At 27.6% G+C, this 134,239-nt stretch overlaps 9 protein-coding genes and 1 long non-coding RNA gene across 17 annotated transcripts; 5 read left to right on the top strand and 5 right to left on the bottom strand.

Annotated features, from left to right (window-relative positions):
- Positions 1–2,321: 2,321 nt before the first annotated feature.
- LOC123258656 (palmitoyl-protein thioesterase 1) lies at positions 2,322–5,318 on the bottom strand. The gene is made up of 5 exons (XM_044718797.1): positions 4,978–5,318; positions 4,672–4,781; positions 3,993–4,397; positions 2,578–2,736; positions 2,322–2,516 (listed from the first exon to the last, which is right to left on the bottom strand). Exons 1-5 carry the CDS (start codon positions 5,090–5,092, stop codon positions 2,391–2,393), a joined length of 915 nt encoding a protein of 304 aa, XP_044574732.1. The 5' UTR covers positions 5,093–5,318; the 3' UTR covers positions 2,322–2,390.
- Positions 5,319–8,643: 3,325 nt separating this feature from the next.
- LOC123259609 (RNA-binding protein 47-like) lies at positions 8,644–29,817 on the bottom strand. The gene is made up of 5 exons (XM_044720205.1): positions 29,039–29,817; positions 28,368–28,542; positions 27,683–28,101; positions 26,056–26,273; positions 8,644–8,714 (listed from the first exon to the last, which is right to left on the bottom strand). The coding sequence occupies exons 1-4, from the start codon at positions 29,747–29,749 to the stop codon at positions 26,148–26,150; spliced, it is 1,431 nt and encodes a 476-aa protein (XP_044576140.1). The 5' UTR covers positions 29,750–29,817; the 3' UTR covers positions 8,644–8,714; positions 26,056–26,147.
- On the top strand, positions 8,713–15,807 carry LOC123259612. Of its 5 annotated transcripts, XR_006508287.1 has the most exons (6): positions 10,167–10,255; positions 10,314–10,820; positions 12,947–13,105; positions 13,264–13,489; positions 14,927–15,090; positions 15,345–15,807. It is a non-coding gene; the product is annotated as an uncharacterized LOC123259612 (long non-coding RNA). The 5 variants fall into 5 exon arrangements; XR_006508285.1 differs by lacking the exons at positions 10,167–10,255; positions 15,345–15,807 and adding an exon at positions 8,713–8,940 and having other exon boundaries at positions 14,927–15,091; XR_006508286.1 differs by lacking the exons at positions 10,167–10,255; positions 15,345–15,807 and adding an exon at positions 9,414–9,452 and having other exon boundaries at positions 14,927–15,091.
- Positions 29,818–30,869: 1,052 nt separating the features above from the next.
- Positions 30,870–33,361, bottom strand: LOC123259611. Its single transcript, XM_044720208.1, has 4 exons — positions 33,084–33,361; positions 32,569–32,738; positions 32,280–32,417; positions 30,870–31,270 (listed from the first exon to the last, which is right to left on the bottom strand). The coding sequence occupies exons 1-4, from the start codon at positions 33,169–33,171 to the stop codon at positions 31,013–31,015; spliced, it is 654 nt and encodes a 217-aa protein (XP_044576143.1). The 5' UTR covers positions 33,172–33,361; the 3' UTR covers positions 30,870–31,012.
- A 2,867-nt stretch (positions 33,362–36,228) lies between these two features.
- Positions 36,229–38,759, top strand: LOC123259610 (protein IMPACT-A-like). Of its 2 annotated transcripts, none has more exons than XM_044720206.1 (5): positions 36,229–36,390; positions 36,510–36,575; positions 37,462–37,694; positions 37,839–38,093; positions 38,402–38,759. In XM_044720206.1, exons 2-5 carry the CDS (start codon positions 36,555–36,557, stop codon positions 38,709–38,711), a joined length of 819 nt encoding a protein of 272 aa, XP_044576141.1. In that variant the 5' UTR covers positions 36,229–36,390; positions 36,510–36,554; the 3' UTR covers positions 38,712–38,759. The 2 variants fall into 2 exon arrangements, with proteins under 2 accessions (XP_044576141.1, XP_044576142.1); XM_044720207.1 differs by having other exon boundaries at positions 36,459–36,575.
- LOC123259608 (WD repeat-containing protein CG11141) lies at positions 38,662–42,234 on the bottom strand. The gene is made up of 2 exons (XM_044720204.1): positions 39,842–42,234; positions 38,662–39,137 (listed from the first exon to the last, which is right to left on the bottom strand). The coding sequence occupies exons 1-2, from the start codon at positions 41,889–41,891 to the stop codon at positions 39,061–39,063; spliced, it is 2,127 nt and encodes a 708-aa protein (XP_044576139.1). The 5' UTR covers positions 41,892–42,234; the 3' UTR covers positions 38,662–39,060.
- Positions 42,235–45,822: 3,588 nt separating this feature from the next.
- LOC123259605 (RNA polymerase-associated protein RTF1 homolog) lies at positions 45,823–52,798 on the top strand. The gene is made up of 4 exons (XM_044720199.1): positions 45,823–46,055; positions 46,264–46,480; positions 48,951–50,579; positions 51,941–52,798. The coding sequence occupies exons 1-4, from the start codon at positions 45,975–45,977 to the stop codon at positions 52,045–52,047; spliced, it is 2,034 nt and encodes a 677-aa protein (XP_044576134.1). The 5' UTR covers positions 45,823–45,974; the 3' UTR covers positions 52,048–52,798.
- A 1,749-nt stretch (positions 52,799–54,547) lies between these two features.
- LOC123259607 (cofilin/actin-depolymerizing factor homolog) lies at positions 54,548–60,586 on the top strand. The gene is made up of 3 exons (XM_044720202.1): positions 54,548–54,749; positions 58,382–58,624; positions 59,709–60,586. Exons 1-3 carry the CDS (start codon positions 54,747–54,749, stop codon positions 59,907–59,909), a joined length of 447 nt encoding a protein of 148 aa, XP_044576137.1. The 5' UTR covers positions 54,548–54,746; the 3' UTR covers positions 59,910–60,586.
- A 1,471-nt stretch (positions 60,587–62,057) lies between these two features.
- On the bottom strand, positions 62,058–75,865 carry LOC123259606 (neurotrimin-like). 2 transcript variants are annotated; one of them, XM_044720200.1, is made up of 9 exons: positions 75,545–75,865; positions 73,332–73,433; positions 70,329–70,544; positions 67,840–67,961; positions 67,621–67,762; positions 64,079–64,476; positions 62,454–62,649; positions 62,314–62,364; positions 62,058–62,209 (listed from the first exon to the last, which is right to left on the bottom strand). In XM_044720200.1, exons 1-9 carry the CDS (start codon positions 75,579–75,581, stop codon positions 62,073–62,075), a joined length of 1,401 nt encoding a protein of 466 aa, XP_044576135.1. In that variant the 5' UTR covers positions 75,582–75,865; the 3' UTR covers positions 62,058–62,072. The 2 variants fall into 2 exon arrangements, with proteins under 2 accessions (XP_044576135.1, XP_044576136.1); XM_044720201.1 differs by having other exon boundaries at positions 62,058–62,206; positions 75,545–75,862.
- Positions 75,866–96,610: 20,745 nt separating this feature from the next.
- LOC123258746 lies at positions 96,611–131,535 on the top strand. Of its 2 annotated transcripts, XM_044718951.1 has the most exons (6): positions 96,611–96,748; positions 96,880–97,335; positions 114,930–115,096; positions 129,476–129,612; positions 131,011–131,187; positions 131,346–131,535. In XM_044718951.1, the coding sequence occupies exons 2-6, from the start codon at positions 97,216–97,218 to the stop codon at positions 131,498–131,500; spliced, it is 756 nt and encodes a 251-aa protein (XP_044574886.1). In that variant the 5' UTR covers positions 96,611–96,748; positions 96,880–97,215; the 3' UTR covers positions 131,501–131,535. The 2 variants fall into 2 exon arrangements, with proteins under 2 accessions (XP_044574886.1, XP_044574887.1); XM_044718952.1 differs by lacking the exons at positions 96,611–96,748; positions 96,880–97,335 and adding an exon at positions 111,825–112,762.
- Positions 131,536–134,239: the final 2,704 nt, after the last annotated feature.

Genomic DNA, 134,239 nt, shown 5'->3' with positions numbered 1-134,239 from the left:
TCACGTAATGTCTGTAGGCAGCTCGATGGAAGGAGGCGGTAACAGTTGAAGTTGTAGAGATGTAGATGGTCCAGAGGGGAAGGTGGGGTGGGAAGGCCAAAAGATAAAAAATAAAAAAGCAGTAAAGGGGAGATAAAGGGTGCGAAAAGCGGATGAGCGAGAAAGAAAAAAGTGTAATCATATGATGACCGTGTTTACGAGGGATCCAAGAGCAAGGGGAGTCCGGGGATACACCGATGTAGTGCAGTTTGTAGTCAAAAGGGTGGGCAGAGCAAAGGAGTGTAGGGTAAAGAGGCAAAAGAGGATGTTAAAGAGTGAGAGGGCGGAAGAGGGCAGTTACATTTTTACATAAAACATATTTATTCACGCGAGACCCCCCTAGCTAGCTCACGGCTCACAATGTCGAACTCTCTTTTACCAAGGACACAGTTCATCCCGCACATACGGGAGCTTAACGCGGTGTTGGGGGTGCGCGTGCATGAAGATGAGGGCCAGGGGACTAGGGGAATGATAACAGCAAAGGTGTACAAAGTGAAAGTCATAATGTAATCTCTTAATGGGAGCATCAAACATAACGCGTACAGTAGGCGTTTGTATCGTCTCTATTTTATTTTATCCATAAATGTATCATTTTTTTTTTCTTTTTTTTTATATCTACACATACGTGCTTTATATTGTAGAGATTTATTTATAACCAGATGAATTATTTTTTTTATTTTTTTATATTTATTTAAATGCCAAAGCTAGAAGCCGAATGGCAAATGGTAGAAATTACATAATGGTAATGGTGCACGTAAGTAACAATATGAAAAAGTTTAACATCGTTGTTTAATGGTAAGAACATAGTGTAGATGTAAGTAAAATACAAAAGAAAAATTTTGAAGACTAAGAAATCCTGATGATTATTTATATAATAGGAGCATTCTATAGTGACTTGTGGGACATTTGACTCTGGAACTCCATCAATTAAAAGCTATAATTATGTGACTGAAATTTATAGTACAGTAAAATTTATCTTATAATATAGAAGAATAACTAATTAACAACATCCCTTTGTCAAAAACCTCGATTACTTTTTAAGTTTCTCGTAATTATCATTTAATTGAGTGTGACTGGTGGGACTAAGAACAAATCCTTCTCTCTTACCAAAGGTATACTTAAAGTCCAATTTCAGTTCAACCACTAAACTTTTAAAAAATACTTCCCTCTCAATACAAAATTAATCCTACAAACGTTTAATATTATGAAGAATTAGACTGATTACTTACGTAGAAACAATTAAAAAAATTTGTTTTTATTGTGACTGGTGGGACAAGTACAAAATGTCTACATCAAGTTGTTTATTAAAAAGACTTTTATATTATTTCAACCTTAGAAACATTATTGTTTATATATTTAACTATAAATTATTTAGAATAATTATAAAAAAACTAATTAAAAAACACAAATACAAGGGATTTAGCATGCTGACAACACGATCTTGACAAACTTAGGTGTTAATTAATAACGAGCATAAAAAAATTTGTTCTTAAAGCTATAATAATAAATATATTAGTTAAAAACAAACATAAAATGAATTTGTTCTTAAAACTATTAAAACAACATTCGACCCAGATACAAGTTAGTACGACTGAAAAGTTACTAGGAGAGAAAAATCGATTTTCTTATTGATTAAAAAAATTTTTTTTTACAAATTAGTGAAATATTAACTTTTAATAATAAATTAGAATGAGTTAGGTAATGAAACTAATTCTTGTATCCATGAAATTAATCGTTTATAAATCAATAATTTATTAGCACATTGAATTTTCTAACTCCAGATTTTGAAAGAATTCTAATGAATTATTTTTGTTTTTTAGTGGATACGTGCGATGTTTATACAATTTGATGATGCAAATGGAGTAAAACATCTGATCCTTCTACGAGGACCTTTTCATCTTTCACTGATGGCCCTTGAGTTTTAGATAGACCCTTGTGATGAGGGCACTTGAGATTCGGGGCGCTGGACCGAGGATATGCATGATGAATCGCTACTAGTGGTCCTGATCTTCTGGATTCAATTCAATGATTGCTTTATATGTTAGCTACAGAGATTTAACGACCCAGATAAATTTATTTGATAGAAAATAGATAACTAAGTCTTTAGTTGATTAGTTTTGGTGGTGGGTTTATTTTAAATGCGGGCTGTTGTATCAACTGGTACCTTCACAAGATTGAAGGCTGGAGATATTCAGTACTTTACATCTGTCGGTTGTTTCTCTATCCAAGGTGGCACCACTTTCTAGCTAGCTTATATTTATATCAAAATTTTAACTCTCTAATTCAGTCGAACTATTTTTATTTTATAAAATTGAAATAAAAAAAAATTTACAGCGACTAAGGATGATTATTTAGACAAGATATTTATGAATGATTTCTTTTTTTAGCCAGTCTTCATCGAATTGCAGATGGTTAGTTGGTATTGATAGAAAATGAATTTTACCAGCTTTGTCCATTTGTTGCAAGCCTAAGCGATCCTTAAATAAAATATTAATAATTAAATTTAATTTTATCGTTTGGTGTTTCAGAATCAAGTACCTCGATATAAAGATCAGAGTCTTGAAGTGTCTGTAGTTCAACTGATTGGCCAGGCTTATAAAATCCAAACCACTCACTCTCTCGTGGCTGTACCATTGTATCGTTTTCAAACATAACAAGTACCAAAGTCTCCAGACGCTGAAGATTTTCTCTATAAGTCTAGAATCATAAATAATCCATATTATTAAGAGAATAAGTAAAATTTTGTGGATAGTGTATTTATATGATAAAATGGGTTTTTATGGTTAAATTTGGTATCGTTGAAAAAGTCTTGACCTGGAGTTGTGCCTTTTCATGGTTTCATATCATTTTTACCAAGAGTCAATTTATGATGATAAGTATTTAGACTGCATTCGAAAATGCTCTATCTCTAGATACATAATTAAGAAATGACCTTGTATCTTGTGAACTATTGACATTTTTAAAGATATCAGCTCACCCCGATGTTACACTCATCGAGACCTTTCGTTTGAGTACCCACATCAATTTTTCATATGTTTATATATATTATATATATGTATATATGAAAAATATATCAAAATGCATGTGGGTACTCAAATGAAAGCTCTTGATGAGTGTAACATCAGGATGAGCTTACATCTTTAAAAATATCAATAATTAAGAAATGACCTTGTATCTTCTGCACGATTGACATTTTTAAAGATATAAGCTCATCCCGATGTTATATTCATCAAGACCTTTCATTTGAGTACCCACATCAATTTTTCATATATTTATATATATTATATATATGTATATATGAAAAATATATGAAAATTGATGTTGGTACTCAAATGAAAGGTCTTGATTAGTGTAACATCGGGATGAGCTTATATCTTAAAAAATGTCAATAATTAAGAACGGACTTTGCTATCTTGTCAACTAATGATATTTTTAAAGATATAAGCTCACCCTGACATTACACTCATCGAGACCTTTTATTTGAGTACCCACATCAATTTTTCATATATTTATATATATTATATATATGTATATATGAAAAATATATGAAAATGCATGTGGGTACTTCAATGAAAGCTCTTGACGAGTATAACATCAGGATGAGCTTACATCTTTAAAAATATCAATAATTAAGAAATGACCTTGTATCTTGTGCACAATTGACATTTTTAAAGATATAAGCTCATCCCGATGTTACACTCATTAAGACCTTTCGTTTAAGTACCCACATCAACTTTTCATATATTTATATATATTATATATATGTATATATGAAAAATATATGAAAATGCATGTGGGTACTCAAATAAAAGCTCGTGATGAGTGTAACATCAGGATGAGCTTATATCTTTAAAAACGTTAATAGTTAAGAAAGTCACGGCAGTCACTTGCAAGTAAATATGAATAGCAAAAAAAAAATTAGTACATAAAAAAAAATTTATTGCTATTTTTACCTCATTGACTACGAGCTCATTGTTGATATCTGCCAAAAAGACACTATTCTTCCTGTACTCGTCTTCTTGCAGCGGATCGTGCCAGTATTCAGCTTGTACAAATCGATTCTGTATGAAAGACAAGTAAGCTCCATGGTTTAGCATTCTTCTTAAGTAATCGCAGGCTTTATGCTCCAAAGATCCGCAATTAGGAAGCCCGTATACACCTTGATGTTGACCACCCAGCGAGATGAGATTTTTCATCTGTGGAATTGGACATCTTTCAGCTAGACCTCGTAAGAATTGCCCTCCTTGTGAAAATCCAATTGCATTGTATCCGTCCTTTAAACTCGGATCATTTGCCAAGTCTTCACAAACTTCTTCTATTTGTTCGTTTACATTTTTAAAGTAACTGTTCTCAACGTCCTGTAAGTAATAATTATTTTTGTTTTTTAATCAAATTAGCAATAAAAAAAATATTTCTAAAAAATTGCACGTATAGTTTTTCAAATTTTTTGCATGTGGAATTTTTTATTTTAATTTTTTTGTAATAATTTTATTAAAAAAAAAAAAATTATGAAAATTGTCAGCTGTCTGCTAATTTTATTTTCATTTTAAAATTAATAGCTGACAGCTAACTTCAGTATCATATTAAATATCTATTGTAATTAATTTAATCGTAAATTAAAAAAATAATTACCTCTATAACGTTATTTCCAATTTTTACAGACTTTACATATATACCTGGTATTTCTTCTTCAATAATATTTTTTATTGCTCCAAGACTAAATGAAAAGCAGCAACTGTCACCTGAAGAATAAAATTTTAAATTTACCGCTTGGGTTTGGAAATGACGCATGGTCAGCATGTGAATCAGAACTGAGTGGAAAATAACACCCGACAGCCATCATAGTGGCTATGATTTTTTAGACTTACTCAAGTATGTATATAGCAACATTTAATTATTTTAAATTGAACTATTTGTCACATACATGTGCAAACTTACCCATTCCATGCCACAGAACCACAGGTGTGGGATTGTTATTTTTTAGAGCAATTAAATATTGACAGGAATTTATTATAAAAAATATAAATACAATTTTAGCTTTTGAACTATACATATTTCTTACAATTAATAAATTTATAAATACACTATCAATATTAATTGAATATATTCACTGTAAAGAGATTAAAATTATAGTGATCTTCTTTAAAGGTCCCGACCTAACTGGTTGACCAACTAAATATCTCCCGGCACGAACTCCGTGTACTTGTTTATATTTTATTATTATTCACAAGTACATATATGTAACGTAATAATACAAGCACGCCTCGGACGGATTCCACAGAAAACTTTCTCATTTAATTACTTCTAATTATAAAAATTACATTTCTTCTGATTAAATCTTTGATTTTTTTTTTCATAATTGATAATCAGATAAATTTAATAACTGCAATTAAAAATATACTATTATTTAATTTAATCTTTTTAATTTTATATTAACAATTAAAAATTATTGTACAGTCAGAACAATTAACGGGACTTTTTTATGATACTAAAGTTAGCTGTGAATTTTTCAAATTTTTATAACAAATCAATTACAATAAAAAAATGCTCCTAAAAATTTTCACTAATAATTTTTTTTTCAATTTTCACACGTGGAATTTTTTATTAATTTTTTTTTCATAATACTTTCATTGATATAAAATAATGACACTGAAGTTAGACATTAAAATTTTTTTTTATAATTTTATAGCAATTAAATTATTATAAAAAAAATTTAATTAAAAAATTCCACATGTGAAAATTAAATGACATTAAAATTAGCAGTCACTTGACTATTTTTTAGTTTTTTTTTTAACAAATAAATTTGTTCCAAAAAATTATTTTTGAAAAATTGCATTTTTTATTTTTTAGAATTTCTACATGTCAATTTTTTTTGTACTAATTTATTTCTTAAAAAAATTTTAAAAATTATTAATTATCTGCTACTTTAATTTTCATAAAAATGAATAAAAATTATAATTATATTTTTATTGTAATTGATTAGTTGTTAAAATTTTTAAAATTTACAGCTGACGGCTAACTTTAGTGTTATAAAATAATAAAAAAATTTCTAATGTCAGTTAACTTCAGTGAAATACTTTTTCTTATTTACATTATTCTATAACTATTAATAAAATCAGGATAAAATAGTTCCAGACACAATATAAACATTTTTCGGTATTTTTTATTTTTAATATATGAAGAATATAAAAAATATTATACTTTTATAAATCTAACCGGTATTTTTACCCTTAATTATTATTATGTTATCATTTATCATCTTCAATAACAATAAGCTCATAATTAAAAATTTTTAAATATTATTTTCATCTCACAATTAAATGGCACATTCTTTACGTTCGATTACTCATACACATTTATACAAAAAAAAAATAAAATAAAAAAAAATCACTTCAGTAAGATACCTTATACTTAAAGAATTAAAAAAAAAAGTTAGCCATAACATTGATTAAAATTTAATCTCTAAATATTAATAACCGTAAGTCATCACTTTAGTATTAAATTATCACTTTCACAATTTAATGCTCAAAAAAAATATTTAACATTTTAAATATTTATTCTATCAACTTACAAAAATAATTATATTCATTTATTATCATCATCATAATCTTAATTCTCCAGTAGATCGAATATTAGACTAGTCGAAAATTACAATGAAAAAAAATTTTCAGTCTTTGAAATTCGATTTTGATTAATTTCTTTATCACGAGATTCGTAAGAATAATCTAAAATCTTTTGTGCGATTTTTTTATACATTGATATTTATCATCAGGACAAATGCTGCAATCTACTTTTAATAAATAAAAACAAATATTTGTCAAATGAATCTTTTAAATAAATAATTATACTTTTACAGTAAAAATTTTACTCAGTATTAGATCGCATTTGTTTTTATCATTAAATCAATTATTAAAAAATAATAATTGATAATTATTTTTTATCAAATAATAAAAAAAAAAAACTAAAATTACAATATGAGTATAAATCTAAACAATTTTTCTCAGATCTCCCGAATGATGACGATAAAGTGACCGTGAGTGAGCACGACAAGTAAGCTCAAAGAATTCACGATTGAGGTCGTTAAGTCGTTTTTCAAGTCTCAAGTGATTGAGAAATCGATCCTTTTTCGATCTGCTGAAGTGTCCTCGTCCGACAGTCATTCTGAAGGCAGCTTCTTCCGCAGCAGACATGGTATACTTTTGACCAACAATTTCATCATCATTGTTGTTGTTTTCTTCTGTCTGTCCGCAGGTTCTCTCCAGAATTTTCTCGTTGTTTGCTTTGATGTCTATATCAGAGTCTGCAAAAAATTCAATTTATTAATTATTTATATTATTAAGAGAATGAGAATAATTTTGTCTCCTGGATAGTCATATGATAAAATCGATGTTTTTGTATTGAGACTGCATTCGAAAATGCTCTATCTCTAGCTACATAATTAAGAAACGACCTTGTATCTTGTAAACTATTGACATTTTTAAAGATATAAGCTCATCCCGACATTACACTCATCAAGACCTTTCATTAGAGTACCCACATCAATTTTTGATATATTTATATATATTATATATATGTATATATGAAAAATATATCAAAATGCATGTGGATACTCAAATGAAAGCTCTTGATGAGTGTAACATCGGGATGAGCTTATATCTTTAAAAACATCAATTATTAAGAAAGTACAGTGCAATTTAAAATAATTAAGAAATGACCTTGTATCTTGAGAACTATTGACATTTTTAAAGATATAAGCTCACTCCGACATTATACTCATCGAGACCTTTCATTTGAGTACCCACATCAATTTTTCATATATTTATATAGATTATATATATGTATATATGAAAAATATATGAAAATGCATGTGGGTACTTCAATGAAAGCTCTTGACGAGTATAACATCAGGATGAGCTTACATCTTTAAAAATATCAATAGTTAAGAAAGTACAGTGCAATTTAACATAATTGAGGGACGACTTTGTATCTTGAGAACTATTGACATTTTTAAAGATATAAGCTCACTCTGACATTATACTCATTGAGACCTTTCATTTGAGTACCCACATAAATTTTTCATATATTTCATATATTATATATATGTATATATGAAAAATATATAAAAATGCATGTGGGTACTCAAATGAAAGCTCTTGATGAGTGTAGCATCGAGATTAGCTTATATTTTTAAAATATATATTATATATATGTATACATGAAAAATATATCAAAATGCATGTTGGTACTCAAATGAAAGCTCTTGAAATTTTATTAAACAACTCTTGAAAATTTTATTTAATATTACAGAAATAATAAATTTACCTTCACTAGATGATATAGAAGAGGAAGAAGAGGCGGATGCCGAAGAAGATTCACTCCACTGAGGAGCCTGCTGTCTTTTCAAAGTACTAGGCGTCGAAGAGACGACTCTAGATCCAGCGGATACTGGAATTCCATTTCTAATCATACTCTTGGCGATAAGGGATGCATCAAAGCTGGAAGGTCGTTTGCGTCTATACCTCAGCTGAGCAGCTCGCCTGTTTCGATTTTCTTGGTGACTAGAAAGAGTATCCGGAACACGTGGTACTGGTTGTTGATTTTTAGCTTCATCAAGTCCTACTGATACTGCTGCAGGTGCTGATGAAGCTTCCAAGGTTTTAGTTGGCTCAACGTATCTAAAACATAATATTTCTTCTATTAATAAATTTGGCAATTGAATTTGTTTTCAGTTGCTAAATAAAAGCAAGCTGCCATCCGGGAGATATTTTTATTATTTTTACAATGCCCGAGATTAAACCCTCTAGGTGTTAATGCACCAATCATGTGATTTTAAATCTTAATATTTAAATTAATTTAATAATTTAATGATCATCAGTATGCCAGCGGCAGGCTTCTTGAAAGGTAAATTATCAAGTACTTAAATTTATTTTTATTAATTTAATTTTTTTTGTTAATAGAATTCATTAAGTATTCATATGTGTGAAAACTATTTAAAAAATTCCCTATTTTTTCAGGATACCAAAAAAATGTATTTATTAAAATAGTAGATGTTTATTTCAATATTTATTGCGATTTTAGATTTTTTACTTAATTAACATGGGTAAATATTTTTTAATTTGCAGAAAATTAAATTCTCTACAAAAATGATTTTTTATAAATATAATCCTTTGAAATTTTCTTGAGGTTCAAGTTTAATTTAGCAGAAATTGTGAGAATTTTTTCAATTTTTTGAGAAATTAATTAAACTCATAAAATTTTGCTCTAAAAATTTTTTTAAGAATCTAAGAATATTTAAATTGCATTATTGTTATTATTATTATTAACCAATAACCAGATTTTAAATTTAGTATTAACTAATATTTAAATTAATTTAATAATGATCATCAGTATACCACCGGTGGGCTTCTTAAAAGGTAAATTATCAAGTACTTAAATTTATTTTTATTAATTATATTAATTAAATTTTTTTTGTTAGTAGAATTCATTAAGTATTTATGTGTGTGAAAACTATTTAAAAAATTCTCTATTTTTTCAGGATACCAAAAAAATGTATTTATTAATTTAATTTGTAGAAAATTAAATTCTCTAAAAAAATGATTTTTAATCATTTTTTTTATTAATATAATCTATTGAAATTTTCTTGAGGTTTAAGTTTAATTTAGCAGAAATTGTGAGAATTTTTTCAATTTTTTGGGAAATTAATCAAACTCATAAAATTTTGCTCTAAAAATTTTTTTTAAGAATCTAAGAATATTTAAAGTGCATTATTATTATTATTATTATTATTATTATTATTATTATTATTATTATTATTATCATTATTTACTTTATTTTATTTATTATTATTTTTAATATTCATTAAGATTTTAGATTTTTTACTTAATTAACATAGGTAAATATTTTTTAATTTGTAGAAAATTAAATTCTCTACAAAAATGATTTTTAATAATTTTTTTATAAATATGATCTTTTTAAATTTTCTTGAGGTTTAAATTTAATTTAGTAGAAATTGTGAGAATTTCTTCAATTTTTTGGAAAATTAATTAAACTCATAAAATTTTGCTCTAAAATTTTTTTTAAGAATCTAAGAATAATTAAATTGCATTATTGTTATTATTATTATTAACCAATAATGTAATTTTAAATTTAGTATCAACTAATATTTAAATTAATTTAATAATGACCATCAGTATGCCAGCAGCGGGTTTCTTAAAAGGTAAATTATCAAGCACTTAAAATTTATTTTTATTAATTTAATTTTTTTTTGTTAATAGAATTCATTAAGTATGATGATATAAATCTCAAATGTCTCATTACAGTACGCCGTATCATATCTTTAAAGTATAATTTATTAATCAAATTGAAGGAATGTATTCATGTATCAAGAGCAACAAGTGAGTAAATTTTTCCAAGTGAGTAAAATAACTTGAATTTAGTGCAAGAGCAACGTGTTTAATGTTTAAGAGACGCACTAAAGCTTTTGAGTGGGTAGTGTGTGCTGGTATGACGATGTCATCAAATTTAATCACTGGTAGTAGTAGGAATCGGTACCATCGTCATCATCTACTTGGTTATTATCTACACCACTATACCCGAGCACAAGGAGCATTTAGATTTATACTTCTTGAGCTCAAGTTGTACTCGTTTCGTCTTTACTCGTGACTCGTTTTATTTCAAGCACCACACGTACATTTTGCTCGGGTGTATGACCCCCGCCGAGGTCATGCCGAGGGACTGGCGTATCCCAAGGGTGACAAGAATCATTCACGCAGGGCTTTATAGTATCTTTTTAAAAAAACACCTTATTTATGACCCGTACTCATTGTAAACATGTTTTTGAATGCTTCCTAACTTTTTATTTATCTTCGTAATCGGAGTGTAAATATAGACTTATGTGTATTTGAGCTGTTTAAAAAATTCACTATTCATCAGGGTACCAAAAAAATGTATTGATTAAAACAGCAGATGTTTATTTTAATATTCATTGCGATTTTAGATTTTTTACTTAATTAACATGAGATAATATTTTTTAATTTGTAGAAAATTCAATTTTTTATAAAAATTATTTTCATCATTTTTTTATAAATATAATTCTTTAAAATTTTTATTGGGGTTCAAGTTTAATTTAGAAGAAATTTTGAGAATTTTTTGGGAAATTAATCAAACTTGTAAAATTTTGCTCTAAAATTTTGGTAATTATTTACAAGTAAGGTCAAACCCAATTTTAGGTCATAACTAGGTAAAAAATTAACATTTTCGCTCTCATGTTTTTGGATAAAATTTCTATTCTATATTTTTTTTTTGAAAAGTTCATAAAAAAAAGAACAATTAATAAAAAAATGAAAATTAATTTAGCATATATTTAATAATTTAAAAAATTATATACGTAAATTATGGCAAAAACAAATTATAAAACAAAATTGGTATTTAAAAATTTTTAAAAATAAAAAATGCAATTTTTTAAAAATGATTTTTTGGGACAAATTTTTTTGTTAAATAAAATTAAAAAATTGTTAAGTGACTGCTAACTTTAATGTCATATAAAAAAAGAACTTGAATATCACAATTTTTTTAAAAATTTATAAATTTTTTTGAAAATTTGTTAAAATTGTGATAATCAACTTTTTTTTTTAAATTGTTTATTTTTTTATGTATTTTTCAAAAAAAAATATCTATCAATAAAATCAAATAGAAATTTCGTCCAACAAAACTAAAATTAAAATGGTTGACCTCACTTGTAAATATTTACCAAAATTTTTTAAGATTCTAAGAATATTTAAATTGCATTATTGTTATTATTATTATTAATTTTGCTAAAAATGTTTATTTTAAATATTTTATATTGACGTAAAAAAGTAAATATTAATTGTTACTATTAAATCTCATAGATATTAAATATTTTAAAATTAAAATCAAATAATTTTAATGTTTTTTGATTTTCGCATATTCAATGAATAATCGAATAAAATATTTTAACCATCGATAGAGTATAAATTTCTTCTATTGACACAAATGTTAATCATATTTAAATGATACTTATTATTTTTATCAATATATTCCACTCGATTACTTTCAAAATTAATTTATAACATATTAATTATGAAATACGAGTAAAATTCGTATAAATAATTAATTCTACTCGATATTTACTTAAATTTTTATCTTCTATTATAGAATGTACTTAGATAAAACCGAAAAAAAAAAAAAGTTATCGATCCAAAGTGAGTACATATTGCTGTTACTGATTGATTTTTTTTATACGGTATCTCGATAAATTATCCAATTATTTTTTTTATCAATTTTACTCTATTCATTGTCATATATGTTTACGATATTACGTTCTATCTTATCATTTCATTTTGTACTTACGTTGCAAACGATAAAAATTATCTGTTTAAATCGATACGTCATTTTAAAAAAATTTTCTATTTTAATCTAAAAAATTTTGATAGTTTACATAAACTATAAGCTTATTCAATTCATTTATTCAATAGAAGTAATACCTAAAAATAAAATTAATCGAATGAATTTAATAGTTCCGAATAAATTTGTAAATTAAAAATAAAATCCTCCCGCAAGGCCAACAAATATATATATATATATATATATATATATATATATATATATATATATATATATATATATATCCACCATCGAGTTACTTGCGTACATTCGCTCAAAATAATAATACATCTCACTATTGTGATTATAATTAACTTTATTATTCAAGTATATTCATGCATGAAAGTAAATTTCTTTTCATTATAATACACGCTATCACAATCCGATAATCGTATATTACTTACAAAGTTAGCATAAATTAAATCGTAAATTGCAAGATAAAATCTTATAAAAAGTAATAATTTTTTGGACTCAATAGTAATTAATTTTTTTCTTCCTTTTTCAGACTTGCTAACCATCAACAATCGTGTCCTTCACATATGTATTCCTACAATTACATTCGAGTTCATGGTCAATGCCGTAGATTAATAGAAACATTATTCTATTAATTCTTCTAGAAATTCTACGAAATATTTTTGCAATAAACACATTACATACAATACAGGTAAATTAAATTTTTTACATCAAACCTCTTCATTTTTTACATTCATTTCTTCACATAAAAATTACGTAATCTTTTGTTATTTAGGATCTTATATTACTTAACTTAGAATTTATATTAATTACAACATCGCTATTATTAAGCTACGCACTTATTTTCAGGACGTTTGATAAACATTAAACATTCTGCTGAACCATAAATAAATGCAGATGTATCAATACATCAATAAGTTGAGTTAGTCAAGCATATATATATACGTATACGTACAATTCCAAGCCTACTCACGTCATGAGAACAAATAATAAAATAATATTGCATGCAACCAAGTGAAAGTTAGTCCATGGATTTGAAAATATAACGCGGCTGAATGAGAACGAGAGTCAGAGGGTATTTTTTTTTCATTTCAGTATTTTTTTTTTCGCCTGAACCTGTTTATCAACCAAAAACTTTAAGATATAAATATAAATTAAATTAATTTATGATTAAATGAAAGCGGTTCCAAATAGTCTAATCATTTTTTTTTTTTCATTCCATTCTATTTTTTCTTCTTCTTGACAATACTAAAGTTAGCCGACGTTTTTAATTTTTTTTTTATTTATTAAATAAGAACTAAAAAGTATTTAAAAAATTGCACTTATAGTTTTTCACGAATGAAATTTTTTTTTCATAATATTTTTTTCAATAAAAAAAATTCTAAAAATTTTTAGATGGCTAACTTAATTTTTATCTTCACTTGTGTGATTCATATATAAAAAATATGATGAAAATTAAGTTATCCGATATCTAAAAATTTTTAGAATTTTTTGTCATTGAAAAAATTATTATAAAAAAATAAAAAAAAACTTCATTTGTAGAAAACTTGGAAAACTATAAGTACAATTTTAAAAAAATGTTTTTTTTTGTTATTATTTAGATTAGATTATTTATTTATTTATTTATGCCAAAGCCTGATGGCCAAATGGCAAGGTAAAAATAAAAATACAATTAATTACAAATTTTAAAAATATTAATAACAATTTTACAATTATTATAAGCACTCTGATTGCAATTATTTAAAATAATTATAATATTTCTTACAATCTTATAGACATTTATAAACTCTATTTATACATCTAGATTCAACAAATAGTCAAAAATTTTATTATTGAAAACCTCAAGACTGGACGCATTTACAATATCAGACGGAAGTTCTTGCCACAGACGTATAACAGTAATTACAAATTTAATAAATGAAAAAAATTTTTAAATAATTTAATAAATTAAAAAATTTGAAACTTCGGCTAACTTTAGGGCCAGTTTTTCAATCCGAGATAAAATTTTATCCAGGATAAAATTATTATTGCCAGTATATTTATATATATGAAATATATAGATATATTTTATCATTAGATAAAATTTTATTCTTTATTGAAAAACTGGCCCTTAGTATTATAAAAATATATGAATGTACATACATGGAATTTTATTTTTTAGATATAATTTAATACATATATACAATATATAATGTTAGCGTGATTCATATATAAAAAATATAGTGAAAATTAAGTTAGCCGATATCTAAAAATTTTTAGAATTTTTTTTTATTGAAAAAATTATTATAAAAAAATTTTTAAAAAATTTCATTTGTAAAAAACTTGGAAAATTATAAGTGTAATTTTTTAAAAATGTTTTTTAATTTTTATTTAATAAATAAAAAAAAATTAAAAACGTCGGCTAACTTTAGTATTATAAAAATATATGAATGTACATACATGGAATTTTACTTTTTAGATATAATTTAATACATATATACAATATATAATGTTAGCGTGATTTATATTTTAGTAAGCTGGTGGATAAAAAAAAAAAGCTACCACGAAGACCATGAACTTGAAGCATAAAGCTGATCATAGTACACACGCTACACCGGAAAAAGGAGTATATGGGACTAAAATGATACGGGATACTATATATATATATAGTAGAGTCATACATATATGTATGTATTAGTGAGTATATATGTAACTAAACGTATACTTTTACACATATGGGTGGAGATGGAATGAAAGAGTACGTATGCACGGGTACGATGAGTTGTGATTTAAGTACTCGTGCACTCAAGCTCATAGCTTGGCACGCAGCCAATTATAATGATTATGCTATAACTACCTGTGTCATTACTCATAATTACAATTGTTTAATAATTATTCTCATGATTTTATAATTGTTTTTTTAATTTTTACTGAAATTTATTTGATTTTAGGACAAATAAAAATGGAAATAGGTAAGTAAAGCTGCAAGAGTTCAAGGTAAAAATCAAAGTTGTAAATTCATTATTATATTTGCCCACTAGAGTGTTTGTTTACAAACAATGTAAGTTATTTATCGGAAGAAAAAATTTATGCGATTAATAATAAAGGAGTTTTAGATATACGACGATAATAAATAGCGTTTTTATGGAAGGTATCAAGTTTAATAAGTAACAAGTGAGAAAAATAATTAAGTTAACAGCTTGAAACTTGAGTCATCAGTGGATTAATCATCTAAGTCTCTCGACAATAGATTCTTATTTATACTTCTTTGATAAGCCTTGATCCGAATTCCATTATGAAGTTTAATTATTCATTTAATTACTTATTATTCGTCTTTCGTAGTCAAATGTTATGGATATGGATATGTTTATGTGTGTAAGTATTATTTATTATGAAAATTAATGAGAATAAATTTAGCAGATATTAAATAATTTTTAGAATTTTTTTTTTTTAAATAAATTATGGCAAAAAAAAATAAGAAAAAAATTAGCATGTAAAAATTTTTAAAAATAAAAAATGCAATTTTTTTTTAATTATTTTTTGGAACAAATTTGATTGTTAAAAAAAATTATTACAAAAAAATAAGAAAAAAAATTTTTATTTGTAAAAAATTTGAAAAACTTTAAATGCAATTTAAAAAAAATATTTTTTTATTCCAATTTAATAAATAAATACAAAAATCAGAAACTTTAGTATTATTTATTTCAATTTAAATAAGTAAAATTTAATTATAAAAATAAAATTTAACAAGTAAATATTTATAGTTTACAATAATATTTATAAAATAAAAAAAGTAAATAAACTAATTAAGAAAATTAATGAGAATAAATTTAGCAGATATTAAATAATTTTTAGAATTTTTTTTAACAAATAAATTATAGCAAAAAAAAATGGCATGTAAAAATTTAAAAAATGCAATTTTTTAAAAATTATTTTTTGGAACAAATTTGTTTCTTAAAAAAAATTTTTATTTGTAAAAAAAATTTGAAAAACTTTGAATTCAATTTAAAAAAAATATTTTTTTTTTTCCAATTTAATAAATGAAAAAAAAAATAAAAAAATCAGAAGCTTCGGCTAACTTTAGTATTATTTATTTTAATTTAAAAAAGTAAAATTAAATTATAAAGATAAAATTTATCTAAATATTTATAGTTTACAATAATATTTATAAAATAAAAAAGTAAATAAACTTTCTCGTGGTGTTTTATAATTATCATTGTATACGGAAGTGTAAGTGACGCGTAACAAGATCTTATTTGTAAGATAAACGAATCCCAGTATTAATTAGAGCCTTTCGATGAGGCTTCACTCGTGTATTAAATAAATAAATAAAAAAATATATAAGTAAACATCAATGCACTGAGTATTGATCAATATAATATTTTTTAAACAATGAGTATTAAAAGATTTCTTCTTTATTAATATAAAGATAAAGAAATTATTTTTTCACGTGAATGAAGACAAAGTCAATTTAAAAAATGAAGCGGTGACGGATTACTTTGAAGTGAATCAGCAGATAAATAAATATCGGAAATGAAGGCTTGATGGTTAAGAATGAAAGCATTTAAATTAAAAAAAATGAACTTGAATTTAATCTGCAATGTACTTATATCATGGATTGCATTTCCTGATGCTTGGTGAATCTACAAGAGTACGAGAGCTAAAAATACAGTCTGGCCATTTGTTATACAATCTATTGAAGCACCAGGGGGTCGAGTTCCCGCCGATCGAGGACAGATGGAGGGGTAAGTAAACCCGCGTGGTTATTCGATATTCGCATTCACTCTCACATGAACAACTATGACAATCAAACCAGTCGCATATGACAGTTTAATATCAGCATAACGGTATTGAGTCCCTATGTTATGTTTTATGCTCAATGCTTTCAATTTAATAGTAATAATTTATAAACATATAAATATACTCGCTTATTATTATACATTTTTTACAGCATGTCATGAGTAGTAACTATAATTAAATAATACGGTTATTAATAATATTATATCATTTAAATGTTATAAGCAAGATGAAAATTAATTTAGCAGATATTTGATCATTTTTAGATCTGTTAACAAATAAATTATGGCAAAAAAAATATGAAAATAAAGTTAGCCGACATCTGAAAATTTTTATGAATTTTTTTATTAAAAAAAAAATATTTTTATTTGTTAAAAACTTGAAAAACTATAAGCGCAATTTTTAAAAAATATTTTTTTGTTATTATTTAATAAATTAATCAAAATAAAAAAATCAAAAATTTCAGCTAATTTTATTATTATAAAAAAATTGATGAAAATTTAGCTGACATCTGAAAATTTTAAGAATTTTTTTTTTTATTGAAAAAATTATTACAAAAAAATAAAAAAATAAATTCATGTGTTAAAAACTTGAAAAACTATAAGTGCAATTGTTAAAAAATATTTTTTAGTTTTAATTTAATAAATGAAAAATAATCAGAAAAATAAAAAATGGCGGCTAACTTTATTATTATAAAAAAATTCATGAAAATTAAGTTAGCTGACATCTAAAAATTTTATGAGAATTAATTTAGCAGATATTTAATAAATTTTAGAAATTTTTTAACAAATAAATTATGGCAAAAAAAAATGAGAAAAAAAATTGACATGTAGAAATTTAAAAAAATTATAAATGCAATTTTTTAAAAAGAATTTTTCAAAAAAGATTTATTTATTGAATAAAATTAAAAAATTATCAAGTAACTGCTAACTTTAATGTCATAACAATTTTAAGAACTTTTTTTTTTATTGAAAAAATTATTACAAAAAAATAAAAAAAAAATTTCATGTGTAAAAAACTTGAAAAACTATAAGTGCAATTTTTTAAAAATATTTTTTAGTTATAATTTAATAAATTAATCAAAATAAAAAAATCAAAAATTTCAGCTAATTTTATTATTATAAAAAAATTGATGAAAATTTAGCTGACATCTGAAAATTTTAAGAATTTTTTTTTTTTATTGAAAAAATTATTACAAAAAAATAAAAAAATAAATTCATGTGTTAAAAACTTGAAAAACTATAAGTGCAATTGTTAAAAAATATTTTTTAGTTTTAATTTAATAAATGAAAAATAATCAGAAAAATAAAAAATGGCGGCTAACTTTATTATTATAAAAAAATTCATGAAAATTAAGTTAGCTGACATCTAAAAATTTTATGAGAATTAATTTAGCAGATATTTAATAAATTTTAGAAATTTTTTAACAAATAAATTATGGCAAAAAAAAATGAGAAAAAAAATTGACATGTAGAAATTTAAAAAAATTATAAATGCAATTTTTTAAAAAGAATTTTTCAAAAAAGATTTATTTATTGAATAAAATTAAAAAATTATCAAGTAACTGCTAACTTTAATGTCATAACAATTTTAAGAACTTTTTTTTTTATTGAAAAAATTATTACAAAAAAATAAAAAAAAAATTTCATGTGTAAAAAACTTGAAAAACTATAAGTGCAATTTTTTAAAAATATTTTTTAGTTATAATTTAATAAATTAATCAAAATAAAAAAATAAAAAATGTCAGCTAACTTTATTATTATAAGAAAATTGACATGTAGAAATTAAAAAAAATTAAAAATACAATTTTTTTATAATTTTTTAAAATTAATTTAATTGTTAATTAAAATTAAAAATTGTTAAAGTGACAGCTAATTTTAATTTAATGTCATATAAGCAAGTGGGAAGTTACAAACCTGTATCGTGGGTCCAGGAATCTCTGACAGTTCCAAGCCAACTGAGCTGCGACTAGAGTCAAGGTTGATGATACAATCCCCATTTTTATAAAATAATAATAATAATATTATTTATTATTAAATTCTTTATTTATTATAATTTTCTTCTTTTTTAAAATCACAGTCTCAGATATTTAATTTATAAATTCCTGGGTATGAAGATCTTGAGTTATTTTTTATTTTAATTCACAAGAGATTGTAACTCAAGAAGAACGTATCCGCTTTCACTTTTCTCAATACAAATTAGATATTTATACTCTGAAGATGCTCAATAGTAAATAATACGGCAGTTTAATTTTATTAAAATCACTTACATTGTTTATTATATTAAATAATATAATTTTAAAAACTTTCAATGCACTTCACTTTTATTTAAAACACCGCTCAGCTTTAAGTATTTTTTTAAACTGTTGTCCTGGTAATTTTTTTTAATTACTTAATTACTCAGAAGATAAATGTACTGTGATAATTTAATAATTATCTTCATTTTTTTTAGCGGTAAAAAAAATAAACACAAAGAATGCACAGGACTACTACGTCGAGAGAACACGTGCAAAGGAGTGGCTTTTTCGTCCAACGCTCTTGGAGTTATATATCAACACGCGGCGAGTATGTACGAAAAAGTGGGAGATCCCCTACTTTCACAGTCTTTAATACGCCGCGGCGTCGTCACACATTATTCTTTCTCTCTCTGTTGCATTGTAGTATTGTGTTTTTATTTTTGTGTCGTAGATCTTTGATGCAGAAGCAAAATATATTATTCTGTTTTATTTTTTTTGGTCGATGATGACCACATGATCCGTGACCAATTGATATTTTTTTAGATTTTATTATTTACAAAGCGCCAATAGATATTTTTAATTGACAAACAGATCAACTACAAATCTTCAAGCTTATTCTTCCTTAAATCTTTTTATAAATATTTAAATTTAGATAAAAATATGACACTGAAGTTGATATTAAAAATTTTTTAGCAGTGAAATTATAAAAAAATTCCGGGTGAAAATTAAAAAAAATTATCCGTGGAAATTTTTTAATGAAAATAAAGTTAGCCATCTAAAAATTTTTATGTTTTCTATTAAAGAATTATTACAAAAAACTAAAAAAACTATAAGTGCAATTTTTTAAAAATATTTTTTAGTTATAATTTAATAAATTAAGCAAAATAAAAAAATTAAAAATGTCGGCTAACTTTATTATTATAATTTTTTAAAGTATTTTTTTTTCATTGTAATAAATTTGTAATAAAAATTAATGACATTAAAGTTAGCAGTCAGTTGAGGATTTTTTAATTTTTTTTAAAGAAAAAAATTTGTCCCAAAAAATTATTTTTAAAAAATTGCATTTTTTACTTTTTAAAATTTCTAAGTGTTAATTTTTTTTTATAATTTTTTTGTTATAAAATTCTTAAAATTATTAAATATATGCTAAATTAATTTTCATTAAAAATTATGACATTAAAGTTTTTTTTGATTATTTTTCATTTACTAAATTAGAAATAAAAAATATTTTTAAAAAATTGCACTTATAGTTTTTCAAGTTTTTTACAAATAAATTTTTTTTTTATTTTTTTAATGATTTTTTCAATAAAAAAAAAACTTCTAAAAATTTTTAAATATCGGCTAACTTAATTTTCATCTGTCACTTGACAATTTTTTAATTTTATTTAAAAAACAAAAATTCTTCTGAAAAATTATTTTTAAAAAATTGCATTTTAAATTTATTAAAATTTCTAAATGTCCATTTTTTTATGAAGTAATTTATTTATTAGAAAAATTATTAAATATCTGCTAAATGAATTTTCATATAAAAATTTTTAAAAAATTGACAGCTAACTTCATCAAAATAAAATAAAATAGTATGAAATTTTTATGATTAAAATTTCCAACAAGTAAAATATTTAGTGACTAATTCACATAAATATAAATATAATTATTATCAAGCTTTGTTTCTTAATAATTTTAATTTATGTCAATATTAAACTCGTTTTGATTTGCTGCCAATTGGCTTTTAAAAGAATCATAAAGTTTAAAATAATAAATAAATACATCTTATTGTATAATGTGAATACATTACCTAACATATATTTTATTATATTTTATTACTTATTAGCAGTCATGTATATTTGTATTATTATTGTTTTGTTTAAAGTTTATATCGGAAGTACGGTCATAAAACATATTGTAAAGACCTTGATAAATTCCTACGTAGACCATTGTCATGGACTATTGACTATTTGACTGCATTCGTTTATCAAATAAATCTTAATGGCCTTGATTGTTGTTCCGATCTAAAGATATTTTTTTTTACACAAATGAAAGGAATATTTACATGAATTGCATAGAATTAGTCATATACTAGGTGTAATTATTGAAGTCGTTACTAAAACTCATTTGTCAGATATTCAAACGGGCCTTTGGGTAATTATTTTTAAGTAAGGTAAAAGCCCCAATAGATGATCACGTACCAGTATATGATCACTCCATGTATTTGTATATCTATATTCACAAATATAGGTATACATTACATTAGTATTTTACCTTATAGTCTCATTTAAAAAGAATAATGCTCACGAAGATAAAAATCGAGGGGTCATTTAAATAACTTGTCATGCAAATATTTTTTAATTTGTTAGAATTCTTTAAAAGCGAGTACATTTGCACTGATTCGAAGGCACGTCCTTGGCCTTCGATAAATTTTTATACCATAATTGTCACTATTCATCTTGTCTATGATTCATATTTATTTTTAAATATAACGCTACAATCGTCTTATTGATATTTAATGATCGTATAATTTTTTTATTTTTTCTTTTATCCGCTAATGATTTTTTTAATGTTTTTATTTCTTACTAATTAATGATAATATTCTTATTTAGTTCTAAGTTCTAAGTAATTAGAATAAGGAAATATAATTTGTACTAGTTACATATTTATAAGCTCATATTTTTTAATATATTATTTTAAAACATAAATATTCAAACTTTAAAATTACTTTAGCAAAAAGCTGAAAATTAAATCTGTAATATTTGCCAAAGTGCATTTTTTCTCTTCTGATAATTTATATTTTTTTAATTTATAAATCCGGATGTTTTTTTGTCTGGTTAACGTGACCTTTGATAAATTTTTAATCTATTTTCAAGTACAAAAATTAACCATTGAAATGGAAATATAAAAAAAAAACTACATATTCATTAACTGCGTCAGACTATTTTTAGTCTTTGCAAAAAAAAGTTATGACGTTTGAAATTTTAATGAGAGAAATTTACATACTTTTTATGTATCAAGTGAACGTACTATTATCTGATTTAATTTAATAAATATGACTCATTGAATTAAGAGTAGCTAAAATTTTAAGAAAGATAATACAATCAGTATGCGTAATTAAATTTATTGATAACATTTATGATCTTTGTCTTTTCTTAAAATAATTAATGATGGCGATTTTTAGTCATTTAATAATCAGCAAATATCAATTATTTATAGACTAATGTATATTTTTTGAGGTACTAATATATTCGTAGTAATAATAAACTAGCAACCTTGCAGTCACTATGTGACTGCCGTGACTTGCGAACTATAAATAAATAAAATTTTACTTTATTAAATAATGGCTTTTGTTAAATTGCACTGTAATTTCTTAATTATTGATATTTTTAAACATATAAGCTCATCTTGAAGTTACACTCATCAAGAGCTTTCATTTGAGTACCCACATGCATTATGATATATTTTTCATATATACATATATATATAATATATATAAATATATGAAAAATTAATGTGGGTACTCAAATGAAAGGTCTTAATGAGTGTAATGTCAAGGTGAGTTTATATCTTCAAAAATATCAATAGTTGACAAGATACAAGGTCATTTCTTAATTATTGATATTTTTAAAGATATAAGCTCATCTTGAAGTTACACTCATCAAGAGCTTTCATTTGAGTACCCACATGCATTATGATATATTTTTCATATATACATATATATATAATATATATAAATATATGAAAAATTAATGTGGGTACTCAAATGAAAGGTCTTAATGAGTGTAATGTCAAGGTGAGTTTATATCTTCAAAAATATCAATAGTTGACAAGATACAAGGTCATTTCTTAATTATTGATATTTTTAAAGATATAAGCTCATCTTGAAGTTACACTCATCAAGAGCTTTCATTTGAGTACCCACATGCATTATGATATATTTTTCATATATACATATATATAATATATATAAATATATGAAAAATTAATGTGGGTACTCAAATGAAAGGTCTTAATGAGTGTAATGTCAAGGTGAGTTTATATCTTCAAAAATATCAATAGTTGACAAGATACAAGGTCATTTCTTAATTATTGATATTTTTAAAGATATAAGCTCATCTTGATGTTACAGTCATCAAGAGCTTTCATTTGAGTATGTATATTAAGGTGTATATTAACATGTATATTAGGGTGTGCCAAAATGTAACTTCCTTGATGGACCTCTTAAAATTGGAATTTTGAGTTCCGCTTTTAACAGGAGTTGTGTTTGGGCATTTCCTGACATATTTTGAGCGTTAAAGATTTATTTGACTTTAATAGAATTTTTTAAATGGACTTTTGTTTAGGGATTTTTTCTGAAATTTCAAAATTTCAAAATTTGGCCGAACAAAATTCTTGTTAAAAAATTCTATGAAAATAAAATAAATCCTTAACACTCAAAATATGTCAGGAAATACCCAAACACAACTCCTGTTAAAAGTAGAACTCAAAATTCCAATTTTAAGAGGTCCATCAAGGAAGTTACACTTTGGCACACCCTAATATATATATATATATAATATATATAAATATATGAAAAATTGATGTGGGTACTTAAATGAAAGGTCTCGATGAGTGTAATATCGGGATGAGCTTATATCTTTAAAAATGTTAATAGTTTACAAGATACATAGTCATTTCTTAATTATGTATCTAAAGATAGAGTATTTTCAAATACAGTCTAAATACTCATCATCATAAATTGACTATTGGTGAGTATGATATAAAACCTTGAAAAGGCACAACTCCAGGTCCAAGACCTTTCTAATGATACCAAATTTAAGCATAAAAACCCATTTTGTCATATAAATACACTGGCCACAAAATTTTGCTTATTCTCTTAATAATATAAATGATGTAAAAAGTAATGAAGCTGAGCAATCGGCCTCAGAATTGATGTTATGTTGAATAACTTAAATATTTATGGCAGGGTCAGTGTGTTCTAGTTTTCACGACTGATTAATGTGCTATTAATTTACACGCGTATTCGTAAGTTTTAATTATAACAATTCAAGAGAGTCATACGTTACTGATTATTCTGTTGGTGTTAAATAATATTTTAATGATAAAAATAGTTTATTAACTCAACGAATTTACGTACGCTTGCACTGATGAATTGTATGCCACGCATGATCTTTGGCAACAAGTTGCTTCGAATTCTCCGCGAGATTTACTTTACACTTATACTGATATATTTATAGCAAGTGGCGTTACGTTTAAATTAGAAGCGAGTATTCTTACCATTGACTTGTTGCTATTTTACTGATTAATTAAATATTAATTATTTTTTTCCGACATTTTTTATCACTAACATATTATATCACTTATATTTAATTAAATATCTGATATACTTATAATTAAGCTAAAAGAATAACAAATTTATTAAAGAATTTAAAGTAAAATATTTTTAACATTAAGTTTATTGATATTTGATCTATTTTTTCTCAACCATTCGAGGTCGCTTAAGTTAATTCTCTTGACATTGAAACAACAAAATCACAATGAGATCTATTAATAGTTAATAAAATAATATTTATTATTATTGAACTTTTGATTAAACATTACATTCATAAATATCAAATGCTGAGAGTTATTGATGTTTAGATATAAAAATATTTTTAAACAAAACTCAAGTATCTTAATTGATTGTCGATACTAAAATAAACAATGATCAATTTTAATATTTTTATAAAATATTCAAAAGTCGAGTCATTTAAAAATTTAATAGTTGAATTAATTAGAGATTCATGTTTAAATTATGCAAGTAAAATATGCAATCTTTAAAAATTTTTTAAATGCAAAAACTGTTACTGATAATGATTGTGATTAAGGGGGAAAATACGAGTAGAAAGACGTTTTCATGCTGATTTTTTATTAATTTTTTTAAGGTATGAAAATTAATGTTATTTATTGAAACTATCAGGTTATTTTATACATATATTTATATTTTTTCATATTTTACGACAATATAACTTAAAAGGTAGCGGAGATATCAGCTGATACACATCGTAGGTTGTCTTCCGACTTAGCAGTTGGTGTGCAATATGGAAGCCACAATTTTTATCTGAAATCAATGGCGCGGAAAAATTACTTTTCTTTATACAATTACGCTGAATATGAACCTCCATCATAAGCGATATTTTTATTTAAACTATTTTTTTTTAAATAAACAATGTATGAAAAAATAGTAAAAAATCACGACTTAATTTTACAGCCCTCTAAAAAATGCAAATTTTTTACTTTTTTTTTTGGAATTGAGGTTCATAGAAGATACACATATAAAAAAAGTAATTTTTCTGTGCCATTGATTTCAGATAAAAATTGTGGCTTCTATACTGCACACCAACTGCTAAGTCGGATGACAACCTACGATGTTTATTAGCTGATATCTCCGTTATTTGTTAAGTTATATTGTTGTTTAATACGAAAAAATACTCATAAATATATGTATAAAATAAACTGATAGTTTCAATAAATAATAATAATTTCTTATACGTTAAGAAAATTTATGAAATCGGCCTTCTAAACGTATTTCCCCTTTAATAAAAATTTCTAAATATTAAAGTATAAAAGTATAAATTAAAAAAATCTTGGCAGTAAAATACCTTTAGAAAAATAAATTATTTCAGTGGCAAGTTTCCATGCGATTGGGTATAAAACTTGTAGACTTAAAAACAGGTGGTTGAACCATTAAAGGCTAAGTAATATTGTTTACAAGTTTATAGTACACAACTCTTGATGTCACATTAATCGCTTGATCTTGAGTTGAATAGAGCTCACCTTGAAACTCGTGCACAATCTGTCCGTTACGGACCAGTGAAATCTGTTGAATATAAAATTAATTAACCTTGATAAATTAAAGTAAATTATTTAAATTGTATACACGGAAAAAAGTAAATTGTAATAAATAAAAGTCGATTTATAATAAATAATAGTTTAAAAAAACTAAAAACACGCTTTTTATAGAAAACCAAACTAAAAAATAGAAAATAAATTTAAATTAAGAATAGTGTTAAAAATTTCAATAAATATAAATTAATAATAGTGTAAATAAAAAAATGTATTTTATTTTAAAAAAAGCGTGGGGTGCTTTTTAAGATATTATCAAAATGATAATCACTCTACTCATATCTGTCAATAAAATATTTATAACTATTGACACCATGCACCCCACGCTTTTTAAAATAAAATACATTTTTTATTTACACTATTATTAATTTATATTTATTGAAATTTTTAACACTATTCTTAATTTAAATTTATTTTCTATTTTTAGTTTGGTTTTCTATAAAAGCGTGTTTTAGTTTTTAAACTATTATTTATTTTTTACTTTTTAGTTTGGTTTATTTATAAAAGCGTGATTTTTTAGTTTTTTTAAACTATTATTTGTTGATTATCAAAAATATTCAGGCGCGCAAATTACCCACGGAGAGTTACATACTGACATACTGACATACTGACAAACTGACATACAAGTGAAGCTAATATAAAGCGTGTAATAAGTAATGATCAACTGGAAAAAATTACCATTTTAAACAATAAAATTGTGATTTTAACAATCACTTTATAATATTTATCATTTAAATGCTACAATTTATTATTTACATGAAAGAAAATACTATTTCAAACAGTAATATTCGCAATGTGAAAGTCGAAAATTTTAAAGCATAATAATCAAGAATTTTGACTGATATTTATCATTTCGTACCTAAAAAATGATCGCATGATATGTAAAAAATATAAACTACAGTTACTAAATTTTCTATATAAGCAACGTCAATATTTACAAAGTATAAATGGTAAATTTTAAACGCAACGCTAAAAATCAAACAATAATTATTGATTTGCTTGGACTGGTAAAATATATATTTTAAGAGTAGAATTTTTACTGTTTCAAATGTTAAATTCTCCGAGTGTGAGATCTCCCTCTTCTTCTCATAGTATAGGCTATATATTGAAATGGCAATTTTTACTGTTTGAAACTGTAATTTTTTAAGATGAGAGAGTTGTTATTAACTATAGTGACAGCTACTAATCACATTTTCGATATTAAATTATAAATTATGGCTTTTACACTTTCTACATTAAGTTTTGTAATATTTACATTTTTGCTACCCCGATGTCCGCTGTACTATTTAAAACTATAAAAATTAACCGGAATCCGAGTGAATTTTACAGTTTACTTTTTTCCGTGTGTAATATAGTTGAATATGTTTATAATTGATTGCCAACCTTGCAAATAAATCCAAATGGCAGGAGCACTGGAATGCAAACGAAATGGCACCGCGCATCAAAATTTTGGATTACCAAGTCTTTTAAAAGTTTTTTATAATTCGTAGGAAAAGAACCTGGAGGCCTGATTGGATATATGACAGCATGTGTGGACTCTGGTGAGTTATTTGAAGTTGATGGTGACATGTAACTTTTGCCAGGACTACGTGAATCAGCGAGTTTGGTAATTTTTTTGGCTACCTGAGGTTTAATGTAAGAAAGAGATGGCTTTTTAACACCAAAAGACTGTTGATTGTCATCTAAGTTTATTCCTGCTAACGCGTCTTGGATCGCACGTTGTCTTTCTTGTATTTTAGATGAGCCAATGGGTTTTGCCCAAGAAAATTCCCAATGTGTTTGATCAGCAATTCCTCCAGAAACTGTATAATAAATTTTTGATAAATATTTACAGATAAAATTAAATGTTTACTACACGAAAAGAACAAGATGACACTGGATATCATCCCAGATTATACTGAGTGAAAAAAAATTTCCGATAGTAGCTAGTATAATCCAGATTACAATGAGTATAATCCAGATATCACGCAGTATAATCTGGATTTTTCTAGCTACTATCTGAAATTTTCTTTCACTACAGATATCATCTTGTTTTTTCTGTGTAGTAATTAAAAATTTTTTTACTTACCACTCGCGATGTCAAGAACTCTCTGAGCCATTTTACGGGTCTTGTAGTGAACAAATGCAAAGTGATTAATTTTTTTTAATTTTATAATCGGTATACCAGTTGCTTTGTGTAAAATATCACGAACTTTTTGGTGATGCAGCTCTCGTGATATATTTCTGATGAATAAAGCAGTCACCTGAACAAAAAAAATTATCACCAGATTAGAGAAAAATTAAAAATACTAAAGTTAGCCGATTTTAATTATTTTATTTTTTTTATTTATTAAATTAGAACAAAAAAATATTTTTTTAAATTACACTTAAAGTTGTCCAAGTTTTTTACAAATAAAATTTTTTTGATTTTTTTATGACATTAAATTCAGCTATAACTTCACAATTTATTAAATTTTCTTTAATAAATAAATTATGGCAAAAAAAAAATTATTAAAAAATGGACTTGTAGAAATTTAATAAAATTAAAAATGCAATTTTCTAAAAATAATTTTTTGGAACAAATTTTCTTGTTAAAGAAAATTAAAAAATTGTCAAGTGACAGCTAAATTTAACGTCATTATTTTTTAGTAATAATTTTTTCAATAAAAAAAATTATAAAAATTTTTAGATGTCAGCTAACTTAATTTTCATGAAAAATTAATGAAAAAAAAAAAACAATGAAATTAAAAATCCACTTACATTCTCCATAACTTCATCATCTAAAGACTCTCCAGGCTCAGGATCTGCCCAATCAACAGCTACTTCATGGTCCCACAACATAACTCTGGCAGGAATGAGCTTACGTCTTGCCATCGCAGCTGATCGGTGATCTTTAAACTCAACAAAAATGAACCCACGATTTAGTGAAGGATCTTCAGCATTCGGATACAAGTAAATGTTTGAAATTCCATCGAGAATTTTCCCCAGTTCTTCAATAAACTCAGCTTTTGTTTTATCTTTAGGAACACCACCGAAGAACAGTTTGCAGTTATCAACAGATTTAACGACACAAATCCTATGCCCAGGTCTTATTTCATAGCCATCAAGCATAGCACGAGCACGTCCAGCAGATTTAGCATCTTTATACATGGCAAACGCGTACCCACGAGTGCTTCTAGAAAAGTCCAGCATCAACCTCAGCTCCAGCAGACGTCCAGCCTTCTCCAACACCGGCATCAGTTCATCTTCGTAGCAGTTTCGTGGGAGGCGTCCCAGAAAGACTTCAGCTCCTTTGATGCGGTCACGGTACTCCTTGGTAAGCTCTGGAGCTGTCAAACGTCGTTGTCCATTCTCTTGAACTAACTCGTAGTGAGTACGATTTATCAAATCGATTAAACGCTCGGATATACGACACTCGTCCTCGTAATTAATCCCTTTTACTTCACTAACTTCACTTAATAATTTATTCATTTTTTCTTTTTATTTTCATTTAATTTAATTCAATTAATTAATAATTAAATTATATTATTAATTTAATTTAATTATAAGCAATTCATTAATCATTAAATTATAAAATTAATTTGATTTAATTTTGAACAATTAATTAATAATTAAATTATAAAATTAATTTCATTTAATTTTAAACAATTAATATTCAAATTAATTATAAATAAAACTTGAAAACAGTCTTATTGATTAATAATTAAATTATAAAATTAATCTGATTTAATTATAAAAGCAATTAATATTAAAATTAATAATAAACAAAACTTGAAGACAGTCTTGTACTAAGCACAAGTGAAGAATGATCGAGAAGCAAAAACGAAGTTAAAGTAAACATGTTGTTTTAATTTTTTCAACCAATCATACATATTCTTCGAACATTCTTAAATAAATTCCGCGTCTTTGTGTAGTAACTCGTAGCTAAGCCACACAAAAAAGTCGAAGTAAACAAATGAAGTTCAAATTCTCGCAACGTTTATTCCTACAATTCTATAACACTGGTCAGTAATGAAAGTTGAGTTAGCCGAGATTTAAAAATTGTTAGAATTTTTTTTTACTGAAAAAATTATTACAAAAAAATTGAAAAAAAAAATTCATTTGTAAAAAATTTAAAAAACTACACATGCAATTTTTTAAAAATATTTTTTAGTTATAATTTAATAAATGAAAAAAATAACAAAAAGTTTAAAAAAAAGTCGGCTAACTATAATACTAAAGTTAGCCGTGGTTTTTAATTTTATGATTTTTTTTTTTCATTCATATTAAATTAGAACTAAAAAATATTTTTAAATAATTACACTTATAGATTTTTAAAAATGAAATTGATTTTTTAATTTTTTTTGTAATCATTTTATCAATAAAAAAAAATTCTAAAAATTTTTGATTTTTTTTTATTAATTTAATTACAACTAAAAAGGTACTTATAAAAAATTGCACTTATAGTTTTTAAAGTTCTTTACATGTGAAAATTTTTTTTTAATGTTTAATTGAAATTTTTTCATTAAAAAATTTCTAAAAATTTTGAAATGTCGGCTAACTTCATTTTCATACAATTCTTCAAATTTTAATAATAAAAATAATTTTATAATTAAAATAATTTTCTTTTTATTCACAAAGTATCAGTCAGTCACTTAATTTGTCATGTATGTAATTAATTTCAATTATAATGTACAAAATAAGGTAATACAAATATTTGTTAGTTGATAAAAAAAATATGTTTTTTTTTTCTGATCATAAATCATGAATACTAAATTTTTTTGGCGCTAATGTCAGACAATTCAACCTATGTACGCAAGTACTACAAAACGCCTCAACTTCTTCAGTTACATTTCTCAACTGATCTATTGATTTTATCGTTGCCTCGTCAATTTCTGAATAATGAATACCATTTTCTATCGCAGTGCACAACTTATTGGCTACCTCAACATTTTTTTCAAACTCCTCTGCCATCTCCAGCTCTTGCTTTAGCACACCATTGAGCATAGTTGCCTTTAACAGTTAAAAAAATGCTTGATAAGTAAAATATATGATCAGCAAATCGCAGCACAAAAGTAGTAGATGTTTGCACAATTTTCTTATGTAAAATCAAATATTCAATCACACAAAGTGAATAATTAATGATAGTAAAATTGAGAGACATCTGATAATTAAAAAAAAAAAGTTTTACTATTAAATTATAGCAGAAAAAAAATTATAAAAATTAAGTTAACCATCTAAAAAATGTTAGAATTTTTTTTTATTAAAAAAATTGTTACAGAATAATAAAAAAAAAATTCATTTGAAAAAAATTGGAAAAACTGTGTGCAATTTTTAAAAAATATTTTTTAGTTCTGAAAAATTACAAATAAAATTTTTTTTAACAATTTTTTAGATCTAATTTATTTTTAAATAAAAATAAAAAAATTTTCAAGTGTCTGCTAATTTTTGTCATTAAAGTTTATGAAAAAAATTATTCTTGAATTATTATTTAAAATAAAATTAGCCGGCAGCAAAAAAATTTAATTTTTTTTTATTAATTGAATTAGCAATAAAAAAATATTTTTTAAAAATTGCAAGTATAGTTTTTTAAATTTTTTGCATGTGGAATTTTTTCGTTTAATTTTATTAATAAAAAAAATTCAATTTTTAGAACCTCTAAAAAATTATAAATGCAATTTTTTAAAAATAATTTATTTTTAAATGAAAATAAAAAAATTGTCAAGTGTGCTAATTTTTGTCATTAAAATTAAAAAAAAAATTTTTTCTTGAATTATTATTTAAAATAAAATTAGCCGATAGAGAAAAAATTTAATTTTTTTTTATTAATTAAATTAGCAATAAAAAAATATTTTTAAAAAATTGCACGTATAGCTTTTCAAATTTTTTCTTTAAATTTTATTAATAAAAAAAATTATGAAAATTTTCAGCTGTCTGCTAATTTTATTTTCATAAATAATAACAAGATGTCTGGCATTTTTATAATTTAATACAAAATAAAATAAAAAAAAAAATGACATACTTGCTTGGTTCTTCTTTGCAAGTCTTCCAAGTTCGTCATAATTTCATTAAATTCTTCAGCTGTAAATTGGGTAGCTTGGATCTTATCCTCCTCAAGCAGGATATGTTGCGGTATCGCAAGCAATTTCTCCACACAATTCTAAAATAATAATATTAATTACTATTTTGATGATAATCATTCCTTCCGACTACTAGCACGGATGATTAAAAACAAATAATGCATTTAAAGTTGTATAATGTAACAATATAAATAAAATAAAATAAAATCAGTAAGGTCAAAAAATAGTAACCTCAATACGTGGTAAGTAACTTCTACATTTCCGATAGTAAGCTGTTATTAATTTTTTTCTATTCTTTTCTAATAATTCAACTTCTTCACCAACGGGACTACATTTATTTATTATCGCTTGATGAATTTTATTGCATCTGGATTCTATTTTTTCTTTTATCAATGTTGTTACTGGAATTTAACAATCATTATCGTCAGAAACGAAGGTCAACTAAAATGTATGCTAGCATAATTATAAAAAATAAAATAATTTATGAATGATTTTAAAAGGAAAATGGGTAAGGATATTTATTAAAATAAAAGTAATAGCAAATAAATAAAAAATATAAATAATAAAAATAAATTAAAAATAAAAATGATGAAAATAATTTCTATCAATGGACGAGTGTGATTCTAGTCATGTTCAAACACTACATGATACTAGAGCACACGCGTCCAGCGACCGAAATTTCAAATAAACAATAAAAAATCTGTAAAATAATGTAAAAAATCATTGTCGCAGAATTGGCGTCTTACAAGTTGTACAGACGTCTCTGGAATGAAAGGCAAATAGCTGCAATTCATACTCCTCCCGTTTTCGTCTTAGTAATTCTTCGTTAACCATTTTTATTTATTTATAATTAATTATCCGGCACTTAATTATTTATTATCAATAACTTTATTAACGAGTGTTTAATTAAAACTAAAAATTATAAAATATGTAGCAAGAACGCGGTGATGTTGAACGTTATAACGTGTCATGACAAATGAACATGGCCGTCGATGGCTTGATTTTGATGCTTGCGTGCCTCCTCTGGCGTCCTTCTTTGTCCTTTTCCTTTCCGACACTTTCTGCGCATAACCGGTTTTGAATTTACTCTGTTGATAGTTAGTGTGCTATATTATCGATTATATACTTTCATTTCTAAAGGAGGTATAGGCGCTATATTAAGTCGAAATAATGAGATCAATTAAAAATTTTTAGGATCGAAAGAAATGTATTTATTACGTGTTGTGTTAAAATTTCAGAGACCTAGGGTTCATAGTTTATTCATAAAAAAAGATTAAAAATAGGTCATTTAACATTGTAATGACATACCAGATCTCACACCCTCGCGGTTTTTGAAATACCGTAAATTTTCGGTATTAATGCGTTTACTGTAAATTTACCGTTATAATTCTGAAATAATACGGTATTTCTGTGGTCATTTTGGCCAGTTTTTTTACTATAGTTATGCAGCATTTCTACCGTACTTTTGCTGCAAAGTTCAGAAACAATACTATAAAATTACTGTAAAACTCTAGAACTTTTACCGTAAAAAATCTATGTATTAACTATAATATAACTATAATTTTAAAGTAATAAAATCGTATTTCTACGGTAAAAATACCTAAGATATACTATAATTTTGCCGCGTTTATACTGATATAATTAATAGTATATTACACACCTAGGGAAGTAAAGTAAGAAATGTCTCAGATCACATGTTTGTTGACCTCGGCTTCGCCTCGGCCAACAATTTTATGTGATCTGAGACATTTCTTACTTTACTTCCCTAGGTGTGTAATATACTATTTTGTCCGACGAAGGCGGAAAGCGGCAACTTAGTTTAGCGCAGCGGGACGAAAGTTGGCACTTTCCGCCCGGAGGGCAAAATAGTATATTACACACCTAGGGAAGTAAAGTAAGAAATGTCTCAGATCACATGTAATTGTTGTCCGAGGCGAAGCCGAGGTCAACAAACATGTGATCTGAGGCTTTCTTATTTACTTCCCGTGGAGTGTATACTATTTTTTTGTCCGACGAAGGCGGAAAGCGGCAACTTTGTTTAGCGCAGCGGGACGAAAGTTGCCACTTTCCGCCCGGAGGGCAAAAGATATAATCCTTTCTACCGTAAGATGGACGGCTGTGTTTATTACTCGGTGAGTCTTATTAGGTGACTGAGTAATTAGATATGGATAGTGTCTCTGATAGCTCAACTGGTAGAGCATTCGGCGCGTAACTAAATGATCTGAGTTCGAATCCCGGTCTAGACTAAAAAAAATTATTAATAATAATAACAATCGAGAAATTAGTTTATCAACCTCTTAAAAATAATTCACGATAATTTATAATATTATAAAAAAAATTTCAAGCTATTGAAAAATAGTAGTAAAGCAGCATATTTTTGGTGTTTTGCCGATAATAGAAAGTAGGGATCTTCTTTTCCGGTTTTTTGCTGCAATAATGCCGCAGATATACAGTAAATATGCGGTATATTTACGGTTTAAATGCTGTAAATATACCGAAACTTTTCTATTGTATTGCCATAAATATTCTGAATTTATTTCGTAATTTTTTCATAATAATTCGACAAAAAAACTGGCTAAAATAACTGAAGTATTACGGTAAAAATACAGCATTTATATCGTATAAATACCGAATTTTTACGGCATTTCCAAAATCGTGAGGGCACCTACTCTTGTTTTAATAAATTTCATAATGAAAAAATAATGAGAAAGCTTTAAAAAACTCATTGTAGAAAAAAAAAAAAATTGCGAAAATTATTGAAAAAATAAAATTAAATTGAGGGTACTTAGTTATAAAAATAATCGAGTTTGAAAAATCTAAATTTTAAAAAAAATGGCTCGGTTACTTGGATTTTTTAATTTTTTATTTTATATCTTTTTGGAAAGAAATAAAAATTTTTTTTCTTAATAGTCTTATGAACGTGGACTTGGCGTGATTTTTTTACAATGAAACTGTTTTTGTTCGGATAATAATAAATTTTGTACTAAACATATTTCTTAAATAAAACTAAAAAAATAAATATAATTAATTTAGCAATAATAATAAAGTTAGCCGACATTTTTTATTTTATTTATTTTGCTTAATTTATTAAAATTATAATTAAAAAATATTTTTAAAAAATTGCACTTATTGTTTTTGAAGTTTTTAACAAAATAAAAATTTTTTTCTTAATTTTTTTGTAATAATATATTTTTCTTTAATATAAAAAATCATAAAATTTTTTTGATGTCGGCTAACTTTATTTTCATAATTTAGCATATATTTAATCATTTTAAAAAATTTGCAAAAAATGAATTATGGCAAAAAAAAATTATAAAAAAAAATTGACATGTAGAAATTTAAAAAATAAAAAAATGCAATTTTTTATAAATAATTTTTTGGAACAAATTTTGTTGATAAATAAAATTAAAAAATTGTTAAGTCACTGCTAACTTTAATGTCATAATTAATTATATTTTTTTTAGACTAGAAATTTAAATTGTGCGTTTTACTAGCGTGCTCTAATCCTAAACGAATAAGCATAAGTGATAAAAAAAAAGATTTTGACTTTTTGGTGGATTTTATGAAACAACAATAAGTCAAAAATTAATAATAGTCAACTTAAATTCAATCAAATATTACCAAAAAAAATTTCTGCCGCTTTGGAGGAATTTAAAATTAGATTCTGCAAAAAAATCCAAGTTTTTAATTTTTAACAAGAGTTTTTTTAAAAATATCAAAAGAAATTTACTTGAAATTTAAATTGCGCGCTATACGCGCGCGCTTTAGTTCTAAACCAATAAGGAATCGGGATTAATTTTTTTCGATTAGTTTCGAGAATTTTGATATTAAACTAACTTCACTTTAGTCATTAAATGATATGCACTCATTATATATATCATAAATAATAATCATATATAAATTAAATATAATTGCTATTTACCGTAAATATTTGATAACCTTTTTCTAAGTTGATAATTTTAAAAACACTAAGTATTGCTTCATTAATAAAATTGTTGCAGCATTGAATTTGCTTGACAGGAAAAACGAGGTTAAATTAAATAGTACATTCTGGTAATTTCAATTTTATTTTCTACTCCGATTTCAATGCTAGATGTACTCATGCATATGTTAATTTTTAGTATCTCAAAGTGTATTTATTTTTTAATATTTATTTTGTTGATTGTCAACAGCCCATTTTCATCGGGATAAATGCTTTTTATTACCGTGTTTTCGATATGGATAATTTTACCCAGCAGGTAATTATTATTTATAAATTTTATTAACGGCATTAAAGTTAGCAGTCACTTAACAATTTTTTAATTTTATTTATCAAACAATTTTGTTCCAAAAAATTATTAAAAAAAAATTTTTTATTTTTTAAAATGTCTACATGTCAGTTTTTTTTTGCCATAATTTATTTGCTATAAAATTTTTAAAGATTATTAAATATATGCTAAATTAATTTTCATATTTTATTATGACACTGAAGTTGACAGACGTTAGAAATTTTTTTGTAATTTATAGCAATTAAATTATTATGAAAAAAAATTCCATATGAGAAAATAGAAAAGAATTATTAGAGCATTTTTTTTATTGTAATATTTGTTATAGAAATTATGATATTAAAGTTTAACAATGAAATTAATTCTGAAAAAATTATTTTAAAAAAATTGCATTTTTAATTTTTTAAAATTTCTACATGTAAATTTTTTTTCTTATTTTTTTTGCCATAATTTATTTGTTAAAAAAAGTTCTAAAAATAATTAAATATCTGCTAAATTAATTTTCATATAGAAATTAAAAAAAACACTGACAGTTAGCTAACTTTAGTATTTATTTATTTATTTTATTTATTTATTTTATTTATTTATTTTATTTAAATGCCAAGGCGAAAGCCAAATGGCAAAATTCATACATAGAGTAACATAAGTACTTGTAAAACTATAAACACAGTCAATATAAATATCAATATCAATATTCTGAATTTTAGCTAATAAGTGATAACATAAATATGAAATATAATGATAAAGACAGAAAATCCTATAAGAGTATATATAAAAATGATATAAAAATATGCTAAGATAATATGTAAAACACTCATTTTATTTGGAAGAAATTTTAATCTTATATATTTTGGTGCAGGTTGACGAGATCGAGGCACTGACAGCAATTTATGGAGACGATTGGCAGGTAGAGGATGAAGAAAATAGAGCATTTAGTATGAATGTTCATGAGGGTGATAAGTCTATCAAACTTTATGTTAAATTAACAGCTGATTATCCTTCCTCTTCACCACCATACTTTGAGCTTTCTGCTCCGCAATTGCGTTTGGAGCAGAAAAATCATATCAATTCCCTTCTTCAAGAGGTATACTTGTAGGTTTCATATGTATATGTAAATTTTTTTTATTTAGAGGGTATTTTTGTACTTATTCTAAAATTTCATCACACAATATTTAATTCCCATTAAATTTAAGCAGTGAATTTAGCATCTAAAAATTTTTTTTAAATTCAATTCAGGTCTTTAGCCGGAGGACCAGTTTTATATGAGTGGATTGAAAAAATTCGCGAAGAATTACAGAAAGATAAATCATGTAAAATAGAACAAGTAATAGAACATAATGAAGTCGTTAAAAAATCTCCAAAATCTTCAAAAAAATCTAATGAAGAAAAAGAAGAAAAAATTCCAGAAATTTACCATGGAGATGTAATCGTCGATAGAAAAAGTTCATTCCAGGGTCATGCTGCGCAAGTGTTTTCTGTTCATGATGTAAAGTAAGTATTTTAGTAATTAAAAATAATATATGAAAATTAATTTAGCAGATATTTAATAATTTTAAGAATTTTTTTAACAAATAAATAATGGTAAAAAAAAATTAGAAAAAAAATTGACATGTAAAAAATTTTAAAAAATTAAAAATGCAATTTTTTATTAATAATTTTTCGAGAAAAATTTTTTTGTTAAATAAAATTAAGAAATGATCAAGTTACTGCTAATTGTAATGTCATAAATAATATTTATAAAGAAAATTTTATATTATAATGATGATAAAAATTGATATTTTAAATTTCAATTATTCTAGAAACGTCCTGAAAAAATTATATGAGATTAAAAAAATAGAACAGGCTACGCACAATATGTATGCATACAGAATAGTTACAGATAATAAAAATTTTGCTCAAGACTGTGAAGATGACGGTGAGAGTCAAGCTGGCTCGAGATTATTACATTTTTTGCAAATAGTTGACGCAAAAAATGTACTAGTGGTTATTTCGCGGTGGTATGGAGGGATACATCTGGGACCTGATAGGTTTCGACATATAAATAACGCTGCAAGACAAGTTTTGGAAGCTGCAAATTTAATAAGCAGAAATAAAGAGCATAAGAAGTAAAATATGTACATATGTAAATAACAATTAAATATTTCTCATAAAATTTAACTGATGTTATTAATTTTTTTTTCTATTATGCCATTGGTTTATTTTAATTTTTCTGAACTAATTTTTGACTAGCATAAAAAATATTAAAATAGTTACACAAAGATCTAACCAATCTACATTTTTATTTCATAATAAACTAAGTAATAATATTTGTCCGATAAAAATGATACCCTATCCAAATATAAGTATAGGTAATAAATACATGATTAAAGTTGTTCAATCCGATTAATAACTAATGATAATAATTATGAATTGTGCGAATCTGAAATATAACTCAACATGTCTCAATATAATTAAATGATTATTCAACTGATGAAACAACCACCCAATCTTCAGCTTCTTCAAAAATTGCCGATGATACGAATTCCTTGGACAAGACTGTAAAAAATAAATATTTTTACATTAATAAAATAACAATAAATCATAAATTATTTATATTATTAAGAGAATAAGCAAAATTTTGTGGCCAGTAAGTATTTAGGCTGCATTCGAAAATGCTCTATCTCTGGGTAGATAATTATAAAATGACCTTGTATCTTGTGAACTATTGACATTTTTAAAGATATAAGCTCATTCCGATGTTACACTGATTAAGACCTTTTATTTAAGTACCCACATCGATTTTTCATATATTCATACATATTATATATATGTATATATGAAAAATATATCAAAATGCATGTGGGTACTCAAATGAAAGCTCTTGATGAGTGTAACATCGGGATGAGCTTATATCTTTAAAAATATCATAAGTTGACAAATTAAAATACAATTTCTTAATTATTGACATTTTTAAAGATATAAGCTCATCCTGATGTTACACTCATCAAGACCTTTCATTTGAGTACCCACATCAATTTTTCATTTATTTCATATATTTATATATATGTATACATGAAAAATATATGAAAATGCATGTGGGTACTCAAATGAAAGCTCTTGATGAGTGTAATATCGAGACGAGCTTATATCTTTAAAAACGTCAATAGTTAAAAAAGTAAAGTGCAATTTAACAAAAGTCATTATTTAATAAAACAAAATTTTATTTATTGCTAGTTTAAATAATAAAAAAAAATATTTACCATTAAACTGTATTTCCAAATCACGTGAATTATTTTGGCAAGAATTTTTAATATTATCAACAATGACATCCTTAGTATTATTTTTAACAGTATATAAATTTTTGCTGCATTCACCAAGAGTTTGCAATTTTTTCAACTCCGTGCGATAGCTTTCGTCTTCATCAGACTCATCAGTATGCTCACTGATATCATTTTCTCTTGTAGAAGAAGATAATACTTTAGGTTCTATCGTAGGTTCTGTACAATTTAAATAAGTGATAGTATTGAGTGAGTTGTTGGTAGTAGAATCTGGCGAATAAATTTGGCTGCTCGTCATATACTCAGACCAATCAAAATTAAGCACATCAGCGAGTAACTTCTCCTTAGTCTCAACATCCTTTTGAATATTCTCCAAGTTCCGTTCACTTTTAATCAGAGATTCATCATCAATACTCAAAGTCAGCAGCGACGAGTGAGTTTCATGAATACTATAAGTAGCAGGTGGCAAAATACTGTCAGAACTCTTATTACAATTTCCATTAACAAACTTATTCTGTTTCTTATTCTTCCGCTCCGGGGTAAAAACCACATCTTCAAAATCCTGCTCGCTAATTTTCTGAAAAATTTGTCTCCTACTCAGCCGAGCATCAACAGTATCCCTAGACTCCGTTCCTCGCTCAGTTTCCACCGGAACTTCAGCGACCAAAGGAGTGTCAATACTAAGCGGAACTATCGGAGGCATCTCCGTAGCTTCTTCCCCGCTAACAACTGGATTGGGATCTACTCCCCGGGACGGCAAGACACTCAGCGCCTGGATAATATTACTAGGACTGATTTTATAAAACGGAATCGGGATTGAATTTTCTTTTAGCTTCGTCGTAAGACCAATAATACTCTTAGTTACCGGTTTGCTAATTTCCGCAAAGGATCCCATTGGTTCCTTCAATTCCTCCGGAGTGGATTCAATCGTACAAGACTCTGGATGATAAGCGATCCTTAGAATATTTCTCTCTCCCTCCAAAACAAATATTTCATCCCTCGTACAAGCAACATCAGTTATTTTTCTGAGATCACTAACGACAGATGTAATTGTAATTGTAACCGGATTAATAACATGAATATAGTCTTCACTGTAAGTAACAAAAAGGTCGTCGCAAAAAGGGAGGACGACTCCAAAAGTAGGCTCTCCGCGTTTTTTCTTCAGCATTTCAGGCGCGGGGTTCAACAAAAGTACTTGAGTGTTACTAATCTGAACCGCTTCTTTAAAAATCAAAGTCTTTAACACGGTACCAGTTTTATCAGCTTCCCACAATCTCAATCCCGGTCTACTGGCATAAATAATTGGCTCCTGAATTGGAGTTAGCCGAGTGCCAAAAACGGCTCCTAATTTTCCCAAAGTTTTTCTTTCCTTCTGACCAACTTGAGAAACTTTGCTATTATGATTTCTATCTACTAAAATAGTTCTGAAGAGCGTAGACACCAGTAATAATCCTTGCTGGTAGCTTAATTGCACAACTGCGTACTTTTCGTTTAACAATTCTGAAGATTTGGATAAATGCATATAAAAATCAATCTCTGTAAGTACAACAAGCCCTTCTTGATCACCGCTGAAGAGCTTCATTCCATTTTTAGACCACTCGACAGCACTAACTGGACTTTTATGAAGCCCTCCGATATTGTAACGCTCTATTTGCTTCTTTTGCTTCGGCTTCAAGCTGTCTGGCAGAGATTCTGGAAGGTTTTTTGGGATCTGAAAAACTGTAACTACTCCAAGATTATTTCCAGCGGCTACCATGTAGTCTACCGTGGATATTACCCGCAAACAAGTGATGTTAGAGTTTGCATTCTCACATCTCAGACGCTGCAATTCTCCAGATGCTCTGTCGAACCAGTAAACTAGCCCGCAGTTCGTCCCGATGGCTATAAACTCCGGAACTGCGTCGATGCAGGTGAAATTTATGTCCTGAGTGAATATTCCGCTCTGGAGTTTAACCGGTATCTGTTGTAGGAGACTCGTTAATGGTGCCCATTCCCTCAAAGGACCTCCGTCCTCGCTCATAGGAGTCATCATTGTTTATTGAATAACTACACCGACATTCCATTAAACGAACTCTTCGAAAATCAACGAACACTGCAATAGTAAATTGATTTTAATTAACACTCAATACTTGTAGTGTTTCTAATTTTTTATCAAGACTAAATTTTTATTAGATCATATGGTTCAAACTTTCTCTTATAACTTTTATTTCCTTAATGTTTCACTGCACTAGATGGTTATCAGAACTTTCAACACATGTTTTGATAGTAAACACTGCCGGATAGATAATAGTAAACAATTTGACAGTTAAAACGTCAGTTTTTTGACACTTGATCCACGAAATATCGAAATATATGTATATATATATATATGTTTATATAAAATATTAAGTCTTATTCACAGTAATGTCGTTGGGCGTTATCGATACTTGCATGTGTTATGTCCTCCTTCTGGTGGACAACGATAGAAATCTTTATTTAAATTTAAAGTTACTGACGTGGTCTTTGATTCGCCCGGGATTATTGAAATACTCAACTTTATGAACGGGAACTTGTAGGATGAGTAAAATGATATTAAGTGAATATAAATTGAATAAATAATTGAACGGAATTAAGTTAACTGAATTGAAGTATGTATTCAAAAGACTTTACACAAAATTAGAAACGAGGTGATAAGTCTGAGCTCGAATACTATTCTGGTTCTTCACTAGAATTTTCTAAGTCCGACTCGCAGCAGTAGAAGAAGTAGAAGTGGTGAGGGCTCTCCCTACCATCCGAGTATTCCGCTGTACTGGCCTTTTGGCAACGTTAATTGGTCCTTCTCCTTCCTTCTGGGTCCTAGCTGTACTCCTACTAAGGTACTCGTCCTTTCCGGCCGTTTTTGAACTACCTGGCCTTGCCAGCAGAGTTTGTCCGAAGTTTCATCATTCCTGGGAATTTACCCTGTTTGAAATTTCCAATAGGATCCCATTACAGTCAACGCTCTCTGTATTTGACTGACCCGTACAGGACCATTCTCTGTATTTGACTCGTCCTTGTCCATAAAAGCTGTGTAAAATCGTCAAATACAGAGGAAGGATGTGATCAAATACAGAGAGGTCCAATACAGAGAGCGTCGACTGTAAAAGCGACAAAAGCCACTTAGAAACCCATAAATTTTACAGTCGATGCTCTCTGTATTGGACCTCTCTGTATTTGACCACATTCTTCCTCTGTATTTGACGATTTTACACAGCTCTTATGGACAAGGACGAGTCAAATACAGAGAATGGTCCTGTACGGGTGAGTCAAATACAAAGAGCGTTGACTGTATTGGTTTCTAAGTGGCTTTTGTCGCTTTTGATGGGATCTTATTGGAGTTTTTCAACAGGGTACCGGACTGAGTGGTTGAACTGGACTCGTCATAGATGAGGGTCTCTAATCGGCTCAGACTATCTTCTCTTATTTTTTTATACAATATTTTATATTCCTTAAGAGATTAAAATATATTTTCTAATATTTCTATAATTACTTATGTCAAGAGCAATTAGGTAGTAAATTTATATATTTATGGCTTAATCCTCTTTTCTATCTTATTACTCCTAGTCTATTGTGATAAATTTTCAGAGAGTAAAAATATATTTTAAGAAAGTTCGAGCGTAACTAATGAGTCAAAATAATGTTAAAATTTTTTTTTAATTTTAGTCTTCCCAATATTCGTCAAAATTCTTTATTTTAATTTAGAATAATTTAAACAATTTAATAATTGATGATTTTTACTTATTTAATAAAGTAAAGTAATAAAATGACTTTGATATTGCACGCCTCATAGCGCGAAGCGCGTGAGGTTGTGCTTTATACTCGACTCGTCAAGATCAAGCAATTTTGTGATCTTTAAATGCCTCTATTACAACCATATTACACTTATACAATGATGTAAGTAGATGTACACTGAAAAAACACTTAAATTAAACCATCTTTTACTTTCTAAAATCATTTCATGTTGCTATTTTGAAAAAAAAAAAAAAACGTTTTGAAAAAAATTTTACGTGGACTTCCGGATGTCAACCCATTTTGGATGTACCAATGATTATTCCCGAACAAATTGATATTTCAAGACCGGACCTTTTTTATTAGTTTAAGAATTCGCCTAGTATACATATTTTTTTTTTTTTTAATTGAATTTTTATTAAAATTCACTACGATACAACCGTAAAAGCCAAACAAACTTTTCTTATTTGATCAAGCTAGATATTTTTAGACTAAGTGCGCATATTACAAGAAAAAAGGGCGCTGATATTTAAAAAAAAGAAATTAAGAAATTACTTAATTATATTTTTTTTTTTTTTAATCAATTACAAAATTAATTTTTTTCTTAAAAAATGAATGAGAGTTTTGAGGCGTGAACTTTTGGATTTTCCAAACTTTTTTAATTTATTGAGACTTCGTGACTTTGAAAGATTCTATTAATATAGCTTTATTTTTTTCTTTATTCAAGATTATATTTTTCGGAATTTTAAAATTTGTAAAATTAATTATTTTAAATTACATTTTATATTTACTTTCTAAGTTCTAGTAATTTATTAATACGAAATAAACTAATTTAATAATCAACTAAACCGTGATATGACATCACACATGATAACTCAAGGAAAACACTATCCAGGATATTCAATTAAATATTTAGCGCTGATAATTTTAAATTTCTGTAAATTATTTTTTTATTTTTAAATAAATATTAATTAGTTAAGTTTTATATGATACTAAAATTAGATGAAGATTAATTTAGCCGATATTTAATAATTTTTTAAATAAATAAATTGCTGGATAAAAAAATGGATATTTAGAAATTTTAATAAATTAAAAATACAATTTTTTTTAAATAATTTTTTGGAACAAATTTTTTTGTTGAATAAAATTAAAAAATAGTCAAACAATTAACTTTAATATCATTAAAATTAGCCGTTCAATAATTTTTGACTTTTTTTTATTAATTAAATTAGAACTAAAATAATATTTAAAAAAAATTGCACTTATAATTTGTGAAATTTTATATGAAAATTTACTTAGAAGAAAGTTGATAATTTTAAGAATTTTTCTAACAAATAAATTATGAAAAAAATTGATATTTAGAAATTTTAAGAAACTAAATATGCAATTTTTTAAAAATAATTTTTTTGTTAAATAAAATTAAAAAATGATCAAGTAACTACTAAATTAATGTCATAAATTTTATGAAAATTAATTTAGTAGACATTTAACAATTTTTAGAATTTTTTTAACATATAAACTGTGGACAAAAAATTGACATGTAGAAATTTAAAAAAATAAAAAATGCAATTTTTTAACAATAATTTTTTAGAATTAATTTAATTGTTAAATAAAATTAAAAATTGGTCAAGTGACAGCTAACTTTAATGTCAAAAATTTTCTATATGTGAAATTTTTTCTTTTAATTATTTTTTAATAATTTTCAAATAAAATAAATCACAAAAATTTTCAGATGTCGGCTAATTTAATTTTCATAATTTTTACGATTAAAATTAAAAAAAATATTTTTCACACTATCATTTTTTTCCGATGATTTAAAAATTGTTTAACAAAAAAAAATTATTAAATTTTTAAATGTAAATTAATATAATTACTGATTGATAATAATTTTCCAAGAGAAAGTTTTTTATCTCTTTTTTAAATGGTAGTAAACTTGTGAGTAATTTTATATTGATGTTTAAAATTTTTAATAAATATTTTTAGTTTAAATTATGTCCACTAGATGGCAGTATGTTTTTATTGTTGAGCGCGGGTCTTGCAGTTAGTATACTAAATTCATGTAAATAATAATCATCGGTCATTGCCGCCATTATTCTCTCTTCTCTCTCCACATTAATTAGCCAACTGACACGTTGCTAATGCTGGCTAATGCGCAGTGCACCTGCACTGACCCGCACCGAGACACCCGAGTACAACTAACCCGCCAACTTCACTATAAGTGTATTTAAGTCCTCGAAAGTTGTTAGTCGTCGTCCATTAGAGTTATTGCCAGTGAGTTGTGGTCTTGTTTGTGATATTGAGTTTATTATATTTAATAACGATATTATTTTATTTAACTTATTTAACGTTTAAATACTAATTTAACAAAATGCCGAAAAGGAAGAATCAAGCATTAATTGATTCCGATAGCAGTGGAAGTGGATCAGATGGTGGATCTGATTTGGACAACGTAAGTAAAATAACCTATATTTCGATTGGCAGGCTTCATTTTTTTTAACTAGATAAATTATTAATAATTTACAACTACAAAAAAATTACTTATTGCGTAATTGCTTGAACATCTGTACTGATTAATAATTTATTAATAATAAATAAATATTTAATAATGACCTTTTTAAAAAATGTTTATTAATATTACGAATTTCATTGCGTTTTAGGATTTTCTGTCTTTGGCTAAAAAGAAAAAGGAAAGGTCACAGAATGATGCCTCATCAGACTCTGGCACCTCTGACTCTGATGACGAGTGGAGTGCCAAGTCTAATAAAACTAAAAAGAAAATACCTACCAAAAGAAATAAAAGAAAAATTCACAAGCCAAATTCTGATGACAGTGGCAGTGAAGAAAATTCTGGAAAAGCTTCTGAGCCTGAAGAAGGTATTTATCATTTCACTTAAATATTTTTAATATAAGGTAAAGTACCCAGTAGTTGAACAGATTTCAAATTAATTAAAACGTATTTGAGCCTACTTTTAATACATAAAGATGTAATTATTAGTTAAAGTTAGTGATTTTTATGAAAATATCAACAATTTTTAATTTATTGAAGCGCAAAATAATAAAGATAATTTAATATTTATATTTTGACAACGTTTTTAAGATAGACTATCAGAGGAGTAGTAGTTGAACACTCTGAGAGCAGTAGTTGAACTAATAAAATATATGGCAATACGCACAGCAAAACTTTTCAATATTTTATTGAAATATCAAAAGAAATATAACATATTATTGAATAATATTAAAAATAATACTGTGAATATTTAATATGTTCATTTAAAAATGGGAAATATTTGTATTTAATTTTTTAATTACATTTTTTATGAATGACAAATTAAATTTTCAATTATAAATCAAAAAAATTCAATTCAAAACGTTCAATAATTTTTAACTACACTAATTTTTAGCTATAAAACTTATTTAATTTGCAGTAATGTTGAACGCTAGAATTTAATACAAAAATGATAGTTTATGTCTTTGCAAAAAATCTATACTAATAAATGGAGAGCCGGTTTTTTTTTGTCCGGTTATACTGCGAAAACTACTGAACCGATCGGAATAATACTTATACCATAAGATGCAGCGTGTTTCGGAGAAGGTTTTAGTGTATGATATGTTATTAATATAGGGCCAGTTTTTCAATCCGAGATAAAAGTACTGCCATTATGATAAAAAAATAAATAATTCAGCACAGTGATATTGCCTACGAATAATTCTCCTTGAATTCAGTCACTTATTTTGAATTAAAATAAATAAACATTAGCCACATGTCACAGAAATATTCACCTCCAACTGTGCCAACTTCCTGATTGTAAATAAATAAAATAAAAATTAGGAAAACGGATGACCCTGAAGGAGATCCCTGTAACTTCCCGCTAATTCTATACCTAAGCGCTTGAAATTGCACTTATAATGTTGTTGAGCTCTTCAAGCTCCAAATTACAATTTATGTGTTATTTTGAGCTTTATGAGCTCAAAGAGGGAGCTGTTCTATGCTTTTGAGCCCTTCGAGCTCATATCTTGCGTTTGACATATCTATTATTAATTTATAATTGTGTTAATTAATTTAAAATAATTTAAATGACACAATAAGAGGTTATTATTATTTTTATGATATATTTATTTATTTTTATTTAAACAAACGACCAAATTCATGGAGAACTAATTGAGAGCAATATCACGTCGCTGAATTATTTATTTTTTTTTTTTATTTTATTGGCGGTACTTTTATCTCGGATAAAATTTTATCCCGGATTGAAAAACTGGCCCTTAGAAATAATTAATTTTTATTGTAACTAAATTTATTCTATTCGATTGTCATTTATTTAAAATAAATTTTTAATTCTGTTGGTTATGTTTATATACTAGGCAAATTTCTTCGATTATGAGACCTGCAATTTCATTAATTAAAACTTTCAATGCTCATTTAAAATTTTTTTTTTCATATCAATTATTATTAATTTTTGTAAGAAAGACACGGAAATGTTATAATGATTGCACATTGAGAGTTTCAATGAATATTAGCTAGAATAATTACATGGATAAAAGGTGTATGCAAATTCGATAGAATTAAGAATCTGTGCAAGTCAAAACAATACTCTAATTAAATTTCAAGTCTAGATCTAAAAATGCAATTCTATAAAGTGCCCAGCGGAGCGGGCGAGAAACAGCTAGTATATATTATTTAGAAAAGACTATTTCATTTGGTGGTACAATTTTTTTTTTACTTAAAATGATGATACACCGTTTTTTTTTACTGATTGTCCGCTTTACGGTTTAGTACCTTTTTCATGAAAAAAAATGGCATCTATCGGCGATTCTCGACATGTCAACTTTCAAGTTAATAAAAATATAATTATTTTGATTTATAATTGAAAAAACTTACAGAAATCAATTCGACGTTCTAATTAGCAAATTGTCTAACTCCATTTTAAAGAATCTTCCATTTGTACGAAAAAAACAATTAGTTCAAAATTTATTATCACTTTAAAAAAACATTTAATATCATTAATATATAATACAAGTATAATATTTTGGTTTAAATTATTCAAATAATTTATATTGTGACTATTGCTACATCAAAATGTTAAAAAATCACCCTCGAAAAAAATAAGGAGTTAGACAAATTGCTAATTAGACCATCGAATTACTGTATCATTGAATAATTATAACATTCGCATATCACTCATGATAAATTTACGGATTTTTTATTACAACAATTCAAAAAGTCTGTTCAAGTACTGGTCCCATTTTTATAACTGTTCAAGTACTGGGTACTTTACCTTATTAATAATAAAGGTATTTGGTGTAATGTTAATTATTTACCATTGCAATGAATAATTTTCTAAAGGTGAAGTATCTGATTCGGAGCTCAGTGTCTCAGACGCAAGCGAGGAAGAATTTAACGATGGGTATGACGAAAATTTGATGGGTGACGCTGAAGATCAAGCAAGATTGGCTCAGATGACTGAGATCGAGCGTGAGCAAGAAATTTATAAGCGTATTGAAAAGCGCGAGCTTATGAAAACGCGATTTGACATCGAAAAGAAATTGAGAATGGCCAAAAGACAGGAAGCGAAAAAGCAAAAAGAGAACAAGAAGAAGGAAAAGAGTGTTGAGGAGAAGAAAATTGAACGAGCTCCTGATCTCAAAGAAAGAAGTAAAGACCGTAAAAAGACAATTGAGGAAAAACAGGACAAGAAATTCCAGGCAATGACGCTCTTGAAAGCTCGTCGTGAGGAAAAGAAAGAACGTGAGGAGAAAGAGAAGCTGAGGATTGAACAAGAACAGCAGCAACAACAGTCAAAAGACGACGAGGAGGAGCTCGAAGACGATCACAAGGGCAATAAAACTAAATTAAAAACTTCGGATGTTTATTCTGACGACAGCGGTTCTTCGGACAGTGCTGAAGAAGAAGAGACAGCCAAGGTTTCTTCTCGACGTTCTTCATCGAGTGGGGATGATCGAGATTCTGACTCGGATGACAAAAAATCAGTTACTAGCAACAAAGCTGTCAAACCGAAGAAGCCTTTGTACGTCGGACATAGAGACGATCTTAATAAAGTGAGATTGTCTCGGCACAAAATGGAGCGTTTTGTTCATTTGCCATTTTTTGATCGTGTTGTACGTGGCTGTTTTGTCAGAGTTGGTATTGGTAACAATAACGGCAAGCCTGTTTACCGAGTCGCTGAAATCAGCGGTGTCTGTGAGACCGGTAAAATTTACCAGCTTGGAGGTACTAGAACAAACAAAGGATTGAGATTAAGACACGGAGCTCAAGAGCGTGTCTTCAGATTGGAATTTGTCTCAAATCAAGATTTCACTGACTCTGAATTCTGCAAGTGGAAAGAGACTTGCGCTCTTCAGGGAATTTCTATGCCGACTTTTGAGGAAGTTGAGGGAAAGCTTAAGGATATTAAAGAAGCAATGGTCTATGAGTTTAAGGATGAGGATGTTGAAAAAATAGTTCGGGAGAAAGAAAGGTTTAAACAGACTCCTTATAATTATGCCTTTAAAAAGGCACAACTGTTGCGTGAAAGAGATGTTGCCAATGGTCGTGGTGATGATGAGACTGCCACTCGTTTGAATCAACAACTTGGAGAACTTGAAGAGCGCGCTTCGGAGTTGGACAAAATGCGGACTGCTACGATTTCAAGTATTTCTTATATTAACGATCGTAATAGAAAGAAGAATGTTGAGGAAGCTGAAAAAGCTATTATGGAAGAAGTTAGAGCTAACAAAGGCAAGAAAAAAGAAGACCCGTTCACTAGGCGTAGTACTAAGCCAAAGATGAAGTTCGTAGCAGATTCAGATAAAGATTCTGATGAAGCTGCTAAAGAAAGTGATGAGGTTGCTGAAAATGCTAAAAATATTAATGATAAGGAGAATGGTCCAGAGCCGAAGAAGAAACAGAGTAGTGAAGACTTGTTTAATGCTCATGATTTTGATATTACAATAGATTTGGAAGTACCTATTCCAAGTAAGTATTTTTATTTTAATGTCCTTTGGTTTGATGTCCTGATTTTTGAGCATTTTTTTGGGATTATTTTGTAAAGATTATTGAAGAGATAGAACTGTGAATTTTTTACCATTTATTTATATATATATTTCAAGAGGATATAGTTAAATTTTTAGCTAAAAACATTCTGTAGAATTAAAGTTATAGTAATGTAAAAAACCCAGTTATTGACACTGGCTTAGTTATTGACACTTTCAATTTTATTTTAATTAAAAAAAAAACAAATTAACTTTGATAAATTGATAAATATATTTTTTGAATTATAAATTTTAAGATAATTGGTTTTTTGAGAACATTTTATTTTTTTAATTAAAATAAAATTGCAAGTGTCAAACAACTAGACCAGTGTCAATAAATGGGTCTTTTACTTTAGTCTGAAGATACCCGCTTCGAAAAAAATTGACTTCTTCCATAATATCAGCTGATTGGTTTATAAGAAACAAAAAAAAACCCGGCGGGGTTTTAATCTGTACACTTAACCCTTCAAGCTCACCTTCTTTACTCTCGTGATGAGAAAAAATCTCAAGTTTAATTAACATACGATCTAGACAAATATGTCGGCAGAGCGCTTACCGAAAAGAGCCGATCTACGCTGTAGGGAGCCGAACAGCTCGATTTTTAACAATCTTTAATACTCTCGGGATAAGAAAAAATCTCACAGCCTTCAAAAAAAAATTTTTTTTTTTATGTAATTTTTTAACAAACAGTTAAGAAGAATATAAAATTTTCGGAAGGTAGAGAAAATTTCAAATGGTCATTTTCATTTGAATTAAAAAAAATAATTAAGATAGAAGGGTTAAATGCACCGAGTGGACTACGATCAAAAAAAAATTTTGAAAATTGGTTTTTTGACAGACTTCGGAACAAAAAAATTTGAATTTCATTTTTTTTGTCAAATTTTTTGTATTTTCAGACCACGATAGCTTTAAATCTACTAAATGTTTTTAGCTAAAAATTTAACTGTATAAGGTAAAAGATTCAATTATTGACACTTGTAATTTTATTTTAATTAAAAAAAAAAAAACAAATCAACTCTAAGAAATTGATAAATATAATTTTTGAATTATAAATTTTAAGATAATTGATTTTTTGAGACTATTTAATATTTTTAATTAGAATAAAATTGCAAGTGTCAATAACTGGGTGTTTTACCTTACTCTTGAAATATATGTATAAATAAATAGTAAAGAGTTAAAAGTTCTATCTCTTTATTAGTCTTAACAAAAAAATGCACAAAAATCAGGGCGTCAAACCAGACGACTCTTTAATTTACTAGTCTGTCAATTGAGAATTAATTTTAATATTTTTATTTTTTTCTTCAGGTAATCCCGTTAGTGTGTTACCTAAGCCAGTAAGTAACATTAAAGACACTGGTCCAAGACGATCACTGAATCTCGAAGACTACAAGAAGAAACGGGGTCTCATCTAACACTCTACTTTTTACAATATGATTATAAATAAAAATAATGGATCATTGAGCGACAGAAGAATAATTAAATTAGTTTATATTTATTAAAAGAGTTATATGGCGCAATTATTTTGTTGATACACCGCGTCAGGTGGAATAAATAAGCATATACATAATATTTGAGGTATATTTAATAGCACGTATTGATAGTAAACATTGCGACTCTGGATTTATTCACTCAACTTATGTTGTCAAGGTGAATAGAATATTTATAAACTAATATTTATGAAACTCAATTAGATCCGACTCTAAGAAAGCTAATAAACAATTTCTATGGAATTGTGTCCATTACTACTGTAAATAGATTAATAATTAATAGCCTTTAAGATTTTGTTTTATATTATTATTACTATTATAATTATTCCTATTATTATTTTTAATTGTTAATTAGGTAGACATTGCGCTCAATTTATTAACACATTTTTTAAAAATGAATGAGTAAAGACACTTGACTGATCCAATTTAAATTGTAGAAATTTATCTACTCATAGATATCAAAGACTTCATTTTTTATTTTATAATTATTTTATTAGAAAAAATTTTATGTAAGTTTAGTTTTTTTTTTTTTTTTTTTTTTTTGTTACGTATCATGTCGCGTTATTTGAAAAATTTTAAAAATAGTGTGAATAAAGTGTTAGATACAGCGTTTATTTTTACAGGAACAGTATTAAAGTAAAAAAAAAAAAAATTGCAACTGTATAATAATTTATAAGTGCACACAGAAAGAACAAGATGACACTGGATATCATTCCAGATTATACTGAGTATAATCCAGATGACACTAAAGTTAGCAGTCACTTGACCATTTTTCATTTTTTTCTAACAAATAGATTTTTTCCAAAAAATTATTTTTAAAATATTGCATTTTTTATTTTTTTTAATTTCTACATGTCAATTTTTTTTCTACTTTTTTTTGCCATAATTTATTTGTTAAAAAAATTCTTAAAATTATCAAATATCTGCTAAATTAATTTTCATATTAATTTAGCATGTATTTAATAATTTTTTAAATTCTATAAAAAATAAATTATATAAAAAAATTGACATTTGAAAATTTTAAAAAATAAAAAATGCAATTTTTTAAAAATGATTTTTTGGTAAAAATTTTTTTTTTAAATAAAATTTAAAAATTGTTTAATGACTACTAATTTTAATGTCAAAAATAATAAGTATAATCCAGATATCACGCAGTATAATCTGGATTTTTCTAGCTACTATCTAAAATTTTTTTTCACCACAGATATCACTGATTATAATCTGTGATGATATCCAGTGTCATCTTATTCCTAACGTTCAGTTCCTTAATACAATAAAGCGTTGGTCGAACACAAAAAAAAAAAAATAATTAAGCTGATTAAATGTACTTTAATAATTGTACGAATAATTTTTTTTTTTTTAATATCAATATTATAATTATGTTAAAATAAATAATCGACCAATAATTTACATTATTATCAACATAATGATTGTATACATGTACATAAAATCGATAAATTTGATTTATAAGCTAAGTAGCTATTGATAACGTAATTCTTATTTAATTGCTAATAAGATCAGTGTATCATGACATTAAAAAATATTAAGAATAAACTTTAAAAAAAAAAAGCAAACTAAATTTTTGATTCCGAATTAATCAATGACTTATTTTGAGATTAACTTGTAATTAATGTGCGCGCGCGCACTTAAACTTAAAATGTCCTGTGCAGCGGCAAAGGTGGTGTCTCCCTCAAGCGGGTACACCGGCGTTTGCAATGCTCGCTGTACGCTGCCCATATAAGGCAATTTCCCTACATCTAAATCAACGATTGGTTGATACCGTTGGCACGTCATCACGATGACTAATTTCGTTGTTAATTCACCATTGATATTTTACATGCCAAGTCACGTCGAGTGCATCGAACGTGTTAACGAAATATCAACAGGTAATAAATTTATTTAAAAGAAGAAATTATTTAATAATCTCAGAAGAATAATGATTAATAAATAATGAAAAAAAAAAAAAATATTTTTCATTGAAGGCAGTCATAATAATTGAGTATCTCTTAATATTATCACGCTTGGTCGTTTATATTTTTGTCGAGCATTGTAACCCGCTCTCATCATCAGATTGTAACATTTAAAAATAGCGTTTTATATAAATCGCGCACCGGTTCCTGGACCGCGTAGCGCGATTAATGCGCGCAAGCAAGTCCTACCGGCATTGGCAATTAAGCTATTTTATAATTAAAAGATCATACTTTTAAATAAGTTGTCACTGTAAAATTATTCTAGAAACCTGGAAGTATTTTTTGAGGAAAAAAATGACAGCTGAAGTGACGGAAAATAATGATAAAATTTAAATTATAAATGAATATTTACGGATACACTGGAATACAACCAATAGTGTCGCTTGTATTTAGCATGCGCGCGCACGCGTAGTGATACAGTGAATTAATGGTGTGTGTATGTGAGACGGTATCGTGAGCCGCTGTGAGGATCCTCCCTTCCTCGTCGTTGCTGTCGTGGTGTATGTACGCGACCCCCAACTGAACTGGACGTCGAGTAGATACCCAGTTTTACCACAGGCGTAGATTCTTACAAAAGTGTTGGTAGTGTGCTTGCTTGCTTGTCTTGTTTACTCATTTTTACTCGCTGCTACTGAACTGTGACTGCTACTAAAAATGGTAAATATTACAGTATTATTTTATTAATAATGTGACATTTAATGGTGTATTTTAGTTTGTAAATTCGGGAGTTTAAGAAATAGTAAATTCAAGCACTGCTGGAAGATTTTTTAACGTACGCGACAGAAGTAGTCCGGTGGGCTAACAACTTTGTGGTTATGACGAGGTGGAAGTGAGGTGGACGCTCTGCCGGTCGCCATTTCTATCCCGGCACTTAGCCGCAAGCACATTTTATTCCTTAAATATTCCCCGGGATTATTAAATTATTTATATTTACATTTTTCTATTGATAAGTACTGTACAGAAGATAACTTTAATTAATTTTGTCAAATGGTTTTTTTTTTAAGGATGCTTGATTGCCCGTTGATTGGTTGGTTAATTTTATTTTTATTTAATAAAATAACCAAAGACATTTCGACTTTTTAATGTCGTGGTCGTCAAGGGAGTGCCGTATGTACTTGTCCTTTCCAGGAAGCCAATGAATCACTTCCCTGTACTGTGAACACATTAAACACACATCGATTGACAGATTAAGATTACGCGTCTACCTCTATCTCTCTTTCATTATATTTTATTTAATTGCTCACTTCACCTTGTTCTCATCTGCAATCACTATTTATTTTATCTCAATATCAATAGCCTGCAAATCAGTATCTCTTATTTTTTTTTTTTTTTCCTAAATCAAATATAAATATCTATCTTTATAAATGTATAAATATAAATCTCGCGTGACGTGTTAATATCTAGCGCCCGTTATTTGTTAACGCATCGTTGCATTACTAAAATCTTTTAAAATTTATTTAAAAAAAAAATTCTCTGGATTTCTCTCTTTGACTCATACATTTATCCACCCATCTATTCATCCATATATATATATATATATATATATATATATATATATATATATATATAGCATATATATATATATATATATATATATATATATATACGCGGACAGACTCTCATCTATCTTCCCCGGCTCTTTTCGGAGTCCATCCGATACCCGACGAATATTTATACACTCTCTCTTTCTCACTTCTTTTCTTCTTTCACTCCCAGCGTGCATGAGACAGTTTCCTCTCAATGATACTATTGTACATTTGTTCATGCACTTCTAACAAATTTCCATCTCATTTGCTCTCATATATATATTTATATGATGTAGAAATATACAATATTATATCCGACAACTGAGATTTCAATATCTTCTTTCTCGACATTCTTCCCCGGTATTATTTAATTAAACTAAAAAAAAAAAAAAAAACAAGTTTTATTAATGAATTTAAATTAAATTTTTAGTCAAGTGTTCATAAAGAAGAAGGCTTGTAAAAATTCCCGTTTTATTTAAGACATTAAAGTTAGCAGTTACTTGATCATTTTTTAATTTTATTTAATAAAAATATTTGCTCCAAGTTATTTTTAAAAAATTGCATTTTTAGTTTTTTACAATTTGTAAATGTCAATTTTTTTTTTGTTAGAAAAATTCTAAAAATTATCAACTATCTGCTAAATTAATTTTCAATAATAATAAAATTAGCCGACGTTTTTAATTTTATTTTTTTTTTCAATAATTAAATTAAAACAAAAAAACATTTTTTTAAAATTGCACTTAATGTTTTCCAAGTTTTTTACAAATGAAATTTTTTTTATAATAATTTTTTCAATACAAAAAAATTCTAAAAATTTTTAGATGTCGGCTAACTTAATTTTCATTAATTTTCATGAGCAATTTTGGTTGTATTACTTATAATATCCAACACTTATAGTATTACTATTATTACTTTAATTTCTTTCAATTTATGTATTTTCAACAATTTTAATAATTTTTTTAATCATTTGGATTTTTGGTCAAAAGGAGAAGAAGAATTACTTCCATAATAAATAAATAAATAAATAAATAAATAAAAACACAGGAGCTAAATGTCATATTAAAAGTTTGACGACTGTAAAGAAGTTTGAGAGCAAAGAATAAAATGTATAAAGCAAAATGTATGAAAAAACGTATCAAGTATATACGTATAATACTTATGGTGAGTCATCTCTGGTTTGACCTTGGGCGTTCTCGTCATACCGCCCCAGAGGGAGCTGGCCTCCGTTAACCGAACCGACATCCCCATTGACGAGGTGATATCGATCGACGGGGTCGCAGCCCACTTTTCTCATTCTCTGTAATGCGTGTACCTTCAGGGACATCCGAGTGTGTGTAGCAGATTTGCACGTACACATCAGATAACTACACATCAGAGTTTATACCATACGTGAATAGTCTGACGTGCGTATTGGGACGTTCAAAATTATTATTATTATTTATTCTTCTTCCCCAAGGGGACAACCAGAAATGTCGCAACCCATAGAGTTAAATATTGTTTGTCAGTACTCAGATAACATTTGGATCCAAGCCTGCTGAAACACGCTCGTCCTCTTCATCATCATCATCATCGTCGTCGTCGTCGTAGCTGTCATCGGTTGACCAACTAACCGAGTTAGCTTCCAAAAATTTATAAATAATTGTATTGGGAAAAATTTATGTCTGCCAAAAATTTGTCTCCAGATTTTATGACGTTAAAGTTAACAGTCACTTGACTATATTTTGATTTTATTTAACAAAAAAATTTATTCTAAAAAATTATTTTAAAAAAATTGTATTTTTAATTTATTAAAATTTCTAAATGTCCATTTTTTTATGCAGTAATTTAATGAAAATTAATTTAGCTGATATTTGATAATTTTTTAGAATTTTTGTAACAAATAAATTATGGCAAAAAAAAATTAGAAAATAAATTGAGATATAAAAATTTAAAAAAAATAAAAAAACAATTTTTTAATAAATAAATAATTTTTTTTAAGCAAATTTGTTGAATAAAATTAAAAAATGTTCAAGTGACTGCTAACTTTAATGTCACAGTAATTTATTTATTAGAAAAATTATTAAATATTTAATTTAATTATTTAATTTATTTACTAAAAAATTAAAAAAAAATTGCGTTTTTAATTTTTTTAAATTTCTAAATGTCAATTTTTTTTCTCATTTTTTTTTGCCACAATTAATTTGTTACAAAAAGTCTTAAAATTTATTAAATATTTGCAAAGTTAATTTTCATCCAGATTTAAATTTTTTTTTTTTTTTTTTTTTTTTTTTTTTTTGATAATTTTAGTTGAGGAAATTTTTTAATTCAGCCAAATAATCACGTTTATTTTTATTACAAGTGCAATAGTCTTTAATAAATATTTATTCTTGTAGCATGTAATTAAAGCACTGGCGGTGTTAGAGGTGTATTAATAAAATGGATGTATTTGAGGGATGGTTATAAATAAATAAGTTGTTCCCACGCGTTCTAAATTATACTGTTAAAAAAGTAACTTAAAAATCGACGTTTAAAGTTATTCGTCGTCGCACTTGGACACGTGGCACGGATTTTATCTACCGTTGTTTTACCATCAATGTGCAGTGATCCGATTTTTTTTACCATGAATCAACAATCTTTTTTGTATTTAAGGAATAAACGAGAACAATGACTAATTTATTTGTTTAAAAAATATAATTATCATAAATATTAAAAATATTTTGACACCTTGAAAGAAAAAAATGACTTATTTAAATTTACTCATTAATTATTTGCTTTGTTTTACAGGCATCTGGAGTAACTGTAGCTGACGTCTGTAAGACGACATATGAAGAAATAAAGAAAGATAAAAAACACCGATACGTCATTTTTTATATAAAAGATGAAAAGCAAATAGATGTTGAGGTGATTGGAGCACGTGACGCTGCTTACGATGCTTTTCTTGAAGATTTGCAGAAAGGTGGTGCTGGAGAGTGCCGCTATGGTCTCTTTGATTTCGAGTACACTCATCAGTGTCAAGGCACCTCTGAGGTAAGCCTCTTATCTTTTCTTAACTTTGTTTTTAAATCTTTATTATAATTATAATTCAAGTATTTTGTCAATATTTATTATTATAAATTATTCATTATAATATTATTATCACTAGCAACCTTGCAGTCACTATGTGACTGCCGTAACTTGTGAACTATAAATAAATAAAATTTTGCTTTATTGAATAATGACTATTGTTAAATTGCACTGTACTTTCTTAACTATTAACGTATTTAAAGATATAAGCTCATCCCGATGTTACACTCATCAAGAGCTTTCATTTGAGTACCCACATGCATTTTGATATATTTTTCATATATTTATATATATAATATATATATAAATATATGAAAAATTGATGTGGGTACTCAAATGAAAGGTCCCGATGAGTGTAACATCAAAATGAGCTTATATCTTTAAAAATGTCAATAGTTGACAAGATACAAGGTCATTTCTTAAGTATTGACATTTTTAAAGATATAAACTCATCTCGATGTTACTTTCATCAAGAGCTTTCATTTGAGTACCCACATGCATTTTCATATATTTTTCATATATTCATATATATAATATATATAAATATATGAAAAATTGATGTGGGTACTCAAATGAAAGGTCTCGATAAGTGTAATGTCGGGATGAGCTTATATCTTTAAAAATGTCAATAGTTCACAAGATAGCAAAGTCAGTTCTTAATTATTGACATTTTTTAAGATATAAGCTCATCCCGATGTTACACTCATCAAGAGCTTTCATTTGAGTACACACATGCATTTTTATATATTTTTCATATATACATATATATAATATATATAAATATATGAAAAATTGATGTGGGTACTCAAATGAAAGGTCCCGATGAGTGTAACATCAGGATGAGCTTATATCTTTAAAAATGTCAATATTTCACAAGATACAAGGTAATTTCTTAATTATGTATCTAGAGATAGAGCATTTTCGAATGCAGCCTAAATACTTATCATCATAAATTAACTATTTTATCATATAAATACACTAACCACAAAATTTTTCTTATTCTCTTAATAATATAGATTATAATTAATAAAATATTATTATTCGACAGGCTTCCAAGAAACAAAAATTATTCCTGATGTCGTGGTGTCCCGACACCGCTAAAGTAAAGAAGAAGATGTTGTACTCGAGCTCATTTGACGCCCTTAAGAAATCTCTTGTTGGCGTTCAGAAGTACATACAAGCGACGGACCTCTCGGAAGCATCGGAAGAAGCTGTCGAGGAGAAACTTCGCGCCACTGACAGGAATTAAAGAGTATTCCCGGGGACATCTCCACCAAGCGATTAAATACACAAAGAAAAGAATAAAAAATAAAAAATAACAAAAAAAAAAAAACGTCAACGAGAGAGAGCGTGAGATCGAGCGGGTACGTTTTTATTTCCCCCGAGTAAATGCTCCGTGTTACATCGCATCGGAGGTTCACCTTTTTACACATTTTTCACTTAATAATAATATTGATAATAATAATAAAAATAATAATAATAATATTGATAATAATAATAATAATATTGATAATAATAATTAAAAAAAGAAACAAAATAAATAAATAAATAAAATAATAATAAATGAATACCGGCTATTAGATATTGCGGTACATGTAATGTATGATTAGTCATTATGATGAGTCGATGAAGGACTGTAAGTAAACGGGCTTTATACATCAAAAGGATAAAAATTTCAAGTAATAAAAACAAGTAATGTAATAATTGTACCCCATATTTCTATATTGTGAGCGTTGCGTGAGTTTGTCTGCCGCGATTATTATATAGTGTATCTATTATTAATTGTAATAAGGTAATAACTATTGTAATTGTAAAAGATTCCAACTAATTTACAACAACCACGCAGTGAGAATGGTAAAAACTATTTTTTTTTCTTTTATTTATCTCAGGCTGTATAATGATTAAATTAAATTCATTTCGTATTGACATCCCGTGATATATAGTATATATTTTATAAATTGTGATACCTTTTATTAATGCCAAGAACAAAAAAAAACAAAATAACATAACAGTGCATTACGCTTCTGTGCGAGACAGTTTATAATATAACATATGACTTATATATAAATATATAGACATATATATCGCGTTACAGATGCCTTAAAGGCGTATAATAAAAATTCTATTTTTTTTTTCCAAGTCCAAAAAAATTTTTTAGTTAGGAGAAAAATTTTTTTTTGCATTTCTCCACGTTTCATACAAAAATACGTTGATTAAAAAAAAAATTTTTTTTTTTATGCCCTTATGGCTTCTGGGACTCACCTCGGATGTCATAAGGGTCAAAAAAATTTTTTTTTGGAAATCGACGTATTTTTTCATAAAATGTGCAGAATATTTTTTTGTTCTAATCTAATTAATATTAAAAAAAAAATAAAAAAATTAAAAACGTCGGCTAACTTCAGTGTTATAAAAAATTCAATTTTTAGAACCTCTAAAAAATTATAAATGCAATTTTAAAAAAAAAAATTTTTAGATCTAATTTATTTTCAAATAAAAATAAAAAAATTGTCTGCTAATTTTTGTCATTAAAGTTTAGGAAAAAAATTTTTCTTGAATTATTTTTCAAAATAAAATAATAAATGCAACTAAAATTAGCCGACAGTGAAAAAATTCAATTTTTTTTATATTGATTGAATTAGCAATAAAAAAATATTTAAAAAAATTGCACGTATAGTTTTTAAAAAACTTTAAAAACTAAGTGCAATTTTTTAAAAATAGTTTTTTGTTCTAATTTAATTATTAAAAAAAATTTTTAAATGTCGGCTAACTTTAGTATCATTTTACTGATAGAAGAATTTGTTTATAATTAAAAATATTTGTTAATATTCAACTCATTTATTAGAGACCACTTTTTAGTACTAAACAAATATTTCTTAGTATTTATTTATTTATTCATATTCAATAAATTAATATTAGATTTATTAAATACAAATCATTTTAAATACTAAGAAATATTTGTTTAGTACTAAAAAGTGGTCTCTAATAAATGATTTAACTATTAACAAATATTTTTTAATACAAATAAATCCTATTAGTGTGCTCACTACGTCAATTCCCGAAAAAAAAAATTTTTATACGCCCTTATGGCATCTGGAATGCGATATATCATAATAAATCTATCTAATTATCACTGTCGTACTCGTACAAACATACAATTGAACGGTGAGTCACCACTTCTCTCGACTTATCGTCTACTGTACAATCGTGCTCGAATAAATAACAATGACAGACTGTTTTAACTAATTGAAATACGGTCATCATTGTCATCATCATCATCATCATCATCATCATCATCATCATCATAGTCACTACAATCAACAACATTCACGCACAATACAATAGATTTTGCCTTAACATATCTAATATTAATTCATAATAATCAATTAATTTTTTTTTCTTTACTGCTAATAACTTACAACAATTGTTCCAAAGATATTGATAATAAAAATACCACGAGGACTATACTGAGCGTTGAATCTCTCGTATTAACTATTGAGGCACTGTTGAGCGTTTCAGATCTCGGAGTTGGTGAATCATTCATTATAACTGCTTAAAAAAAATATATTATTTAAGTTAATATTACCGCGCTAGTATAAGTAATTAATCTAGTCTTAGTCATATTTTATTAATAAGTAGAGTAAATATTAAATTACCCAATGGTGATCCCTCGTAAGCAGCCTCAACTTTGTAATGATCTTTCCGAACTGTCAGTGATAATATTAAAAGCCAGTAAATTAATATTTAACGAGGTATAATATTACCATGTAGATCAATTTACTGGACATTTACTTACCGGCTCCTTCAGTGGCAAACCGTAGGATCTTTGAAGGCTTGCTCCACCCATATCGATTTCTTGATAGTATAAGTGCTTCGTAGTGTGTTGCAGGCGTCAGTCCTGTGAGATTAAAGGACTTGCCGTGGAGAGGTCCAATCGCATCGCTTCCACTAGGAATGAATAGCTTGTGCCAGTCACGTCCTCGATCTAAAGGCTATTCACAAAATTTATATCAATAAATAATAATAATAGAAACAACAATAGGTACTGAGAAGAAGAGAAATTTTTTTTTTTAATTCTTAAAAATTGCTATTTCTTCCCAATATTTTTTGATGATACGGAAATTAATTGACAATTTTTAGGATTTTTATAATAATTAAATTATTGTGAAAAAATTTTATTGAAAAATTTTCACATCTAGGAATTTAAAAAAATTAAAAGTGCAAATTTTTAATATAAATTATGTGTAATAAAAATTATTAAAATTTTCACATGTCTGCAGATTTATAATACTAAAATTAGCCGTCGTTTTTAACTTTTTAATTTATTGAATTGTAATTTACAAATATTTTTAAAAAATTGCACTTATAGTTTTTCACAAATAAAAATTTTTAGATTTCGGCTAATTTAATTTTCATTGCAGAATTATAATAAAGCTAGCCGACATTTTTAACTTTTTAATTTATTAAATTATACCTAACAAATATTTTTAAAAAATTGCACTTATAGTTTTTCACAAATTGAATTTTTTTTTAATTCTTTCGATAAAAAAAATTCTAAATATTTTTAGATGTCGGCTAACTTAATTTTAATTGCAAAATAATACTAAAATCAGCCGACGTTTTTGACTTTTTGATTTTTTTAATTAATTAAATTAAAACTAAAAAATATTTAAAAAAAAATTGCGCTTGTAGTTTTTTACAAATGAAATTTTTTTTTAATTCTTCCGATAAAAAAAATTCTAAATACTTTTAGATGCCGGCTAACTTAATTTTCATTGCAGCATAATACTAAAGTTAGCCGACGTTTTTGACTTTTTAATTTTTTTAATTAATTAAATTAAAACTAAAAAATATTTTTAAAAAATTGCTCTTGCAGTTCGACTGCTCAACTTTAAAACACAGTAACTAACTATTTGAAAATTTTTTTCCAGTTTTTCTAACTAAAAAAATGTTTGCCTGCCAAATTGATGCAAAATTTGATTTTTGAATAGAAAATACTTGAATATAAATATTTTTAACAAAAAATACTTGAAGTTGCGGTTTAAAAGTTATAAAAAATGCAGCAATACTAGAAAAAATCAGGTATGAAAATTTTCTACAAATAGGCCGCAATTTTCTACAAATAAAATTTTTTTTTAATTTTTTCAATAAAAAACATTTTAAAAATTTTCAGATATCAGCTAACTTAATTTTAATTGCAGAATAATACTAAAATTAGCCGACGTTTTTGACTTTTTAATTTATTAAATTAAATCTAAAAAATTGCACTTATAGTTTTTCACAAATTAAATTTTTTTGTAGTAATTTTTTCAATAAAAAAAATTCTAAAAATTTTTATATGTCGGCTAATTAAATTTTCATTGCAGATTTCAGTATCATTATTATTAACATTATTAATTTTTAAAAATATATTTAACATACTGAATATTTACGAAACCAGAATTGATACTCAATAATTGGGATATAGCTATCAACTTCCCAAATAAAATTGTATGCATTAGTAGCGATAGGATTGGACTCCTTGAAGACAGCAGCATTGGCTATTCCAGATAATTCAATACTCGTTTCAGAAACTCCCAAATCATTAGTAGCGCGACAAATGTAATAGCCGTAGTCGCTAGGTCTGACATTTCTTATCACCAGGCTGTGAACTTGCCCGGCAATGAATTTAACAATCCTTGATGAGTAGGTAACTCTCTCATTTTCAATGAACCAGTCGACCTTGGCGTCAGGGTAGGCCGTCACCTTGCAGTCAAGCTGAGCCCGTATTCCAGGGGATACATGGATCCAGCTCTTCTTGGACTCGATCTCCGGTTTATCTAAGGACAAATTGAATGTTGAATGTTGAGATGCTATCAGAGATTTGATGTGAAATGTCGGGACAGAAGCGCTTATCTCTCGGTCATAAATAATTTTATTTCCATCAATAGGCAACACTCCATTCAACAGTCTGGTGTATGTAATCAATTGTTGACTCTATAGTCACCATCAATCAACATTGAATACATAAACGACTTGATGACTTGTAATTCAATTGTAATTACGCGTCAGCACACATCTGATCCAAACATACAATTTACATTATTGCTCACACATAGTATAGCACTCAGTACGGATACGTGCTTTTATTATTTATAATTAAGAGCAGCTTTTAGCTTCCCACGCTTTTCATTACATTGATAAATCCTCATTAATTACTTATTTGTTGTTAATTTAGTAGTACTACCTGTTAATTAGAGAAAAATCTTTTTCGATTAATGAATTAGGAAATTAAGCTGGTAATTAATTAGCTGGTATAAATAGTTTGGATGCATGTCTAAAATATTAAACTAAATTTATCTAACGGTGAAGTAAGTATTTAATTATGTAATAAACAATTACGGAATAGGTAAAGATTAAATATTTGGTTAATTTATATAATTAATTAATTAACTAGCAACCTTGCAGTTACTATGTGACTGCCGTGACTTGTGAAATATGAATAAATCAAATTTTGCTTTATTAAATAATGACTTTTGTTAAATTGCATTGTATTTTCTAAAATATTGACGTTTTTAAAAATATAGGATCATCCTGATGTTACACTCATCAAGAGCTTTCATTTGAGTACCCACATGCATTTCTATATATTTTTCATATATACATATATATAATATATATAAATATATGAAAAATTGATGTGGGTACTTAAATGAAAGGTCTTGATGAGCGTAATATGGAGATGAGCATACATCTTTAAAAATGTCAATCGTGCACAAGATACAAGGTAATTTCTTATTTAATGATATTTTTAAAGATGTAAGCTCATCCTGATGTTACACTCATCAAAGGCTTTCATTTGAGTACCCACATGCATTTTTATATATTTTTCATATGTACATATATATAATACCTATAAATATATGAAAAATTGATGTGGGTACTTAAATGAAAGGTCTCGATGAGTGTAATATGGAGATGAGCATATATCTTTAAAAATGTCAATCGTGCACAAGATACAAGGTAATTTCTTATTTAATGATATTTTTAAAGATGTAAGCTCATCCTGATGTTACACTCATCAAAAGCTTTCATTTGAGTACCCACATGCATTTTTATATATTTTTCATATGTACATATATATAATACCTATAAATATATGAAAAATTGATGTGGGTACTTAAATGAAAGGTCTCGATGAGTGTAATATGGAGATGAGCATATATCTTTAAAAATGTCAATCGTGCACAAGATACAAGGTAATTTCTTATTTAATGATATTTTTAAAGATGTAAGCTCATCCTGATGTTACACTCATCAAAAGCTTTCATTTGAGTACCCACATGCATTTTTATATATTTTTCATATGTACATATATATAATACCTATAAATATAAGAATATTCGATGTGGGTACTTAAATGAAAGGTCTCGATGAGTGTAATATGGAGATGAGCATATATCTTTAAAAATGTCAATCGTGCACAAGATACAAGGTAATTTCTGATTTATTGATATTTTTAAAGATGTAAGCTCATCCTGATGTTACACTCATCAAAAGCTTTCATTTGAGTACCCACATGCATTTTCATATATTTTTCATATATACATATATATAATATATATAAATATATGAAAAATTGATGTGGGTATTTAAATGAAAGGTCTTGATGAATGTAACATCGGGATGAGTTTATATCTTTAAAAATGTCAATAGTTCACAAGATACAAGGTCGTTTCTTAATTATGTTAAATTGCACTGTACTTTCTTAACTATTGACATTTTTAAAGATGTAAGCTCATCCTGATGTTACACTCATCAAAAGCTTTCATTTGAGTACCCACATGCATTTTCATATATTTTTCATATGTACATATATATAATACCTATAAATATATGAAAAATTGATGTGAGTATTTAAATGAAAGGTCTCGATGAGTGTAATATGGAGATGAGCATATATCTTTAAAAATGTCAATCGTGCACAAGATACAAGGTAATTTCTGATTTATTGATATTTTTAAAGATGTAAGCTCATCCTGATGTTACACTCATAAAAAGCTTTCATTTGAGTACCCACATGCATTTTCATATATTTTTTTGCTCGACGGGCAGAAAGCGTCAACTTTCGGCCCGCTGCGCTAAACGAAGTTGCCCCTTTCTGCCTTCGTCGAACAAAAAAATAGTATACACTCCACGGGAAGTAAATAAGAAAGCCTCAGATCACATGTTTGTTGACCTCGGCTTCGCCTCGGCCAACAACTATATGTGATCTGAGACATTTCTTACTTTACTTCCCTAGGTGTGTAATATACTATTTCATATATACATATATATAATATATATAAATATATGAAAAATTGATGTGGGTACTCAAATGAAAGATCTCGACGAGTGTATTGTCGGGGTGAGCTTATATCTTTAAAAATGTCAATAGTTCACAAGATACAAGGTCATTTCTTAACTATGTATCTAGAGATAGAGCATTTTCGAATGCAGCCTAATTACTTATCATCATAAATTAGCTATTGGTGAGAATGATTATTAGAATTAAATAAAATATTTATTTCTTCTTGGAAGAAAAAGAATTAATTTTTTATACTTTAAAAAAAATTTTTTTTTTTAGAAAATTAAACGTAAATTTTCTGTAGAAGAAATATTTTTTACAAAATTGAACAATTAACTCTTTTTTCTATAAAAATATTAATTATAAAAAATTGAATTTCAATAAAATTCTCTAAAGATTTTTCTGAATCAAAGATTTTATCCGTCTTCTAAAAATAATATTTTTATTTTCTTATTCTAAAGAATTCTTCTCATAACTTGAATGAAAATCTAAAGAATAAAAGTACAATAAAATGACCATTCAGTATAGTAAACTTACAAATAGCCATTCAAGACTCAAAATTAAACATGTAGGCGTGACAACGATTGAAGCTACAATGTAAGATTAAATTAGGTAAATTAAGTAAAGGTCTCCTTACAGCGTATGCGTAGGTCTATATTGGCCATTGCCGGTTCGCCAATTCCATTATCAGCAACACAGGTATATCGACCAGACAGAGTGCGATTGTCAGCGCGAAACCTAAGCTTTGATCTCTCATCCAGTAATTTCATCTCTTCATCCTGTATACTCGACAAGAGCCACCAAGAGAGTCATTCATTAAACACTTGAACCATAAATTACACCAGACAAAATTTACCTTCATTCTCCAGGAAATGCTTGGATAGGGTACTCCTTTAGCAATGCAAGCCATTTCTACTTCGTCGCCAAAGTTTACTTCAAGTTCTCCAGCTTCAGGCACTGAATGGATGCTCGGCGGATCTGTTAATACAAAATAGAACTAAATTATTAATTTAAGTACAACAAAATAAATATTATGATACATAAAGTAATAACAATCTCTGTTGTTTTAATTTTAATTTTTTTTGGTAAATATTTTCAAGTGGGGTCATTTTAAATTTCATTTTTTTGAACGAAATTTCTATTTGTTTTTATTGATATTTTTTTTTTTTGAAAAATACATAAAAAAATGAACAATTAAAAAAAAAATTGATTATTACAATTTTACAAATTTTCAAAAAAATTTTAAAGTTTTTTAGAAAATTGTAATATTCAACTTTTTTTTTTAAATTGTTCTTTTTTTTATGTATGTACTTATCAAAGAAAAATATATCAAAGACATCAAAAAATAAATAAAATAGAAATTTTATCCAAAAACATGAGAGCCAAAATTTTTTCCAACTTTCAAAGGCAAAAAAGCTATCGAAATCTTTATTTTTTTTTTTTTCACGACATTTTTTATCATAAATGTGATGACATTAAAGTTAGCAATCACTTGACCATTTTTGAATTTTTTTTTATCAAACAAATTTCTTCCAAAAGATTATTAAAAAAAAAATGCATTTTTTATTTTTTAAACCTTCTTCATGTCAATTTTTTTCATTAGGTTTTTTGCAATAATTTATTTGTTAAAAAAATTATTAAATATCTGCTAAATTAATTTTCATAATGCGATGACATTAATTAAAGTTAGCAATCACTTGACCATTTTTTAATTTTTTTTAACAAACATTTCTTCCAAAAAATAATTAAAAAAAAAAAATTGCATTTGTTATTTTTTAAACTTTCTTCATGTCAATTTTTTTTTATAATGTTTTTTGCAATAGTTTATTTAAAAAAAAAATTCTAAAAATTATTAAATATCTGCTAAACTAATTTTTATCATACGAAAACATTAATTAAAGTTAGCAATCCATTGACTATTTTTTAATTTTTTTAACAAACAAATTTGTTCCAAAAGATTATTAAAAAAAAGTTGCATTTTCAATTTTTTAAAATTTCTTCATGTCAAGATTTTTTATATAATGTTTTTTGCAATAATTTATTTGTTAAAAAAATTATTTAATATCTACTAAATTAATTTTTGTAGTGCGATGACATTAAAAGTAGCAGACGATCATTTTTTAATTTTTTTTAACAAACAAATTTCTCCCAAAAGATTAAAAAAAAATTGCATTCTTAATTTTTTTAAATTTCTTCATGTCAATTTTTTTTTTGTTTTTTGCAATAATTTATTTGTTAAAAATAATAGTTTAAAAAAACTAAAAACACGCTTTTTATAGAAAACCAAACTAAAAAATAGAAAATAAATTTAAATTAAGAATAGTGTTAAAAATTTCAATAAATATAAATTAATAATAGTGTAAATAAAAAAAATGTATTTTATTTTAAAAAAAGCGTGAGGTGCATGGTGTCAATAGTTATAAATATTTTATTGACAGATATGAGTAGAGTGATTATCATTTTGATAATATCTTAAAAGCACCCCACGCTTTTTTAAAATAAAATACATTTTTTTTATTTACACTATTATTAATTTATATTTATTGAAATTTTTAACACTATTCTTAATTTAAATTTATTTTCTATTTTTTAGTTTGGTTTTCTATAAAAAGCGTGTTTTTAGTTTTTTTAAACTATTATTTATTTTTTACTTTTTAGTTTGGTTTATTTATAAAAGCGTGATATTTTAGTTTTTTTAAACTATTATTTGTTGATTATCAAAAATATTCAGGCGCGCAAATTACCCACGGAGAGTTACATACTGACATACTGACATACTGACATACAAGTGAAGCTAATAAAAAGCGTGTAAAAAATTATTAAATATCTGCTAAATTAATTTTCATATGTGCGCCGTAAAAACAAGGAAAACTAAAAAAAAATTTGAAAATTTTAATTTTTTACCTAATTATGACCAAAAATGGGATTGACCCAACTTGTAAATAATTCCCTTTTTTTTTTTATTTTTTTCGCCTCGCGGGGGAACAATTTAAAATTTGAAGTAATTTTTATTTCATTTCTATAATAGCGACAAAGGAGAATATATACAATATTAGAGTCAGATAGTAAGGTACTAAGGTCTCACACGACTCTCTGAGGACCAGGCTCAGAAGAATCAGTGCGTAAGATCCGGTATCTTATCTCAAGTTTCCTGTACCATAATACTCGCGTGGGAAATCTGACAACTGGTTTTACACATTCATACATAATACATAACACTTGTACCTACTAGTAGGTATCTATTGAATTTTTTTTTATTATTCTATTTCATCTGAGATTCACACTTCTTCCCAGAGAAATAGGAACAGAAAAGGAAGACTATTGGTATCGATATTCTACACTTACACAGAACTTCAATAGTTTGGACTTGTGTAACGTGGCCCCAAGGTGCCGGTCTTGAAGCTTGACAAACATATTTTCCAGAATCTTGTGGCTGCACTTGTGACACCTCCAAGCTCATATTGTCCCACATTTTTATGCGAGGGAGATGTATTAAATTTGGATCACTGCTGTCTGCTAGCAGCGTGTCTTCTCGCCACCATCGCACTATTGTTTGAACACCTGAAAAACATTTTTTATTACTTTTTCTGACAATTTTTATTTTATAATTTTTCTTCAGAAGAATTTTCATTTTAAATTCTGAATAATATTTTACGCTCAATTGGCATTGCAAGATTTTTTTTATTTAAATTTATAAAATGTAAATTATTCTTGAAAAGTTTAATATAAGAATTTTTTGGGATAATCGATTTTAAAAGTTTAAATTGAAAAGAAGAAAAGAAGATTCAGATATTAAATCTGTATTTTTAAATTATACAAAATTTAGTGATATAATTTTTAATATTTCTTCTTTCAAATATAATAATAATAAAAATTTAATAAAGTTTGAATTTATTTACTAAACTATTTTTTTAATAATTTTTTTTTTTGTCAAAAATGTAACGTGAACTTTCAAAGAAATTTGCATATTAAAGTACTGATGCTACTTCTACATCTTCAAATGTAAATTTCATCATGCAAGTATTATCTTTATTTTCACAGAAATTAAAAGAATATCAAACAAAATTTTTTTTTCTTAATTAAAAGGTTACACACATTTTTTTCTTCATTAAAGTAATTATTTTTAATTACTTTTTTTGGTCAGACTTTGATGAAAAAAATTTAATAAATGATAATTCAAAGAAGTTAGAAATATGCTTTGATAAAAAACTAAACTAAAAAATTGAAAACAATTTTTAATTAGTTTACAATAATAATAATAATTGATGAAAAAATTCATTTTATTAAAAAACAGTATCGAGTACTTGATAATCATTTTTATGAATATTTTATTGACAAATATTGGTAAAAGTAAAGTCTTTATAAAAATATATTAAAAAGCACTCCACGCTTTTTTTATAATAAAAAACATTTTTTTATTAATTACTCTATTTTTATATAAAAATGAATTTAAAAGACATCTGACAATTTTTGTGATTTTTCTTATTGAAAAAATTATTTAGAAAAAATCCTTAGAAAAATTTCACTTGTATATTTAAAAAACTTAGTGCAATTTTTTAAAAATATTTCCTTAGTTTTAATTTAATTAAAGAAAAAAATTAAAAAATTGTTCATATATTTTTATTTTAAATTTCTTGAAAATTATTTTCTATTTTTTAATTTGGTTTTTTACTGAACCTTGTTTTTTTTTTTAAGCTATAATCTATTAAGTTTGTAATTATCACCCTGTCTGCTTTGAATGTGTTAGCTGTTTCTCATATTCTTTCTTCCTGATCAGGATAGTAGGTCAAACTTGTTAAATAATTGTATTGTCATCGTTCCTTAATAAGTGAGCGAAGTTTCAATAGAATTAAAGTTTTTAAAGTGAATAAAAATTACATTCAAATACTCAAAAAAATGAACTAAAAATTATTAAAAAAAAACAAAATAAAAATTTTTTTTAATACTTTTAAATATTTTTTACACTTTTGAATTCTTTCTATGGAAAATCAAAATTATTAATTTTTTTTAAACAAATGAATTTAGAAGATATCTGGCAATTTTTATGATTTTTCTTATTGAAAAAATTATTTAGAAAAAATCCTTAGAAAAATTTCACTTGTAGAAGATTTGAAAAACTTAAAGTGCAATTTTTAAAAAATATTTTCTTAGCTTTAATTGAATTAAAGAAAAAAATTGTTAATTATCTGCTTAATTTAGTATCATATTTTTATTTTAAATATCTTGAAAATTATTTTCTACTTTTTAATTTGGTTTTTTACTGAACCATGTTTTTTTTTTCTATAATTTTTTAAGTTTGTAACTATCACCTTGCCTTCTTTGAATCCTGATCAGGATAGTAAGTCAAACTTATTAAATAATTGTATTGTCATCCATCCTTAATAAGTGTGCAAAGTTTCAATAGAACCAAAGGTTTTGAAATGAATAAAAATTATGACACTGTAGTTAGCAGACGTGTAAAAATTTTTGATTTTTTTTATTAATTAAATTACAACTAAAAAGATATTTATAAAAAATTGCATTTACAGTTTTTCAAGTTTTTTACATGTGAAATTTTTTTTTTAATTGCTTAATTGAAATTTTTTCAATAAAAAATTTCTAAAAATTTTGAAATGTCGGCTAACTTCATTTTCATTTAAAATTACATTCAAAGATTCAAAAAAATTGAACTAAAAATTATTAAAAAAAAAAAAACAAAATTAAAATTTTTTTTAATACTTTCAAATATTTTCCACACTTTTGAATTTTTTTTATGAAGAATAAAAATTGTTAATTTTTTTTAAACAGCTAATGAAAGTGTTAAAAAAAAAAGAAAATTCATTACTCAGCACAGCGATATTGTATCAAGTGACATTTGATGACTTTTTAAATTTGCAATTTTTTATTCATGCAATTACTTAAAACCCGACTAAGAAAGAAAGTATTACTAACAGATAAGAAAGTTTGTTTTAGGGAGAATTCGATGAGGACGCCGGTGAGTCTAATTTCATTGGACCTGCTCTCCATTCATGGAAAAGCGATTTTGTTGAATTAAGGATGAAATGCAAATGGATCTGTCTGATGCTTTATGTGTGTAGATATATATATATATATATATATATATATATATATATATATATATATATATATATATATATATATATATATATACATTTAGCACACCAGAGCAACAACGAGATCGAGAAAAGTGAGATAAGAGTGAAGAGCGAGGTGTGGTGGATAGTATTTGGATGGAAGCTAGATGAGAGCTAGAGGATACTCAACCACAAAAAAAGTTTATATTTTCTCCTCTGGGAATTCGCTGAAGAAATACTGGCTCGGGTATATACGAATTGCTTTTCCACTTACCGAGGCTTTCTACGTGGCAGGGTAATATCACCGTGTTATTTTGAAATGTCTTGACTGCCGTCTGGGCACTGTGGGAGCTTTTGCAGGATGAAATCCAAATACCTGGAGACATTAAACAAAAAAAATCCATTTAAATGACAAAGCAGGTATCTCCAGTGATTTTGTGTCAATGCTTATCTTTTATCTTGCTATTTTTTTACTCGGGGCCAGCTTTTTTTTAACCGCAAAAAGCTAGACGATAAATCCGGCAAAGTGAGCGCGAGACCGTCTGGCTTTCCTCATGAGGGAAACCAAAAGCTCTTACTCAGAATTAAGCACTCCAATTACAGAGTGTTACCGAATGAAAGCACCGGGTATCTGTGACCGGTCAATTATTCTAGACGCTTTTTATCTAACTACCAAAGAGATTGAGAACCGTCCCAAATTTGGGGGTAATCAAAAAATCTCATTAACTTACTAAATAAATAAATATATTTTTGAATTTTTTGTTTCGCAAATAGGGCTTTTTTTTACTTTGCAATTATTTTTTAACTTTAAATTTATGTCAATTTTATTTAAATCAATTATTGTTTAAATTTTGATTTTTTTCGCCCAAAATTTAATTAGAAATTTGATTAATAATTATCAAAAATAAAAATTCATTTTTAATCGATGTGACAAAATAAAAACAAATGTAAAGAGTCAATTACATGAAAAAAATATTTAAAATGTCTAAAGTATTATTTATTAATCGATTATTGTTTAAATTTTTATTTTTTTCGTCCAAAATTTGCTTGAAAATTTTCTTTTAGAAAATAAATTGGTTAATAATTATCAAAAATAAAAATTCATTTTTAATCTAATGTGACAAAATAAAAACTAATGTAAAAAGTCAATTACACAAAAAAAATATTTAAAATGTCTAAAGTATTATTTATTAATTAATTATTATTTAAATTTTTATTTTTTTCGTCCAAAATTTGCTTGAAAATTTTATCCAAAAAAATGAATTAATAATTATCAAAAATAAAAATTAATTTTTAATCTAATGTGACAAAAAAACTAATGTAAAAATTCAATTACATAAAAACAATTTAAAAAGTGTCTAAAGTATTATTTGTTGCACAGAAAAAAAAATTTACTTGAATCAAAAAAATAAATTTGAAGAGTTTTATCTTCTTGATTTAAGTAAAAAAAATTCTTAAAGAAATTTTTCTTCGTTTAAGTTAATTCTACTTAATTCGACAATTAAACTCTTCAAAGTTATTTATACTTTTTTTCTTGAGTCAACTTAATTTTTTTTTTTTTTTTTATCATAGTAATCATTAATGAGATTTTATTTTACAGCGGTAATAAAATGATAATACAATTAACAAAGTCACACAAAAGTGAAATTCTTTACACAGATTAAATAACTCAGTACGTAATTACACATTTCTATTATTTTGAATGAGAAATGTATACCACAATTTAAATTTGTAATTATGACCATTAAACAAAATGCAAATAGTTAAATTCAAAGCGATGAAACTCATCTATAATGATAATACGTTTATTTTTTAAATTATTGATAAATTTATCCTTGAATATCTAATGATGCGATTTTCATGAATAATAATCATAATTATAATACAGGTAATGAAAATTTAATTGATATAAAGTACACTGGAGCTAAAGTACGGGAAATAAGTAGTATAAATACATAAAGACTTCTATAAATGTAGTAATCTTCCCGACTTTATGAAGATATAAAGAAGATAACTTTGAGAATTAATTAACTGAGTTGAAATTCTTAATTATAATTGAAGTTTTGACGCTATTATAATTACTTAGTACGTGAAACATTTTTTTTTAATAATCAAGAAGATAATTATTGACGGATAAAAATAAAATGTTATTAGCTTAATTAAATTGTTATGAGATTTTCGAGTGCTTGAGTCGAAGAGAAGTTTAAATGAAATTTCCCTAGAGTATTAAAGATAATAGAGAAATGCGTTAATCATCAGTTAATTGGCAAAGCACTTGAGTGTATATTCTAGCTCTTGCAAAAAACGTAACAAAGTATTTTCTCTCTAGATTTTTAGAATTAATTTAATTAAAAAAAATATCTAGTGTTTTCACTTAAATGAATATCAACTTAATTGACTGTTAAAATAACAAAAAAAAAAAAAAAACAGAACAGAACTCAAAAACACTCCACTAAAATTCGATACCACAATTAAAAAAACTCTTACCGACAACCGTGACACAAATAAACCAACGTTGAACCATTTTAGCACAAAATTACTAATTACATTAAAAAAAAAATATTTACACGGCGATAATAATTAGAGTATAAAATTGTAAAAAAAAATAGAAATTAATTGAAATGTAATAAGAGGCGGAATTAATTTTAAAAAATATTTTATGCTGAATGGCGAGGGTGAAAAGTTCAAGGGCAAATTGTCGAGTGCGCGAAGCGTGCGCGTTTTAAAGATGAACTGATGCGGATGTGACGGCTCCTCGACTTGTTACTCCCCCGGGTGCTTCTTACTTTCTAATGCTCGCATTCGTACATATAATACATAACAGTCATTCACATTCGTTTCATCTGGGATATGTAATTACGAGTAGTTGTCCACTGCGCAACCAGTGGAGCTCCCCATCAATTGACACTGTCATCATCGGCATCATCTTCAAAAAAAAAAAATCACTAGTATTTTATTAAAACTCCTGGTTTTAACATGGTAACAATATTACCCGTGATTAATGAATTTATGATGAATATTTAAACGGTATAATTGAAATTGAAAGCGGAATTCCAAATTGACATTATATGGAGACGAGTGAGAGCCTCTGGAGACGCTTTAAATCGACGTGTATATAGGGGCGTGCGGGGTCTTCGACAAGAATCATAAACCCAACACCGTCCAAGGCATTCTTCTGTAATTTGTTCAATTTACGCACCGACACGATCTCCTATAGAGTCATTCATCGAGTTATCCATTCAGCTGTTAATTTAATCTTGGACTTTACTGCACGGTTATGACTTACTCCTTTTCTACTCATCTTAACTTTAGATTCTTCGTGTGTTGTTGATCTACTTATTTTGTTAATCTAATTTATTTTATCAAATTACTTTACGATCTTTATTCATTTATCTTCGTCATAGTTTGCTCAGCTTGTAGTTTAATCAGATTGTTTTTCATTTTTGCAAACACACTGCAGTCTTTTTTGTAAATATATTTATTTAAATTACTTTGATGCCAAGGCATTGGCAAACTCTAATTTTAACAAGTAGAATAAAAGAAAAAGTTATAAGTGAATTTATAACAGCGGGCACTAGCCTTTATTTAATACAAAATAGATTCAACATTAAAATATGAATATTTTAAAAAATAGCTCAAAATATTAAAAATATAAATTATATGATTCGTATTAATCATATAAAACATAGGGTAGAAGTATCTTAGGACCGTTTTTGGCCACTTGATATTTTAGTGAATTTGTAAAAATTTATGGATTAGTACATTCATACAAATTGATTTCATAAAAAGTTCTCTATAACACACTAGTTCGCCCTAAATTAGATGACCGGGTACTATTTTGTTGCTGGCAGTTTTCCGGTGTCTTAGTGATACTCCGGGCAGCAACTAATTATTAAATACTTGTTAGCCTTGGAAAATTTCGGCTCAAGTTAGCATGTCCCGAAAAATTATAAGTAATTGTTCGAAATCAGCCGATCAACGAGTACTATTTTGTTGCTGGCACTTTTTCGGTGTCTTAGTGACACTCTGGGCAGCAACTAATTTTCAAACACTTATTCGCCTTAAAAAATCTTGGTTCAAGTTAGCATATCCCGGAAAATCATAAGTAATTGTTCGAAATTAGCTGATCACCAGGTACTATTTTGTTGCTGACACTTCTGCGCAGAAATAGTGCTACCGTGTATAGCAACAAATTATCAAATGATTTATAAGTATTGAAATTTTGTTTTCAAGATAGCTTATAGTCGTTTTTCAATAACCAGTTTGCAGCAACAAATTAGCAACAAATTCATGCTTGATGATCAATGGAATATTTTCTCAAAAGAAAGTAGTAATATGATAGATTATAAATTAATATCTTTATTGACAGGTGTATTTGATGCCTGTCCCCCGACCAGCAGCACTCGCTTCACTCGTGCCGCAAATGTCGGGGGCAGGCATCAATTTTTTTTCAAAGCAATTTTTGCGTACTTTCGACCGGATAGCAAGAAAACTAGTATATACTACACGGGCAGAAATTTGAGAGCCCTGAACTGCGCGCCATAATGCGTGCAATATACTATTACAGTCAACGCTCTCTGTATTTGACTCGCCCGTACAGGACCATTCTCTGTATTTGACTCGTCCTTGTCCATAAGAGCTGTGTAAAATCGTCAAATACAGAGGAAGAATATGGTCAAATACAGAGAGTGGTCAAATACAGAGAGGTCCAATACAGAGAGCGTCGACTGTACGTACTTTCGACCGGCTATAAAGAAAAATAGTATACACTACACGGGCAGAAGTTAATAGTGTACACTGATAGAAGGATTTGTTTATAGTTAAAAATATTTGTTAATATTTAACAAATCATTTATTAGAGACCACTTTTTAGTCCTTAACAAATATTTCTTAGTATTTAAAAAGATTTATTAATATTTAATAAATGAATATCTGATTTATTAAATACAAACAAATCATTTTAAATACTAAGAAATATTTGTTTGATACTAAAAAATGGTCTCTAATAAATGATTTGTTAACTATTAACAAATATTTTTTTAATACAAATAAATCCTTCTATCAGTGTAATATACTATTCAAATGCTGAGATTAAGAAATTTAGAATTTTGAACGTGACGTTGTTGTTTATAGCTGCTATTATTCATATATAATTCATTAAAAAAATTTCTTTTATTACCATTAAGCTCCTTTATAGTTGTAATAATAAAATACTTAAATAAATTACCTGTACAATAGAAAACTTTAACTTATAATTATGACGCAATTATAAAGAAATTGAAAAACTGGTTGGCATTTACTTCACATAATTAGCCTATTATGTTACATTTGCATTCAGTTTTATTTCTTCTCATTTTTCACATTTTTATTTTTACTACCTTTTTAATTTTTTTCATATTAAGTTATATTTATATTATATAACTATTACTTCGATTGACATGAATAAAGTTTATGTTATCTAGGATAAGTCTTTAACCAGACTTATGCACAATTTATTTTTCACCCCTATAGGTGCATACATCATGAATTATATAAAAGTTTTTATACCTTTGTATGTCCTATGAATAAACTAACAAATAAATAAATAAATTTTACATTTAAGATTCTAGTCTCTTGATACATATTTTAACTGAAAAGTCAAAATATTGAACTTACCTAAATTTAGCAAGCTGACATTAAAATTACGTATGCAACTTGACACTGTAAACTTGTAGCAAGCTTTTAGCTAATTAAAAATAATAAATTATGTTAAATTTATGCGAGATTAAATCGACTTAGTGACTTAGCGTAGGCGAGAATACAATTGACTTTAGTATGGTTGGTAATTGACTTGTAATCTTGAGTATAAAAATACATTTCTATTTTCTTTAAATTATTAATCTTCATTTTTTAAAGCGAAATAAATTTCTAGTTTAATACATTGTTCCATTAAACAACTGGAAAAAAAATATCTGCAGTATGAATGCTTTCCATATATTCTTCATAAATCAAAATAAAGTGTAAAATTTCCAGAAATGACATGGTATTAAAAAACATTGCTTGTATCCTACATTTTAAGAGTATAATTTAATATCATTGTAATTTAAACGTCATTAATATTCCATCCACAAAATTATTCATAAAAAAAATTCGATCTAACCCGCGCGATTATCAGGTCAATGCAATTTAAAAAAGCTAATTGAAAATGTTTAAAAAAAATGAAATAAAAATGCAAATCCATTAAAAAGTATTCAAAATTATTTATCTGTATATTCGTAGATAAATGGAGAATTAGATTGGCTTGATAATACTTTTGGCGACCCAAATTTAAATTTTTCCATGTGCATAATTTTGCGATAGTTATCCATAATCGTATGATGGTATCAGCGTGACCCAAACAACTGACTGAATAATTTTAAAAAACTATCAAAATAGTTTCTTGATAAAATCTATTTTTTCATCAATATTATCGTATGATTTTTACTGTAATCATTACAATAAAAGTTTTCTAAGAAAGTGAAGAAATATAAATTTTTATGATTTTGAAAATTTTGAAATTTTGAAATCCTGAAATTTCTAAATTACTTGGCCGATTAAGCTCATCCTCGAACTTGAATTTGGTATCTATCGGTAGAATAAGTATGTTAAGTTTGGTAGAGATCCGTTGAAAATTGGCGACGCTATCGTCGTGACAAGTCGCGTTATATATACATACATATATAAACTTTTGAACAATATGTACTTTCTGACTCAGCTCGTCGAGTTTCCCCATGAAAAAGAAAATATACGTCGAAATATATAAAAAGTGTATTTTAAATATATTAAAAATCTATAATCTATATATATATAGGAGACTTTCTATAGATATAGATAGTCACTCATCACGATATCTCTGGAACTATAAGACCTAGAGACTTGAAATTTGGCAGGAATATTCCTTTTGCCAAGTAGAGGTCAGCTAAGAACGGATTTCACAAAATTCCACCCACAAGGGGGGTTGCGGGGGTGTTCACGAAAAAAAATTCATATTTTTCAATTATGGCTTTTAATAGTTCAAAACTTGGTCAGAATGTTTCAAATTACATTTAGAAATTTTTTAAAAACGAATTCTGTGACATTCCACCTCTCTGGCGTGCCCGTGCGTGGGCGTCAAATTAAGAAAAAATTCGTAAATTTCAATCTATAGCTATTAATACTTTGAAACATGGCCAGAATGCTTTTTTGGCGTTTTTGAGCTGTTAAGAATAAATTTCATTAAATTCTACCCCCACATGTCCGTGCGTGGGCGTAAAATTAAAAGAAATTGTACCTTTTAATCTATAGCAGCTAAAGGATTGAAACTTGGCCAGATTGATTTTTTTGGAGTTTTTGAGCTGTAAAGAATGAATTTTATGAAATGCCACCCTCATAAATCCTTGCGTGGGCGTTAATTAAAAAATTATAAAATTCAATTCCTAAAGGATAATAAGAAGGCATTAAATATAAAAAAAATTAAAAATTTTTATATAAGGTAAAAGCCCTAATAGATGATCATGTACCATTATATGATCACTCTATGTATTTGTATACCAATATTTGTGAATATAGATATACAAATACACGTATATTGTACGCCACGCGAAGCGGGCGGGTAACGGCTAGTAAATATATATAGTAAATATATTTTTAATAACTAACTTTTGGCCGATTTTCATATATATTTTAAATATATTTTAGGTATATTCAAGATATATCTTAAAATACATAACTAAAAATATAAAAAAAAAAATTTTGAATATGGGTGATTCTCTGTAAGGATGTTTTTCGCTGTCCCAGGCATTTTTTTTATTGGAAAAATTGTTATTTTGTTACTGAAAAAAATTTGTTACGAAAGTAAAAAAACATTTCTATTTGGAGCATTGAAAATTAAAATGGAATAAATTTTGGTTTTTTTGCTATAAATTCGTAAACCACCGAAATAACAGTCCCCTGGGCTGTCCCATTCCCAAAATTGAAACTTTAAGATTAAATTTTAAGTTATTCGTCCATAATATATCGTTTTTTCCATAATGTTTATAAACTTAATTAGTTAACTAACAATCTTCTTCAATAAAAATTACCAAAAATTAATTCGTTTCATTAAATTCATTAAACCAAAGTTTGTCCCAGGCATTTTAAGAACAATCCCCTACCAGAAGTTCAAAGCCAAAAAAAAAAATCCAGCGTATTATTTTACCTTTTGTAAGGTTTATGACCTAACTAGCCTTGAGTTAATAACCATAGGGCTGTTAGCGCTTTATCGCTATTTTATTTAGTGTCAAAGCACCGTTTGTGCTGGAAATATGTGTCTGGGCCACTTCAAAACTCAGTCCCCTGGCAGCTATTTTTATTTATAATTTATTTATAAAATTGGATCCATAAGTCTTAATATTATTCTAATTAATGTAAAAATTCGTTGAGAACTTGAAAAGTTGAATGCATTGAAATAGTTTGCTTGATTTTTCTCAATTTGATAAAAAAAAAAAACAGTCCCCTGTCATGTTATATGGCAAAAGATACACAAATATCGAAAAAACAAAAATTAAACCGGCTGTTTATTTATTATGATTAAGCTGATAGTTTTGTAGCCCTTGTTAATTTTTTTTCTAATAAAATCAAAAATAATTTGGTCGGACAATTTTGTACAGATTTAAGACGTCCTTACAGAGAATCACCCATATATCTAAAATAGATTTGAAATATATAAAATATAAATGAAAATCAGCCAAAAGTTATTTATTAAAAATATATTTACTATACATAATTTATAGATTTTTAATATACTTAAAATATATTTTTGATGTATTTCGACATATATTTTTTTTACATTTTTTTTTCATGAGGGTTGAGTCGGAATATAGCAAAATAAGGACCAATGCAATAGTTAGATTTTAATGAAATCTACTAAAAACTAATTTCAAATGTGTAAAAAAAAAAATAAAAATGCAAATCCATTAAAAAGTATTCAAAATTATTTATCTGTATATTCGTAGATAAATGGAGAATTAGATTGGCTTGATAATATTTCTGGCGACCCAAATTGAAATTTTTCCATGTGCATAATTTTGCGATAGTTATCAATAACCGTATGATGGTATCAGCGTGACCCAAACAACAAACAACTGACTGAACAATTTTAAAAAACTTCAAAAATAGCTTCTTGATAAAATCTATTTCTTCATCAATAAGCAGAAATGTAAAAAGTCGGGCACTGACAGTGAAATATTAATATGAATAGCACTGTGTATGCAATTCCAAGATAGACAATAGAAGAAATATGAGTAACACTTGTTGTTCCTTGTCCCTATTGTCAGACAAAGCTTGATATAACCACTGACGAGTTACCCGGTTGAGCTGTAGTCTATATCAGTCTTCCAGAAAATTGCACAGAGCGATGAATATTCCCGACAAATCGCTTCGTCGGACAGCTTCATTCACTTTTCATTGATCCGTATACCTGTATAGACAAAACGAATATTGAGCTTTTGTCAAATCGATCTATCTTTTGTGTCATTCCGTGATAACATGCTAGTGCAGCATCACACAATCATCTAAAGCTATCAATCCTCTCATATTTACAATTCTTTTCACTAAAATTCAATACATAAATATTCTATTGACTAAAAATAATTAATTTCACCTGACATTTAACTGCTCATCGGTTTATTAACTTTAATCTATTTAATAACTTCCTTTATCCTTTCAAGAGGAATTTGTCCGTATATATAATACGTGCATGAATAATCGATAAAATACCATCAATTATATTGATGCCCGTGTGTCAACCCAATTCTCAACCACACACACAACACACACAGACAATAAATTGTGAATTATTCCAAGCACGCAGGGTTGATTTCGACGCTCAGCTCGTTAGCAATTTTCGAAACCAGCTACCGTTCTACTGAGCTTTTATTTATATTTATACATGTATATACTAGAGCAGAGAGCCTGTTGTCTTTTTCCCGAGCTATTTTCCTAGATTCCCCGGTATAGCTTCAGCATATTTTTAATTACGGCATATCCTCGATCGTAAATACAAAAAAATCCATTAACACAGTTTGTAAATTACCAATCGACAATCAACTCTGGTAAGGATTTTTACCTATACACAGAAAAAACATGATTATTCTTTATATATTTATAAATCTATACAACGAAACAATAAATTGTAAGAGTTAATAAATGGAATAATGAGCACTTTACCGTAATACCGGATAGAAAAGCCCAGACAATAACAAAGTATCTATTTAAAGTATTCTCTTGAAAGAAATCAGTGATCAAAATATCTGCGCGCATGCGCGCTGTTAGGTACATTTGTTAAATCAGTGAAAATCCACTGATTCACCAGTGAAATTGTCATTCACTGGTTGAATCAGTGGAATTCCACTGATTTCTTTTAAGAGAGTACACGGAAAACAGTAAACTGTAAAATTTATTCGGATTCCGGTTAATTTTTATAGTTTCAAACAGTACAGCGCACATCGGAGTGGCACAAATGTGAATATTACAAAATTTAGTGTAGAAAGTGTAGAAGCCACAATTTAAAATTTGATATAAAAAATAAAAGATTAGTAGCTGTCACTATAGTAAATAACGACTCTGTCATCTTGAAAAAATACAGTTTCAAACAGTAAAAATTGCCGTTTCAACACTGATAAGAAATTTAACTTGACTCAAGAGCAAGAATCTTGAACCAAGAATACCATTTTGAAGAAAATAAATTTCTTGAGCCAAGAGGAAAGTTTTTGAGTCAAGAGGAAAAATTCTTAAGTCGAGAAAATTTTTTTGGTTTAAGAATTTTTCTTCTTGCTTCAAGAAATTCATTTTCTTCAAAATGGTGTTCTTGGTTCAAGATTCTTGCTCTTGAGCCAAATTAAATTTTTTATCAGTGAATATATAGTCTATACTATGAGGAGAAGGGGAAGGTCTCACACTCGGAGAATTTTCCATTTGAAACAGTAAAAATTCTACACTTAAAATATATATTTTACCAGTTCAAGCAAATCAATAATTATAGTTTGATTTTTAGCGTTGCGTTTAAAATTTATTATTTATACTTTGTAAACATTGACGTTGCTTATAAAGAGAATTTAGTAACTGTAGTTTATATTTTTTACATATCATGCGATCATTTTTTAGGTACGAAATGATAAATATCAAAGTCAAAATTCTTAATTATTATATTTTAACATTTTCGACTTTCATAAAGCGAATATGACTGTTTTAAATAGTATTTTCTTCCATGTAAATAATCAATTTTACTATTTAAATGATAAATATTGTAAAGTGATTGTTAAAATCACGATTTTACTGTTTGATATGGTAATTTTTTCCAGTTGATCATTACTTATTATAAATCGACTATTATTTATTACAGTTTACTTTTTTCCGTGTACAAAACTTAATGTAGAACGTGTAAAAGCCACAATTCATAATTTAATATCGAAAATGTGATTACTAGCTGTCACTATAGTTAATAACGACTCTCTTATCTTAAAAAATTACAGTTTCAAACAATAAAAATTTCCGGTTCAATTTATAATCTATACTATGAGGAGAAGGGGAAGGTCTCACACTTGGAGAATTTACCATTTGAAACAGTAAAAATTCTACACTTAAAATATATATTTTACCAGTTCAAGCAAATCAATAATTATAGTTTGATTTTTAGCGTTGCGTTTAAAATTTACCATTTATACTTTGTAAATATTGACGTTGCTTATAAAGAGAATTTAGTAACTGTAGTTTATATTTTTTACATATCATGCGATCATTTTTTAGGTACGAAATGATAAATATCAAAGTCAAAATTCTTAATTATTATACTTCAACATTTCCAACATTCACATAGCGAATATGACTGTTTAAAATAGTATTTTTTTTTATGTAAATAATAAATTGTAGCATTTAAATGATAAATTTATAAAGTGATTGTTAAAATCACGATTTTACTGTTTGAAATGGTAATTTTTTGATCATTACTTATTATAAATCGACTATCATTTATTACAGCTTACTTTTTTCCGTGCAAAAAAATCCATTAACACAGTTTGTAAATTACCAATCGACAATCAACTCTGGATTTGTACCTATACTCAGAAAAAACCTGACTATTCTTTGTACATTTATAGATCTATACGAAACAATAAATTGTTAGAGTTAATAAATGGAATAATGAGCACTTTACCTTAATACCGGATAGAAAATCCCAGACAATAACAAAGTATCTATTTAAAGTCTTTGTGCCTTTTGTTATCGAGTCATTACAATCCAACTATTATTCCGGTCCTTTTATATCAACGATGAGCGTAATCCTATTAGATATCATTGCCGAGCACATTAAAAATGATAAAATCAGAGATGTATGTAATCTGGGCAAGATGAGTCATGGAAATGGCTTTTCTATGGCTTTTTCATCCTGGATCCAAGCTGAACAGAGAATCTTAGAAAAAGAAAAACTAATCGTAGCGTCTTCGAGCTTCCAGCGGCTTTCAATCAACATTATGCCGGATTCTTTTAATATCCTAAATTAAAATGAATGTTCATCCTGCAGCTACAGATCCACCTCGGAACTGTTGGATCGGTAGCTGAAATTTTAGTCGTTAGTTTTAATTGGTATTAATTGATCTAAAATTTTTTTTATTTTTATTTTTTACAGACCGTGTCGGAAGTGGGATCAAACAAGAAGGTCGCTTGTCGCGGAACATTAGAGCGGATCGCCGAAACTCAGCTCTACTCCAAGATGAGTCAAGGCAGTATGCGTAATAGCAATATAATGGCTTCAATGACTGTGAGACAGAGTATAGATCAGAATAAAGACAGAATAAGAGCTTGGAGTAATTATTCTGGTGAAAGCCATCCCAGTGATCTCTGAGCAAACATCAGGAATAATTAAGAGACAAATTTTGACCCAGAGTGCAAATGCATACTATACCCTCGATGTACAACTCCGTTTGGAGTTCTGCATCCATGAGTATGGATATATATGTCAGCTGCAAAATTACGTGGGAGAGATAAACATATGCGGTGTACATAGATGCGCTTTAACATACGGATGTAATGTATGTAGGTGGTTTAAACGCAAAGCAGTTATCACGAGAGTTCTCATGTGGAGCCAAGAATTTGATTGCGGTCACCACTCTTACTCTTCTTCTCTCAAATAATATATGTTATGTCACTTGTAATTCACACGGGATTGCATTGTATAATTATAATTCGAGAAATTGTTTTGATGCTACCTGTGACATTTAAACGCGGTTAATTTCTCATTAATAAATTAATAATTATTATTATCATTATTGTTAAGAGAATAAGCAAAATTTTGTGGCTAGGGTAATTGTATGATAAAATGGATTTTTATGGTTAAATTTGGTATCGTTGGAAAAGTCTTGACGTGGAGTTGTGCTTTTTCATGGCTTCATATAATTCTCACTGATAGTCAATTTATGATGATAAGTATTTTGGCTGCATTCGAAAATGCTCTATCTCAAGATACATAATTAAGGAATGACCTTGTATCTTGTGAACTATTGACATTTTTAAAGATATAAGCTCATCCCGATGATACACTTATCAAGACCTTTCATTTAAGTACCCACATCAATTTTTCACATATTTATATATATTATATAAATGTATATATGAAAAATATATTAAAATGCATGTGGGTACGCAAATGAAAGCTCTTGATGAGTGTAACATCGGGATGAGCTTATATCTTTAATATTAGTTTAAAAGCTAAAACACTTTTTAGAAAATCAAACTAAAATAGAAAATAAATTTAAATTAAGAATAGTGTTAAAATTTCAATAAATATAAATTAATAATAGTGTAAATAAAAAAATGTATTTTCTTTTAAAAAGCGTGAGGTGCATGGTGTCAATAGTTATAAATATTTTATTGACAGATATGAGTAGAGTGATTATCATTTTGATAATATCTTAAAAAGCACCCCACGCTTTTTTAAAATAAAATACATTTTTTTTATTTACACTATTATTAATTTATATTTATTGAAATTTTTAACACTATTCTTAATTTAAATTTATTTTCTATTTTTTAGTTTGGTTTTCTATAAAAAGCGTGTTTTTAGTTTTTTTAAACTATTATTTATTTTTTACTTTTTAGTTTGGTTTATTTATAAAATATTATAAATACGGGGAATCAGAGTTCGATTTCGGAGAGGGAGCCTGAGAAACGGCTACCAGAACCAAGGAAGGCCGCAGGCGCGCAGATTACCCACGGAGAGTTACATACTGACATACTGACAAACTGACAAACTGACAAACAAACTGACATACAAGTGAAGCTAATATAAAGCGTGTAAAAAGGCCATTCGGCAGCCGAAGTGGAAGTAGATTTTTCAAATAAAAAAAATTGATTTTTAATAAAATAATATAATAACACTGATAATGTATAACTTAATTCATGAATTAAAAACAAAATTCAATAATAAATTAAAAAAAATTTACAACAAATTTAGGAAAAAAAATTATCTTGTGAAGAAAAAGTTTCTCAAATATTTACCAAAGAATTGCACAGATTATAAGATTTGAATTATAAATGTCCAAATTTTAAGTAACTGCTGAGAAACAACAGTTTTCAAATTAAACAGAATTTTGCAACCGGATAAAGTTTTAGTTAAAGAAAACAATGGTTAGAACTAATTTGTGACATATTTACTGACAACCTACCCGAAAACATTACACAACAGACTGATCAATATCGTAATTATTGAATTTACATCATGATTAAGCTATGATGTAGACAATAATTCTAAAACGGCTGCAACAGTAAAACTGTTTCATTAAACGAATTCTAAAAGGAGTAATATTGAGGCTACTACCACTTCTAAGTAGTAAAAATTGAAGCTTATTAAAAGAGCTTTACGATGCATTTTACCGAATTTCAATATTTTGTCTCGATCAGTAATTATATCAAGTTGAAGTAGTAAAAACATCAATTTTTACGATTTTCAAAATTTCAAAATCCTGTCATTTCCAAATTACTCGCCCGATTAAGCTCATCTTCGAACTTAACCTTGGTCTTGATCGATAGATAAAGCATGCTGAGTTTGAGAAGAATCGGTCATAAATTGAAAACGCTATCGTGCTGACAAGCCGCGTTATATCGTATAAATATATATATATATATATAAATATATATATATATATATATATATATATATTGTATATATATATATATATATATATATATATATAAATATATATATATATATATATAAATACATACATATATAAACTTTTGAACTATATATATTTTCTGACTCAGCTCGACAAACTAAGTCAGAAAATGGCTAAATTTTTCAAAAGTTACGCCATGAGGACGGCTGCAATAGTTAGATTTTTATAAAATCTACTAAAAACGTCAATAGTTACGAAAGTACAGTGCAATTTAACAAAAGTCATTAATTACTAAAGCAAAATTTTATTTATTTATAAATCACAAGTCACGTCAGTCACATAGTGACTGCAAGGTTGCTAGTTATTATTATTTGATAAATATTTAATGTGCTTATGTTACCTATAAGTATTATAAAAGCATTTATTATATATGTAAATAGCAGACATTCATTAAATTCAATAAATATTTAACGAAATATCTTTACTCTCTCACTTTTAGTATATAAAATAATTCTATTAAATTCCTCAGTAATTAAATAGTTTCAGTTATATTCAATTACGGAGCAGAGAAAAATGAAATTTTTCGCATGGATGGTCCGAAAGTTTTATGCAAAAGATGAGGAAAGAAAAAAAAAAAAAATTGCTGGTTGAATAAACATTGTAAAGTTCTGAGAGAAGAGTGAATGTAGAGATGCTGTACTGGAGCTGTTGAATTATTGGGGCTTTTGTAGTCAATGTCAAATTACATAAACATGTATATTTATAGACTCGTCAGAGTTATTGTCGTGTGAACAAAGTTCTCAGTAGTAGTAGGAATATAAGTAAATTTAGAGGCGTGTGCACTAGTGCGCAGAGAACAAACAAGTCTTCGGTGTGTATACTATATACTGATGGATCAATATATTCGGGCCGTTTCGTAATTCCTCTTCAAGGAACAACCGCCAATGCAAATTTAATCTCCTTACCGAGCTTGCAAACTGATCCATCTCAACTTGGTAGCTTACGTGGATGGATATACATCATATCTATGATCGGTACACTCGCCGAAGAAAACACCAAGGCACCCTGAGTACAATCGACCTGTTTCTTCTTCGTTTTCATTTTATCTGTAAATTAAAAAAGATATAAATAATTAAGAGCGAAATTAATTTTTTGAACTCAATTTAATCTATATTATTAAGAGAATAAGAAAAATTTTGTATTCAGGATAGTCATATGATAAAATCGGTTTTTTTAGTGAAATGTAGTGTCATTGCAAAGATCTTGACTTCATACCATTCTTGGTTTCATATCATTTTCACCGATAGTCAATTTATTATGATAAGTATTTAGGCTGCATTCGAAAATATTCTATCTCTAAATATGTAATTAAGAAATGACCTTGCATCTCGTGAAATATTGACATTTTTAAAGATATAAGCTCATCCCGATGTTACACTCATCGAGACCTTTCATTTGAGTACCCACATCAATTTTTCATATATTTTATATATTTATATATATATAAATATATGAAAAATATATCAAAATGTATGTGGGTACTCAAATGAAAGCTCTCGATGAGTGTAGCATTGGGATAAACTTAAATCTTTGAAAACGTTAATAGTTCACAAGATACAAGGTCATTTCTTAATTATGTATGTAAAAATATCATATTGACAAAATACAATATAATTTCTTAATTATTGACATATTTAAAGATATAAGCTCATCCCGACATTACACTCATTGAGATTTTTTATTTGAGTACCTACATCAATTTTTCATATATTTATATATATTACATATATGTATATATGAAAAATATATCAAAATGCATGTGGGTATTCAAATGAAAGCTCTTGATGAGTGTAACATCAGAAGGAGCTTATATCTTAAAAAACGTCAATATTTAAGAAAGTACAGAGCAATTTAACAAAAGTCATTATTTAATAAAGCAAAATTTTATTTATTTATAGTTCACAAGTCACGGCAGTCACATAATTACTGCAAGGTTGCTATTAATTTTTATAACTTAAAAAGAAAATATTAATTAAATTATCTTACTAGAGTACGCACAAAGTGGAAGGTAATTACTAAGAATGTTCTTAATTAAAAAATAATTTTTCCAGAAGATAAAAGCTCTCTTTAAAAACAATTTTTCTACTGAAAATGTGTTTGATTCCGTCAAACGTCGGTAGAACTCTGCCCGAGAACATTATCCCAGCATTTGTCTTCATCATGTTCAGCTTGGAGATCTGAAAAAATTTCATCTCTCTTTTAATAAAAATAGTAAAGAGAAAAATTTATATAAAACATCAATTCAGCGTGACATTTTAAAGCACTTTCAGTTGTATATGATGACAGAATAAATCTCATTTGTTGGTGTGGTGATTCTCAGGCGCAAAGGAACCAAAGTGAGCAGATCAAAGCGTATAAAATTATGAAATTTACAGTAAAGACGGAACTACCATCAGCAAAAGCGGAAAAGAAAAACGAATGGAGTAGAAGAGAATCCGGTATGTAGCATGCAGCAAAGGAAAAGAAGAAAACATGTCAGGCTGTAAAAAAACCGTCGAGGCGTGATATACCAAACAGAGGCTGGAGACTAGAGACTCCAAAGAGAGTTTTTTTCTCTGAAAGTACATCGTTGAGAAGATTTAATGTTTTTGTAGCAGACGTACGAAACCAATGATTGCACTGCAGAAAATTAAATATCACAAAAAAAGGATAAATTTAAGTATTTTTCATGCCAAGCATTATATTAGCATTAACTTGCTGTTCTCGTTTATATTATATTAAGAACATTATACTCAGCTTTATTTAATTTCTATCTTGTTTATGATCGCAACTGTACTGAGATCGCTCTGTTAAGATAATAACAAATATACTATAACTATATTTGCTACCGGCGGAACGACCATTATGTCGTTGATACATCCGGTTGTCAAATGCAGAGCAATGAAATTGCCTTATGTACATGTCTATATATTTATGTGTGAGTAAATAACGTATAGAGCCAGTGGCACACATGCCAAGGGTCTATTGGAATTGGAAATCCGTGGAGCCAGCATTCCCCGTATAGTACAGTTAGCCAGCGAAATTCCAATGAGTAAATAAACTTTAAAAAAAAATTTAGGACATTGGCAAGTAAGCTTATAAAGCTTGACTTTCCTCTCACAGAACTCAACTACATGTTTGTATTCTTGCTGATACTAAACGCGACACATACGACAGAACAGGCGGACGATAAATGTAGACCAGACATAACAGTTAAAAGGCGCGGTAGTTCTCCAGAAGAAAAATTATTCTGCTGAACTGAATGTCGAGGCACCTGCGGGAACAAATATAAAACAAGACAATTAGTTAAATAGAAACAACGTTATATTATTAAGAGAATAAGCAAAATTTTGTGGCTCGTGTATTTTTATGGTTAAATTTGGTATCGTTGAAAAAGTCTTGACCTGAATTTGTGCCTTTTCAAGGTTTCATATCATTCTCACCGATAGTCAATTTATGATGATAAGTATTTAGGCTGCATTCGATAATGCTCTATCTCTAGATAGATAGTTAAGAAATGACCTTGTATCTCGTGAACTATTGACATTTTAAAAAATATAAGCTTATTTTGATGTTACACTCATCAAGACGTTTCATTTAAGTACCTACATCAATTTGTCATATATTTATATATATTATATATATGTATATATAAAAAATATATGAAAATGCATGTGGGTACTCAAATGAAAGCTCTTGATGAGTGTAACATTGGGATGAGCTTATATTTATAAAAATGTCAATAATTAAGAAAATACAGTGCACTTTAACATAATTAAGAAATGACCTTGTATCTCATGAACTATTGACATTTTTAAAGATATAAGCTCCTCCTGATGTTACACTCGTCAAGACCTTTCATTTGAATATCAACATCAATTTTTCATATATATATATATGTATGAAAAATATATCAAAATGCTAGTAGGTACTCAAATGAAAACTCTTGATGAGTGTAACGTCGGGATGAGCTTACATCTTTAAAAATATCAATAATTAAGAAATGACGTGTCTTGCGCACAATTGACATTTTTAAAAATATAAGCTCACCCCGATATAACACTCATCGAGACCTTTTATTTGAGCACCCACATCAATTTTTCATATATTTATATATATTATATATATGTATATATATAAAATATATCAAAAGTGCATGTGGGTACTCAAATGAAAGCTCTTGATGAGTGTAACATCAAGATGAGCTTACATCTTTAAAAATATCAATAATTAAGAAATGACCTTGTGTCTTGCGCACGATTAACATTTTTAAAAATATAAGCTCACCCCGACATTACACTCACCGAAACCTTTCATTTGAGTACCCACACCATTTTTTCATATATTTATATATATATTATATATATGTATATATGAAAAATATATCAAAATGCATGTAGGTACTCAAATGAAAGCTCTTGATGAGTGCAATATCGGAATGAGCTTATATCTTTAAAAATGTCAATAGTTAAGAAAGTACAGTGCAATTTAACATAATTAAGAAATTACCTTGTATCTCATGAACTATTGACACTTTTAAAGATATAAGCTCCTCCCGATGTTACACTCATCAAGACCTTTCATTTGAGTACCCACATCAATTTTTCATATATTTATATATATTATATATATGTATATATGTATATATGAAAAATATATAAAAACGCATGTGGGTACTCAAATGAAAACTCTTGATGAGTGTAACATTGGGCTGAACTTATATCTTTAAAAACTTCAATAATTAAAAAAGTACAGTGCAATTTAACAAAAAGTAATTATTTAATAAAGCAAAATTTTATATATTCATAGTTCCCAAGTCACAGCAGTCACATAGTGACTGCAAGGTTGCTATTATATATTAAATTGCATTTAATAAAAATAATTAAGCAGAAACCTCTTGAGTAAACAAGGAAGGACAAGTGATTTAAGTGAATTGTACTTGTCGTATATGATATAGGATAATATGACGGGAGCTTTTGCTGGTATATGCGCATGCAAATATTATGCTTGTATAGCTCGGCACAATGCTCTTTGTCAGAAGGTTGCGCCTCTGTTGGCGCTGTGTCGCTCACCCACTCGTTTTATCCACTTTTACCCACACCACGGGTTGGTCCAAATACGGGTGCGATATTCACCGCACATAAAAATATAAATATAAACATATCCATAGCATGTAGCACATAGCATGTAGCATGTACCTGGAGGTGTATGGTATGCGCGGATACCTTTAAACACACAAAGAAGATGAGTGGAAAAAATAATATAGTTTAAAAAAAAAGAGAGAGTGACATTGGTTGACAGTGTCGCGGCGTGGGCCCGTGGAGACAAACACGGGAAAAAAGAGATAAAAGAGAGTGGCTGGTTGGGGGGCGAGGCAAAACCGGGACGAGGAAAACCGCCCGCGGTACGCTCTCAACCGACAAGAGGGTGGAGGATGAGATGAGAAGAGATGATGAGGATGAGGATGGCGATGGTGATGGCTGAGGGATGAAGAGCCGAGAGAGCGTGCTATAGAAATGAAAGTGCACCAGCTGACGAGTCGCCCTTATTCGCTTCGCCCCCAGTCACTCGATACACGTTAGACGGAAGCGTCGTCGTTGGCTCTCTATCTCTCAACAATTTTATTTTTGACTTAAACGCTGGTGCTTATTTTTACACCACCCTCTGCTCGGTCCTGGCTTCAACCCTCATCCCCACGGCCACGCGTTCTCACACGTGTAACACAAATAAAAGCTTCCCGTTAACTTAACAAGTCTTACGTCCTTCTGCTTTGCTTCTTTGCTCGATACTTTTTCCTCTTGACCCTTCTGCTGCCCTTCGGATCTTCTTATTAGTTCTTACCGTCAGTTTCCACTGAGTTATACTCATACTCGGACTTGAAGCTAACACAAACATACTCTACTCCTTTACTTCAAGCTTAATCCCACCATCAACATCCACACCAGGATTCCACACTAGTTTGCTACCAGTTGACCATAAGACTTAAATCCACACGTTCCCGTGGGCGTCGAGATGCACTTTATGATCCAAGAGCTCCAGATGTTATATTTGTGTTCCAAAAGCTTCAAGTTGTATTGCGATTTCTGTAAAAAATAAAAATAATATATTAGATAAAAGTTTTGAAAAGTAAAAAATATAAATTTTATTTTGTCACCTACTCCATAAATTTTTGAAGTTTATTTTTATGCGCGACTCGTGGCTATTAAGACTCTCGCGTGATTGACCTCAGTATCACGATCTATATCTCTCCAGTGATTTATTAATAAATGTGGATTTTCTTTACGTTAAATCGACGGAGTTTCAGTGGATAAACTTAATTAAAGTGAGATTGTAGAGCAAGTACCGAGCACACTTCGGTCAGTGTAGTGCTACACGCACATGCAATTACAGAAGAAATCTAACGAAAGATTTACGATAATTAACCTTGGGGAAAACATTGGAAAAATATTAAAAGTTAAAATAAAAACTGGAGGGTGTTGTTTTAGAAATTTAGTTATTTTTATAAACTTATTCAAATTCTTACACGGAAAAAAGTAAACTGTAAAACTTACTCGGATTCCGGTTTATTTTTATAGTTTCAGTACAGCGGCACAAATCGATGGTCTAATTAGAAATTTGTCTAACTCCTTATTATTTTCGAGGGTGAGTTTTTAACATTTTGATGTAGCAATAGTCACACTATTAATTATTTGAATGATTTAAACCGAAATACAATACCTGTATTAGATATTAATGATATTAAATGGTACTTTAAAGTGATAATAAATTTTTAACTAATTGTTTTTTTCGTACAAATGGAAGATTCTCTAAAATGGAGTTAGACAATTTGCTAATTAGAACGTCGAAATGTAAATATTACAAAACTCAGGTCCAGTTTTTTTCAATCCGGGATAAAATTTTATCCGAGATAAAAGTACCGCCAATAAAATAAAAAAAAAAAATAAATAATTCAGCGACGTGATATTGCTCTCAATTAGTTCTCCATGAATTTGGTCGTTTGTTTAAATAAAAATAAATAAATATATCATAAAAATAATAATAACCTCTTATTGTGTCATTTAAATTATTTTAAATTAATTAACACAATTATAAATTAATAATAGATATGTCAAACGCAAGATATGAGCTCGAAGGGCTCAAAAGCATAGAACAGCTACCTCTTTGAGCTCATAAAGCTCAAAATAACACATAAATTGTAATTTGGAGCTTGAAGAGCTCAACAACATTATAAGTGCAATTTCAAGCGCTTAGGCATAGAATTAGCGGGAAGTTACAGGGATCTCCTTCAGGGTCATCCGTTTTCCTAATTTTTATTTTATTTATTTACAATCAGGAAGTTGTCACAGTTGGAGGTGAATATTTCTGTGACACACAGTAAAAAATTTTTCGTCATTGTGTAAAGTGTAAAAATGTTTGTGTAGAATTTAACATTTTAGTGTGTAGAATTTAACATTTTAGTATGTTGATTCAACACAAATTGTGTAAAAAAAGTCATCAACACTAATTTTTGTGTTAAATTTTACGAAAAATTTTTACTGTGACATGTGGCTAATGTTTATTTATTTTAATTCAAAATAAGTGACTGAATTCAAGGAGAATTATTCGTAGGCAATATCACTGTGCTGAATTATTTATTTTTTTATCATGATGGCAGTACTTTTATCTCGGATTGAAAAACTGGCCCTTAATGTAGAAAGTGTAAAAGCAGCAAATTATAATTTAATATCGAAAATGTGATTAGTAGCTATCACTATAGTTAATAACGACTCTCTCATCTTAAAAAATTACAGTTTCAAACAGTAAAAATTGCCGTTTCAATATATAGTCTATACTATGAAGAGAAGAGAAGGTCTCACATTCGGAGAATTTAACATTTTAAACAGGAAAAATTCTACTCTTAAAATATATATTTTACCAGTCCAAGCAAATCAATAATTATAGTTTGATTTTTAGCATTGCGTTTAAAATTTACCATTTTTACTTTGTAAATATTGACGTTGCTTATATAGAAAATTTAGTAACTGTAGTTTATATTTTTTACATATCATGCGATCATTTTTTAGGTACAAAATGATAAATATCAGTCAAAATTCTTAATTATTATACTTTAAAATTTTCGACTTACATACAGCATATATTACTGTTTGAAATGGTATTTTCTTCCATGTAAATAATAAATTGTAGCATTTAAATGATAAATATTATAAAGTGATTGTTAAAATCACGATTTTACTGTTTGAAATGGTAATTTTTTGATCATTACTTATTATAAATCGACTATTAATTATTACAGTTTACTTTTCCGTGTAAAGTTTTCTTTTATAAATAATTCTTCATAAAAAAAAAAAAAAAGATAATTAGAGCAAAGTAGTTGGTAATTTCCAGACTTACACAAATAAAAATAAAAGTAAATATTCTGTTAGAATCAAAGTGAAAAACTTTGATGGCGATTTAATGTTAAACTTTAATATCTCAACAGTTTACACTGACAACAATTAATTCGGATGAGGTGAGTTAATTGAATTAGTTTTATAATCGGATTGTGTATTTTACTGTTATTCACATGCAGACTCTTAAACAGTCTTTTTCCCACACTACCGTTATTTTATTTTATTTTATTCATTGTCTTCTTTGTTTTAGTTAAAAGACAAACAGAGGAGAGTTTTCCCAAGTTTTATCTCGTCCCCAAGTTACTGCGAGGGTAGAATGTTTTTGTAGGAAGCTTGAAAATAAGTAAGCTGAAGGATTGACGGGTCGAAGAATAGTTATACCCCCGTTTAGGGATGAAGAAAGAAATTTACCGGGTACGTGGTCGGACTTCTTCAATAGTGATTGTCATCCAGAGAGTTATGGCGTTTCGTGACGGGTATAGAAAGACAATCTCAATGACAATAGAGAAACAGGACAAGATATTACCCACGTTGGGTTGTTTATAAAAATGTTGATTCCAACTCTAGCTCCTCCTCGTAAGTCCTGATGATGATGATGACAACCACGGAGAGTTCAAAGCCAGCTATCACACGTCGGAGCAGTAGTATTTGCAAATTCAGCCGACGCACGTCTACTTTGTCATCATCGAAACCCGATCCGGCTATTGTGAGTAGTATGTTTAAATTATATCTTCACCTACATCTACTCCAACATCTATATCTTCGAGTCAAAGTTGTTTGACAGGAGATGTAGGTTGACTTGTAGAGTAGATTTAGTACTGCTGAGTTTGCTACGAAAATGGATCCTTGCTATTGTAATTTATACGAGTCATTTATTGACTTTATCCCTGAAATAATTATTAAGTTTATCTTTAGTCACTGTGCTGATGGTTAAGTATTTAAACTTTCGGCATTAATTAAAAACTCTTTTTACCTTTACTTTACTTTACCTTTTTGTTCTCAAGGTTTTATATACAATACTTTTATGTTAATAATTTATTATCTCTGAAACGAGGAGAGATTTAAAGTTGAAAATTAAAATTCAAAGGAATTAATAAGATTTACCTTAGCATTTTAATGTTGGTGAAGTTATGTACTGTATATTTAATAATTCTTTTTGTAATACTCAAGACTATTTTTAACTTCCCGCTAAGAAAATCGAAGATTTTCAAAAATCGGGAAGTTATTGGTTTTACCCCGTTTTTAGAAAATCGAGTTTTCATCAGATCTCGACGTTTTGAGGTCCTAGGAAGCTTCCCTGACTACTCCCGCGAGGTTGTCACTATGTCTGTATATATGTGTGTGTGTGTGTGTGTGAAAGTATGTGAACCGCTTATAACTTTTGAACGGCTAATTCGATTTTATCACGGTTGGTGCCATTTAAAAGGGCTTGACTAAACTTAGATTTTGAGTATAATTTGGGCCGATTCGGATCAGTAGATTTTGAGAAATCTTAAAAAAACTAAGAAAAAAATTTTTTTCAAATGTGGTTTTTTTTGGATAACTTTTAAACGGCTCCACCGATCGATTCCAAAAACTAATCAGCTCTAGGCAATAAAAAACCACGTCGATCGCCACCAAGTTGGTCGAAATCGGTTAATTCGTTCGAGAGATATCGTGAACGAGAGAAAACCAAAAAAAGTGTTTTTTCGAAATTACTCCGAAATTTTTGGTTCGATCTATTAAAATCTGAAAATTCGTTATGAATTCATTCAAAAGTTATTGTGGTTTAAAAATTCCAAAAATAGTGTTCTATGAAACTTCTATCAGACTTTTGAGCTGGGAGAGCTCAAATGCATAGAAATATTATCTCTTTGAACTCAACGAGCTCAAAATATCACATAAATTATATTTTGAGCTCAAAAATCTCAAAAATGTCATAAGTACAATTTTAAGCGCCCAGGTATGGAATTAGCGGGAAGTTGCAGAATGGCCTTTAGGGTGAACCGTTTTTCTAATTTTTTTTCATCTTTTCAGAAGAAATTTTTTTATTTCTTCTGATCGACGTTTAATTTATTTATACATGTAAAAACTAATACTTTCACTGTCATTTCTTATTAGATTTTATTTTATCTAAAAAAATTCAATGACGTTAGTAGGACGGAAAAAAACTTAAATAAAATTGAGGGTGTCCGGAGTTTAATTTTCCCCTCCGGTTGTGTGGCAAGGTAAACTTTCAACCGAGAAATCAATCATATAAAAGAGCAGGATATGTAACTTTGCTGCCGCGATCTGAAGTTGAGTTTTCACAGATAAGAGTTAGAGGGCGAAGATAAAAAAAACCTCAGATGAAAAAATTACACACAAGCGAACTGAGTTTTAAAAAGTTTTGCTGGAAAAAGTCTGCTAATTTTTATGTTGTTTTTTTATTCCCGTAATTAAAACGGTATTAGTATGAGCATATTAATTAATGATATTCTAATTCGAATATCCAGGCTTGTTTTTTTTTTTTTTTAATTTTTTTTAATGCAATCAATTTATGAAATTTTTTTTAGAATTTTATAGCAATAAAATTGTTATGAAAAAAGGTTTAATAAAAAAATTCTACATGAGAAAATTAATTAAAATTAAATCAGCTGACATTTGATAATTTTTAGAATTTTTTTTATTGAGATAAATTAATTAAAAAAAAATAAAAGAAAAAAATTAGCATGTAGAAAATTTGAAAAATTTTAAGATTTTAAAAATATTTTTTTATTCTTCTAATTTTTATTGATTTAAAAAATCAAAAATTGTCGAATGTCTGCTAATTATTGTATCATAAAAATTAAAAAAAAAAAAAATAATTAATGAAAATTAATCTAGCAGATATTTGATAATTTTTTTTATGAATAAATTATAGCAAAAAAAATTGAAATCTAGAAATTGTAAAAAATAAAAAGTATAATTTTTTAAAAATAATTTTTTGGAACAAATTTGTTTGTTAAAAAAAATTAAAAAATAGTGACAGCTAAATTAAATGTCATAAATAATTAGTAAAAATTTTTAGAAGCATATTTTTATAAGAAAATTAATTTAGCAGTTATTTGGTAATTTTAAAAATTTTTTTAACAAATAAATTATGACCCGATAAAAATTATTTAAAAAATTGACATGTAGAAATTAGAAAAAATTAAAATTGCAATTTTTTAAAAATAAATTTTCGAAACAAATTTTTTTGTTAAACAAAATTAAAAAATTGTCAAGTGAGAGCTAACTTTAATTTTATTATTTTTATTATAATTGATTTATTATAAAAATTAAAAAAATTGACAGTTATCAGCTGACTTGAGTATTATATCCAATTTTATTATTTGTTTTTATAGCGATTGACTTTTTTAGACTAGCCTTAATATTTTATCGAAAAAAAGTGGAGAGAAAAAAAAAGATAAATTGAAAGAAAGTTGATGAAAAATAGAACAATTTTTCAGAGCGTTGGATATATATTGTAGCTGGATTTTATTATTTTTCTCTCTCAATATATTTTTATAAAATTTGAAATACGTCGTGATTGACCAATGGAAGTTAAGTCAAGTGTTAATGAAAGTACACAAAAGTCAGTGGTGCAATCGAAAATTTCTAACATTGAAAAATTCAGTTTGTTTCACACAATTTACTCAGTATGTGTGCCATGTGACAATGGGGTCAGGGACAACTTGATGCACAGGATATATAGTTATAAATATGTGAATATTTTGTTTGCACGAGAGTTTGTGTTTGTACACAAATAATTGTATACAGACGTAAAGTCAGACGTAAACGTAAATTTGGAATTTGATGTGAATGTAGTGAAGTACAGAAGCATAGAGAGACTGGTAAATCTGAGCAAGTAGAAACGAAGTGTAGCAATTGGCCATTGAACATGCCATGTACAAACCCCCTAGGTATGCTAGATTAATTCGTGTGTTCTCGTGTTCCCAACAAACACTGTTTCATGGACACGCCAATATGCGTTGAAGAGCAACAACATTGAATTTACGAATAATTTATCTGGTGCCGAGAGCTACTGCGTATCAATGCACGCAAGCACCTGGAAGCCTAGAATAATTTACAACTCGTTTGCGGGTCTGTGTGGCCACGTTTAACCCACTAATTATTCAGCTCCAGCACACTAGCTTTGAAATTTTCCCGCAAACTTTTAATGTTATTTCATCTAAAAATACTGATATAATATAATGAAAGCTTTAATTTTAATATTTTTATTTCTTAGTTGGATCAGAACGCAGCTCATTGTTGAGATGGAATTTTTATACACGGAAAAAAGTAAACTGTAATAAACAATAAGTAATAATCAACTGGAATAAATTACCATTTTAAATAGTAAAATCGTGATTTTAACAATCACTCTATAATATTTAACATTTAAATGCTACAATTTATTATTTACATGGAAGAAAATACTATTTCAAACAGTAATATTCGCTATGTAAAAGTCAAAAATGTTAAAGTATAATAATTAAGAATTTTGACTGATATTTATCATTTCGTACCTAAAAAATGATCGCATGATATGTAAAAAATATAAACTACAGTTACTAAATTTTCTATATAAGCAACGTCAATATTTACAAAGTAAAAATGGTAAATTTTAAACGCAACGCTAAAAATCAAACTATAATTATTGATTTGCTTGGACTGGTAAAATATATATATTAAGAGTAGAATTTTTACTGTTTTAAATGGTAAATTCCCCGAGTGTGATACCTTCTCTTTCTCCTCATAGTATAGATTATATATTGAAACGGCAATTTTTGCTGTTTGAAACTGTAATTTTTTAAGATAAGATAGTCGTCATTAACTATAGTGACAGCTACTAATCACATTTTCGATATTAAATTATAAATTGTGGCTTTTACACTTTCTACATTAAGTTTTGTACACGGAAAAAAGTAAACTGTAATAAATAATAGTCGATTTATAATAAGTAATGATCAACTGGAAAAAATTGCCATTTCAAACAGTAAAATCGTGATTTTATTAATCACTTTATAATATTTATCATTTAAATGGTACAATTTATTATTTACATGGAAGAAAATACTATTTCAAACAGTAATATTTGCCGTATGAAAGTCGAAAATGTTAAAGTATAATAATTAAGAATTTTGACTTTGATATTTATCATTTCGTACCCAAAAAATGATCGCATGATATGTAAAAAATATAAACTACAGTTACTAAATTTTTTATATAAGGAACGTCAATATTTACAAAGTAAAAATGGTAAATTTTAAACGCAACGCTAAAAATCAAACTATAGTTATTGATTTGCTTGGACTGGTAAAATTTATATTTTAAGAGTAGAATTTTTACTGTTTCAAATGTTGAATTCTCCGAGTATGAAACCTTCCCCTTCTCCTCTTAGTATAGACTATATATTGAAACGGCAATTTTTACTATTTGAAACTGTAATTTTTTAAGATGAGAGAGTCGTTATTAACTATAGTGACAGCTACTAATCACATTTTCAATATTAAATTATAAATTGTGGCTTTTACACTTTCTACATTAAGTTTTGTAATATTTACATTTGTGCCACCCCGATGTCCACTGTACTGTTTGAAATTATAAAAACTAACCGGAATCCAAGTGAATTTCACAGTTTACTGTTTTCCGTGCAAGTAATGATGAACTAGAAAAAATTATCATTTCCAACAGTAAAATCGTGATTTTAACAATCACTTTATAATATTTATCATTTAAATGCTACTATTTATTATTTACATGGAAGAAAATACTATTTCAAACAGTAATATTCGCTATATGGAAGTCGAAAATGTTGAAGTATAATAATTAAGAATTTTGACTTTGATATTTATCATTTCGTACCTAAAAAATGATCGCATGATATGTAAAAAATATAAATTACAGTTACTAAATTTTCTATATAAGCAACGTCAATATTTACAAAATACAAATGATAAATTTTAAACGTAACGCTAAAAATCAAACTATAATTATTAACTTGCTTGGACTGGTAAAATATATATTTTAAGAGTAGAATTTTTACTGTTTCAAATGTTAAATTCTCCGAGTGTGAGACCTTCCCCTTCTCCTCATAGTGTAGATTAATCGAGGAATTAGTTATATTGAGGTTACACTGTATATTGAAACGTCAATTTTTACCGTTTGAAACTGCACTGATAAAAAAATTAACTTGACTCATGATCCAAAATCTTGAACCAAGAATACCAATTAGAAGAAAATGATTTTCTTGAGTCAAGAGAATAAATTCTTGAGTCAAGAAATTATTCTTGATTTAAGTATTTTTTTTTGTCTCAAGAATTTATTCTCTTGACTGAAGAAAATCATTTTCTTCAAATTGTTATTCTTGATTCAAGATTTTGGCTCTTGAATCAAGTTAATTTTTTTTTCAGTCTGTAATTTTTTAAGATGAGCGAGTCGTTATTAACTATAGTGACAGCTACTAATTACATTTTCGATATTAAATTATAAATTGTGGCTTTTACACTTTCTACATTAAATTTTGTACACTGATAGAAGGATTTGTTTATATTTAATAAGCTTTATTAAATGTTAATAAATGATTTTTTAACATCAAAGGATTTAATAAATATTTATTAACAGTTCATAAATGTACTTTCCTCCCAAATAAATATTTATTAAAATTAAAAAAATATTTATTTAAATTAAATGTCTTCAAATAAATTAAATTATTAATAGTTAATAAATCCTTCTATCAGTGTAATATTTACATTTGTACCACCCCAATATCCACTGTCTGTTTGAAATCACAAAAATTAACCGGAATCCGAGTGAATTTTAGTTTACTTTTTTCCGTGTTCCTGAAGAAAAGTGAATAAAGACACTTGAATTTAATTTACATGTGAAATGGAAAACGATAAACAGCTGAAAAAGAATAGCCATAGTCGTTTGAGACCCCGAGGCTCAGAAAATTCATTTTACCTTTTACCGTCTTCCATTTCTTCTTATATTTCTCGAAATAAAACTTGTAAGGAATCGAATGTCTATCGTCTTTATCTCTTATGGCTGATATGATTCACTGAATTTTTATGTGCAGTACCGATGAGTTTACAAGGCAAAATTTGCGTATGAAAAGCTTCACATGCCCATAAATAAATCCTACCTACACTCTACCTACTCTATCTATATACATACGTATTTTTTTATATACGTATATAAAATAGATGTGTGAATTTCATATCGTCCTGGATGATACTGCTTCTTTTTAACTCGAGTGATATCGATTCTATTTCAACTATCGATAACTATACAGAACTGAAGGAGTTGCGTTTTTTCCCCCGAGGCCGAGCTACGATTGATAAGCGACGATTGATAGAAAATGAAAAAATATTTTATAAGAGCATAGCGAAGAAAGCAGACCTGACCTTTCTTTTTTATCTATATCATTTTTTTATGCCTTTATAGAGCACCCGTGTACCCTCACTGAATCCATCTCAAAATATTTTTCTTTCAATAGAACGAGCAAAAAGTATTGATTTTTTTTTTATTTTATTATCTTATATTTTTTTTTATTTTATATTATTTATTTATTTTATTTATTTATTTATTTATTATTACCAGGATACAAAATTAGTATATACATACAAAATATGCACCTATAGAGGTGTTATAAAAAACACCTGTACATAGACCTGGAGAAACAAAAACTTATCAATAAAAAGACTTAATATTAATATATAAAGTATAATTTTAAAATGAAATAAATAATAGTTTAAAAAAACTAAAAACACGCTTTTTATAGAAAACCAAACTAAAAAATAGAAAATAAATTTAAATTAAGAATAGTGTTAAAAATTTCAATAAATATAAATTAATAATAGTGTAAATAAAAAAAATGTATTTTATTTTAAAAAAAAGCTGGAGGTGCATGGTTGCAATATTTATAAATATTTTATTTACAGATTGGTGTAGAGTGATTATCATTTTGATAATATCTTAAAAAGCACCCCACGCTTTTTTTAAAATAAAATACATTTTTTTTATTTACACTATTATTAATTTATATTTATTGAAATTTTTAACACTATTCTTAATTTAAATTTATTTTCTATTTTTTAGTTTGGTTTTCTATAAAAAGCGTGTTTTTAGTTTTTTTAAACTATTATTTATTTTTTACTTTTTAGTTTGGTTTATTTATAAAAGCGTGATTTTTTAGTTTTTTTAAACTATTATTTGTTGATTATCAAAAATATTCAGGCGCGCAAATTACCCACGGAGAGTTACATACTGACATACTGACATACTGACATACAAGTGAAGCTAATAAAAAATAATTATTTATAAATATTATAAATACGGGGAATCAGAGTTCGATTTCGGAGAGCGAGCCTGAGAAACGGCTACCAGAACCAAGGAAGGCCGCAGGCGCGCAGATTACCCACGGAGAGTTACTGACATACTGACAAACTGACATACAAGTGAAGCTAAAAAGCGTGTAAAAAGAAAAACAAGAGAGCATATTATGATAACAAAAATGTAATCATGAAATTAGATATCAATTGATGCTATCCACTGAAATACTTTTTTTTTATTAAGCTTATTTTTTATAATTGAGGATGGTTTTACTTGTATCACTGTAGAGTGTTTTACAAGGGAGGGTGGGGAATTATTGTCTCTCCACTTTTTTCTCCGCAATATAATCTCTCAACCCCGTCATTATAACTCTCAACCACTTTTTCGTCCTCACCCCCCTGCATGTCGGGATTTTTTCTTTCATGCCCGACACACATGTGCTGCGACTGTGGCCGACTTACGCGTTATAATCAGTACCTGCATTTGCATTACGGTCTTAAATAGTATGGAGGTACTTCTATAATGACATTTTACCTCCATAACTATATGGGAAAACCACAGAAAACCCGACCGGTACAGAGGCTGGCAATGAAACGCACATATTCTTAGTTTATAATCATTGAAAAATATTGGTGCGCGCCGGAATCGAACCCTGGTCCCACTCTTTCGAAATGCAGGTACCGAGCCGATTAGGCTATTGCCAACAGCTTATTTTTTATATTTAACGACTTTAAAGTCTGATGTAGTTTATTAAAATACTTAATTGCTATATATTTAGAATTTTTGCGCGAAATATTTTTATTAATCTTTGGTAATTGTAAGGATTTAGCTCTAGTTTTACCCTTATAATCATTATATTTTTCTTTACAGTAAGAATAATGATAACATAGAGACTCTACAATAAACTTATTTTTAATTCCCATTATCGGAGTTTTATCATCTTTATCATGTAAAAATCGGATTAATTTATTTTGAGTATTCATTAGCACTTTCATTACATTTTTATAACTCCCCCCCCCCCCCCCAAGCAATAGTATCATACGTTACAATACTTTCAAATAAAGCATAGTAAATCATTTTTAAGGCTTTTTTATTCATAACATTCTTTAGCTTGTAGAAAATAAACATGAAATATCTGGTCTTTCTCAGAACTTCTTTGACATGTTTATCCCATCTCATATGACTATCAAAAATTAAACCCAGATATTTACAAGTGTCTTACTTACTTATTTATTAATTTTTTTTTCTTTTAGGTTTGTTTAAAATTTTTTTCTTGTTTGTGTGTTTTCATCGCAAAGATTTATGATTAATCAATATCCCCGATTGCCAATAACGTTCTTAGCCCGTCAATATATTGAAGACCAAACTCTGTGAAACTCAACAAGAGGATATAGGACTATTCACCAAGCTGAGACAGGTCTTGTTTTATATATACACAAGAAACAAGAGCTCGGTCATACTTTGAACAAGATCGAAACAGTGATAGATTGTTGAGTCTTGAAAGCGAACTCGTTGACGCAGAAAATGAGTTAGTAAACTTTCACAACTAAAGTCCGTCTTATACATTTACACCTCTTATAAAATAATAACAATAATGATGATAATAATAACCATCATTGGGCTAAAAGCTTCTTGGTAATAAACCTACTTCTAACTATAAGATACTAAAAAGGAAATATCCGGATTCAGTGCACTCTTACCTCTTACCCGAAGGAAAGTTCTTACTATTTTCTTTTTTTTTTCTTTTTTTTTTTTTAATGCCTCCGAATCTCGGGCGTAATTTCCGACGCGTCCGATATCACCAAGACCGGAGGGTCACCGTCAGTCTAAGTGCCGGCTCAATGAGTGTAAATGTTGCATGACGTAAGCTCTGTTACTCAATTTTAAACTCAAATTATAAATAATTTGGGCAAAAATTCTGTTGTATTTTGGAGATTAATTTAGACGGTGTAAAAATTGTTTTGAATTATTAAAATTTATGTTTAATTAATTTAATAGTTGAAAATTTTATCTTATTTTAACTAGTGTGAGATGATACTAGAAATAGTAGAAATTATAAGTCGTATGAATGCCGAGATTATCTATACTATTAAGAGAGTAGGCAAAATTTTGTGGCCGGTGTATTTATATGACAAAATGAGTTTTTATGGTTAAATTTGGTATCGTTGCAAAAGTCTTGACCTGGAAGTGTGCCTTTTCAAGGTTTCATAGCATTCTCACCAATAGTCAATTTATGATGATAAGTATTTAGGCTGCATTCGAAAATGCTCTATCTCTAGATACATAATTAAGAAATGACCTTGTATCTCGTGAACTATTGTTATTTTTAAAAATATAAGCTCACTCCGACATTACACTCATCGAGACCTTTCATTTGAGTACCCACATCAATTTTTTATATATTTATATATATTATATATATGTATATATGAAAAATATATCAAAAATGCATGTGGGTACTCAAATGAAAGCTCTTGATGAGTGTAACATCAGTATGAGCTTATATCTTTATAAATATCTATAATTAAGAAATGACCTTGTATCTTGAGAACTATTGACATTTTTAAAGATATAAGCTCATCCCGATGTTACACTTATCGAGACCTTTCATTTGAGTACCCACATCAATTTTTCATATATTTATGTATATTATATATATGTATTTTTGAAAAATATATCAAAATGCATGTGGGTACTAAAATGAAAGCTCTTGATGAGTGTAATATCAGGATGAACTTAGATCTTTTAAAATATCAATAATTACGAAATGACCTTGTATCTTGTGCATGATTGACATTTTTAAAGATATTAGCTCATCTCGATGTTACACTCATCAAGACCTTTCATTTGAGTACCTACACGCATTTTGATATATTTTTCATAAATACATATATGTAATATATACAAATATATAAAAAATTGATGTGGGTACTTCAATGAAAGCTCTTGACGAGTATAACATCAGGATGAGCTTACATCTTTAAAAATATCAATAATTAAGAAATGACCTTGTATCTTGTGCACAATTGACATTTTTAAAGATATAAGCTCATTCCGATGTTACACTCATCAAGGCCTTTCGTTTGAGTACCCACATCAATTTTTCACATATTTTATATATTTATATATATTATATATATGTATATATGAAAAATATACCAAAAATGCATGTGGGTACTCAAATGAAAGCTCTTGATGAGTGTAACATCAAGATGAGCTTATATCTTAAAAATATCAATAGTTAAAAAAGTACAGTGCAATTTAACAAAAGTCATTACTTAATAAAGCAAAATTTTATTTATTTATAGTTCACAAGTCACGGTAGTCACATAGGGATTGCAAGGTTGTTAGTTATACATAAATTTAATAGTTGATGTTTGTAATTGAGTACCTGAGGAAGCTGCTAAAGTGGCAAAACGTTATATAAAAATTAAATAAACATCAAATATTAAATATCCTCAAAACAAGAACTGATTGAATGAATTTCCGGAAGTTTGTTAATTTGCCTTTAGCAATTTTTTTGTCGAAAATAGAAAAGATTGAGTGAATTTACATATATATATATATACACTTGAAGGGAGCTCTTTTTAACTTGACCGGAGCTAAAAAGAAAGTTTGTAAAAAAGTTTTATTTAATATTAGTTAAGCAAAATAATAATTAAAAGTTTTTCAGATGACAAAATTCGATTAGCCAGGTGGGTCTAGTGTAGCAGTGCAAATGGATATTATCGGGAACCCGCTACGGAAACACAGTTGGTTGACGTGGCTCGTTAGTGTCTACAGTCTACATTCTACAGTCTGCAGTGTGTTTTGTGTCTCCACTCCCTCAACCCTCAACTTTTATCCATCCATTGGTGATGCAGGCATCGACAGGCGTCCCGCAACGATGCGCAATTACTCTGGATATTCTACTGAAAGTTTACGAGTTAATTGAATGCCGATGGGACTCTGATGTTCATTCTCTTCCCCTCTATCTCGGTCCAGTCGATTCGATTAATTAATTACATAACGAAATGCTGTTTAAATAGTTATTTTCAAATGTCATTATGCAACCTGACCTTGCTCTATTTCATTATTTAATAAAACAATACATTTTTATGGAGCCAATTTTTATGGAAAAATTAATTACTAAAATACCTTCAAGAGATAAATCTTTAGAGATAATGATAATTATTAACGAGTCAACGACTGAATCAATTCAATTTCATATTCATTGTAAATACCAACTCTAAAGATTTAAATGTATATAATGGATCAAGATATATATTAGCAGTTGAAATTAAACAAAGAGAATAGAGCAAAGAGAAGTGGACTTACTCTCAGCCAGCGAAACAATGACACTCGAATGGTATCTCGAAAAATCGAGCAAGCAGCAATTTTCTCCAACAAAAAAGAGAAAATTTAAAATAAAAAAAAAACAAAATTCAAAGGATATATAAATAATAAAATAGCGAAAAACTTTTAGAGAGACGGTGCCGAGTACGAGAGAAAAAAACATTTATTCATTTCAAGTACGCACGGATTGCTCTAGTCGCTCTCTTGGTTGGACAAATGAGTGCTGGCGAAAAATTCCAGATGAAATAAATCAGACTGTTGGCTAAATAAATGACTTAACCACATTCACACACAAATCCAGGCTTACCGTCGTCGCAACCTTGAGGCCTTTTGGAAAAAAAGTTTCCCGAATAGAAAGTATGCTACCTTTTTTTTTATATATTATATTATTTTATCAATTCATATTTTTGTTTGCATGCTAAATTAGTTTTTTATAGAGCCAACCATTCATAGTTGGTTGGTAATTTTATCGAGATAAAATAACAAGCGGCAGAGCGCCAATTTACGGACAAATTTAACCGTGGATAACAATGATTAATAATAATAATAAAAATTTAAAAAAAAAAATGAAAGAAGTATAAATATAAAAGGTACACGAAAAAAAGTAAACTGTAATAAATAATAGTCGATTTACAAAAAGTAATAATCAACTGGAAAAATTTACCATTTCAAACAGTAAAATCGTAATTTTAACAATCACTTTATAATAATTATCATTTAAATGCTACAATTTATTATTTACATGGAAGAAAATACTATTTCAAACAGTAATATTCGCTGTATGAAAGTCGAAAATGTTAAAGTATAATAATTAAGAATTTTGACTTTGATATTTATCATTTCGTACCCAAAAAATGATCGCATGATATGTAAAAAATATAAACTACAGTTACTAAATTTTCTATAAAAGAAACGTCAATATTTTCAAAGTACAAATGGTAAATTTTAAACGCAACGCTAAAAATCAAACTATAATTATTGATTTGCTTGGACTGGTAAAATTTATATTTTAAGAGTAGAATTTTTACTGTTTCAAATGGTAAATTCTCCGAGTGTAAGACCTTCCCCTTCTCCTCATAATAAAGATTATATATTGAAACGGCAATTTTTACTGTTTGAAACTGTAATTTTTTAAGATAAGAGAGTCCTTATTCAATATAGTGATAGCTACTAATCACATTTTCGATATTAAATTACAAATTGTGGCTTTTACACTTTCTACATTAAGTTTTGTAATATTTACATTTTTGCCACCCTGATGTCCGCTGTACTGTTTGAAACTATAAAAATGAACCGGAATCCGACTATCATTTATAATAAGTAATAATCAAAAAATTACCATTTCAAACATTAAAATCGTGATTTAAACAATCACTTTATAATATTTATCATTTAAATGCTACAATTTATTATTTACATGGAAGAAAATACTATTTCAAACAGTAATATTCGCTGTATGAAAGTCGAAAATGTTAAAGTATAATAATTAAGAATTTTGACTTTGATATTTATCATTTCGTACCCAAAAAATGATCACATGATATGTAAAAAATATAAACTACAGTTACTAAATTTTCTATAAAAGAAACGTCAATATTTACAAAGTACAAATGGTAAATTTTAAACGCAACGCTAAAAATCAAACTATAATTATTGATTTGCTTGGATTGGTAAAATTTATATTTTAAGAGTAGAATTTTTACTATTTCAAATGTTAAATTCTCCGAGTATGAAACCTTCCCCTTCTCCTCTTAGTATAGACTATATATTGAAACGGCAATTTTTACTGTTTGAAACTGTAATTTTTGAAGATGAGAGAGTCGTTATTAACTATAGTGACAGCTACTAATCAAATTTCCAATATTAAATTATAAATTTTACGCTTTTACACTTTCTACATTAAGTTTTGTAATATTTAAATTTGTGCCACCCCAATATCCGCTGTAGTGTTTGAAACTATAAAAATAAACCGGAATCCGTGAATTTTACAGTTTACTTTTTTCCGTGTAAATAGTTGATTATGTTCCTGGAGAATGCAAACGTTGATTTTTACAACAATGAAGAAATAACATAGCTCTGTAAATAATATGTTTATCCATACATTTACCCACATGTATGATTGTATAAATGTAGATGGTATACACAGAGGTAAAAAAATCAAAAGGCACATAATGGAAGTGAGAATAGGGTTGCAACCAAGTGTTTCTAGCTCAAGCAACAAAAACTCTTTTCTTTTCTTTTCATTCCACCTGGTTAAGTTTACCCCGAGTCGTAAAAGTGGCTTTTCTCGCCGAACTTGTTTTTTCCTTCATTTAAGATTTTTTTTCCTCGAATTCTAACTGCGTCTTTTTGCGCTCCTTACGCTACGTTCTGTTTGCTTTTGTTGATACGTAAAATTTTACAAAATGAACAAGAATAAGAGCTAGAACGAGAGGAACAAAACGGAGAATAGACTAAAGTGTACAGTAGTAAGGCGTTGCACGCGTCAGACATGCGCGTTCGAAAAGCTCGACCCTATATAACTATTACTATTCTTTCGCGCGGGCTTCTCGCGTTTAGTCGTGCGAATTCCCGCGGCGTGGATAATCGTCCCGTTATTGAGTCAACAGTTAACACTTGCCGAATCGGAGGCACTAACTTGGCTAACTAATTTAATTAAATTAATTAAAATTAATTCAATAACATATAAATCCTTCGACGGTTAATTAATTGATTTGATAAACTTGCTAACAGAATTAAGTTCAATAAGTGAGATAATAATTTATTTTAACAGAGTTATCTTGCAGAATAACTTCACTAGCTAACACCTGTCATGTCTAATTAAAAAGTTTATAAATCTAAGAACCGTTTCGACGAGTGTCTTAATTACTTACTCTTCTGACGTGATGTTTGAGTGTCTGTGTAACGCTTGGATTTATTATTAAAAAAAAAAGGAAAGAGTAGAAGAAGAAAAGAAGAAACAAAAGTAATAAAAAAAAAAAAAGTATCTCTGACCTTTAAGTTTCTCGGATGTCAATAGGAAGATATCAAGTGACATCATCACGTGTGGTATGAAAGTACCGTGTGATTTGTTGGATTTAACTTGGACAAATGAAGCCATCGGTATTAATTGCTGGAGTATTAACAGTCTATACTGAGAGCATAACAAACATCGCCGCTGAAATCTCAGCCCCTGATTCAAACACACTCGCCACACATTACTGTAATTGTGGCTGTAATTGTCATCAAGTTAAATCCGATTAGGCGTCTGATTGTTAATACATCTGAAAGGTAATAGCTTACAACATCCCATCAGCAGCAACTCGCTAGCCAATAATGGGATGACTGTTGGTCCTGAGGATGCGGAAAAGATATGCTGCTGATGTGGATTTTGTCCAATCTGTTACCCGTCACCGGAGTAGGGCACACATTCAGCATAGATAATGACGCAATCCCCGACACCATCCACCAGCAAATTACATGATGATAAATTAATCACACTGGTAATTAATCCCGTTAAATTTGACAGTAATTTAGTAATTAATTATAGTTTTTCGTGTGTCTCTCTTACGAGGATATTTCGTCGGTATTTATAAGAGGGAAGGCTCGACAAAAAGCTGAAACCATATAATAGGAATTATTAATGTGCTGTGACAAAATCAGATGATTCAGAAAAAAAATTATTTCTTGTTAAAATAATGTTTTGTTTTTATTAACTATTTTTTTTATAAGAACTAGCAACCTTGCAGTCACTTTGTGACTGCCGTGACTTATGAACTATAAATAAATAAAATTTTGCTTTGTTAAATAATCACTTTTGTCAAATTGCACTGTATTTTTTTATCTATTTTAAAGATATAGACATTTTTAAAGATATAAGCTCATCCCGATGTTACACTCACCAAGAGCTTTCATTTGAGTACCCACATGCATTTTTGATATATTTTTCATATATACATATATATAATATATATAAATAAATAAGATATATGAAAAATTGATGTGGGTACTCAAATGAAAGGTCTCGATAAGAGTAACATCGGGATGAACTTATATCTTTAAAAATGTCAATAGTTCTCAAGATACAAGGTCGGTTTTTAATTATGTTAAATTGCACTGTAATTTCTTAACTATTAGCATTTTTAAAAATATAAGCTCATCTCGATGTTACACTCATCAAGAGCTTTCATTTGAGTACCCACATGCATTTTGATATATTTTTCATATATTCATATATATAAATATATGAAATATATGAAAAATTGATATGGGTACTCAAATGAAAGGTCTCAATGAATGTAACATCGGGATGAGCTTATATCTCTAAAAATGTCACTAGTTCTCAAGATACAAGGTTGGTTCTTAATTATGTCAAATTGCACTGTACTTTCTTAACTATTGACGTTTTTAAAGATATAAGCTCATCCCGATGGTACACTCATCAAGAGCTTTTATTTGAGTACCCAAATGCATTTTGATATATTTTTCATATATTCATATATATATAAATATATAAAATATATGAAAAATTGATGTGGGTACTCAAATGAAAGGTTTCGATAAGTGTAACATCGGGATGAGCTTATATCTCTAAAAATGTCAGTAGTTCTCAAGATACAAGGTCGGTTCTTAATTATGTTAAATTGCACTGTACTTTTTTAACTATTGACATTTTTAAAGATATAAGCTCATCTTGATTTTACACTCGTCAAGAGCTTTCATTTGAGTACCCACAAGCATTTTGACATATTTTTTATGTATACATATATGTAATACATATAAATATATGAAAAATTGATGTGGGTACTCAAATGAAAGGTCTCGATGAGTGTAACATCGGGATGAGCTTATATCTTTAAAAATGTCAATAGTTCTCAAGACACAAAGTCATTTCTTAATTATGTATCTAGAGATAGAGCATTTTCGAATGCAGCCTAAATACTTATCATTATAAATTGACTATTGGTGATAATGATATGAAACCTTGAAAAGGCACAACTCCAGGCCAAGATCTTTCTAATGCTACCAAATTTAACCATAAAAACCCATTTTATCATATAAATATACTGGCCACAAAATTTTGCTTATTCTCTTAATAATATAGATTACAAAATTATAATCATTAATATTCAAGAATTTTAATGAATTTTCAATCATAAAAAAATTAAGATTTTAAATTAAATGAATTGTACCACAAATTAGTTTCTAATGTTTAAAAAAATTTTTGAAAATTTTACAGTTAATTTTTGATCTGAGTGAGCTGATTTTGTGATACTAAATTATACTAAATAATACCTGAGCTTCAGCAGGGCATAATTACTGAAATTTCATAATACAAAAATTGAAAATCGATTAAGTTATTCCGTTAATACGGATTGATAAAACATTGAATAATTGAAAAGGGATTTTTTATTGGGTAGCACAGCTGAGGCTTAACGAAAATCCAATTAACACGAATTTTCCTTGAATAGCTTGCCGCTGGAGGTAACGTTGTATAGCGCAGTGGAGCAGAGGATGTGTAAGAGTAGGTAGATACCACCCTTTACTCGGCAATAGACCCAGGCTATTAATCCTCCCAGATATATATCACCCAATTAGCATTCGATGAGCCTGAATGCATACAGATGTCCTTGCTCCTCAACAATTGAGTGTGCACTTGATGTGTTACAGCAAATACATGACATTAACTGCCAGGTGGCTCAGTTTCGAGATCTGCTGATTAACATCGGACAGCCTCGGGACGGTCCTGAGCTCCGAGAACGTGTTCGCAAGCTGCGACGGAACTGCGTCGAGTCCTGCAAATCTACTTCTCAGTTGGTTTTACCTCAGATGCGTAGGTGAGAATCTATTTTTTTTCTTAAAAAAAAAATTATATTTAATTAATTTTATTTATTTTTTTATTATTATATTTAATTATATTTTGAATCACAGAAAATATGACTATTCAATTTTTTTTTCTTTCTTAAAATTTCTTTGTTTATTTTTTTATTTTTTTTTTATTATTTTTATATTATTATTTTTTTTTTTTATTATTTTTATATTATTATTTTTTTTTAATTTTTTAATTTTTTTTTTTTTTTTAACAAATTTGTGCCAAAAAAATTCTTTTTAAAAAATTCCATTTTTTATTTTTTAAATTTCTAGATGTCAATTTTTTTGCCATTATTTATTTGTTACAAAATTATTAAAATAATAAAATATTTATTAAATTAATTTTAATTTAATTTTTTTATGAAAATTAATCTAGCAGATATTAGTAAATTTTAATAATTTTTTTAAAAAATAAATTATGGCAAAAAAAAATTAGAAAAAAAATTGACATGTAGAAATTTAAAAAAATTAAAAAACCAATTTTTTAAAAAGAATTTTTTAGAACAAATTTATTTTGTTCACAAGTTATTTAAATTTGTAAGTTGTAAGTCTTATTTTTTGTGATGTTTTATCACTATTTTTCATGTTATAGCTTTTATTGTTCTTGAACATTAATATTACTTAATTTATTGAGGGAAAAGACTGGTGTTATAAGGATATACCTAGTCATGGAGCTCAAAAGAACCATTTTATTCATGAAGTTTTTTTTACCAAAGCTATCCATCATATATATTTCAGCTTTTTGCTCATGTAACGCAATAATATATTATTTTGAATAATTTATGAGAGATTTCAATTAAATCGGGGAAAAAAATCGTGAATTTGCACTTATTTTATTCAATTTCTGTACCGCTTTTTTTGTTGTGCAAAATTTATCGACAAGCAGTGAAGCGATATTAATATCCAGCAAATAAATCTTTAAAAAATTTTACAAGATAAAATAGCGCACCTAATTTATATACAAATTTAATAGATTATACAATTGTGAAAATTAATCACAAGACAATAGCTAATGTAGAAATAGAATAAAAGCAACTCTAGAAATAGAATTTTTTTTTTTTTTACTAAAATTTATAGCCAAAGTTTTAATTGAAATAATATTTCAAATACTTTCCATTGTGCAATAGGTACTTCTATTATACCCAAAAGTTTATTTTTTATGATTTTTAAAATAAATCAGTTTTAGTTTTATAGCAGCATTGAATTTTGAACTTTCCTCATAAAAGGTTACTTTTTTATACCGTCAATATGCAAATTTTACTGGTTGTATTAAAAGTAACAATGAAAACTCGTTTTGATATAACAAACAATTTGTTGACATTCATTAATAGGATATTTAATTTTTTACCGCATTCAAGTTTATCGCTTTAATTATTCACCATGCAAAAATAAATTCACACGAAAAAAAAAAACTCGAAAAATTATACACTGATAGAAGGATTTGTTTAGAGTTAAAAATATTTTTTAATATTTAACAAATCATTTATTACAGGCCACTTTTTAGTCCTTAACAAAAATTTTTTAGTATTTAAAAAGATTTATCAATATTTAATGAATGAATATCAGATTTATTAAATACAAACAAATCATTTTAAATACTAAGAAATATTTGTTTAAAAAGTGGTCTTTAATAAATTATTTGTTAACTATTAACAAATATTTTATAATACAAATAAATCCTTCTATCAGTGTATATTATAAATAGTAATAAGTGTCCCGTCGTATTAAAAACTAGAAAAATTACAGTTCGAAATAACATTTTTCTAAATTCAAACTTTGAATGTTAATTTTTAGAGCTTTCAATATAAATATTAGGTCTACATTCTACAATGTAATTCTTATAAAATCTGTAATTACACCGGCACACAAAAAAAAGTTGTCTGTACTTGGGACGCGCCACATATATTCCCATGTAATTTGACCCGCTGAACCCGAATTTGAGGTCCGTTTGGCCCCTACACCATAGGATTTTGAGAAAACTGTAATTAATCGAAAAAAAACGGGAAAATTGGGGGTTTTGGTTATTGAAACTTTTTTTAGATTCTAACCATGCATGATTTTCATGTATTTCGATCTGCTTTATACTTATCTGAAGTGTACTCAGACCAGCATCCATCAAAAGTCTAAGTAAATCCCGAAAACCCATGAAAATTGCGAAAAAAAACAAAAATTCCCAATATTGTGATAAAAAAATGTATTGAGCTAAATATATGATGATTTTCATGTAGGTTTATCGACGACATATAAATCTCCAACTTTTATAACTCAGACGTCTCGAAAACATCAAACAAATGTGCAAAAACCCCGAAAATTGTAAAAATCAAATGTAATATAATAAAAATCGAGTTATTATTCAAAATAAATAAAAAAATCATATCATTCGATCTGTGGTGCATAAAAAGTATTTCGACTTAAGACTTAAAAAAAATTAAATTTTTCGGAAAATATCATCAAAACCCTTTGGATTTGAATTTTAATTCGTTCTCCGCTTATATCTCACCCTTTTATCTTCAAACGTCCTGCATAAAGGGTTTCTCTTTCGTTTCCTCTCTTCTTCGGGTAAATCTCTCTTCAGAGTCCAACAATGATCTGCCATCATATTTACATCCCACGTTCCTTGATATCGTTTTTCCATCACACTAATGTCTTGATGGAATCTCTCACCTTGCTCTTCACTAAAATCACCAAGATTTTCAGGAAAGTGTGAAAGATGAGAATGTAAATAGTGCAATTTTGTATTCATTAAGCAACCTAAAGTATTATAGTTGTATAACAACTCGTCAACTAAAGTTGCGTAGTTATCACTTTTCGTATTCCCTAAAAATTGCTGTGATACTTCCTTAAAACTTCCCCAAGCTGCTCTCTCAATCTCGTTCATCTCATATTCAAGATTAGCATCCTGGAATAGAGTCCGAATTTGGGGTCCATCAAAAATTCCTTCTTTTAATTTAGCGTCACTTATAGCTGGAAATTTTTCGCCCAAGTACTTAAAACAGTTTCCATCTTTATCCAGAGCTTTTGACAAATTGCTTCATAAGGCCAAGCTTGATATGAAGTGGGGGCAGCAAGTACTTGGAAGGATCAATTAGAGATTGTCGCGTAACATTGTGAGAACCAGGATTCAAATTTGTTCTTGTTGGCCATTCTTTTGAATGTAATGATTCTTTCGGTCTCGGCTATCCCACAAACATAAGAAGCAGGGGTACTTTGTGAACCCTGATTGTTGGCCTAGCAATATTGTTGCAATTTTCAGATCACCACAAACCTTCCATTGATGTTCTGAATAGTTTATTTTATCTAATACAACCTGTAAATTGTCATAAGTCTCTTTTAGTTTAGTCGAATGAGCTACGCGAATCGGTGCAAATAAGTTTCCATTATGAAGAAGCACAGCTTTAAGACTTCGCCTAGAGGAGTCAATAAAAGCCTCCATTCTTCGTCTTTGTAAGTGTTTGGCTTCAACTCATCGATCAGTCCTTTTACATCTGAACAGTACACAAATGAATTTTCGCTGTGCTTTGTAGAATACTTCCGGAACTCTCCTTCCCTATCACGATAAAAATAAGCTGTTGTATTTTTAGCTAATAAATTTTTTTCCTTAAAGCTGAGGCTAAATGTTCAGCTTTTACCTTAGATAGTCCTAAGTCTCGTACAAGGTCATTCAATTCAAGTTGATCGAAGACTTCAGGGTCTTTACTTCTAGGAACACCACTCGGGATGTATTCTTCATCCTCAGAATGGATCTCTTCGGGTTCAGGATCGATTTCTTCAAAGTTATCTTCAACTTCCATCTCTTCATGTTCATTCACTGGTTCAGGAGCTGCAGGTTCTTCGACATTCAAAACTTTTTCTGCTGGCACAACTGATGTTACGTTGGCATATTGAATTTTATGTTTGGTTGTCGAAGAAAACCTGAAACTTCCGTCGTGCAAAAATAGCAGTTTTGACTCGTTGGTGCAGACCAAATCACAGGTTTTGAAAATTTCAAGCACTGTTTACTTTTCGTCTGCTCCCAACGAGTAAGCATCGTGTGACACCGATTGCAAAGTGAATGTGGTACCCAAGTTGCTTCCCAGTTCGTAATCTGGATACCGAAGCAGGTTTCGTAGACATTTTTCAATTTGTTTGAAAAAGATCTACGACTTTTCGTTACTTCAAATTCTCCACATATGTAACAGAAGCAATTGGAGTTTTTGTTACATATGTGAGAGACACTTCTTGTCATATTAAACGCTTCAGAAGCCAAGTCACCCACTAATGAAGAGCTGCAGTCACTTGATGACGACGCCTGCGAGCCTGCTTTCTCACTCTGACCAGACGCCGATACTGGGATTCCGGGTCCCTGCATCGTAAAACACTTATTACTTGTGCCTGCCATGACGGCATTCAAGCCGTTAACCCAGGGACTATGCCAGACGGTCCTGTTGCCCGCCGTCACCACGTGGAGGTGCCCTGGTTACAGGCACAAGCATTTAAGCAAGAAATCGATTCTGAGCCCAAAAAGTTCCTAGAAGTGAAAACCCTGAAACATCAGCTTAAAGAAAAAAACATTCATTAACTAACACTACAACAACTTCTTTTTATCGTGATAGGAAAAAAAAATCTGATAACATTTTTAAAACGGCGAAAATTCATTAGTGGACTGTTCAGATGTAAGAAGTTTGATTGATGAGTTAAAGCCGAACACTTTCAGGACGAGGAGTGAAAGTTTTTCATTGCTTTGTCTAAGCGAAGTCTCAAAGCACCGACTCCAGTAGCTCATTTGACCAAAAATCATTGAAAAGTTTGTGGTGATCTGAAAATTGCTACACTAGTTAAGCCAACAATCTGGTTCACAATATATCCCTTCTTGTATGTTTGTAGGATAGTCACGATCGGAAAATTCCCTACAGTAGAAAAGAACGGCCAACAAGAAAGAATTTGAATCATGGTTCTCACAACGTTATGCGAGAATCTCTCATTAATCCTTACAAGTACTTGCTGCCACCACTTTATATCAAGCTTGACCTTATGAAGCATTTTTGTCAAAGCTCTCGATAAAAATGGCAACTGTGTTAAGTACTTGGACGAAAAATTTCCAGCTATAAGTGACAATAAATTGAAAGAAGGAATTTTTTATGTACCCCAAATTCGGACTCAATTCCAGGATGCTAATCTTGAGTATGAGATGCACAAGATTGAGAGAGCAGCTTGGGGAAGTTTTAAGGAAGTATCTCGAAATTTTTAGGGAATGTGAATACAAAATTGCACTATTTACAATCTCATCTTTCACACTTTCCTGAAAATCTTGGTAATTTCAGTGAAGAAAGAGAAGAAACATTCCATCAAAACATGAGTGGATGTCAATATGATGGTAGATCATTGTTGGACTCTGAAGAGAGATTTACCCGAAGAAGAGAGGAAACGAAAGAGAAACCCTTTATGCAGGACGTTTGAAAATAAAAGGGTGAGATATAAGCGGAGAACGAATTAAAATTCAAATCCAAAGGGTTTTGATGATATTTTCCGAAAAAATTAATTTTTTTTAAGTCTTAAGACGAAATACTTTTTTATGCACCACAGATCGAATGATATGATTTTTTATTTATTTTGAATAATAACTCGATTTTATTATATTACATTTGATTTTTTACAATTTTCGGGGTTTTTGCACATTTGTTTGATGTTTTCGAGACGTCTGAGTTATAAAAGTTGGAGATTTATATGTCGTCGATAAACCTACATGAAAATCATCATATATTTAGCTCAATACATTTTTTATCACAATATTGGGAATTTTTGTTTTTTTCGCAATTTTCATGGGTTTTCGGGATTTACTTAGACTTTTAATGGCTGCTGGTCTGAGTACACTTCAGATAAGTATAAAGCAGATCGAAATACATGAAAATCATGCATAGTTAGAATCTAAAAAATTTTTCAATCACCAAAACCCCAATTTTCCCGTTTTTTCGGTTTTACAGTTTTCTCAAAATCCTAGGGTGTAGGGGCCAAACGGACCTCAAATTCGGGTTCAGCGGGTCAAATTACATGGGAATATATGTGGCGCGTCCCAAGTACAGACAACTTTTTTTTTTTGTGTGCCGGTGTTATTACACGGAAAAAAGTAAACTCTAATAAATAATAGTCGATTTACAATAAGTAATGATCAACTGGAAAAAATTACCATTTCACACAGTAAAAGCGTGATTTTAACAATCACTTTATAATATTTATCATTTAAATGCTACAATTTATTATTTACATAGAAGAAAATACTATTTCAAACAGTAATATTCGCTGTAGGAAAGTCGAAAATGTTAAAATATAATAATTAAGAATTTTGACTTTGATTTATCATTTCGTACCTAAAAAATGATCGCATGATATGTAAAAAATATAAACTACAGTTACTAAAATTTCTATATAAGCAACGTCAATATTTACAAAGTATAAATGGTAAATTTTAAACGCAACGCTAAAAATCAAACTATAGTTATTGATTTGCTTGGACTGGTAAAATTTATATTTTAAGAGTAGAATTTTTACTGTTTCAAATGTTAAATTCTCCGAGTATGAAACCTTCCCCTTCTCCTCTTAGTACAGACTATGTATTGAAACGGCAATTTTTACTATTTGAAACTGTAATTTTTTAAGATGAGAGAGTCGTTATTAACTATAGTGACAGCTACTAATCACATTTTCGATATTAAATTATAAATTGTGGCTTTTGCACTTTCTACATTAAGTTTTGTACACGGAAAAAAGTAAACTGTAATAAATAATAGTCGATTTACAATAAGTAATGATCAACTGGAAAAAATTACCATTTCACACAGTAAAAGCGTGATTTTAACAATCACTTTATAATATTTATCATTTAAATGGTACAATTTATTATTTACATGGAAGAAAATACTATTTCAAACAGTAATATTTGCCGTATGAAAGTCGAAAATGTTAAAGTATAATAATTAAGAATTTTGACTTTGATATTTATCATTTCGTACCTAAAAAATGATCGCATGATATGTAAAAAATATAAACTACAGTTACTAAAATTTCTATATAAGCAACATCAATATTTACAAAGTATAAATGGTAAATCTTAAACGCAACGCTAAAAATCAAACTATAATTATTGATTTGCTTGGACTGGTAAAATTTATATTTTAAGAGTAGAATTTTTACTGTTTCAAATGGTAAATTCTCCGAGTGTGATACCTTCCCCTTCTCCTCGTAGTATAGATTATATATTGAAACAGCAATTTTCACTGTTTGAAACTGTAATTTTTCAAGATAAGAGAGTCGTTATTAACTATAGTGACAGCAACTAATCACATTTTCGATATTAAATTATAAATTGTGGCTTTTGCACTTTCTACATTAAGTTTTGTAATATTTACATTTGTGCTACCCCAATCTCGGCTGTACTGTTTGAAACTATACTCTCTAAACATGAATTAGTGAAAATTCACTGGAATAAGTGAATATTCACTTATTCCAGTGAATTTTCACTAATTCATGTTTAGAGAGTAGAAATTAACCGGAACTCGAGTAAGTTTTACAGTTTACTTTTTTCCGTGTAGAAAAATTACAGTTCGAATTAACATTTTTCTAAATTCAAACTTGGAATATTAATTTTCAGAGCTTTCAATGTAAATATTACATTCTACAATGTAACTCTTATAAAATCTGTAATTATTACAATCATAAACTGTAATTTTTCCAATTTTCATCACGGAGCGCCACGTTACATTATATAATATAATTTTTCTATTTTTCTTTTTTTCCGTGCAATATTTATAATTTTAGTTATTTTATTATAGCAGTATTTTAACGATTATTAAGTAGCAATAGTGAATGGGTTAGGGCAATAGAACCGAGCAGGGCAAGACTATAAATGGTTGACTAAAAAGGTCGTCTCAGCCGTTTGCTTTACCTAATGAAAATATGAATGTTTAATGTTGTCGTCAAATAGTTCCCCTGAAAGATTAACTTCGGTAAGGGTATAGTAAGGAATTCAAGAAAAATAATAAAAAGAAAAATAAAGTAATGCAACCATGTATACTGCAGTCTGTACCACACGAGAAGAAATAGAAAAAACGTGCGCCCTAGTATGCTAAGAAGCTAAACCTCAACTCTCTTATACTCAGTATCTTAATATCTTAAAGTATTTTACAAACTAAATCATTTCTGCAAGCCCTTCCGGCGCTACTTCTTCTGTTACCAGATTAAATATACCGAACGCGCCTTTACTTTTATTTTTTCCTCCATTTTAAAGCTCATAAAAGTCGCTCCATATTTCATATTTCAATATGTCGCGTGTAGTGGCTCATCAAGATCTAACTGTTTTATTTTCGCCCCAATCGCATGTTTATTATTTTCTTCATTTTATTTATTTTTTTTATTATTCCACATTTGTTTCACGATAACGTACATGATACTTTAAATGCAAGTCTTAGCAAGTATAACAATACTTTATACCTAACGTAAATATTTTTATTCATACTTACTTATATATTATGTATATAATATATAATATACATATTCATATGCATAACAACGTTACATATCTAAATACTTGACTATCGATTTAATCTGTATTGTGTTCTTGGAATTTAGATGCGGATTTCAGAATGTCAACTGCTATAATACGCTGTATATAGTTACTTTATCTCGTACTTGAGAAGAAAAAATAATATTCCCTGTAAAATATGTTTATATATCGCGTTACTAAAACCATAAGGGCGTATCTTAAAATATACGCCCTTATGGTTCTGCAGAACCATAAGGGCGTATAAAAAATTTTTTTTTGCTCCAATTAATGTAAAAATGTTGAAAACATTAACATCTATGGAAAAAACGAAAAAAAAAATTTTTTTTGTGATACGCCCTTATGGTTTTAAGAAAATATCCTGTTTTTTCGGTTTATTATCAATTATAGGTCAGAGTAAAAAAAAAAATTGCAAAGGTAATAAAAATTATCACTCCACAACTTAATTTATATCAACAAATATTTATTTGAGTGATAAAACGAATGAAAAATTAAGAAAAAATAAATTCATAACAACTTGAGAACAACCGGTATGTCTTCAAGTTTATAAAATTAGCCTCCAAGTTTTTCTAAATTGATTTTTTTTTTACTTCAAATCTATTTACAATTAACAAAAGAGTTTTGTAAGCCATTTAAAACTGTAATTTTAAAAAAGTCATTCAAAAAGAACTTTGTTCTTGAGAATTGTTATCATTCTTCAATACCAATATCTTGAAGCAAGTTTGATGACCTAAATCATTTTTGTACATCAGGCACTGTCCCACAAAATATCATCGGTATTATCAAAGTATAATTTTCACCCATGGTCATAGTTTATAAATTTTTTTGTCATTATCTAGTTATGTTAAAGAAAAAAATTAAAAAATCATTTTTCTTATTTTTATAATCTTATAGACACAGATGGTCCTGACGATCGAGATGGCATTGGACTAATACTCTGATGAATTTATTTTTCCTTAATTTTTTTATTAGTTTTTTCACTTAAATAAATATTCGTTGACATAAATTGAGTTGTAGAGTGATAATTTCTATTACCTTTGCAATTTTTTTTCTTACTTTGACCTATAATTGATAATAAACCGAAAAAACAGGATACGCCCTTATGGTTTTAGAAAAATGTTTTCTTAAAACCATAAGGGCGTATCACAAAAAAAATTTTTTTTTTCGTTTTTTCCATAGATGTTAATATTTTCAACATTTTTACATTGATTGGAGCTAAAAAAATTTTCTTATACGCCCTTATGGTTTTAGTAACGCGATATTAGTATTAGTAGTAAAATAAAATAAAATAACGAGGTACATCGATTAAACTCACGGACTAGAGCGCATATTGTAGAATTTTCGATGCGAGATCCTGAATGTCAAATGTGTCACGAATACATTTTCGATCAGAAAGTATGGAAGTATTGAATTGAAAAAGAAAAATAACGTCTCTTATATATTAAAAAAAATGAAAAAATAATAATGAATAAAAATAAAAAATGCCGAGCATTACTCATTGAAAGCTCTTATTATTTATGATATTCAAATGACTGGCATTTTTATGCATGTTTTTCACAATGTGTGCATGTTAATAAAAAATACTTACCAGAAAACAATAATAATAAATTTGCCGAAAATGAGTTGAGAATATTATTGATATTTTTTTTAGACTTTTCAGTTAATTTGCTATCCAGTCTAATAAAACAATTTTTTTCTATAATTTTTCGTAATATTGTTTGACTGTATATCCCTCTAGGTATAAACAAACAATTTAGTCTTAATTCATATCTAAATTTGTCATTAAAGATAAATTTGACTGAAAAAATAATTCGGACGGTCCAGACCAGGACTCGAACCTGGATCTTTTGATTACGCGCCAAAGGCTCTACCTGTTAAGTTTATAAGTTTTATTAAGTACATTTTTGGACATAAATAAACTTAAAAAAAAAATAAAGTCCTTATTCTAGTTAATATTAATTAATAAGACATAGGGTAGAAGTACCGTTTGTGGCCACTGTACCGTTTATGGCCATTTATTGTTCAATTAAACGATAGAAATGAATTTATATTAATAAACCATTACAAACTCAATTTATTTTAATATAAATTTTTTAAAACTCAACAAAAATATGGTTATAATATTATAATTTTTTATAAATTAATTTAAATGTTAATTGGCCAAAAATAGTACTTCTACCCTAAATTGGTCGTGGTAATCGGAAAAAATAGACCGGAAAAAATAGACCCGAAAAAAATTTTTAAATTATGAAAAATTTATATTATTCCATTAAAATTATTATAAAATTATAATTATAATAATAATAGAAATTTAATAAATCTGAAATAATATGAATTTTTCATGACTTTAAAATTTTTTCCGGGATTCATTGGCCGTTGTTAGCGGCGTCTCTTTAATTTTTTTTTCGGTGTAAATTTAGGTTTTACTGTTTATAATTAACCCGTCAGCACTCACGTGAACTTTTCGGTAATATTTACTCTCGTGATGAGAGATTTGCTCACGTTTAATCTGCATGCGGCCGGGCAGCTATACAGTTACGAAGATACACGAACTAGCCCGAACGTTACCGAAAGTAAATTTTTGTTACACCTATAATCTCGTGATGAGAAGAATGCTCACAATTTCCGACGCGCATGGGAAAAATATTTTTTTTATAAAATATATATAATATTAAAGCATTTCAAAAGTTCATAATTTGAAAATAGGTAAAATTCCTCGAAGGTAGAAAAAATTTCATCTACCCTTTCCATTTGAAAAGAAAAAGTTTTCATTGTTTTAAATCGAGCGTGAGCAAAATGCTCATAACGTGAGTGCTGACGGGTTAAATCTTAGTATGAGAGCTATGATATGTTGCCCTGATCTTTCTTTCTCTTAGTAGTTAAATTATAGAAGTGGAAAAAGCACATAAAAAAAACCACTCTGACAATCTGTGATAAGCTCTACCTGTTAAGCTATCCGAGACACTGTCCACAATAACTATTCAGTCCAGGTTCGAGTCCTGGTCTGGGCCGTCCGAATTATTTTTTCAGTCAAATTTATCTTTAATGGCAAATTTAGATATGAATTAAGGCTAAATTGTTTATGCCTGGAAGGAAATACAGGCTATCAATATTACAAAAAATTAGAGAAAAAAATTGTTATATTAGACTGGATAGCCAATCAACTGAAAAATCTAAAAAAAGTATTATAAACCAGTCTTTAGAAAAAATAAATATTAAAATTATTGATATTGATAACCAGGATTCGAGATCTGAAAAAAATATATAGTTTAGTTGAGTTGAGTACGTACGTGTCCTCATTTTCTTTCTCAGTTGTTCCATAGATATTAAAAATAAAACAAAGGTATAGAATTCATATCATAGAAAATGCTTGAAAGAAGTATAAAGAAAAGAATATATAGATTATCCCAGTAAATTCTCTCGGGGTACATGCACATCTCATTTTTTCTGCTATCCATATCGGCTTTTTCAGTCGCCTCCAGTGACATAACAAAACTTATTACTTTGTCGGCTTCCAAATAATTATACCTTTATTATCAAAACTTTAACTTGAAACAAACATTTTTCATAAGTCTGAAATAAAAATTATATGTTGTATAGCTTCCCATGTAATTATTTATTTATTTATTCAAACACTAATCGGCTTTATATATTAGATTTATATCAAGTAAATTTATTTTTGGTGAAAAAAGAAAATAAAAATTAAAAAAAAACAGTATTAAGGGCCAATTTTTCAATCCAAGATAAAATTTTATCCAGGATACAATTATTATTGCCAGTATATTTATTAGGGTGGCGCAAAAAAACCGACTATTTTTTTTTTTTTAGTCTCGAGTGAAAAAATGTCAGTTTTTGATGTTTTAAGAGCTCTCTCTTGATGTTTTAAGAGGTCGCTCCAAATTTTTTTAAATTTCAAAAATCGTCAAAAATCGAATTTTTTTTTTTTTTTAATTTTTTTTCTCATTATGGTACAATTTTATAGACTAAAAAAAAATGAGATTCTGAAAATTTCGGTTCAAAATTAAAATTTTGAAAGGTCGCTCATAATTTTTTTCAATTTATTAGTGCACTAGTTTAGATTTTTTCGAGCGACTTTACTATGCAAATTAAAATTCCATGCATTTTTTTTTTATTTAGTACAATAATCGATAAAAATACATCACGAGATGAACTAAAAATCAAGCGCAATATAGAAAAAATAATTTTTTTTAATTTAATAATTTTATTTCATCAACTGCCAAGCGTGGGTTCGAATCCCAAGCTGGTCTTAGAAACCAGCTTGGTTGAGATTTGACCCTTGCTGCGTAGGTTGAGATTTTTAAAAACCAAAAAATCCCCACCGTACCACTCCCAACAGTTAAAGTCGACGATATGACGAATTAAAGAAAAAAAAAAAAATTATGAGCGACCTTTCAAAATTTAAATTTTGAACTGAAACTTTCAGAAAATTATTTTTTTTTTGGTCTGTAAAATTATACTGTAACGAGAAAAAAAATTAAAAAAAAAAAATTCGATTTTTGACGATATTTGAAATTTAAAAAAATTTGGAGCGACCTCTTAAAAAATTTTTTTTAAGCTGTCCTTTGGAGAGAGCTCTTAAAACATCAAAAACTAAAATTTTTTCACTCGAGACTTAAAAAAAAAAATAGTCGGTTTTTTTGCGCCACCCTAATATTTATATATATGAAATATATAGATATATTTTATCATTGGATAAAATTTTATTCTAGATTGAAAAACTGGCCCTAACATTTCGTTAGAATTTAATTAGAATTAAATTTAAATTAAATCAATTTCATTTACTTTATAAGTATAAATTATTAGCAGTATAAAAAAATGTCTCTGAGTAATTATTATAAGAAGAATATTATATTTTGTTAAAAAGTAGATTATAATTTATAAATAATTAATTACCTTTATATTTGTGTATAAATATAAATATATGAATAAATAATAAATATGGAATTATTATTTAATATGTTAATTCCATAGAGAGTATCATCGCAAAGCTCATGAGTCCAACAATGTGGGTATTGAATAGCCGACTGGTGCTTGTGATAACGTTACTCGGATGTATAATATGAACACGTTAAAGGATCATGACGTCTCACGCGAGTATATTGTAATTAATAATAATAAAACTCGTAAAATTAAACATCCAGTAGTGTGACGGTATAGTGGGTGGATTTTATAATTTGATATTGGTGTTAGTATAATTTTTCCTAAGCGTAACTCCACTCTGGTGCTTGGAACAAGAGGAAAATATAGAGTTTGAGTCGAGTGAATAATTGCTGGGAGTAATTAATACGCTTTTCACGTGAAATAAAGGGTTTAAATAAATATTATACGTTTAAATAACGAAAGAAAAAATAAAATAAATTTAAAAACATACTCACGCCGGCCGACGGTCTCTTAGAAATTATAAAAAGAAAAACTAAAAGAAATGAGTGTACATTATACTGAGTTAATACGAGTAGTACTTTTGAATGTGGGACAAGGTTCTTAACGAGTCCAGTAAGCTCGTACGTTTCTTCTAGCTAAAACATATGAAAAGAGAAGTTATAAAAAAGTATGAAGAAAAAAAATTACGGGCCTTAATTTACAAATACCATAGTGTGTTGTGTTGTAGTCCTACTGCTAGCTATACTGGATTATTTCCAGAGTTTAGCTCGCGTGGAATGCCGCCTCCGGGTGTTTGCTAAGGTCACAGGCTCTTGAACACGATGTCTGCTAATTTTTCCTCACCTTACCTCTATCTCATCTAATATAACCTTTTTATTTATTTTTACGCCTTAATTGGATGGATACCCAGTGCGATCGACCTTGGAATACCAGCAGACAGCCCAAATTTGGTTTTGCTCTTCTTTGTCGCTCAGCTTTTCCTCAGAGAGCTTTTCAAATGCAAAAATCTTGTACGGATTGTTCCAATGGATATGTCCGGTTATTACGGTATAGTTTTTATTATTATTTATGACATTTAAGTATAAAATTAAATTAGCCGACATCTGAAAATTTATGACATTAAAGTTAGCAGTCACTTAACAATTTTTTTATTTTATTTAAAAAAAAAATTATTTTAAAAAAATTGCATTTTTTATTTTTTTAAATTTCTACCTATGTCAACTTTTTTTTTCTAATTTTTTTTGGCGATAATTTATTTGTTATAGAATTTTTAAAATTATTAAATGTATGCTAAATTAATTGTCATAAAAATTTTCATGACAAAGTTAGCAGTCGCTTGACAATTTTTTAATTTTTTTTAATAAATAAATTTACTCCGAAAAATTATTCCTAAAAAATTGGATTTTTTATTGTTTTAATTTTCTAAATGTCAATTTTTTTTCTCATTTTTTTTGACATAATTTATTTGTTAAAAAAATTCGTAAAATTATAAAATATCTTCTAAATTAATTTTCATAAAATTTTAATCATTTTTATTTTAATGAAAAAATTATTAAAAAAAAAGCAGATAATATTGAAGTCAGCTGACATCTGACGAATTTTAGGATTTTTTTCGACAAATAAATTATTACAATACAAATTTTCTAAAAAATTCCACTTGTAGATGTCAAAAAAATTTATTGTTGCCTTTTTTTTAAATGTTTCTTTTTTAGTAGTAATTTATTTTTTGTAAAAATCCAAAAAATGACAGTTGTCAGCTTTTTTCAACTTCATTGTAGAAGTTTTGAAAAATTATACGTGCAATTTTTTTTAAGTATTTTTTTACTTATCATTTCATTAATGAAAAAAGTCAAAAATTGTTGAACGTCGGCTAATTTTAGTATCATCATTTAAGTTAGCAATTACTTAACTATTTAAAAATTTTTTTTTAACAAATAAATTTTTTTGAAAAATTATTTTTTAAAAATAACATTTTTAATTTTTTTTTAATTTCTACATGTCAATTTTTTTTTTATAATTTTTTTTTATGAAAATAAAGTTAGCCGACATCTAAAAATTTTTATGATTTTTTTTATTAAAAAATGAAAAAAAAATTCTTTCATTTGTCAAAAACTATAAGTGCAATTTTTTAAAAATATTTTTTAGTTATAATTTAATAAATTAAGTAAAATAAAAAAATCAAAAATGTCGGCTAACTTTATTATTATATTTTTTTACTATAATTTATTTGTTACAAAAATTTCTAAAATTATCAAATATCTGCTACCTTAATTTTCATTATTATTATTTATTTTTTTTAAATTTTTAATGTCATTATTCTAAGTGATCTTTTATTCTATTTAATACCTTCCAGTAAAAGATTTCCGTGTTTTTTTAATAAAATTTATAATCAGATTCGCAAACCACATTGATAGCTACAATGAAAAATAAAAATTTATGTTCCAGCTAGTAAATCGGGACCGTCGAACATTGGAAATGTGATTTCATCGATTTTACTATGCAAGCAGATTACTCCGAATTTCAATGAGGAGGAACTTTGTAGTATCCGCAAAGACTCGGCGGAAATAAGCGCTCTTGTTGCCGAGCTTCAGGAATTCATGCCGCAATCTGAGGCTGATGTAGGCAAGTTTCTTTTTACTTTTTAACGAGCATCTCACCCTATTATTTTCCTTTCTACCAAACTATACCGCAACACTTCAACACTCCTACTCAATTATTCATTCATTAAATTAAAAATAAAATTCAAAATTTCATAACACACCTCTTTAAAATTGTTTCAGAAAGAACAATTGCTTTACAAGATTGCTGTGCTGGCCTAGCTCGCAATAACGGGGCCCGTAAAGGCAACAGGTGGGACAACAGGACCGGAAATCCCAATTACTTCGGTGGTAGCTTCAACTTCCTCTGTTGTGCCTCCAGACCTAATTACGTTTGAATCTAAAAACAAACGGGAAATATTATTAAACAATTCAAAAAAAAAAAACGGGCCTGTACATAAATAGATTTAATAGTTGATTTAATTATTTAAGTAAAGAAGATAACTTTAGGCCCATTTTTAACCATGCTTAAAAAAAGTATGGTTTAAGTGATAATTATAATTATTAATTAGATAAGTATCTTTAAATATAAAATTACTATTATTATTATTAATATAGATATATGTATATTATTGTGGAAATTGTTGATAATTTTTATTAGAAAATAATGTGAGACTGGACACGTTTTAGTCAGCGCCTGAAAAGCGACCGAGTTGTGATAGTTGTAACAGTAGTGATAGTAATAAAATAGGTTTAGTGGTAGTGATAGCTGCAGGTTGTCGTAGACGATGGTACCGATGATAAAATATGGATGGGGAGAGAAAGGAATCCCATAAATCATGCATGAAGGCTTTTCTTCATCAAGCCAGATGAGAGTGTTCTGTTTCGCCCAACCGACGGTGAAAATTCCCGACTATTCAAAAACCTCGAGATAGTCGCTTAGAATATTCCAGTAGTTTGGGAATAAAAAATCTCACAGGAATAATGTTATATCACAAAAACGTGACGAAATATAATATGATATTCATGAATTCAACAATCAGCGGGCGCTCGATAGAGGCATTATGTGTGCCAATTATAAATATATTCATATATATTATTTTATATTTATGAGAAGAGACAGTCAACATCTATTTCAGAATAATTATAATTAATTGTAATAATAGAACAAGATATATAAAGATATTTTTCTCATTAATAGTTGTAATAACAATTTAAATATTACCAAATTTATGTATCTATATTTTTAAATTCATTTGTCGGTTCATTTTTTTGTTTTTTTTTTTATTGTTATATTAGATCAATTAATGATACTGAGAAACAAAAATGGTACTTGTTTCTAAGTATTAACTTGGGTCCAATGTTGACGTTTATTTACTTGACAATTTATCAAGCAATTACCAAATATATATATATTTATTATAGATGTGTCTGGAAAACTTATATATTTAAATATATAAATAAATACAACAAAAATTATTGCTGTTATAGAAATACAATTTAAAAAGCTGCGATAGGCAGCTTAATCTTCGATGCGGGTAATCGTAGAATAGAAAAAATAAAAAACTGGTTCTCGACATAACTTTATGAATTTAAAAATTTATTTGAAATGTGAATTGAAGTCAATATTATATTAGAGCATATCGATAATTCATATGATGTCGTTAATGGACCAATATTGTTTTAAGCTGTAAAAAAGGTGTACAGTTTTATTTTGTTGAGTAAATTATAACTGATAAAAATCAAAAGTCATTCTCATGGCAAAATAATCAAACTATTGACGGCGGAAAGAACAAATCTGCCTAATATAAAGTTGCTTAGAGTTTTAATTATTTTAAAATATTGTTATCAAATTTTATTATTTACTATGTACTTAATACTTAATTCATAATTAATTATCTTCAATTGTTTTAATTATTGTTATACTTTTAGGCGAAAAATCATACTGGCTGGATAAACTTTTATTTCATATAAAGAATAAATCTATCGAAAAAATTTCTTCTTTTTTATTTTACCTGTGGACATTTATTTTAGGAGAACTTTATTAAGTTATTAATAATGAAACTGAAGTTTGCGGGCATTTGTCATTTTTTGGACTTTTGCGACAAATAAAGTAATAGTAGAAAAAAATTTTTTTTCATATTAGAATGATAACTTTTTGACATATCTACAAGTAGAATTTTTTAGAAAAATTCTTTTATAACTTTATAAATTTATTTGTTTAAAAAAATCACAGATTTCATTATATGTCAGCTAGCTTCGGTATCAATGATACTAAAGTTAGCCGACGTTTTTAATTTTTTTTTTTTATAATTAAATTAGAAAATACACAAAAAAATATTTATAAAAAATTGCACTTACAATTTTTAAAGTTTTTTACAAATGAAAATTTTTTTTCTTTTTTTTTGTAGTCATTTTTTTCAATAAAAAAAAATTAAATAATTTTTAAATGTCGGCTAACTTAATTTTCATTTAGTATCATTATTAATATTACATGATATAATACTGAAGTTAGCCGACGTTTTTAATTTTTTTTCAATAATTTAATTAAAACAAAATAGTATTTTTGCTCGACGGGCAGAAAGCGTCAACTTTCGGCCCGCTTCGCTAAACGAAAGTGCCGATTTCTGCCTTCGTCGAGCAAAAAAATAGTATACACTCCACGGGAAGTAAATAAGAAAGCCTCAGATCACATGTTTGTCAACCTCGGCTTCGCCTCGGCCGACAATTACATGTGATCTGAGACATTTCTTACTTTACTTCCCTAGGTGTGTAATATACTATTTTCTTACCTAGGGAAGTAAAGTAAGAAATGTCTCAGATCACATGTAATTGTCGGCCGAGGCGAAGCCGAGGTTGACAAACATGTGATCTGAGGCTTTCTTATTTCCTGCCCGTAGTGAGAATACTATTTTTCTCCTCGACGGAGACGGAAAGCGGCATTTTCGTTTAGCGCAGCGGGCGGAAAATTGACGCTTTCCGCCCGGAGGGCAGAAAAAATAATTACACACCTGTGGCAAGAAAATGAGAATGTCTCAGAACACATATATGTTGCCCGAGGCGAAGCCGAGGTCGACATATATGTGATCTGAGATATTTATTATTTTGCTGCCATAGGTTTGTATACTATTTTTCTC

The sequence above is a fragment of the Cotesia glomerata genome, linkage group LG2 (assembly GCF_020080835.1).
Source record: "Cotesia glomerata isolate CgM1 linkage group LG2, MPM_Cglom_v2.3, whole genome shotgun sequence".
Lineage (NCBI taxonomy): Eukaryota > Metazoa > Arthropoda > Insecta > Hymenoptera > Braconidae > Cotesia > Cotesia glomerata.
This window is presented reverse-complemented; position numbering and strand designations above follow the sequence as displayed.

Coding starts and splice junctions, on each gene's coding strand:
- LOC123258656 (XM_044718797.1), bottom strand. CDS start 5,092: ATGTATAGTTCAAAAGCTAAAATTGTATTTATATTTTTTATAATAAAT. Junction 4,398..4,671: donor TTGGAAATAACGTTATAGAG/GTAATTATTTTT, acceptor TATTACTTACAG/GACGTTGAGAACAGTTACTT. Junction 2,737..3,992: donor ATGAGCTCGTAGTCAATGAG/GTAAAAATAGCA, acceptor TTATGATTCTAG/ACTTATAGAGAAAATCTTCA.
- LOC123259609 (XM_044720205.1), bottom strand. CDS start 29,749: ATGAATAAATTATTAAGTGAAGTTAGTGAAGTAAAAGGGATTAATTAC. Junction 28,543..29,038: donor ATGATGAAGTTATGGAGAAT/GTAAGTGGATTT, acceptor TTTTTTGTTCAG/GTGACTGCTTTATTCATCAG. Junction 28,102..28,367: donor AGTTCTTGACATCGCGAGTG/GTAAGTAAAAAA, acceptor TTTATTATACAG/TTTCTGGAGGAATTGCTGAT.
- LOC123259611 (XM_044720208.1), bottom strand. CDS start 33,171: ATGGTTAACGAAGAATTACTAAGACGAAAACGGGAGGAGTATGAATTG. Junction 32,739..33,083: donor CAGAGACGTCTGTACAACTT/GTAAGACGCCAA, acceptor GTTAAATTCCAG/TAACAACATTGATAAAAGAA. Junction 32,418..32,568: donor GTTACTTACCACGTATTGAG/GTTACTATTTTT, acceptor TTATTATTTTAG/AATTGTGTGGAGAAATTGCT.
- LOC123259610 (XM_044720206.1), top strand. CDS start 36,555: ATGGATAATTTTACCCAGCAG. Junction 36,576..37,461: donor TGGATAATTTTACCCAGCAG/GTAATTATTATT, acceptor ATTTTGGTGCAG/GTTGACGAGATCGAGGCACT. Junction 38,094..38,401: donor TTTTCTGTTCATGATGTAAA/GTAAGTATTTTA, acceptor CAATTATTCTAG/AAACGTCCTGAAAAAATTAT.
- LOC123259608 (XM_044720204.1), bottom strand. CDS start 41,891: ATGATGACTCCTATGAGCGAGGACGGAGGTCCTTTGAGGGAATGGGCA. Junction 39,138..39,841: donor TTTGGAAATACAGTTTAATG/GTAAATATTTTT, acceptor TATTTTTTACAG/TCTTGTCCAAGGAATTCGTA.
- LOC123259605 (XM_044720199.1), top strand. CDS start 45,975: ATGCCGAAAAGGAAGAATCAAGCATTAATTGATTCCGATAGCAGTGGA. Junction 46,481..48,950: donor AGCTTCTGAGCCTGAAGAAG/GTATTTATCATT, acceptor AATTTTCTAAAG/GTGAAGTATCTGATTCGGAG. Junction 50,580..51,940: donor TTTGGAAGTACCTATTCCAA/GTAAGTATTTTT, acceptor TTTTTTCTTCAG/GTAATCCCGTTAGTGTGTTA.
- LOC123259607 (XM_044720202.1), top strand. Junction 58,625..59,708: donor AGTGTCAAGGCACCTCTGAG/GTAAGCCTCTTA, acceptor ATTATTCGACAG/GCTTCCAAGAAACAAAAATT.
- LOC123259606 (XM_044720200.1), bottom strand. CDS start 75,581: ATGGTTCAACGTTGGTTTATTTGTGTCACGGTTGTCG. Junction 73,434..75,544: donor TATTTGTGTCACGGTTGTCG/GTAAGAGTTTTT, acceptor TAATGTCTCCAG/GTATTTGGATTTCATCCTGC. Junction 62,365..62,453: donor GTTTGCCACTGAAGGAGCCG/GTAAGTAAATGT, acceptor TATCACTGACAG/TTCGGAAAGATCATTACAAA.
- LOC123258746 (XM_044718951.1), top strand. CDS start 97,216: ATGATGATGATGACAACCACGGAGAGTTCAAAGCCAGCTATCACACGT. Junction 129,613..131,010: donor GGATATGTCCGGTTATTACG/GTATAGTTTTTA, acceptor TTTATGTTCCAG/CTAGTAAATCGGGACCGTCG. Junction 131,188..131,345: donor GCAATCTGAGGCTGATGTAG/GCAAGTTTCTTT, acceptor AAATTGTTTCAG/AAAGAACAATTGCTTTACAA.